The sequence below is a fragment of the Salmo salar genome, unplaced genomic scaffold (genome assembly GCF_905237065.1).
Source record: "Salmo salar unplaced genomic scaffold, Ssal_v3.1, whole genome shotgun sequence".
Classification (NCBI taxonomy): Eukaryota; Metazoa; Chordata; class Actinopteri; order Salmoniformes; family Salmonidae; genus Salmo; species Salmo salar.
The window spans coordinates 105,506-234,820 of record NW_025547140.1 but is presented as its reverse complement, the minus strand read 5'-3'; the positions used below and the strand labels follow the sequence as shown (position 1 = coordinate 234,820).

The window sequence follows — 129,315 nt, the reverse complement described above, 5'->3', positions numbered from 1 at the left end:
GGGGGCGCCACAGCGCATTTTGGAAAAAATCCGTGCCCATTTTCAACGGCCTACTAATCAGACTCAGAAGCTAAGATATGCATATAATTAATACCTGTGGATAGAAAACACCCTAAAGTTTCTAAAACTGTTTGAATGGTGTCTGTAAGTATAACAGAACTCATATGGCAGTCAAAACCCCGAGACAGATGGAAACAGGAAGTGGAATTCTGAATTGCGAACTCAACTTCATCACGTTGCCTATTAATCACACCGTGAGATATCGTTTATTGAGCACTTCCTATTGCTTCCACAAGATGTCGCCAGTCTTTACAAAGTGTTTTGAGCCTTCTACAGTCGAAACTCAGTGAATGAGACGCGTTGGAAATTGGTCACAGCGTGAGGGCCATCACCATTATGAAGCCGGCGGCCCTGTCTACCCCCACCTTTGGAAACATTTTGAAACACATTGAAATCGTCCCCCTCGAATCTTATTGGCTCTCTTGTTGAAACAGGCCCCGAAGATTTATGTTATACAACGTTTGACATGTTTGAACGAACCTAAATGGGAAAAAATTGCTTTTTTCCGACACGGCTGTCCCGCGGCCGGCAGAGCTTTGGAATACTGCCTTCAGAAGCGCTAACAACAGCAAGCTAATGGAACATAAAGGATGGACTTTTTCGACCGAAAATACATCTGTTGTGGACCTGGGATTCCTGGAAGTGCTTTCCGATGAAGACAACTAAAGGTAAGGGATTATTGACAATATTATACAACATTAGATGTGATTTGCGATTGTTCCAAGATGGCGCCGAGCTGTATTTACCAGCTCATTTTCTGAGTATCGCATCCCCTTTTATCGCTAAGTGTGATTACCCAGTAAAGTTATTTTTAAATCTGGTATGACAGGTGCTTTCAAGAGATATTCATCTATAAATCTTAGAATGACAATATTACATTTTAAACATGTTTTCGAATAGTAATTCATTAAATTGTAGCACTGTTTCATCGGATGCTTTTGACGGGAAAATAGTTAGTCAACGTCAGACGCCGATGTAAAATGCTGTTTTCATATATAAATATGAACTTTATTGAACAAAAGAATGCATGCATTGTGTAACATGATGTCCTAGGTGTGTCATCTGATGAAGTTTGTAAAAGGTTAGTGCTGCATTTAGCTGTTTTTTGGTTATTTGTGATGCTTGTGGTTGGTCGGAAAATGGCTAAGTTGCTGCTTTTTACGATGGACTCCTCTAACATAATCTAATGATTTGCTCTTCCTGTAAAACCTTTTTGAAATCGGACGACGTGGGTTGATTCAGGAGAGGTGTATCTATAAAAGAAAAAAAAATGTTTTTTTATTTTATTTTATTTTTTCAAATTATTAAATTTTGTTATGCTAATGGCGATATGATTTTTCGCTGGATTTTGATCCCGCTGACGGGATGAAACGCTGTTAATTAAATATATCCCAACCATCCCCCTTTTCTCTGGGTGTGGAACTTCAAACCCACACATAAGGAAAGCCAAATACTTCACACGAGATAAAAAGATAGAAAAAACAAAGCAAGCGTTTTTCTTCTCCCCCTGTTCCTTTTCCGAGGTCGTGTTATCAACTCTGCCCTGCTCATTCAGAAAGTGATTATGGCTGGGCCTGCTCATTCAGCCGTGTCTGTATTATCTAACACGAGTCCCTTCATGGCACAATATCTTGGTTATTCATCTGTGGACTGTTACTCAACCGCTCGTGTGTATTCAACCTAGGGGTGCTTAGCAACCCATTTACCACTTAGCATAATGTGGCTCTCTCTCTCTCTTCCAGCTCTGGGGTATTGATCCAAGCAAGCCTTGGATAAACCCAACCCCCGGGTGTTTACCCAACAAACTATCACAGGAAAGCAGTTAAATAGCAAGGTCTGTTCCTGTATATGAACACACTTAGCCTGTCTCAGCACTGGGAAGAACAGCAAGTGTCTATTGGAAATGGCCGGAATGGAAGTGACATATGGAAACTGGCCTCTATTGGATAGATCACGACTTTCATTTGTAGAGTCACTGGGTGACAACTGGTGGGGTTCTGTGTCTGAGCAAAAAATGACATCTTTCCTGAATAGACCCGATGTGAATGCTGGAGCTTTTGCCATATCAGAATACTGTGGAGCGGTGCCCGGAGGAGTGTGTTCATGTATGATGAAGACAGATGATTATGTTATTATTTCATTCGCCATATATGTCATAGGAGGCCGTTACAAATGTACCGACTTCCTAAAATGGGAATACAGTCAACCTGCAAACATTATAGAGGACATGATTGTAAAATACCCAGGAGGGTACCTGATGGCTAGACCGAGATCCATACCTGGTGGTCAAAGTGAGTTCCCTTGCATACGTGTAGTGGAAGAGATGCATACCATGATACAGTCACTAAAGAGTGCATGGTGGGGACTGTCTTTTGGGCAGTCACCGAATGGAAGGTCCTCAGGGTCATGTGAGCACACTGCCTTGTTAAACAACCTAAAAAGTATGCAAATGGTAAAAGCAATCCTGCTGCAGCAATATGTTACATGGATGAACACTGCTCTGGATACCTCTTTGACATTGGGAAAGGAAAGGGATACAAAGTGATGTTCGACAGGTCTGGGTTTTGATGTGGGGCCAATCTACACTTCTCCAATATACGAGAGTTGATGGACTACATGACAAGGGCTAAAAATGTACAGTCGAGGTCTTGGCCATCTCCTGAGTGACTCTGTGGAGAATCCCAAGGTCGTCAAGGCAGGCAGATCACAAAAGAGCTAGGACATTTCTGAGAGCATCATAGTCCTTGTCAGTGCTGAGGTGATGAGAAGGTATGCAGACGTAACTGTCTGCACACTGGGGAAAAGAAAAAGATGTGAAACGCCCTGGCCATAGAGAGGGGTTTTTGTTCTTTATTTTGGTTAGGCCAGGGTGTTACATTGGGTGGGCGTTCTATGTTCCTTTCTCTATGTTTTTGTATTTCTTTGTTTTGGGTCGTGTGTGGCTCCCAATCAGGCACAGCTGAAGCTCGTTGTTGCTGATTGGGAGTCACACATAAGGAGCATGTTTTTCCTTTGGGTTTTGTGGGTAATTGTTTCTGTTTAGTGTTTGCACCTGACAGGACTGTTTGGCTGTTCTTGTTTTTGTCTAACGTGTTCTTTCTTTAATAAATTCCTGAAGATCAACACATCCTCCGCTGCACCTTGGTCTCATTTGAACGACGGCCGTTACAGGATGATATTTCACTGGGTCCCATGATAACCCTGGCAAGACCTATTGTTGAACACAGGCCGCATGTGAATTGAAACTCCCCTCAGGCAGAAGCAACTAGAATGTCTAAAGCTCCTTTTGCGCTATCCAATGCCCAGAGACTGTTTGACATCATGAAGGCTAAGACATTGATGGGAGCCTGCCTGTTGTCGTCATCATACACAGATAGGGTTCGATTGAAAGGAACTGTGTCTGTGCCAGCTATCTTGATACAGGAGCCACCGTTAATGTCAACGTTCCACTGGGATGAAAGTTTAGATGGATCGTTAGTCAGGACCCTTGTCTTGTTGTCATTGAGGACAGTGAACTTGGCTGGTATTTTGTCGAAGGTGCCTTGCTTGTATGCGGTAACTGTCATGTTGTCAATGATGAACAGAGTGCTGCAGTCTCCAAAGGGTATGAGCCCTTGCAAGTCAATCTTGAACATGGTAGGCTGATGTGCTTCACTGACCTTGTTCATTGTGTGGGTGAACACATACTCCTTCTGACTGAAAGACATCTTTATCCGTGCTTGGGATGCTAAAGGTAAACTATCACTGGTCTGTACTTCGATGCATGTATACGAAATGGTATATACGGTAATTTCTGTCTCAGTCTACGTTCAGGCAAATGTTGAATAGTGTCACCGTTGAGGAGAGCGATGAGCAATGCCAGGCCGGGTAAGGATCACGAGAGCCACCGTCTTTCATTGACACACCGTCCTATCCGTCTCTTCTTGTCTTCACGTAGACACGCTGGATAAGCCTGTGACCGGGGATATTGTTGGTGAACAGGTCCTTGTAGAAGTTTTTACAACCCGTGCAATGATACGTAACCACCCTGCTGCAGTCAGAGAGAGTACGGCTCCTCTTTCCGAGCTTAGCCCGGACAGGGGCGATCCACTTTTTCTCCCTAAATGTCTCGATCCAGGTTCTCATGACTTTTGTGTCGGCGCAACAGTACGGCCTGATGCAAAGAACAGATTCTGGGTACATAACGGGCCCAGAGCTGAAAGCGTCAGGGGTCTGTATCTGCAACATGAGTACAGTCTGATACAGAAGGCCTGCCAGGTCAACTAGAGTCCTCTCGCACAGCTCGCTTCTCACTATGGAAATCCTACCGGTAGTAGAGTATGTGATCCCAGCGTCTCGCAACATGACAATCGGCAATGAAAGCAAGATGGAGGCGGCAGAGCAAGAGTCGTTGTCGACAAGGGACAGTATGCCTTCCGGTATGGCTTCCGTGAGCCTTTTCCCAAGTGAGGCACTTAGGTTCCTGTAGACATCGCTGGGCTGTAGGGACATGTCCTTGGTGATTACATTGCTGCAGACCTCGAGTTTCTCACCGTGCAGACGCGCCACCTTTTCCCTGTTTATCCTTAGGTGCTCCAACTCACTAGTCCCGCAGACGGGTATCATGTGTTCGGGGCAGTTGTTCATTACCGAGTTGAAAGCCATGGTTGCCCTCTTCAACCTCTGTCTGACTGAGGTGATTGAGGTGAGCAAGTGCTCTTTGCAATCGTCCAGGCTGTGGGAGCCAAGGGCAGAACTGTACATGTAGCGGGGTAAGCAGTAGTCTATAATGCAGTGAGCTAAAAGCTTTCCAGATCGGTTCACCAAGGTACAGTCTGCATATTGAGCTATGAGCACCCTGGAGTTGGCGAAACATTTGTTGAAAGGCTGGTAGGGGTGTGAAATGATCTCTGTGTAAGACGAGGAATCGATTTGGGTTAGGGGGACCTGGTTGTGATGATCCTCCGTGTTGGCATCTCTAACGTGAGTGGAGCCATGTTCATTATCACCGTCAGACGCCTTGCTTGTGTCAGAACGCTTGGCCTCGCATATGAGCGATCCACCGAACATGGCCATGATACACCCTGTGTTAGCCTGGAGGTTCAAGGGGTATCTGTAGAAGGCTGCTTCGCAAGGGTTACACTTGTGATACTCGGGGCATTCGACTGGCTTGACAGAGAGTCCTGTAATGTGCTGTAGTCACGTCTTCACCGTTTCTAGGTAGGTCGTTTTAACACTGGAGTTGGCTACCTTCAAGCGATCCAGCGCTTGTTGACTAAAGTGCTTGTTCTTTGCTGATTTGATGAGACTGCTCCAAGGAAATAACCCGGCTGCCATCTTGGACGAGATGAGTTGCGATGCTTTGCACGCTAACAGGTCTCTGAGGATGGCTTCCTTGCGCGAGAACATGTGGTTCATGCAGTATTTCCAGTCCTTGTACAGTGTTCTCACTGTGATGGTGTCGCTCGACGCAGACCCGTAGCCCTGTACGTGGACCAGTGTCGTAGAGACAGCAGAGAACCCAGAGTCCAGCTTCAAGGTTATAACATCGTCCACTCTGTAAGAGGTGAGGAAGGAGCTAGCTCGATGTAAGTCTAACCACTGCCCGACATCGTCCAGGATCGGTTCACTCTCCAGGTATAAGATTACATCTCCGGCCTTGAGCTGGTGCCAGGGGAGAGGTTGAAAAGCAGGATACCATGTCAGTCTCCAGTTTGACACAGTCTCCCCTCATCCTGCAGGATATGAAGGTGTCCGTCACGGCAGAATCACAAGGGGAGTGCATACTTTTGAAGGCCGACAGCCCCTGACCTTTACGTAAATCGAAGACAGAGCACCCTTGTCGTCTAGGTTATGACTGGGAGCCACGTGGGTCTCCTTAGCTACGTGACAGTAGACCGAGCAACTGTTTTCATACTCCAACTTGACTCTCCTGTCTTTAACGAAGGGCCCTGTTATGTCCGCAACTTCTTCGGACCCAGGGACTCCTGCCACAAAGATGGGATATCCTTCCTTGGTGAATGTTCCTTTCAGGTCTCTGACTACATTTCTGTGTGTGCTATCTACTCAGAATATTGCAAAATATGCTTACACCGAAAAGCTATTTTAAAATCGGACACCGCGATTGCATAAAGGAGTTCTGTATCTATTATTCTTAAAATAATTATGTTTTTTTGTGAACGTTTATCGTGAGTAATTTAGTAAATTCACCGGAAGTGTTCGGTGGGAATGCTAGTCACATGCTAGTCACATGCTAATGTAAAAAGCTGGTTTTTGATATAAATATGAACTTGATTGAACAAAACATGCAGGTATTGTATAACATAATGTCCTAGGATTGTCATCTGATGAAAATCATCAAAGGTTAGTGCAGCATTTAGCTGTGGTTTGGGTTTATGTGACATTATATGCTAGCTTGAAAAATGGGTGTCTGATTATTTCTGGCTGGGTACTCTGCTGACATAATCTAATGTTTTGCTTTCGTTGTAAAGCCTTTTTGAAATCGGACAGTGTAGTTAGATTAACGAGAGTCTTGTCTTTAGAATGGTGTAAAATAGTCATATGTTTGAGAAATTGAAGTAATAGCATTTCTAAGGTATTTGAATATCGCGCCACGGGATTACACTGGCTGTTGAGCCCTGCTGTCCCCTAGACCATAGAGGATAACTACAGGAATGAAACCATATTGAGGTTGCCTGCTTTTTTTATAGATATACAGATAGAGATAGATAGACAGAGAGAGCGAGAGAGAGAGAGAGAGAGAGAGATAAAGTTGTGGACATGAGGGAATATGTGATCAGAACCCCTCCAGTCTGGTTAACCACAGTTAGGTCCAGTATGGACTATCAATACAAGTCACCATTTAGAATGTAACCCAGTTCAATGGGTCTGAACAGAACTGGGGGATGTCAGACATGAAGATGCCTAAACACAACTGGAATATTCACCCACACCACTAGCTCACCTCCACACAATCAATTTACAAGTTAAAGACACACCTTGAATAAATAACAAAGGAAAACTATTACTAGATAAAGTTTAGGGTTGTATTTTTTATTTCCCATCACCATAAATCATATTTAATCACTGAACAGTAGCAGACCTAACTTCATCTGTTCCTGACTCTGGATAGTGGATTAACAAGACCATCAATGTCCAATGATATTAAAGTACTATTCTGAACATTACTGATATACTGAGTGGCAAGTCAAGATATCTGCTGGTTTTATTGTTTGGTCAATACCACCACCTGCTGGACAGGTTTAATGTCGCTGGACTGAGCAGTATGGGAGGATGAAAGATGACACATTTAGGGACGCTTTCATGGACATCTACATTGAACATGCTTTTTAGTCCAGGACTAGGATTAATCTGTGTCTGGGAAACCAGACCATATACTTTAGTAGAAAGTAAGTGATTCCAGCTTGTAGTGGGCTGACTAGTCCTGAATTGTCCTTTTGTTCCTGGACCATTTTCCATGCAGCTCCAGGTGACAGAGAACATATCAATTAGGGCCGAACCTACAAGCTGATCAATGATACTAAGGAGAATTACATAGAGACAGAGAACCAACTGAGAAAACATATCAATGGTTCTGAATGACAACCAATACACATCAACACCATACATCATGATTCATGGAAATGTACACGATTAAAACATTGTATTTAAATAGATATGAATGCATTGAATTTTAATTCATAACATCTTCTGAAGATCAAATCAGTTAACCTGTTATGGCTAGGGGGCAGTATTTTCACGGCTGGATAAAAAACGTACCCGATTTATTCTGGTTACTAATCCTACCCAGTAACTAGAATATGCATATACTTATTATATATGGATAGAAAACACCCTAAAGTTTCTAAAACTGTTTGAATGGTGTCTGTGAGTATAACAGAACTCAAATGGCAGGTCAAAACCTGAGAGATTCCTTTACAGGAAGTGGCCTGTCTGACCATTTCTGGAACTTCTTTGCCATCTCTATCTTTTACAAAGGATCTCTGCTCTAACGTGACACTTCCTACGTCATCCATGGGCGCTCAGAGCCCGGGAAAAACCTGAATGTCGTCATCCCAGCCCCAGGCTGAAACACATTATCGCCTTTCTCAAGTGGCCGATCAAGGGACTGTGGGCTTAGGCGCGTGACCTGGCCGCCCCCGTCTTTGTGATTTTTTCCTCTGTTTGCCGAAAAGGAGATTCCCGGTCGGAATATTATCGCTTTTCTACGAGAAAAATGGCATAAAAATTGATTTTAAACAGCGGTTGACATGCTTCGAAGTACGGTAATGGAATATTTAGAATTTTTTTGTCACGAATTGCGCCATCGCACGACCCTTATTTACGATTTCAGATAGTGTCTGGGACGCTACGAACAAAACGCCGCTATTCGGATATAACGATGGATTATTTTGGACCAAACCAACATTTGTTATTGAAGTGGCAGTCCTGGGAGTGCATTCTGACGAAGACAACAAAGGTAATCAAACTTTTATAATAGTAAATATGATATTGGTGAGTGCTAAACTTGCCGGGTGTCTAAATAGCTAGCCCGTGATGGCTGGGCTATGTACTTAGAATATTGCAAAATGTGCTTTCACCAAAAAGCTATTTTAAAATCGGACATATCGAGTGCATAGAGGAGTTCTGTATCTATAATTCTTAAAATAATTGTTATGCTTTTTGTGAGCGTTTATCGTGAGTAATTTAGTAAATTGTTAGCAAATTCCTCCGGAAGTTTACTAGTATGCTAGTTCTGAACGTCTAAAACATTAGATTATGTCAGCAGAGTACCAAGCCAGAAATAATCAGACACCCATTTTTCAAGCCAGCATATAATGTCACAAAAACCCAGAAGACAGCTAAATGCAGCACTCACCTTTGATGATCTTCATCAGATGACAACCCTAGGACATTATGTTATACAATACATGCATGTTTTGTTCAATCAAGTTCATATTTATATCAAAAACCAGCTTTTTACATTAGCATGTGACGTTCAGAACTAGCATACCCCCGCAAACTTCCGGGGAATTCGCTAACATTTTACTAAATTACTCACGATAAACGTTCACAAAAAGCATAACAATTATTTTAAGAATTATAGATACAGACCTCCTCTATGCACTCGATATGTCCGATTTTAAAATAGCTTTTTGGTGAAAGCACATTTTGCAATATTCTAAGTACATAGCCCAGGCATCACGGGCTCGCTATTTAGACACCCGGCAAGTTTAGCACTCACCATAATCATATTTACTATTATAAAAGTTTGATTACCTTTTGTTGTCTTCGTCAGAATACACACCCAGGACTGCTACTTCAATAACAAATGTTGGTTTGGTCCAAAATAATCCATCGTTATATCCGAATAGCGGCGTTTTGTTCATGCGTTCCAGACACTATCCGAAATAGTAAAGAAGTGTCGCGCGCATGGCGCAATTCGTGACAATAAAATTCTAAGTATTCCATTACCGTACTTCGAAGCATGTCAACCGCTGTTTAAAATCAATTTTTACGACATTTTTCTCGTAGAAAAGCGATAATATTCCGACAGGGAATCTCCTTTTCGGCAAACAGAGGAAAAAATCCCAAAGGCGGGGCGGTCGGGGTCACGTGCATAAGCCAGTGTCCCTTGATCGGCCACTTGAGAAAGGCGATAATGTGTTTCAGCCTGGGGCTGGAATGACGACATTCTGTTTTTTCCCGGGCTCTGAGCGCCTATGGACGAAGTGGGAAGTGTCACGTTAGAGCAGAGATCCTTAGTAAATGATAGAGATGGAAAACAAGTTCAAGAAATGGTCAGACAGGCCACTTCCTGTAAAGGAATCTCTCAGGTTTTGACCTGCCATTTGAGTTCTGTTATACTCACAGACACCATTCAAACAGTTTTAGAAAATTTAGGGTGTTTTCTATCCATATGTAATACGTATATGCATATTCTAGTTACTGGGTAGGAGTGGTAACCAGATTAAATCGGGTATGTTTTTTATCCAGCCGTGTCAATACTGCCCCCTATCCTAAACAGGTTAACCTCTCTGGGCTAGGCGGGACAAAATTGTCCCACCTACGCAACAGCCAGTGTAATCCCGTGGCGCGATTTTCAAATACCTTAGAAATGCTATTACTTCAATTTCTCTAACATATGACTATTTTACACCATTTTAAAGACAAGACTCTCGTTAATCTAACCACACTGTCCGATTTCAAAAAGGCTTTACATCGAAAGCAAAACATTAGATTATGTTAGCAGAGTACCCAGCCAGAAATAATCAGACACCCATTTTTCAAGCTAGCATATAATGTCACATAAACCCAAACCAAAGCTAAATGCAGCACTAACCTTTGATGATCTTCATCAGATGACACACCTAGGACATTATGTTATACAATACATGCATGTTTTGTTCAATCAAGTTCATATTTATATCAAAAACCAGCTTTTTACATTAGCATGTGACGTTCAGAACTAGCATACCCCTGCAAACCTCCAGTGAATTTACTAAATTACTCACGATAAACGTTCACAAAACACATAACAATTATTTTAAGAATTATTGATACAGAACTCCTTTGTGCAATCGAGGTGTTCGATTTTAAAATAGCTTTTCGGTGAAAGCACATTTTGCAATATTCTGAGTAGATAGCCCAGCCATCACGGCTAGCCATTTAGACACCCACCAAGTTTAGCCCTGACCAAACTCCGATTTACTATTACAAAAGTTTGATTACCTTTGATGTTCTTCGTCAGAATGCACTCCCAGGACTGCTACTTCAATAACAAATGTTGGTTTGTTCCAAAATAATCCATCGTTATATCCAAATAGCGGCGTTTTGTTCGTGCGTTCAAGACACTATCCGAAGTGTAAATAAGGGTCACGAGCATGGCGCAATTCGTGACAAAAAAATTCTAAATATCCCATATCCGTACTTCGAAGCATGTCAACCGCTGTTTAAATTCCATTTTTATGCCATTTTTCTCGTAAAAAAGCGATAATATTCCGACCGGGAATCTGCGTTTAGCTAAACAGAGGAAAGAAAACAAAGCATTCGGTCGACGCGGGCACTCGCCTGAGTCTCACAGTACTGTAACCAGCCACTACCCAAACGCGCTACTTTTTTTCAGCCAGAGCCTGCAAAGCCACGATTCAGCTTTTTGCCGCCTTCTGAGAGCCCATGGGAGCCGTAGGAAGTGTCACGTAACAGCAGAGATCCTCTGTAATGGATAGAGATAATCAAGAAGGGGAAGAAATTGTCAGACAGGCCACTTCCTGCATGGAATCTTCTCAGGTTTTGGCCTGCCATATGAGTTCTGTTATACTCACAGACACCATTCAAACAGTTTTAGAAACTTTAGGGTGTTTTCTATCCAAAGCCAATAATTATATGCATATTCTAGTTACTGGGCAGGAGTAGTAACCAGATTAAATCGGGTACGTTTTTTATCCAGCCGTGTCAATACTGCCCCCTAGCCCTAACAGGTTAATGTGAAACTATTCATCTCAATCATTATGTTGTCCTGTCTGTCTCTCTGTCCCTGTCTCTCTTTGTCCCTCTCTCTTTGTCCCTCTCTCTCTTTGTCCCTCTATCTCTCTCTCTGTCACTCTCTCTGTCCCTCTCTCTCTTTGTCCCTCTCTCTCTTTGTCCCTGTCTCTCTGTCCCCCTCTCTCTCTGTGTCCCCCTCTCTCTCTGTGTCCCCCTCTCTCTCTGTGTCCCCCTCTCTCTCTGTCCCCCTCTCTCTCGCTGTCCCTCTCTCTCTCGCTGTCCCTCTCTCTCTCTCTCTCTCTCTCTCTCTCTTTCTGTCCCTCTCTCTCTCTGTCCCTCTCTCGCTTTGTCCCTCTCTCTCTTTCTGTCCCTCTCTCTCTCTGTCCCTCCCTCTCTCTCTGTCCCTCTCTCGCTTTGTCCCTCTTTGTCCCTCTCGCTCTTTGTCCCTCTCTCACTTTGTTCCTCTTTGTCCCTCTCTCTCTGTCCCTCTCTCTTTGTCCCTCTCTGTCTGTGTCCCTCTCTGTCTATGTCCCTCTCGCTCTGTGTCCCTCTCTCTCTGTGTCCCTCTCTCTCTGTCCCCCTCTCTCTGTGTCCCTTTCTCTCTCTCCCTCTCTGTCTCGCTTTCTCTCTCCCTCTCTCTCTCTCTTTGTCCCTCTCTCTCTCTCTCTCTCTGTGTCCCTCTCTCTCTCTCTCTCTCTCTCTCTCTGTCCCTCTCCCTCTCTCTCTCTGTCCATCTTTCTGTCCCTCTGTCCCTCTCTCTCTGTCCCTCTCTCTCTGTCTCTCTGTCCCTCTCTCTCTCTGTCTCTCTGTCCCTCTCTCTCTCTTTCTCTCACTCTCTGTCCCCCTCTCTCTCTCTGTCCCCCTCTCTTTCTCTCTCTCTGTCCCTCTCTCTCCTTCGCTCTCTCTGTCCATCTCTCTCTCCCTCTCTGTCCCTCTCTCTCTCTGTCTCTCTCCCCCTGTCTCTCTCTCTCTGTCCGTCCCTCTCTCTCTCTCTCTCTCTCTCCAGAGTTATCAGTCTCTCTCCAGTATCAGTGTAGCTTCAGACTTACCTAGCATCGTTGGCCGTCCTCTTCAGTACTTTGGAGATGTGAGTAAGACTGTGTCTGAACTGAGAGAGAAACTAGAAGACTTCCTTAAAGGAGAATGGACCAAGATCTCCACTACAGGTGTGTTGAAAACAATAAGAACATCAACTTTAGACCATTGAAAGTTCCCTACTAGTCATATACATGTGGAATATTGTATGATGATAACATTCCCTCTCTCTCCCAGCTGAGCTGGTTAATGTGTTTGTGTGTATGTAGTGAATATAGTGGATGTTGTACTGCCTCCAGAGCCCAAGACCAGAGAAAAGTTGTTACAATGTGAGTCTCTTTATTGTGAAGTAACTAACTGTCTCTTTTTACTGACACTCCTAACAATCCCTCTAGAAATATATAGCAATAGTAGATCTAATCAAAGACTGGGTATCTATCTGACTCCTCATATTTCTCAGATTTGATCTCTAATCAAAGACAGGGTAGATACAGTATATGACTTAACTTATTGTTCTGACTCCCCTCATTGGTCTCTGCTCTGCTCTTCTCCCAGATTCCTGTCAGCTCACACTGGACCCAAACACAGCACACACACACCTCTCTCTGTCTGAAGGGAACAGAAAGGTGACCTGTTTTGGCACAGTCGAACCATATCCTTACCATCCAGACAGATTCACCAACAGGTACCAGGTTCTGTGTAGAGAGGGTCTGTCTGGATGCTGTTACTGGGAGGTGGAGAGGAGTGGGGACAGGGTTGATACAGCAGTCTCATATAAAGACATCAGCAGAACAGGGTCAGATAGTGGATTTGGAGACAATAACAAGTCCTGGAGTTTACAGTGCTATAGTGATTGTTATTGTTTCCAGACACAATAATGTTGTGACTAATGTATCAGGCCCTCAGTCCTCCAGAGTTTGAGTGTACCTGGATCACAAGGCAGGTACTCTGTCCTTCTACAGTGTCTCTGACACAATGACCCTCCTCCACAGAGTCCAGACCACATTCACTCAGCCCCTCAATCCTGGGTTTAGTCTCTATGATGGTTTTTGTATTTATGGTAGTACTGCTGAGATGGTTAAACTGTAGTTGGGTCCACATAGATACTAGTCATGCTGGTGTAGTCTATAACTGAGCTGGTTAAACTGTAGTAGGGTCCACATAGATACTAGTCATGCTGGTGTAGTCTATAGCTGAGCTGGTTAAACTGTAGTAGGGTCCACATAGATACTAGTCATGCTTGTGTAGTCTATAGCTGAGCTGGTTAAACTGTAGTAGGGTCCACATAGATACTAGTCATGCTGGTGTAGTCTATAGCTGAGCTGGTTAAACTGTAGTAGGGTCCACATAGATACTAGTCATGCTGGTGGTGATGGTCCCCAGATGTGATGATTCATTCTACTCTGTTTTATCTACAATGATTTAACTGATTCGATCTTCAGATGTTCTGAATTAAAATAAACATTCAATGTATTCATACTTATTTAAGTGCAATGTTTTAATCTTGTACATTTCCATGAATCATGATGTATGGTGTTGATGTATATTGGTTGTCATTCAGAACCATTGATATGTTTTCTCAGTTGGTTCTCTGTCTCTATGTAATTCTCCTCAGTATCATTGATCAGCTTGTAGGCTCGGCCCTAATTGATGTGTTCTCTGTCACCTGGAGCTGCATGGAAAATGGTCCAGGAACAAAAGGACAATTCAGGACTAGTCAGCCCACTACAAGCTGGAATCACTTACTTTCTACTAAAGTATATGGACTGGTTTCCCAGACACAGATTAATCCTAGTCCTGGACTAAAAACATGTTCAATGTAGATGTCCAGGAAACCGGCCCTAAATGTGACATCTTTCATCCTCCAATACTGCTCAGTCCAGCAACATTAAACCTGTCCAGCAGGTGGTGCTATTGACCAAACTATAAAACCAGCAGATATCTTGACTTGCCACTCAGTATATCAGTAATGTTCAGAATAGTACTTTAATATCATTGGAGATTGATGGTCTTTTTAATCCACTATCCAGAGTCAGGAACAGATGAAGTTAGGTCTGCTACTGTTCAGTGATTAAATATGATTTATGGTGATGGGAAATAAAAAATACAACACTAAACTTCATCTAGTAATAGTTTTCCTTTGTTATTTATTCCAAGGTGTGTCTTTAACTTGTAAATGGATTGTGTGGAGGTGAGCAATTGGTGTGGGTGATAGAATAGAATGAAAAGGGAGGAGGGGAGGAAGAGGGGAGGAGTGAAGGGCTGTTCAAGAAACCAGATGAGGAAGAGGAAGATGTTCAGGGGAATTACTGTCTCTGTTCCAAATGGTCCCCTATTCCCTACGTAATGCACTACGGTGCTTCTGACCAGGTCTAAAGTAGTGTTCTACATAGGGAATAGGGTGTAGATTTATTACAATATCATGCTTTAGTGTTTGGCACAAAAGAAATATTAGATCTCCACCCTCCCACTTCATGTCTGTCATCCCCCAGTTCTGTTAAGACTTCCTCTCATTGAACTGGGCCTCATTCTAAATGGTCACTTTGTATTGATAGTCCATACTGGGCTTTACTATGGTTCTACATACAGTATCTGTATTGATAGTCCATACTGGGCTTTACTATGGTTCTACATACAGTATCTGTATTGATAGTCCATACTGGGCTTTACTATGGTTCTACATACAGTACCTGTATTGATAGTCCATACTGGACTTTACTATGGTTCTACATACAGTATCTGTATTGATAGTCCATACTGGACTTTACTAAGGTTCTACATACAGTATCTGTATTGATAGTCCATACTGGGCTTTACTATGGTTCTACATACAGTATCTGTATTGATAGTCCATACTGGGCTTTACTATGGTTCTACATACAGTATCTGTATTGATAGTCCATACTGGGCTTTACTATGGTTCTACATACAGTATCTGTACTTGGAGGGTTTCTGCTCACATATTCCTTTATCTCCACAACTTTATCTGATTCTCTCTCTCCCACTTCCCTTCATGTATTTAAAAGGAAATGACTGGTATATGTAAACTCTCTCTACTCCATGTCAACACCAATCCTATGCTTTTACATTTGTGAGGAGTAGAGAAGGAAAGCTACACTTCAGGAGGAAGGAGAGATTATTGGGACGCCCCCATGGAGAGATGATAGAGGGATGTGAAAGAGGAGAGAGGTAATGGTTGTACTCCCCCATGGAGAGATGATAGAGGGATGTGAAAGAGGAGAGAGGTAATGGTTGTACTCCCCCATGGAGAGATGATAGAGGGATGTGAAAGAGGAGAGAGGTAATGGTTGTACTCCCCCCATGGAGAGATGATAGAGGGATGTGAAAGAGGAGAGAGGTAATGGTTGTACTCCCCATGGAGAGATGATAGAGGGATGTGAAAGAGGAGAGAGGTAATGGTTGTACTCCCCCATGGAGAGATGATAGAGGGATGTGAAAGAGGAGAGAGGTAATGGTTGTACTCCCCCATGGAGAGATGATAGAGGGATGTGAAAGAAGAGAGAGGTAATGGTTGGACTGGACTTATTTATTCTCTCATTACTGACTTACTCTGTCTCAATAACATAATTGCAGTTTACAAGATAAATACATTCAAGGAAGTATCCATGTATTACAGTTTTCACAGTGTAACAGAAATGTTGTTGTCTGAATCTATAGCCATGAACTGTACATCTTGTCTCACACAATCATTTTTTCCTGTAGGTGCAGGGTAGAGATATGACGGGGAGACGGTCATGACTTCCTCCTCAGACCGTTTGGCAGAACGCCCAGTATATGTTTAATTAAGAGAGGAGACGGTGCCAGACACATGCAGGAACCAACCCAATGAAGCATGTTCTATAAGATAGGAGACAGTGCCAGACAGGAACCAACCCTGTGAAGCATGTTCTATAAGATAGGAGACGGTGCCAGACAGGAACCAACCCTGTGAAGCATGTTCTATAAGATAGGAGACGGTGCCAGACAGGAACCAACCCTGTGAAGCATGTTCTATAAGATAGGAGACGGTGCCAGACAGGAACCAACCCTGTGAAGCATGTTCTATAAGATAGGAGACGGTGCCAGACAGGAACCAACCCTGTGAAGCATGTTCTATAAGATAGGAGACGGTGCCAGACAGGAACCAACCCTGTGAAGCATGTTCTATAAGATAGGAGACGGTGCCAGACAGGAACCAACCCTGTGAAGCATGTTCTATATGATAGGAGACGGTGCCAGACAGGAACCAACCCTGTGAAGCATGTTCTATAAGATAGGAGACGGTGCCAGACAGGAACCAACCCTGTGAAGCATGTTCTATAAGATAGGAGACGGTGCCAGACAGGAACCAACCCTGTGAAGCATGTTCTATAAGATAGGAGACGGTGCCAGACAGGAACCAACCCTGTGAAGCATGTTCTATAAGATAGGAGACGGTGCCAGACAGGAACCAACCCTGTGAAGCATGTTCTATAAGATAGGAGACGGTGCCAGACAGGAACCAACCCTGTGAAGCATGTTCTATAAGATAGGAGACGGTGTCAGACAGGAACCAACCCTGTGAAGCATGTTCTATAAGATAGGAGACGGTGCCAGACAGGAACCAACCCTGTGAAGCATGTCTATGTAGCTTTCTAGCTGTATACTGTCATGAAGTTGCCCTGTTGGGGGCGGTTTATGACCCCCCCATAAATACCTTTCCCCCTTTTCTCTCCACTCTACAGAGTGGACTCTTGGAAAGCCCTTTGTTAACGTAGAGAGAGTATGGTAACATCAAAAGGTTGTACTTATTTATTCTCTCATTACTGACATTCTTTATCACTGAACATAATTCATGTTAGATAGATAAGGCTCTCTTCCTCCTATAAGAGTCATTGAAGTGTTGGATGAGATAGGACCCTGCCTTCACCGGGGGATATTTGTTGGACCCGTCACAACTGGTGCACTAGCGGTTCTGGGGGGGCCCTGTGACAACAGTTTTGGACCCCCTTGTAGCCCCCCTAAATGTGAGGTATGAAATAATTTTTACATAACTAATTTTTGCTATCGTTCTTTTTTTTACATCCGTTATTAGACAGTGGCAACGATGATGATTATGAACATGGTCTTTTGCCTGCTAATGCAGTGAAGAAAACGATATGACAACAATAACGTCTAATGTAACTGGCCCCTCTAACAGTACAACTGGCCCCAGCTTGCCCCCCCCCAGTTGAAATGGTCTAGAACCACCACTGAACAGGTGATGAAGGCCTCCTCTTCCAGCTGCACAAAGAAAGCCAGGGACTGCAGTGTGCTCCAGTCTCCAGCAGGGGGCAGTAAAACCCTATGGACCTGAAAGGGAAAGTGAGGAGTAAAAATCAAAGGTGAATTTACATTGATGTTTCCACAGAGACCTGAGTCATATTCACTAGGCACCAAACTGAACTCAAACAGGGAGGGACTAACTGACCTTAAGAAAATAAATGTTTTCGTTTTCTGTTGCTAAATGTTTTGCTACAGTGTGCCCTAACGAATACAACCCATTTTAAAATACTATTTACATCAAATATGACCCTGGATTCAAATACTATTTGAAATCCTACAAATACTTTGAGCATTTCCTTTAGTCCTCCAGGTGGGCGGGGTTTGTTTGTACTTTTAAGATGTTTCTATTGGTTCCATTTCAACAATCTCAATCAACCACTGCTTATTAAGTATTCAACATTATTTTAAATAGTAATTGAATGCAGGTCTGTTTCCACATGCAATAAGCCTGTAACGTCTTGTACGATCTCAGGTAAAGGTGTTTCAAATGGAAGGGCAAGTCTCACCACTGAGAGGAAAACATCACTGGTCCACCTCTGCATCAGGTCAGCTATGTTGATCAGTACTGTCCCAGGGATGCTGGGAGCAGAGATGAACTCCCCTGACCTGGTACCACCTATGGAGTTGTCATTTTAATATTAGTTTAACCCCATTCCTGCTATAACACACATCAACCATGTTAATAGAATGAAATGGATCCAGGTTCCATTTATTCTACAATAGATTTCATCACAGGTCACTTGGTAAGTTTGTTAATATCATCATCATCATCATCATCAAATGTATTTATAAAGCCCATTTTACATCAGCCGATGTCACAAAGTGCTGTACAGAAACAGTCTATGTTATGGAAAGAGCAGGTATCCTTAATGGTTTGTACACTCAGTATATGTTGTGTCTACAAGCTCATTCCCACAGAAAACTGCAGAGGGAAGCAGTACCACCCAGTCAACCATCAGACTCCATTGTGAGACGCCTCACAGAGGATATTCAACCATCATTGCAAATCCAAGATGTCAATATCAACAAGGTGCTGATCAGTAAAGAGAAGAGAGACTAACATTCTAGAATGTTCCCTTTTTTCTGCACGGTTCTCACAGTGAAAAACAACAGGATTACAAGAGTGTTCTACGCTTTCTTCATCTGATCCATTTCAAAGTTGCCAATTATTTTATGGGATGAGAATTAAGTGGAGTGACTAATCTTAGCTGGTCTGAGAAAACTGATGAGACTTCTCTGCTTTATGTATACATTGGGCCATTTAAAAAGACACCAATCTGTAGAATCTCTTCTCACAGTCAGTGCAGTGATGAGGCTTCTCTCAAGTGTGTATCCGTTGGTGTGTTTTTACATTGCCCAATCGAGAGAAACTCTTGCCACATTAAGAGAAGAAGTAAGGCTTCTCTCCTCTGTGTGTTCTCTGATGACCCTTTTAGTTCAGCTGTTGATAAAAAACTAAATCTACAGTCAGATCAGTGATAAGGCTTCTCTCCTTTCTGATTACCTTGGTGTCTTTTTAACTGGGCCAGTCGAGAGAAACTCTTTCCACAGTCAGAGCAGGAGTAAGGCTTCTCTCCCGTGTGTATATGTTCATGTCTTTTTAAGTTTTCCAGTAGAGAGAAACTCTTTCCACAGTCAGAGCAGGAGTAAGGTTTCACTCCTGTATGTATATGTCTCCAAAGTGGTCTGAAATCAAGATGACTGCAGGTATCAATCCCAAACTAATGGGGGGAAATGTCTCCATCTAATAAGATGGTATTTAGAGGTATCGAAAAAAAATAATTGGACAAACTTTACTATTGGGGAGAACAAATTCTATTAACATACATACAGTGCATTCAGAAAGTATTCAGACCCCTTCCCTTTTTCCACATTTTGTTACGTTACAGCCTTATTCTAAAATTGATTAAATAAATAATTTTCCTCATCAATCTACACACTACCCCATAATGACATCACACTACCCCATAATGACGTCACACTACCCCATAATGACGTCACACTACCCCATAATGACGTCACACTACCCCATAATGACGTCACACTACCCCATAATGACAAAGCAAAACAGATTTTTAGAATATTTTGCAAATGTATGAAAATTAAATTTATATATATATACACTGCTCAAAAAATAAAGGGAACACTTAAACAACACAATGTAACTCCAAGTCAATCACACTTCTGTGAAATCAAACTTAAGTCTATTAGGGGGGGGACCCGGGTGGGCGCCTCACCCTCGGTGGAGGCTCTGGCCCCGGGCGTGTTCTTTCCCCCGCCTCCACCTTAGCCCTACCCCTCTGGCCCGGGCTGGACCACTGTGGAGCGGCATGCTCAGGCTCCGGAGCTGAGCCGTCGACCGGAACAAGATTGGGCACCGGTGGACCGGACACGGGCCGTGCCGGACTGGGAACACGCACCACTGGCTTGGTGCGGGCAGCAGGAACGGGCCGGGCCGGACTGGGAACACGCACCACTGGCTTGGTGCGGGGAGCAGGAACGGGCTGAACAGGACTGTGGACATGCACCGTGGGCTTGGTGCGGGGAACAGGAACGGGCCGGACAGGACTATGGACACGCACCGTGGGCTTGGTGCGGGGAACAGGAACGGGCCGGACAGGACTGTGGACACGCACCGTGGGCTTGGTGCGGGGAACAGGGATGGGCCGGACAGGACTGGGGACACGCACCACTGACCTGGTGCGGGGAGCAGGGACGGGCCGGGCCGGACTGGGAACACGCACCACTGGCTTGGTGCGGGGAGCAGGGACGGGCCGGGCCGGACTGGGAACACGCACCACTGGCTTGGTGCGGGGAGCAGGAACGGGCCGGGCCGGACTGGGGATAGGCACCACTGACTTGGTGCGGCAAGCAGGGACGGGCCAGGCCGGACTGGGAACACGCACCACTGGCTTGGTGCGGGGAGCAGGAACGGGCCGGGCCGGACTGGGGACACGCACCACTGACTTGGTACGGGGAGCAGGGACGGGCCGGGCCGGACTGGGAACACGCACCACTGGCTTGGTGCGGGGAGCAGGAACGGGCCGGGCCGGACTGGGGACACGCACCGCTGACTTGGTGCGGGGAGCAGGGACGGGCCGGGCCGGACTGGGAACACGCACCACTGGCTTCAATCAACCGCCTCATCTTCGTCTCCTCCTCCGCCGTCTTCCCCCACGAGAGCAGTGGTCTCGGCTCTTATACTGCCCTTCCGGACCACCCCATTAGCCCCCCCAAAACATTTTCTTGGGGGTGTCTTCCGGGCCTCCTCGACCGCCGCCTGCGACTCCATCCACCGGCTGGCATTACCTCCTCGACCTGGGAATCCTTCCGCCAGGGTCCTTTCCCCGACATGATCTCCTCCCAGGTCCAGAACTCCTTCCACTCGCGAGCCCATCTCTCGCGCTCCTTATCCTCCCGCTGCTTGGTCCTGGTTTGGTGGGGTGTTCTGTAACGATCGTCGTCGGGTGATGAGGAAGCGGACCAAAGCGCAGCTGGGAGCGAACACATGTTTATTCTTCACACTGAAATAAACACGTACACAAAACCAAGAAAATGCCGATACGTTAACTGCTCAAAACACAAAGAGGCAGCACCCCACAAACAGCGTGGGGGAAAAAGGAACTTAAATGTGATCCCAATCAGAGACAACTAGCGACAGCTGTCTCTGATTGGGAATCGACAGAACCCAACATAGAAATAAACCACATAGAGCTAACACCAGGCTATAACGCAAACATAGAAAACAAACCAAGGAAAAATACCCAACATGACACACCCTGACCCAAAATACCCGAGTTCACCTGGTCAGAGTGTGACAGTCCAGACAACATGGTCACATGTAATGGTTTTGACATCATATACACAACATATATATTGAATACTCAGATACTGCTCAACAGAGACAATAAGAGCACAACCCTTATATACGGTGACTGTATATTGATATTGTAGTTTGTCCCTTTAGGGCACCTGTAACGCCCCCTGCTTATGTACATTGGAATCCTTGGAATGTTTTGTCCTGTGATGAAACAATGGCCACGTTAGTTTCTACTCCCGTCTCCTTAGTTACTGTCCTTCTATTAGTTGTAGAAGTAATACAGCGTGTTCTACAACACTGACCTGTTGTGGTTCCACTATGTGGATCAATGATCAATAACCAGTATTCATTATGTATGTTACCATGTATCATACATGTCATCTACATGTTTCTACTTTAAACACATTTTATTACTGTAGGGTCTCTACATCCTTATATAGCAGACAGACCAGTTTAACATCTATAGTTTTACCAAACGGTTAAGTGATTCATCATTAAGCTCAGTTGGATTAACGGACCATCTTGTTATTGCTCCATCCAAAGACTGATATGTCAGAGAAACTAGGTTGTATATCTTAAGTAGTAGTTAGAGGGGTATTGGGTATATCCATATTTAGCCTATTACGGGTCTGAGGTATCCACATCATCTCCAGTGTTGGTTGTTACAACCATGGCATTGTCAGCTATACCCTTGAGCTATCTACTTGTTACCCTATCAACTGCCACGATCCTGTCTGCAGAGGATCAGCTACCAGTCTCTGCTACTTCATTACCCAACACATATGGGTATCTAGCAATTAGGCCTAGTATGGCAGTAACCAAACATGCAGCCTTTACAACCTGACCTTGGAATGTTGGCACTACAACTGAGACTGTGGATGCCAGTGGTGATATGGCCACGGCCCTTAATTTCCTTACACCTCACACAGAGGCCAAGATCAAGGATGTTACCACCGAGCCTCTTTCTACTACTTTCACTTCAGTCCCAAGGATTAAGGCTCTTCCCAACCGCACTGCTACACCTCTGCAACTTGTATGTCCAAACTCGAATCCTCACCACTTTATGACCACTAGCTGGCTTATCTTGACAGAGGAGGACATAATGTACAGGTTATATCGCATCGAGCAACGGGGCCATGTCTCCAAATAGAAGGACTGGTTCAATATACAGTCAGGGATGAAGGTTACCCATAACGTAACAAGTAAAGACACCTTAATGATATATGGTGACACGTGCAACCACACTGCAACCTACCAGTGTAAGAGGTCGGCTAGAGTGGGCTACATCAATGAAGTGCACAGTTTCTCTGTTTCAAATTGCACCGTTGCGAGGAAAGTACACATTGGATCCCATGTTAATGTTTTTGCCCATGTTAACCTGTTGGGTCTAGGGGGCAGCATTTGCACGTCTGGATAAAAAAAATGTACCCGATTTAATCTGGTTACTAATCCTACCCAGTAACTAAAATATGCATATACTTATTATATATGGATAGAAAACACTCTAAAGTTTCCAAAACTGTTTGAATGGTGTCTGTGAGTATAACAGAACTCATTTGGCAGGCAAAACCCTGAGACATTTTCTGACAGGAAGTGGATACCTGATGTGTTGTATTGACTTTAAACCTATCCCATTGAAAAACACAGGGGTTTAGGAATATTTTGGCACTTCCTATTGCTTCCACTAGATGTCACCAGCCTTTACAAAGTGTTTTGAGTCTTCTGGAGGGAGATCTGACCGAACAAGAGCCATGGAACGGTGATGTCCCATTAGACACCTGGCGCGCTAGTTCATGTTGGGTACCCTCGTTCCAATACGTTATAAAAGAGTATGCATTCGTCCACCTTGAATATTATTCATGTTCTGGTTAAAAAGGCCCTAATGATTTATGCTATACAACGTTTGACATGTTTGAACGAACGGAAATATATTTTTTCCCCTCGTTCATGACGAGAAGTCCGGCTGGCTTACATCATGTGCTAACGAGACGGAGATTTTTGGACATAAATGATGAGCTTTTTTGAACAAAACTACATTCGTTATGGACCTGTAATACCTGGAAGTGACATCTGATGAAGAGAATCAAAGGTAATGGATTATTTACATAGTATTTTCGATTTTAGATCTCCCCAACATGACGTCTAGTCTGTATCGCAACGCGTATTTTTCTGGGCACAGTGCTCAGATTATTGCAAAGTGTGATTTCCCAGTAAGGTTATTTTTAAATCTGGCAAGTTGATTGCGTTCAAGAGATGTAAATCTATAATTCTTTAAATGACAATATAATATTTTACCAATGTTTTCTAATTTTAATTATTTAATTTCTGACGCTGACTTGACTGCCGGTTATTGGAGGGAAACGATTTCCTCAACATCAATGCCATAGTAAAACGCTGTTTTTGGATATAAATATGAACTTGATAGCACTAAAAATGCATGCATTGTCTAACATAATGTCCTAGGAGTGTCATCTGATGGAGATTGTAAAAGGTTAGTGCATCATTTTAGCTGGTTTTATGGTTTTGGTGACCCTGTCTTTGACTTGACAAAACATTACACACAACTCTTGTAAATGTACTGTCCTAACATACTCTAAATTTATGCTTTCGCCGTAAAACCTTTTTGAAATCGTAAAACGTGGTTAGATTAAGGAGATGTTTATCTTTCAAATGGTGTAACATAGTTGTATTTTTGAAAAATTTGAATTTTGACATTTATTTGGATTCAAATTTGCCGCTCTTGAAATGCACCTGCTGTTGATGGAGTGCACCACGGGTGGCACGCTAGCGTCCCACCTAGCCCCAAGAGGTTAATGTGTTTGCCCCTGTAAACACATCACCACGTCTGACAGCAGCCAGTTTCCCACTGGCTATAGGACCTATAGTGTGGTTCATCTCTATTTATTAACCTTGCTAGCTTCAACTCCCGTATCCTGCATAAGATACCACCTGCGTCCCTGACTTGTACATTTACATCGTGTTAGGACTCCACTCGGGAGACATAGAATGGCTTCTGCTAAACCTCCTAATGCCAGAAACAGAGCCCCTGCTAAGGTTACTGGTGTACCACCGAACCCGCTACCCTTGATCCCCGAGCATAACAAATATGTCTACAAGCCAGCCCCGATGAATTCCTTCGTACATGACATCGTAACGAGAGCACGTGCCAATAAGGTGAAGATTGAGATCCCTACGACCAAGTACGGCACTGTCAAACTGGTGCATGTCCTGTGCGCCGCTTCAGATGCCAACGTCTGGAGCCCGAATGTGAGAAAGCCTTGGTGAATAGTCTCCCCTTGAGAGAACACCACAAAGCCTTCCTCTCACACAACATGTTTGTGACCGTGATCGGCGCTGTGGTTGCCAGAGCTCTAGAACAAGCAACCAGGACTTGTGAAGACACTCTGGACCTGCTTGCCGATCGCTACTATGTGAGAAGCATTGCGTGTCACGACTCTAGCAAGACAAGTGCAATTGAAGCAGCTGCGTACTCTGGTATCATGGCCGTACACATGGACAAGGAAGCCGCGGCTGTAAACAAGAAGAAACGGATCCTGCTCAACAAACGTTACGGAGGTAACCAGACCGAAGAAGTAGTGCAAGCATGCTCACTGGAGAAGCTGTATATTGACAACACGGATGACATGTCAGCCATGGCAAACATTGGATTCAAGCACCATTATGAGAAGAACCCCCATCACCCTGAGCACTTTCATCAGGATGAGATCGACAATATGAACCTGGTGGAAGCAATCGTCGATGGCTTGGCCTGTATATTCGAAAGAAACACGGCACACACAAATGTGAAAACCTGGCTGGACATGTACAATGTCGAGAGGTTTAAGGGTCAGAATAAGGACCTTGCCGTGAACATCATAGAGGCTCTCGGGATGTATATCACGGCCGCAGATTATACAACCCTGCAGACCTTCAGGGGCTCCATATTCTCTATCATTGGAAAATCTATCCCATGGTCCCGTGTGACGATGACGGAATGCTGCAATCACAAAAGGGAGCCCGATAACCCTTTAACCAGGCGTGATTTTGCACCATGTTTTGTAACTAACAACTAACCTCACAGATGATTTGTTTACTTGTTCTGTGTAACCTTTGAATCTTTATTGAACCAGATATGCTGTTCACCTATGTTATTTGTGGCATGTATATGCATTTAAGTTAGTTTATACAATGCTTTGTACAATGAATAAAGAAATTGTGACTCAATGTAGACCTGTGACATGTCTTTATTCCTTTCTGTGTTGGTAGTCCCATTGAGTACATATCATTTCCTACTGCTAGTGGGGAATAGCCGTAGTTGCTATGTCACAGCCCCTGACACACTAACAGAGTACAAGGACAATTCCAAGTCCTGAGGCAACACACAACGTCCCTCAGACATTCACAAGTCTATCTGAACCAGAGGTTATTGCCATTAGGCTTGGTCGGCTGTGTAGCTCGAGGTCGGAAGGGCTAGTCGTTGCTTGATGCAACTGGTAAAATGAAATATCCAAAATGGTTATAAAGGGTGAGGATGTGAACTAGATCTTACACTCAACATCACCTGGTCTGATGATATTGAAATGGAACCCCTTAATGGATATTGTCAACAAGCACAGTCTTGTACTGTAACTGCAACAACAACAACAGTTACTCAGATCAAGTCCAGGAGGAAACAGCACCTTGTCCCCCGTATGCTGTTCAGGTACGAGCAAGACTGCACTCCGTTCACCCCTTTGGATCGCCACGTGTTCAAATTTCCAAAATTAGACTTTGGTATGCCAGAGATGGGTAAGGTTGAACTGGAGCGAGCCTTGGTGGACCAATTGTCTCTGCACAGTACAAACACTGCAAACGAGACAGGGGTGGATCACCCTAATCCACAGGAGCTAACCAATGATACCTTCACCGACAACCAGAACCATCGGTTAGCGGCCGTTAGCTGGTTTGCTAACATGATACCGGTCGACATGATCTACACCCAGAAGCACCACTCTGTCTTTATGCCGGCTGTGAATGTCATGGACCGATACATAACCACCTGTGTAGACCTCGGAGAGGACCTGTATCAGCTGCTGACAAACATCTCTAACATCCGAGCTGCATGCCTATCGCTCTCGATTAAGATGCATAGTGTGAACACAATTTGTAATCTAAAGGGAATTGTCAAGCACAGGGACTGGGTAAACAAGGCATGTGTTACAGAATCTTCCAGATTCAACGTGTACATCTTGTCAGATGTACAAGGGATAGAAGAGGCCGAGAAGTGGATAATTACCAAATTGAAAGGATCCGTTTTCCCCGCACACAGTAAAAACATGATCAGTATACTGTGCAAGTATCTCATCCTGGAACATGTTCGAGAACACACGTCCCGTACCCTGTCACCTATCCATGTGCTGAATGAAAGTGTCAAACTGGTAGCTGCCAAGCTGTTCTCTAAATGTGCATTGGACATTAGGTTGTTACGCTTCAAGAGTTGGAAGTGCATCGCTGTATGCTGCCTGCTCGGAATGATCACGGTGTGCATTATGGATCCCAAGGAGGGACTCCGGCTGGAAAGCAGTTTGATGTCGCTGTTGGAAAAGCTTAAGCCTGGCGAGTTCACACAAAAGGATCTGTGTGGCCTTAGTGAGATGTTGACTCAGGGCTGTGTGGTATGCAGCAGTTCCTTTGTCAACCCTGATGTGTGCAAGACTCTACGTAAGATATCATCTGCGTCTTGCGCCAAGTGTAGGAAGACCACTCTCGTAAAGGGAAATTATGATGACCATTGGACTAGGCAAACAAAGGGAAAGGGGGTATCTAATAGTAAAGTGGCACGGTTCATCATTGACAACTCTGTTCATCATTGACAACATGACAGTTACCACATACAAGCAAGGCACCTTCGACAAAATACCAGCCAAGTTCACTGTCCTCAATGACAACAAGACAAGGGTCCTGACTAACGATCCATCTAAACGTTCATCCCAGTGGAACGTTGACATTAACAGGGCTCCGGGCAGCCGAGCGGAAATGTAGGAAAACTCCGCCTCCCTGCGGACCTGGCATCCTTTCACTCCCTCCTCTCTACATTTTCCTCTTCTGTCTCTGCTGCTAAAGCCACTTTCTACCACTCTAAATTCCAAGCATCTGCCTCTAACCCTAGGAAGCTCTTTGCTACCTTCTCCTCCCTCCTGAATCCTCCTCCCCCTCCCCCCTCCTCCCTCTCTGCGGATGACTTCGTCAACCATTTTGAAAATAAGTTTGACGACATCTGATCCTCGTTTGCTAAGTCAAACGACACCGCTGGTCCTGCTCACACTGCCCTACCCTGTGCTCTGACCTCTTTCTCCCCTCTCTCTCCAGATGAAATCTCGCGTCTTGTGACGGCCGGCCGCCCAACAACCTGCCCACTTGACCCTATCCCCTCCTCTCTTCTCCAGACCATTTCCGGAGACCTTCTCCCCTACCTCACCTCGCTCATCAACTCATCCTTGACCGCTGGCTACGTCCCTTCCATCTTCAAGAGAGCGAGAGTTGCACTCCTTCTGAAAAAACCTACACTCGATCCCTCCGATGTCAACAACTACAGACCAGTATCCCTTCTTTCTTTTCTCTCCAAAACTCTTGAACGTGCCGTCCTTGGCCAGCTCTCTTGCTATCTCTCTCAGAATGACCTTCTTGATCCTAATCAGTCAGGTTTCAAGACTGGGCATTCAACTGAGACTGCTCTTCTCTGTGTCACAGAGGCTCTCCGCACTGCTAAAGCTAACTCTCTCTCCTCTGCTCTCATCCTTCTAGACCTATCTGCTGCCTTTGATACTGTGAACCATCAGATCCTCCTCTCCACCCTCTCCGAGCTGGGCATCTCCGGCGCGGCCCACGCTTGGATTGCGTCCTACCTGACAGGTCGCTCCTACCAGGTGGCGTGGCGAGAATCTGTCTCCGCACCACGTGCTCTCACCACTGGTGTCCCCCAGGGCTCTGTTCTAGGCCCTCTCCTATTCTCGCTATACACCAAGTCTCTTGGCTCTGTCATATCCTCACATGGTCTCTCCTATCATTGCTATGCAGACGACACACAATTAATCTTCTCCTTTCCCCCTTCTGACAACCAGGTGGCGAATCGCATCTCTGCATGTCTGGCAGACATATCAGTGTGGATGACGGATCACCACCTCAAGCTGAACCTCGGCAAGACGGAGCTGCTCTTCCTCCCGGGGAAGGACTGCCCGTTCCATGATCTCGCCATCACGGTTGACAACTCCCTTGTGTCCTCCTCCCAGAGTGCTAAGAGCCTCGGCGTGACCCTGGACAACACCCTGTCGTTCTCCACTAACATCAAGGCGGTGACCCGATCCTGTAGGTTCATGCTCTACAACATTCGCAGAGTACGACCCTGCCTCACACAGGAAGCGGCGCAGGTCCTAATCCAGGCACTTGTCATCTCCCGCCTGGATTACTGCAACTCGCTGTTGGCTGGGCTCCCTGCCTGTGCCACTAAACCCCTACAACTCATCCAGAACGCCGCAGCCCGTCTGGTGTTCAACCTTCCCAAGTTCTCTCACGTCACCCCGCTCCTCCGCTCTCTCCACTGGCTTCCAGTTGAAGCTCGCATCCGCTACAAGACCATGGTGCATGCCTACGGAGCTGTGAGGGGAACGGCACCTCCGTACCTTCAGGCTCTGATCAGGCCCTTCACCCAAAGAAGGGCACTGCGTTCATCCACCTCTGGCCTGCTCGCATCACTACCTCTGAGGAAGCACAGTTCCCGCTCAGCCCAGTCAAAACTGTTCGCTGCTCTGGCACCCCAATGGTGGAACAAGCTCCCTCACGACGCCAGGACAGCGGAGTCAATCACCACCTTCCGGAGACACCTGAAACCCCACCTCTTTAAGGAATACCTGGGATAGGATAAAGTAATCCTTCTACCCCCCCCTTAAACGATTTAGATGCACTATTGTAAAGTGGTTGTTCCACTGGATATTATAAGGTGAATGCACCAATTTGTAAGTCACTCTGGATAAGAGCATCTGCTAAATGTCTTAAATGTAAATGTAAATTAACGGTGGCTCCTGTATCAAGATAGCTGGCACAGACACAGTTCCTTTCAATCGAACCCTATCTGTGTATGATGACGACAACAGGCAGGCTCTCATCAATGTCTTAGCCTTCATGATGTCAAACAGTCTCTGGGCATCGGACAGCGCAAAAGGAGCTTTAGACATTCTAGTTGCTTCTGCCCGAGGGGAGTTTCAATTCACATGCGGCCTGTGTTCAACAATAGGTCTTGCCAGGGTTATCATGCGACCCAGTGGAATATCATCCTTTTCTTTTCCCCAGTGTGCAGACAGTTACGTCTGCATACCTTCTCATCACCTCAACACTGACAAGGACTATGATGCTCTCAGAAATGTCCTAGCTCTTTTGCGATCTGCCTGCCTTGACGACCTTGGGATTCTCCACAGAGTCACTCAGGAGATGGCAATGGCAAGCCCGCGAGCCTTCCAAGACCTCGACTGTACATTTTTAGCCCTTGTCATGTAGTCCATCAACTCTCGTATATTGGAGAAGTGTAGATTGGCCCCACATCAAAACCCAGACCTGTCGAACATCACTTTGTATCCCTTTCCTTTCCCTGTTACAATGTCAAAGAGGTATCCAGAGCAGTGTTCATCCATGTAACATATTGCTGCAGCAGGATTGCTTTTTCCATTTGCATACTTTTTAGGTTGTTTAACAAGGCAGTGTGCTCACATGACCCTGAGGACCTTCCATTTGGTGACTGCCCAAAAGACAGTCCCCACCATGCACTCCTTAGTGACTGTATCATGGCATGCATCTCTTCCACTACACGTATGCAAGGGAACTCACTTTGACCACCAGGTATGGATCTCGGTCTAGCCATCAGGTACCCTCCTGGGTATTTTGCAATCATGTCCTCTATAATGTTTGCAGGTTGACTGTATTCACATTTTAGGAAGTCGGTACATTTGTAACGACCTCCTATGACATATATGCCGAATGAGATAATAACATAATCATCTGTCTTCATCATACATGAACACACTCCTCCGGGCACCGCTCCACAGTATTCCGATATGGCAAAAGCTCCAGCATTCACATCGGGTCTATTCAGAAAAGATGTACTTTGTTGCTCAGACACAGAACCCCACCAGTTGTCACCCAGTGACTCTACATTCCAGCCATTTCCAATAGACACTTGCTGTTCTTCCCCGTGCTGAGACAGGCTAAGTGTGTTCATATCCTAGGAACAGACCTTGCTATTAAACTTCTCTAGGGCCACAGGATTCCACTGGCTGTTACGTAGGTGGGACGATTTCGTCCCGCCTACGTAACAGCCAGTGGAATCCTGTGGCGCTGCTATTCAAATACCTTAGAAATGCTATTACTTCAATTTCTCAAACATATCCTCTAACAGCCACTTGCAGCCTGTGGCGCGATTTTCAAAACCTTAAAAATCCTATTACTTCAATTTCTCAAACATATGACTATTTTACAGCTATTTAAAGACAAGACTCTCGTTAATCTAACCACACTGTCCGATTTCAAAAAGGCTTTACAACGAAAGCAAAACATTAGATTATGTCAGCAGAGTACCAAGCCAGAAATAATCAGACACCCATTTTTCAAGCCAGCATATAATGTCACCAAAACCCAGAAGACAGCTAAATGCAACACTCACCTTTGATGATCTTCATCAGATGACAACCCTAGGACATTATGTTATACAATACATGCATGTTTTGTTCAATAAAGTTCATATTTATATCAAAAACCAGCTTTTTACATTAGCATGTGACGTTCAGAACTAGCATACCCCCCGCAAACTTCCGGGGAATTCGCTAACATTTTACTAAATTACTCACGATAAACGTTCACAAAAAGCATAACAATTATTTTAAGAATTATAGATACAGACCTCCTCTATGCACTCGATATGTCCGATTTTAAAATAGCTTTTTGGTGAAAGCACATTTTGCAATATTCTAAGTACATAGCCCAGGCATCACGGGCTCGCTATTTAGACACCCAGCCAGTTTAGCACTCACCAAAGTCAGATTTACTATAAGAAAAATGTTATTACCTTTGGTGTTCTTCGTCAGAATGCACTCCCAGGACTTCTACTTCAATAACAAATGTTGGTTTGGTCCCAAATAATCCATAGTTATGTTCAAATATCGGCGTTTTGTTCGTGCGTTCAAGACACTATCCGAAAGGGTAAATAAGGGTTACGAGCATGGCGCATTTCGTGACAAAAAAATTCTAAATATTCCATTACCGTACTTCGAAGCATGTCAACCGCTGTTTAAAATCCATTTTTATGCCATTTTTCTCGTAAAAAAAGCGAACATATTCCGACCGGGAATCTGCATTTAGGTAAACAGATGAAAGAAAATAAAGCATGAGGTCGACTCGGGCACACGCCTAAGCCCATAGTACTCTGATCGGCCACTTGCCAAAAGCGATAATGTGTTTCAGCCAGAGGCTGCCTCGATATCGTTCAGCTTTTTCCCGGGCTCTGAGAGCCTATGGGAGCCGTAGGAAGTGTCACGTTAGAGCAAAGATCCTCAGTCTTCAATAAAAAGAGCCCAGATGAACAACAACTTGTCAGACAGGCCACTTCCCATATAGAATCCTCTCAGGTTTTTGCCTGCCATATGAGTTCTGTTATACTCACAGACACCATTCAAACAGTTTTAGAAACTTTAGGGTGTTTTCTATCCAAAGCCAATACTTATATGCATATTCTAGTTACTGGGCAGGAGTAGTAACCAGATTAAATCGGGTACGTTTTTTATCCAGCCGTGTCAATACTGCCCCCTATCCCCAACAGGTTAAGAGGGCTGGCTCCCAGGTGCCTGCCTCTCTGGACTACTTGCACACTGCCTTGGTTGAGGACACTCTCGGGAGGATGTACATGATATGCAGAGGTAACACACACAGAAATGTAGTCAGAGACCCGAAAGGAACATTCACCAAGGAAGGATATCCCATCTTTGTGGCAGGAGTCCCTGGGTCCGAAGAAGTTGCGGACATAACAGGGCCCTTCGTTAAAGACAGGAGAGTCAAGTTGGAGTATGAAAACAGTTGCTCGGTCTACTGTCACGTAGCTAAGGAGACCTACGTGGCTCCCAGTCACAACCTAGACGACAAGGGTGCTCTGTCTTCGATTTACGTAAAGGTCAGGGGCTGTCGGCCTTCAAAAGTATGCGCTCCCCTTGTGATTCTGCCGTGACGGACACCTTCATATCCTGCGTGATGAGGGGAGACTGTGTCAAACTGGAGACTGACATGGTATCCTGCTTTTCAACCTCTCCCTGGCACCAGCTCAAGGCCGGAGATGTAATCTTATACCTGGAGAGGGAACCGATCCTGGACGATGTCGGGCAGTGGTTAGACTTACATCGAGCTAGCTCCTTCCTCACCTCTTACAGAGTGGACGATGTTATAACCTTGAAGCTGGACTCTGGGTTCTCTGCTGTCTCTACGACACTGGTCCACGTACAGGGCTACGGGTCTGCGTCGAGCGACACCATCACAGTGAGAACACTGTACAAGGACTGGAAATACTGCATGAACCACATGTTCTCGCGCAAGGAAGCCATCCTCAGAGACCTGTTAGCGTGCAAAGCATCGCAACTCATCTCGTCCAAGATGGCAGCCGGGTTATTTCCTTGGAGCAGTCTCATCAAATCAGCAAAGAACAAGCACTTTAGTCAACAAACGCTGGATCGCTTGAAGGTAGCCAACTCCAGTGTTAACCTGTTGGGTCTAGGGGGCAGCATTTGCACGTCTGGATAAAAAAAATGTACCCGATTTAATCTGGTTACTAATCCTACCCAGTAACTAGAATATGCATATACTTATTATATATGGATAGAAAACACTCTAAAGTTTCCAAAACTGTTTGAATGGTGTCTGTGAGTATAACAGAACTCATTTGGCAGGCAAAACCCTGAGACATTTTCTGACAGGAAGTGGATACCTGATGTGTTGTATTGACTTTAAACCTATCCCATTGAAAAACACAGGGGTTTAGGAATATTTTGGCACTTCCAATTGCTTCCACTAGATGTCACCAGCCTTTACAAAGTGTTTTGAGTCTTCTGGAGGGAGATCTGACCGAACAAGAGCCATGGAACGGTGATGTCCCATTAGACACCTGGCGCGCTAGTTCATGTTGGGTACCCTCGTTCCAATACGTTATAAAAGAGTATGCATTCGTCCACCTTGAATATTATTCATGTTCTGGTTAAAAAGGCCCTAATGATTTATGCTATACAACGTTTGACATGTTTGAACGAACGGAAATATATTTTTTCCCTCGTTCATGACGAGAAGTCCGGCTGGCTTACATCATGTGCTAACGAGACGGAGATTTTTGGACATAAATGATGAGCTTTTTTGAACAAAACTACATTCGTTATGGACCTGTGATACCTGGAAGTGACATCTGATGAAGAGAATCAAAGGTAATGGATTATTTACATAGTATTTTCGATTTTAGATCTCCCCAACATGACGTCTAGTCTGTATCGCAACGCCGTATTTTTCTGGGCGCAGTGCTCAGATTATTGCAAAGTGTGATTTCCCAGTAAGGTTATTTTTAAATCTGGCAAGTTGATTGCGTTCAAGAGATGTAAATCTATAATTCTTTAAATGACAATATAATATTTTACCAATGTTTTCTAATTTTAATTATTTAATTTCTGACGCTGACTTGACTGCCGGTTATTGGAGGGAAACGATTTCCTCAACATCAATGCCATAGTAAAACGCTGTTTTTGTATATAAATATGAACTTGATAGAACTAAAAATGCATGCATTGTCTAACATAATGTCCTAGGAGTGTCATCTGATGGAGATTGTAAAAGGTTAGTGCATCATTTTAGCTGGTTTTATGGTTTTGGTGACCCTGTCTTTGACTTGACAAAACATTACACACAACTCTTGTAAATGTACTGTCCTAACATACTCTAAATTTATGCTTTCGCCGTAAAACCTTTTTGAAATCGTAAAACGTGGTTAGATTAAGGAGATGTTTATCTTTCAAATGGTGTAACATAGTTGTATTTTTGAAAAATTTGAATTTTGACATTTATTTGGATTCAAATTTGCCGCTCTTGAAATGCACCTGCTGTTGATGGAGTGCACCACGGGTGGCACGCTAGCGTCCCACCTAGCCCCAAGAGGTTAAAACGACCTACCTAGAAACGGTGAAGACGTGACTACAGCACATTACAGGACTCTCTGTCAAGCCAGTCGAATGCCCCGAGTATCACAAGTGTAACCCTTGCGAAGCAGCCTTCTACAGATACCCCTTGAACCTCCAGGCTAACACAGGGTGTATCACGGCCATGTTCGGTGGATCGCTCATATGCGAGGCCAAGCGTTCTGACACAAGCAAGGTGTCTGACGGTGATAATGAACATGGCTCCACTCACGTTAGAGATGCCAACACGGAGGATCATCACAACCAGGTCCCCCTAACCCAAATCGATTCCTCGTCTTACACAGAGATCATTTCACACCCCTACCAGCCTTTCAACAAATGTTTCGCCAAATCCAGGGTGCTGATAGCTCACTATGCAGACTGTACCTTGGTGAACCGATCTGGAAAGCTTTTAGCTCACTGCATTATAGACTACTGCTTACCCCGCTACATGTACAGTTCTGCCCTTGGCTCCCACAGCCTGGACGATTGCAAAGAGCACTTGCTCACCTCAATCACCTCAGTCAGACAGAGGTTGAAGAGGGCAACCATGGCTTTCAACTCGGTTATGAACAACTGCCCCGAAAACATGATACCCGTCTGCGGTACTAGTGAGTTGGAGCACCTAAGGATAAACAGGGAAATGGTGGTGCGTCTGCCCGGTGAGAAACTCGAGGTCTGCAGCAATGTAATCACCAAGGACATGTCCCTACAGCCCAGCGATGTCTACAGGAACCTAAGTGCCTCACTTGGGAAAAGGCTCACGGAAGCCATACCGGAAGGCATACTGTCCCTTGTCGACAACGACTCTTACTCTGCCGCCTCCATCTTGCTTTCGTTGCCGATTGTCATGTTGCGAGACGCTGGGATCACATACTCTACTACCGGTAGGATTTCCATAGTGAGAAGCGAGCTGTGCGAGAGGACTCTAGTTGACCTGGCAGGCCTTCTGTATCAGACTGTACTCATGTTGCAGATACAGACCCCTGACGCTTTCAGCTCTGGGCCCGTTATGTACCCAGAATCTGTTCTTTGCATCATGCCGTACTGTTGCGCCGACACAAAAGTCATGAGAACCTGGATCGAGACATTTAGGGAGAAAAAGTGGATCGCCCCTGTCCGGGCTAAGCTCGGAAAGAGGAGCCGTCCTCTCTCTGACTGCAGCAGGGTGGTTACGTATCATTGCACAGGTTGTAAAAACTTCTACAAGGACCTGTTCACCAACAATATCCCCGGTCACAGGCTTATCCAGCGTGTCTACGGCGAAGACAAGAAGAGACGGATAAGACGGTTTGTCAATGAAAGACGGTGGCTCTCGTGATCCTTACCCGGCCTGGCATTGCTCATCGCTCTCCTCAACGGTGACACTATTCAACATTTGCCTGAACGTAGACTGAGACAAAAATTACCGTATATACCATTTCGTATACATGCATCGAGTACAGACTGGTGATAGTTTACCTTTAGCATCCCAAGCACGGATAAAGATGTCTTTCAGTCAGAAGGAGTATGTATTCACCCACACAATGTACAAGGTCAGTGAAGCACATCAGCCTACCATGTTCAAGATTGACTTGCAAGGGCTCATACCCTTTGGAGACTGCAGCACTCTGTTCATCATTGACAACATGACAGTTACCGCATACAAGCAAGGCACCTTCGACAAAATACCAGCCAAGTTCACTGTCCTCAATGACAACAAGACAAGGGTCCTGACTAACGATCCATCTAAACGTTCATCCCAGTGGAACGTTGACATTAACGGTGGCTCCTGTATCAAGATAGCTGGCACAGACACAGTTCCTTTCAATCGAACCCTATCTGTGTATGATGACGACAACAGGCAGGCTCTCATCAATGTCTTAGCCTTCATGATGTCAAACAGTCTCTGGGCATCGGACAGCGCAAAAGGAGCTTTAGACATTCTAGTTGCTTCTGCCCGAGGGGAGTTTCAATTCACATGCCGCACAGGTGTTCAACAATAGGTCTTGCCAGGGTTATCATGGGACCCAGTGGAATATCATCCTTTTCTTTTCCCCAGTGTGCAGACAGTTACGTCTGCATACCTTCTCATCACCTCAGCACTGACAAGGACTATGATGCTCTCAGAAATGTCCTAGCTCTTTTGCGATCTGCCTGCCTTGACGACCTTGGGATTCTCCACAGAGTCACTCAGGAGATGGCAATGGCAAGCCCGCGAGCCTTCCAAGACCTCGACTGTACATCTTTCCCTCATAGACACATATATGGTGGGGGCATTGTCATCCCATATGCTGTGATGAAATACGTCACCGCAGTGTACCAGACCATGAGTGAGTACGCGGACAACATTGCCATTGTAGACGCGAAAATAGGCCTCACGTCAAAGTCTTGATCCAGAGCCCCTCTGATAACATAGGTGAAATCACTGGACATCTCTCAATCACCATACTCTATGGACCAACACTCTGGGACATATACACAAAACTCATCCATGGGCTGAGGCTTTCAGAGGGGTGTGAGGAAGAAGACATTGACAGTATTGCTACTGTCACACAGTTAAGCACCGAGGTGTTGATCAGGAGAACCCAGTTGAACTTTATGTTGAATAACCATATGTCTTTAACGTCTATGGGACCGGCGGGACGAATTCGTCCCACCTACGTAACAGCCAGTTGAATCCTGTGGCGCGATTTTCAAAACCTTTGAAATGCTATTACTTCAATTTTTCAAACTTATGACTATTTCACAGCATTTTAAAGACAAGACTCTCCTTTATCTAACCACACTGTCCGATTTCAAAAAGGCTTTACAGCGAAAGCAAAACATTAGATTATGTCAGCAGAGTACACAGCCAGAAATAATCAGACACCCATTTTTCAAGCTAGCATATAATGTCACAAAAACCCAGAAGACAGCTAAATGCAGCACTAACCTTTGATGATCTTCATCAGATGACACACCTAGGACATTATGTTATACAAAACATGCATTTTTTGTTCAATCAAGTTCATATTTATATCAAAAAACAGCTTTTTACATTAGCATGTGACGTTCAGAAAAAGCATACCCCCGCAAACTTCCGGGGAATTTACTAACAATTTACTAAATTACTCACGATAAACGTTCACAAAAAGCATAACAATTATTTTAACCTCTTGGGGCTAGGTGGGACGCTAGCGTGCCACCCGTGGTGCACTCCATCAACAGCAGGTGCATTTCAAGAGCGGCAAATTTGAATCCAAATAAATGTCAAAATTCAAATTTTTCAAAAATACAACTATTTTACACCATTTGAAAGATAAACATCTCCTTAATCTAACCACGTTTTACGATTTCAAAAAGGTTTTACGGCGAAAGCATAAATTTAGAGTATGTTAGGACAGTACATTTACAAGAGTTGTGTGTAATGTTTTGTCAAGTCAAAGACAGGGTCACCAAAACCATAAAACCAGCTAAAATGATGCACTAACCTTTTACAATCTCCATCAGATGACACTCCTAGGACATTATGTTAGACAATGCATGCATTTTTAGTTCTATCAAGTTCATATTTATATCCAAAAACAGCGTTTTACTATGGCATTGATGTTGAGGAAATCGTTTCCCTCCAATAACCGGCAGTCAAGTCAGCGTCACAAATTAAATAATTAAAATTAGAAAACATTGGTAAAATATTATATTGTCATTTAAAGAATTATAGATTTACATCTCTTGAACGCAATCAACTTGCCAGATTTAAAAATAACCTTACTGGGAAATCACACTTTGCAATAATCTGAGCACTGCGCCCAGAAAAATACGCGTTGCGATACAGACTAGACGTCATGTTGGGGAGATCTAAAATCGAAAATACTATGTAAATAATCCATTACCTTTGATTCTCTTCATCAGATGTCACTTCCAGGTATCACAGGTCCATAACGAATGTAGTTTTGTTCAAAAAAGCTCATCATTTATGTCCAAAAATCTCCGTCTCGTTAGCACATGATGTAAGCCAGCCGGACTTCTCGTCATGAACGAGGGGAAAAATATATTTCCGTTCGTTCAAACATGTCAAACGTTGTATAGCATAAATCATTAGGGCCTTTTTTAACCAGAACATGAATAATATTCAAGGTGGACGAATGCATACTCTTTTATAACGTATTGGAACGAGGGTACCCAACATGAACTCGCGCCAGGTGTCTAATGGGACATCATCGTTCCATGGCTCTTGTTCGGTCAGATCTCCCTCCAGAAGACTCAAAACACTTTGTAAAGGCTGGTGACATCTAGTGGAAGCAATAGGAAGTGCCAAAATATTCCTAAGCCCCTGTGTTTTTCAATGGGATAGGTTTAAAGTCAATACAACACATCAGGTATCCACTTCCTGTCAGAAAATGTCTCAGGGTTTTGCCTGCCAAATGAGTTCTGTTATACTCACAGACACCATTCAAACAGTTTTAGAAACTTTAGAGTGTTTTCTATCCATATATAATAAGTATATGCATATTCTAGTTACTGGGTAGGATTAGTAACCAGATTAAATCGGGTAAATTTTGTTTATCCAGACGTGCAAATGCTGCCCCCTAGACCCAACAGGTTAAAATCAATTTTTATGCCATTATTCTCGTAAAAAAGCGATAATATTCCGACCGGGAATCTGCAATTAGCTAAACAGCCGAAGGAAAATACTGCACGGGGTCGAATCGGGCACGCGCCTAATTCCATTGTCCTCTGATGGGCCACTTGGAAAAGGCGATAATGTGTTTCAGCCTGAGGCTGCCTCGTCATCGTTCAGGTTTTTCCCGGGCTCTGAGAGCCTATTGGAGGCCTAGGAAATGTCACGTTACAGCTAAGATCCTGACTCTTCAATACACAGAAGCAAGAACAACAACACCTTGTCAGACAGGCCACTTCCTGCATGAAACCTTCTCAGGTTTTTGCCTGCCATAGGAGTTCTGTTATACTCACAGACACCATTCAAACAGTTTTAGAAACTTTAGGGTGTTTTCTATCCAAAGCCAATAATTATATGCATATTCTAGTTACTGGGCAGGAGTCGTAACCAGATTAAATCGGGTACGTTTTTTATCCGGATGTGAAAATACTGCCCCCTAGCCCAAAGAAGTTAAAGGATTGGTATAACTTTTACTATGGTTCGACATGTGTATAGGTTAACAGCAATTGTGTGATATGTACAGGTGGACTATGTTATACAGTAATGTTTCACAAATATATTGAATAAAGGCACTAGACACATCTCCCTGACTGATCATTCATTTGGTTTATTCATGTGAAGACAAACTCAATGCTAGCTGGAATGGCATTATACAATAATTATACAATAGCTTAGTATGTTATGAAAAGAGTTCACTATTCATATCTATAGCCTTGTGCTGAGCACATCGGACCCTCTTGTGTCCTTTGATCATAGTCCATCCTTGTCATTGTCTCCACTCACTTTAAGGGGAAGGTCGTGGCACAAAAAGTACATTCTTAGCACTTGTCATGTGGTCCATCAACTCTCGTATATTTGAGAAGTGTAGATTGGCCCCATATCGAAACCCAGACCTGTCGAACATCACTTTGTGTCCCTTGCCTTTCCCTGTTACAATGTCAAAGAGGTATCCAGAGCAGTGTTCATCCATGTAACATATTGCTGCAGCAGGATAGCTTTTTTCCATTTGCATACTTTTTAGGTTGTTTAACAAGGCAGTGTGCTCACATTACCCTGAGGACATTCCATTTGGTGACTGCCCAAAAGACAGTCCCCACCATGCACTCTTTAGTGACTGTATCATGGTATGCATCTCTTCCACTACACATATGCAAGGGAACTCACTTTGACCACCAGGTATGGATCTCGGTCTAGCCATCAGGTACCCTCCTGGGTATTTTGCAATCATGTCCTCTATAATGTTTGCAGGTTGACTGTATTCCCATTTTAGGAAGTCGGTACATTTGTAACGGCCTCCTATGACATATATGGAGAATGAGATAATAACATAATCATCTGTCTTCATCATACATGAACACACTCCTCCGGGCACCGCTCCACAGTATTCCGATATGGCAAAAGCTCCAGCATTCACATCGGGTCATTTGTTGCTCAGACACAGAACCCCACCAGTTGTCACCCAGTGACTCTACAAATGAAAGCCATGATCTATCCAATAGAGGCCAGTTTCCATATGTCACTTCCATTCCAGCCATTTCCAATATACACTTGCTGTTCTTCCCCGTGCTGAGACAGGCTAAGTGTGTTCATATCCTAGGAACAGACCTTGCTATTTAACTGCTTTCCTGTGATAGTTGGTTGGGTAAACACCCGGGGGGTTGGGTTTATCCAAGGCTTGCTTGGGATTCATCCAAGGCTTGCTTGGATGAATACCCCAGAGCTGGAAGAGAGAGAGAGAGAGCCACATTATGCTAAGTGGTAAATGGGTTGCTAAGCACCCCTAGGTTGAATACACACGAGCGGTTGAGTAACAGTCCACAGATGAATAACCAAGATATTGTGCCATGAAGGGACTCGTGTTAGATAATACAGACACGGCTGAATGAGCAGGCCCAGCCATAATCACTTTCTGAATGAGCAGGGCAGAGTTGATAACACGACCTCGGAAAAGGAACAGGGGGGGAGAAGAAAAACGCTTGCTTTGTTTTTTCTATCTTTTTATCTCGTGTGAAGTATTTGGCTTTCCTTATGTGTGGGTTTGAAGTTCCACACCCAGAGAAAAGGGGGATTGTTGGGATATATTTAATTAAACTAGGTGTGGTTCATAGCTTATGAATACATTCATGTTATTAAACATAACAGGTTTGTATTGTATTGACATAGATTGAGCAACCTATAATAGAAGTGACTAACTGGAGGGTTGGTCATAGGGGCTAGTCTGTATGGACCGTTTGAGACTGGGTTGATCGCCACTTGTCTCCACTGGTCTCCTCCTTCTCCCTCTTGTTACATCCATCGTGCTCATGCACAGGTCCTGTGCTGTAGGAAAGGGTCTTAGTACAAAGGACACTTTTACAACCGTTGTCATATGGTCCAGCAAACTTGTCATTGAGTTAAAGTGTATATCTGTATCAAGCACAAACCCCGAATTATCAAACGTGACCTTGTATGGTTGTCCTTTTGCTGTTACAATTTCAAAGAGGTATCCACATTCCTCTTCATCCATATAACAGATCGCTGCAGCTGGCTTGGGGTATTCGTCTTCCATCTTTATTAGGTCCTGTATAACTTCAATGTGCTTTGATGACCTTGGGGAACTGCCCGTTGAAAGCCCCCCCACCTCCCTGCATCTCACCAGAGTAGGCCGTGATGGCAATAGCTTCTACAGTGACTTCGGGTCTATTTAGGGATGATATTAGCTGCTCTTTAGAGACGGAACCCCACCACTTCTGAGGCCAGTTGCCATATTTCCTTTACTTAGAGACACGGAGTGAGTCGAATTGTCTTCTCCCCACATAGGCCATCTTCTAATCAGTAACCTAGTTTGCTATATGTGTGTGTGTGTGTGTGTGTGTGTGTGTGTGTGTGTGTGTGTGTGTGTGTGTGTGTGTGTGTGTGTGTGTGTGTGTGTGTGTGTGTGTGTGTGTGTGTGTGTGTGTGTGTGTGAGGCATCAGTGTCTCCGGAAGGGAATAAATAGTGCAGCAAACACCAGACTCCCAGCAGGTAACAGTAAACAGACACATTGAAAGCAATGAATAAGCTTAAACCATTTGATAAAGCACACACACACACACACATCGCCGTCCTGTAGATACGACTCCTGAGTTGAAATGGTATCAGCGCTTTCGGCTGAGTCGACCGTTGAATATGATGTGTAGAAAGAATGGTTTCCAGGGTCCCCATCTGCCATAGTAGCGACTTAGATGTAATCAAAGGCACGTATAGATAGAGAACCCTGCCCTGTTGCACAAGAAGGACACCATTTACACAGTCCACTGAAGTGTGTATATGCACACATGCAAATGGCACTCGGTACATAAGCACACATCTGTCAATACCACATAAACCGATCCCAGAGAGGCCCGAGTCTACAGGCAGTTTGCTGAGATACACTTAGCGCCTCCAGTCCTCACACACTCAGGGGGTAATATCAGTCCATTAGCCTGACACACAAAAAGAACACCACGTTGGTTAGATAGGTTTCAACAGAGCCATTGCCAACCTCTGAAAAGCTCTCTGACAGCAACTCTCTTTGCTCTCTAATCAAACTCTTAGGACAACCTAAGCTTAGCCCCTATCCTCGTAACTCCATCGAACACCTCAGGATACCACAGACTGCACTTTCACTAAGGCTATGGCAGGCTGGTACGACTGCCTCCTCGAGAAGGAAAAGCTGGACCGTGTGAACGTGAGAGCCGGCAGCGCCGAAGGCGGCCATGTGACGATAGGCCCAAGGGACAGTCTCTTCACCGGACCCATGTATGTGCCGTTAACGCACTACCACCATCTCGACGCCCTATTAGCCATCATGGCGTGCTACGTCTCCCCGAGAGTGAAAAGTTTCAGCCATTTCCAATAGACACTTGCTGTTCTTCCCAGTGCTGAGACAGGCTAAGTGTGTTCATATACAGGAACAGACCTTGCTATTTAACTGCTTTCCTGTGATAGTTTGTTGGGTAAACACACGGGGGTTGGGTTTATCCAAGGCTTGCTTGGATCAATACCCCAGAGCTGGAAGAGAGAGAGAGAGCCACATTATGCTAAGTGGTAAATGGGTTGCTAAGCACCCCTAGGTTGAATACACACGAGCGGTTGAGTAACAGTCCACAGATGAATAACCAAGATATTGTGCCATGAAGGGACTCGTGTTAGATAATACAGACACGGCTGAATGAGCAGGCCCAGCCATAATCACTTTCTGAATGAGCAGGGCAGAGTTGATAACACGACCTCGGAAAAGGAACAAGGGGGAGAAGAAAAACGCTTGCTTTGTTTTTTCTATCTTTTTATCTCATGTGAAGTATTTGGCTTTCCTTATGTGTGGGTTTGAAGTTCCACACCCAGAGAAAAGGGGGGATGGTTGGGATATATTTAATTAACAGCGTTTCATCCCGTCAGCGGGATCAAAATCCAGCGAAAAATCATATCGCCATTAGCATAACAAAATTTAATAATTTGAAAAAAAAAAAAAATAATAATAATAATTTTTTATAGATACACCTCTCCTGAATCAACCCACGTCGTCCGATTTCAAAAAGGTTTTACAGGAAGAGCAAATCATTAGATTATGTTAGAGGAGTCCATCGTAAAAAGCAGCAACTTAGCCATTTTCCGACCAACCACAAGCATCACAAATAACCAAAAAACAGCTAAATGCAGCACTAACCTTTTACAAACTTCATCAGATGACACACCTAGGACATCATGTTACACAATGCATGCATTCTTTTGTTCAATAAAGTTCATATTTATATATGAAAACAGCATTTTACATCGGCGTCTGACGTTGACTAACTATTTTCCCGTCAAAAGCATCCGATGAAACAGTGCTACAATTTAATGAATTACTATTCGAAAACATGTTTAAAATGTAATATTGTCATTCTAAGATTTATAGATGAATATCTCTTGAAAGCACCTGTCATACCAGATTTAAAAATAACTTTACTGGGTAATCACACTTAGCGATAAAAGGGGATGCGATACTCAGAAAATGAGCTGGTAAATACAGCTCGGCGCCATCTTGGAACAATCGCAAATCACATCTAATGTTGTATAATATTGTCAATAATCCCTTAACTTTAGTTGTCTTCATCGGAAAGCACTTCCAGGAATCCCAGGTCCACAACAGATGTATTTTCGGTCGAAAAAGTCCATCCTTTATGTTCCATTAGCTTGCTGTTGTTAGCGCTTCTGAAGGCAGTATTCCAAAGCTCTGCCGGCCGCGGGACAGCCGTGTCGGAAAAAAGCAATTTTTTCCCATTTAGGTTCGTTCAAACATGTCAAACGTTGTATAATATAAATCTTCGGGGCCTGTTTCAACAAGAGAGCCAATAAGATTCGAGGGGGACGATTTCAATGTGTTTCAAAACGTTTCCAAAGGTGGGGGTAGACAGGGCCGCCGGCTTCATAATGGTGATGGCCCTCACGCTGTGACCAATTTCCAACGCGTCTCATTCACTGAGTTTCGACTGTAGAAGGCTCAAAACACTTTGTAAAGACTGGCGACATCTTGTGGAAGCAATAGGAAGTGCTCAATAAACGATATCTAATCTATGATTAATAGGCAACGTGATGAAGTTGAGTTCGCAATTCAGAATTCCACTTCCTGTTTCCATCTGTCTCGGGGTTATGACTGCCATATGAGTTCTGTTATACTCACAGACACCATTCAAACAGTTTTAGAAACTTTAGGGTGTTTTCTATCCACAGGTATTAATTATATGCATATCCTAGCTTCTGAGTCTGATTAGTAGGCCGTTGAAAATGGGCACAAATTTTTTCCAAAATGCGCTGTGGCGCCCCCTATCCTAGGGTAACGTCAAGAGGTTAAACTAGGTGTGGTGCATAGCTTATGAATACATTCATGTTATTAAACATAACAGGTTTGTATTGTATTGACATAGATTGAGCAACCTATAATAGAAGTGACTAAATGGAGGGTTGGTCATAGGGGCTAGTCTGTATGGACCGTTTGAGACTGGGTTGATCGCCACTTGTCTCCACTGGTCTCCTCCTTCTCCCTCTTGTTACATCCATTGTGCTCATGCACAGGTCCTGTGCTGTAGGAAAGGGTCTTGGTACAAAGGACACTTTTACAACCGTTGTCATATGGTCCAGCAAACTTGTCATTGAGTTAAAGTGTATATCTGTATCAAGCACAAACCCCGAATTATCAAACTTGACTTTGTATGGTTGTCCTTTTGCTGTTACAATTTCGAAGAGGTATCCACATTCCTCTTCATCCATATAACAGATCGTTGCAGCTGGCTTGGGGTGTTCGTCTTCCATCTTTATTAGGTCCTGTATAACTTCAATGTGCTTTGATGACCTTGGGGAACTGCCCGTTGAAAGCCCCCCCACCTCCCTGCATCTCACCAGAGTAGGCCGTGATGGCAATAGCTCCTACAGTGACTTCGGGTCTATTTAGGGATGATATTAGCTGCTCTTTAGAGACGGAACCCCACCACTTCTGAGGCCAGTTGCCATATTTCCTTTACTTAGAGACACGGAGTGAGTCGAATTGTCTTCTCCCCACATAGGCCACCTTCTTATCAGTAACCTAGTTCGCTATATGTGTGTGTGTGTGTGTGTGTGTGTGTGTGTGTGTGTGTGTGTGTGTGTGTGTGTGTGTGTGTGTGTGTGTGTGTGTGTGTGAGGCATCAGTGTCTCCGGAAGGGAATAAATAGTGCAGCAAAGCACCAGACTCCCAGCAGGTAACAGTAAACAGACACATTGAAAGCAATGAATAAGCTTAAACCATTTGATAAAGCACACACACACACACACACACACATCGCCGTCCTGTAGATACGACTCCTGAGTTGAAATGGTATCAGCGCTTTCGGCTGAGTCGACCGTTGAATATGATGTGTAGAAAGAATGGTTTCCAGGGTCCCCATCTGCCATAGTAGCGACTGAGATGTAATCAAAGGCACGTATAGATAGAGAACCCTGCCCTGTTGCACAAGAAGGGCACCATTTACACAGTCCACTGAAGTGTGTATATGCACACATGCAAATGGCACTCGGTACAAAAGCACACATCTGTCGATACCACATAAACCGATCCCAGAGAGGCCCGAGTCTACAGGCAATTTGCTGAGATACACTTAGCGCCTCCAGTCCTCACACACTCAGGGGGTAATATCAGTCCATTAGCCATACACACAAAAAGAACACCACGTTGGTTAGATAGGTTTCAACAGAGCCATTGCCAACCTCTGAAAAGCTCTCTCCCTTTGCCTAATCAAACTCTTAGGACAACCTAAGCTTAGCCCCTATCCTCGTAACTCCATCGACCACCTCAGGATACCACAGACTTCACTTTCACTAAGGCTATGGCAGGCTGGTACGACTACAAATGCTTTAGACTACAAATGCTATGATCGTATGCTATCCATTTGTTTGTCTTTTTGTATGTTCTTTGTATGCCATTTTTTAAAATATTTGAGTTAACCAATGATATTAGGCCATACTTGGCCATGATTACAAACACCTGTGTGTCTCTTGACACTATATAAATGACTCATCTCGCAGTGTTTGTGATGATACCCTGATGAAGACAGCTTCGCTGTCGAAACGTTGGTTATTACATCTTTGCATCTGAGCTCTTAGAGTGTGCGGCTTTCCTTTATTTTCTAGTGTTCTACTCCGCTAGCCAGCACCTCACCTTTAAAGGTGTGCGTTTCTTTTTTTCTAGATTATTAGGCTGGTACGACTGCCTCCTCTTGAAGGACAGGACCCTGACAGATTACGAGAAGGAAAAGCTGGACCGTGTGAACGTGAGAGCCGGCAGCGCCCGAAGGCGGCCATGTGACGATAGGCCCAAGGGACAGTCTCTTCACCGGACCCATGTATGTGCCGTTAACGCACTACCACCATCTCGACGCCCTATTAGCCATCATGGCGTGCTACGTCTCCCCGAGAGTGAAAAGTTTGTACGACTATCCCGTGAGACATGTTCACATTGAACCAGGGCAGCTGCTCCATCACGCATCACAATCCCCTGTCAAGTCAACGTGGAGAGGAGAAGAGTAAGCAAAGTATATCGAAGGGTAAAAGAGAATATTACCATCCTATTCACACTACACCCACAAGTGGAAAGACACTGGTCCACCCTGGACTTGGTCCCCCCATAGCCTTATGCGGCCAGGGACCACAGCCAGCCCTCAAGACATGGACTCCACCGCTAGCTACCAAGACCTGAGGTTCATTTCAAAGCATTACACATTCACTGTACAGCATGTATGCACTATGGTGATGACACAGAATATGAATAAAAAGCTCAACAGCCGTTCTCACAGTTCAGTGCCATGTTGTTACATTGACTATTCATCTCTACCCCTACACCTGTCTTTCACTCATTACTTTGCAAGGCATACCTCGCAGTGTTTCATATCACACATAGGAATATGCACTCCCAGCAATTACAGAGACGAGTGGTAGCACTATGCATCACTTTCCCAACCCTATTGCAGGTATAACTTAGTGTTTACATTGGGAGGGAGAAATGTAGCACATACCCCTGACAGACATGGTGAATTAGTCAGTCCTAGCAAGCAAAACTCCCGAATGCACTCTGTGACACTGAGACAGAATAGCATATTGTAGCCTAAGTCAGGTGCATGTATTATAGACACAGAGATAGTTAGGCAGGGAATAGGAGGACAGTGTGTACGAGAGACAACCCAATAAACATTGGGGCGAGGTGCAGCAACTATTACCTACATTGGATAAAGCAGGACATTAAACCAACAGTAGGGGGGAGCGACGGGAAGGTACATTTCCAAACACACCGGGTGACAGGAAGGTCAGGAATACTACTATCACACTCACCAGACACAGTGTTCCTAACCAACAGATATGTTATTTATATAGTTTTAGAATACTTTTAGAAATAGTTAGTTGATTACGGGGCCACCTCGCTGTTTGCGAACAGGGCCCTTGGTTGGAATGTGGCGCGTGTGAGTTCTGGGGCAGGACGTTCCAGTGGTATCCACCTGGTGGTAATGTGGTATAACAAATAAATGTATTAAACATTTTCAGTATTTCATTTTCTCTTTCTCATTTATTTTTCCTTTTTGTTTCTTGTCCTTGGGTTTACAGTTCTTTATCAGAGTTTCCATTTCCTCACACACAGAGACATCCAATGTTCCCACTGCAGGCCATTTGGTGTTTAATTTTCTTGTGTGTTTTTACCATTTCATAGAGATTTTATTATCTCCTCTTTACTTAGGGGGTGTCTAGTCCCTAATATCTCTACTGGTGTTGTATTCATTTTATCGATTGTCTACAGCTTAGCTATAATTGATTAAATCCTCCTTGCTATCTTCTTTTCCTTTTGATTTAATTCTTTGTGATGTCTATCCTTCTTATGTTTATTTATTTACTCACTATATCCTATCTTCTGGTTAATGATTGTTTTGGTCCTATTTTACTCTATCCTCAGCACTAGTTCCTATTTCACGGCTGGGTAGCCTGAGGCTGTTTTTCTCTACACAGCTTGTGCTTTATCCGTATGTTTTATCTTCTCACTTCACTCACCGTATATACTATATGTGTTTTGTTTAATACTTTTTATTATGTTCTGTGTATTTCACAGTGGTTACTTTAACACACTATTATGTCAATGTTTTATCTTTCCATAGCTTCTTTTGTCTGTTATCTATTGATTTTGTTCCCTCTTCCTTGTCAGTATAACCTCTCTGTCAACAATAACATATCTCTGACCTTACTGTTGACAAATGGAACCGGTCTCTAGTTGGGGGAAAGTGCTTGTCAGTATAACCTCTCTGTCTACAATAACATAACTCTGATCTTACTGTTGACAAATGGAACATTCCACCCTAACATGTAGCTGGGAATACGTTATAAACTTCAGAATGTCAGTGTGTATGCTGAACCTACTTCCTCAGTAAATGGAACTATGTATGTATGGAGGGGAAAGCCTGCTATTATCTGTCTATACTATGTATGTATGGAGGGGAAGCCTGCTATTATCTGTCTACACTATGTATGTATGGAGGGGGAAGCCTGCTATTATCTGTCTATACTATGTATGTATGGAGGGGGAAGCCTGCTATTATCTGTCTATACTATGTATGTATGGAGGGGGAAGCCTGCTATTATCTGTCTACACTATGTATGTATGGAGGGGGAAGCCTGCTATTATCTGTCTACACTATGTATGTATGGAGGGGGAAGCCTGCTATTATCTGTCTATACTATGTATGTATGGAGGGGGAAGCCTGCTATTATCTGTCTATACTATGTATGTGATGTACAACAAGCAGTGCAGCAGTAATGAATGAGGAGGAAAGTGTTTCCATAGGTTTGTGTTGTTATTATTATTAGCGGCTTGGGTCTTTTTTAATATCAAGGAATATTTCACTTCCTCTGTTCATAGGAGTAACAACATGAATTTGTCCATGAGGCAGAAGTAATGTGGTGCGACTCGAGTTTCGCCATCAGCTGGAAGACTGTGTCCCTTTTTGGTCAGTGTCAGTGGAGGAAAGAGAGAGTGGAGGGATGTTGAGAGACGGACCCTCAGTCTGCTGCTCTCTCCCTCTGCTGAGACTGACCCTCAGTCTGCTGCTCTCTCCCTCTGCTGAGACTGACCCTCAGTCTGCTGCTCTATCCCTCTGCTGAGACTGACCCTCAGTCTGCTGCTCTCTCCCTCTGCTGAGACTGACCCTCAGTCTGCTGCTCTCTCCCTCTGCTGAGACGGACCCTCAGTCTGCTGCTCTCTCCCTCTGCTGAGACTGACCCTCAGTCTGCTGCTCTCTCTCTCTGCTGAGACGGACCATCAGTCTGCAGCTCTCTGCCTCTGCTGAGACTGACCCTCAGTCTGCTACTCTCTCCCTCTGCTGAGACGGACCCCTAAGTCTGCTGCTCTAGAGACTGAGAGGTATAGAGACATACTGTCAAGGTGACAGGTATCCTAGTGGTTTAGAGACTGAGAGGTATAGAGACTTGTCACTCTAAGACAGTTTAATTTCATCTGGTTTCAGAAATAATGTATAGGATATGTTCATAACCCCGTCCACCTATAAGATGTGGGGGGATCTGTATGACTAAGAAGAGATACAAAGAACTCTGATTGTAAAACATCTTCTCTTTTAGTCCTAGATATGTCTATGGTTACTGCTGAATGTAGTACCTCTAACCCTGATCCTAGACCAAACAGTAATAACCACATTGTAATGTTAGAACACATAAGTGTATTATAAGGCATTATAAAGGTCATTAAAATAATTATAATATGTACTTCATAGAAACTGTTAACCTTTATATATTCTAACAACTCACATTTTGTTAGATGTATTCCATATTAAGGGTCCTAAACTAGGAACTAAAATATTTGTCTCCCTCTAGATGTTGTATGCAGATCTCTCTCTCTCCCTCCCTGCACCCCTCCTTCCCTTGTTCCCTCCCTCTAACCCCTCCTTCCCTCTAACCCCTCCTTCCCTCTAACCCCAGCCATCTGGCAGAACAAGGAAATCCCTCCCCCTCCCACAAACTCTCTTCTGTGAAAACTAAACTGATCTGAGTCTCTGTGTCGTCTGTCTGTGTGAGAGTGAACAACCGTCCAAATGGCTCAGCAGGGAGTTCTGCTGGACCAGGACCAGTTCCGTTGTTCTGTCTGTCTGGATGTACTGAAGGAACCGGTCACCATCCCCTGTGGACACAGTTACTGTAGAATCTGTATTGAGGGCTGCTGGGATCAGGATGTTCTGAAAGGGGTCTATAGCTGTCCTCAGTGCACAGAGACCTTCACTCCAAGGCCTAATCTGAGGAAAAATAACATGTTGGCTGAGATGGTGGAGAAACTGAAGAAGACAGGACTCCAGGCTGCTCCCCCTCCTGCTCTGTGCTGTGCTGGACCTGGAGATGTGGCGTGTGATGTCTGCACTGGGACCAGAAAGCGGAAAGCCCTCATGTCCTGTCTGCCGTGTCTGGCCTCTTACTGTGAGACTCACCTCCTATCTCACTATGAATCTCCTGCTTTGAAGAAGCACAAGCTGGTCAAAGCCACCGCACAACTACAGGAGAAGATCTGCTCTCATCATGACAAACTGCTGGAGGTTTACTGTCGTACCGATCAGCAGGGTATCTGTTATCAGTGTGTGATGGATGAACATAAAGGCCATAATACAGTATCAGCTGCAGCAGAGAGGACTGAGAAACAGGTAAGACCAGAACAACTTGTTGGTGACTGTCTGATAAACAAAGAGTTAAACATACAGTACGAACTGAGGCTGTTTGAATATGAGACCATTCAAATGAAATGGATCCATAAATATGAACACAACCTTGAGTAAATAGATATGTTAACCCAGATTCTTCAAATGTATCACCATTTTCTAAAGTCTGTTAGGTTCTGAACACACAGAGTGAAAACTCAAACCAAGTTTATTCACCCACTGGGTCATACAGCTGCAAAGACAATGTTTGATGACACAAGAACATATATTTATAACCTCATACTAGGCGGGGTCAACTGTTACACATGTAGACAGCCAATACATCTCTGTTGCTAGACAGGAACTGAATTGGTTCCTCTCACTGGTGAAGTCATGGCCCTGCCTGATGCTAAAAGCTTTGTGGGTTTGGAAGTGTATGTGTGTGAGATAAGACTGTAGTAGGAGGGTCGTTGGGGTGGGCCTCTCTGGCCCCCCCTCCGAGAGGTTTCTTCTCACTTCATCTGTTGACTTGAACTCGAGCCGAATTCCTGGCTCCTCCCTAGTTCTGCAGCTGGCCTGCCTTATCAGAGACTAACTAGACTGTTGAATTCCTGTCTCCTCCCTAGTTCTGCAGCTGGCCTGCCTTATCAGAGACTAACTAGACTGTTGAATTCCTAGCTCCACCCCTAGTTCTGCAGCTGGCCTGCCTTATCAGAGACAAACTAGACTGTTGAATTCCTGGCTCCTCCCTAGTTCTGCAGCTGGCCTGCCTTATCAGAGACTAACTAGACTGTTGAATTCCTGGCTCCTCTCTAGTTCTGCAGCTGGCCTGCCTTATCAGAGACAAACTAGACTGTTGAATTCCTGGCTCCTCCCTAGTTCTGCAGCTGGCCTGCCTTATCAGAGACTGAAAATAGTTGCCCTTTGCCTCCCTCTTTAGGAACAGTGATATTCAACAATAACATGTTTGAACAGAATATTTCAGCACTTCCCCTTGTCTCTCTCAGTAACTTTCCAACACCAAGTTCCTATCCACCCTTCATTGACCCCAACATATACATTCCTTATACATGTAAAGTCATCAATACGATATAGTATGGTAACATGAATAAGTATATTTCTAGCTAGAATCCAACAAGTCAAACATCATTATCATTACTTATCAAACATCATTATCATTCGTTTTCAAACACCATTATCATTCATTATCAAACCCCCAATCAACTCCCTGTTAAAACTATAATCATTCACATGACTACATAATGATATATTTTCAGACAGACACTTCCTCAATATTTTGATCCTTATCTTCTATGGGTCCTATGTCACATTACTATACTATTGATCTACTGGACTAATAAAGTTTGATAGCTCATTGAAGAGTGATTCTCCACAGAGGCAGCTGGGGATGAGTCAGCAGAAGGTCCAGCAGAGATTCCAGGAGAGAGAGAAGGAGCTGAAGGAGCTCCAAAAGGTTGTGGAGTCTCTCAAGGTGAGTATTGTTGACCAGAGGAGACACACCATTTCACTTCTCTCCTCCAATCAGAGAGAGAGAGAGAGGTAGAGGGGGCCCTCTCCAATCCCACTGACCCCACCGTTGAGAACAGGCTGTCTTGAGCCCTTTAAGAGAATAGACAGCTTAATGTAACTGACGGGATATGAACCCTGGTCTACTGCAGGAGAAACCAACATATTGACCATTACACCAAGAGGACATTCCCTATTGGGCCGACAGTGGTTTAGAAGTCGCAGGCGGGGCTACCGCATCACATTACCATGAGTAACCATGGCTGACTCATGTCCCCTATACATTAACATGGAGCTCTCTCTCTCTCTCTCTCTCAATTCAATTCAAAGGGCTTTATTGGCATGGGAAACATATGTTTACATATGAACAGAAATGAACAGTGAACATTACACTCACAAAAGTTTCAAAGGAATAGAGACATTTCAAATGTTATAATTCAATTGGAAAACAGAGTTTTTTTGTGGTTTCACAGTGGGTGGGACTTTCGATATTTGTTTGTGTTTCTTCTGACCAGAGAGAGTGGTCGCTCCGTGTCACGCAACTTGGGTCAAGATCTGTTTCTTGTTTTGCTCTGAAGAACAGGGCACCATTGAAAGGAGTGATTTCTGGGGTAGCGTTAGTGTGGAGGTGGAGCAATTGAAGTTGAAGGCTCTTGGTGTTTGTGATGCCCGCCGCTTGGTGTGAAGCAGACCAGGTGGTGAGCGTGGTGAAACAGAGGAGTCACTGTCAGCGTTTGAGTTTTTACCCGACAAAGTTATGTTGAGATATATCAGTTATCCTGTTAGAGTCTTTGTGTTGAATCCACTGAGCTGTTTCAGGTGCAACGTTTATGGTCATGTTGCAGCAGTTTGTAGGAGGGAGATTCCACGATGTGGGAAGTGTGCAGGAGGTCATGGGATAGAGGACTGTGTAATTTCGGTGGATAAAGTTGTGTGTGTCAACTGTAGGGGTGTCCATGTTGCTGGGGATCAGAGGTGTCCAGTGAGAGAGAGGCAGGTTAAGGTGGCTAGAGTCAGAGTAGTGCAGAAGGTAGCGTATGCTGAGGCAGTGAAGAAAGTAGAGGAGGATGGGTCAAGGGTGTGGGATCCTGAGAGGATCCCTGTGAGTAGTATCCCTGTGAGTAGTAGATCTGTGCCAGCACAGAGGAATTGGCCAACGAGTGATATATGCTTCAGTAAGGTTGGCTTCTTAGAGTTCAAAGCAATGGTTATCAACTGTACCTCAGAAATGGAACGTAAATCACAGACAATAGATGTTGTGGTGGCAGCTGCAGAGAAGTATTTGGTCATGTGAGATTTGACTTCAGAAGAGTTCCAGGGTGTGTTGAGTGGTGGTGTCCCGTCCTCCCAGGTCGTTGGCATGGTGCAGGAGCAGATAGGGTCAAAGTAGTGGAATGGGGTAGTGGGTTTTTAATGAGTGTAGGGTTAGTTAGCATGGTGCAGGAGCAGATAGGGTCAAAGTAGTGGAATGGGGTAGTGGGTTTTTAATGAGTGTAGGGTTAGTTGGCATGGTGCAGGAGCAGATAGGGTCAAAGTAGTGGAATGGGGTAGTGGGTTTTTAATGAGTGTAGGGTTAGGACAAATGTAAGATCAGAGACATTTTGATAGATGTGTGGCAGAAGAGATGGGACTCTGAGCACAAGGGACGGCATTTATATGTCCTCTAAAGGTCGGTGGACCAAGATTCAAAGGTCAGATTAGGAAGGAAGAGGTGGTGTTTACTCGATTGTGCTTAGGACATTGTACATTGAACTGGTCCTTACATCTGGTTGGCAGCATGTGAATGGTTTGTGTCTGGAGGGTATTGTCAATGAAACGGTGGAGCATGTATTGTTATATTGTTGTAAGGATGTTGAAGAGAGGGAAAGATTGAAGTGTAGGGTCATTGAGGTTGGATGGGGTTGGGGGGTGGAAGGGATTTGGGGGATGGGGGAGGGTCTATTAGAAGTTAGTAGGACTCTTTTTTATTTTCTCAGAAGTACTGAGTTAGGTAGGAGGATATAGAAATGGTGTAAACCGTGATTGAACACACTCCAGCACAGTAGGTGGCGCCATGCACCTTTAACGTTGGTTTGCGGACCGCCATTATATCATAGAAGAAGAAGGTGTTGTGTGAGGGTTTTGTGGTTCCTGAGGAGGGCTACTATTCTTTTTGCGTATTTTCCAGTTGTTAAGGGTTTATTTATTAGTTTCCACTGTTTATCGGTTAGAGTTGAGGGGGGAGTAGGGTAGTTTGTTAGGGAGGTGTGATGTCCTCAACCGAGTGGAGAAGAAAAGCTGTCTCTTCAGGTGCGTTCTGGAGAATGGTGTGGAGGAATTATTGATCATGGTCAGTGAACAGGTGGGAGAGGAACATATACACTCTGTATCCAGAATGAACAAGGCGGTGGTTGTGGTAATGTAAAAGGTGAGTCTTGTTGCCCAATTAGTTACCAGTATGATTTATGTGAGGGGTGTGTTGGTGCTGATTTCGACAAGAGTAGTGGTGTCTAATCTGCCACCGTTTCTTACGTACGAACAGATCCGTAAAGAGTTGGTTGGTTTTGGTAAATTTACAAGTGGTTTTCATTTCGTGGCTCTCGGCTGGGTCTCTTTTCTTAGGCAAGTGTTTGTTTCTTAACTGAATTCAAGGTTAAACGTGGCAGGGGTGGTACATAGGGTTTGTTTAGGGCAGACAAGCGCGTCCAGCCAGATAAATCTAGTTCACTGCATCCGCCAAGGAGCCCAGTTATATAATATTACCATGTGTCCCAGCTGTTTTGTAGTTTTGAATTAAACGGCGAAAAAGCGGGGCTTATTTTAGGTCATGTTTCACCCTTCCAGCTCCTATTAGTTGTATTGTAAAAACAGGTCTTATTTTAGTTCATGTTTCACCCTGCCAGCTCCTATTAGTTGTATTGAAAAAACAGGTCTTATTTTAGGTCATGTTTCACCCTGCCAGCTCCTATTAGTTGTATTGAACACTGTTGCACCAACTCACCTTCTGAAAGTTCTATTCCCAGTCCATTGTTCTGCGTCACAATGTCAGCTTCACTATTGTTATCAATGAGACCAGCCCGCATTAACCTGTTGGGGTAGGGGGCAGTATTTACACGGCCGGATAAAAACGTACCCGATTTAATCTGGTTATTACTACTGCCCAGAAACTAGAATATGCATATAATTATTGGCTTTGGATAGAAAACACCCTAAAGTTTCTAAAACTGTTTGAATGGTGTCTGTGAGTATAACAGAACTCATATGGCAGGCAAAAACCTGAGAAGATTCCAAACAGGAAGCGCCCTCTCTGACCATTCCTTGAGCTTCTTGACTCTGTTTATTGAAGACTGAGGATCTTTGCTGTAACGTGACACTTCCTACGGCTCCCATAGGCTCTCAGAAGGCGTAAAAAGCTGAATGATGTAATTCCAGCCACAGGCTGAAAAACAGTAGCGCCTTTGGTAAGTGCTCTATCAGAGGACAATGGGCTGAGGCGCGTCCACGAGTCGACCCCATGTTTTTATTTTCGTTCGTCTTTGAACCTAAACACAGATTCCCGGTCAGAATATTATCGCTTTTTTACGAGAAAAATGGCATAAAAATTGATTTTAAACAGCGGTTGACATGCTTCGAAGTACGGTAATGGAATATTTAGAATTTTTTGTCACGAAATGCGTCATGCGCGTCACCCTTCTTTACCATTCGGACACACTATCAACAGCCAGTGAAACATCAGGGCGCCAAATTCGAAAACAACAAAATGTCATAATTCAATTTTCTCAAACATTCAACTATTTTACACCATTTTTTAGATAAACATCTCCTTAATCCAACCACGTCCGATTTCAAAAAGGCTTTACGGCGAAAGCATAAAGTTAGATTATGTTAGGACAGTACATAGACAAAACATTACACACAGCCATTTTCAATGCTAGGACAAGCGTCACCAAAAGCAGAGAACCAGCTAAAATTATGCACTAACCTTTGACAATCTTCATCAGATGACACTCCTATGACATTATGTTAGACAATACATGCATTTTTTGTTCTATCAAGTTCATATTTATATCCAAAAACAGCATTTTACAGTGGCGCGTGACATTCAGAAAATGTATTTCCCCCAAAACTCTCGGTGAATCAGCACAGCAATCTACAAAAATACTCGTCATAAACGTTGATAAAATATTAAACTGTTATTCAAAGAATTATAGATTAACATCTCCTGAATGCAACCGCAATGTCAGATTTCAAAATAACTTTACTGGGAAAGCACAATTTGCAATAATCTGAGTACTGTGCTCAGAAAAATACACTACGCAATACAGATAGCCGCCATTTTGGAGTCATCTAAATGAATAAATAGCATTATAAATATTCACTTACCTTTGATAATCTTCATCAGAAGGCACTTCCAGGAATCCCAGGTCCACAATAAATGTTGTTTTGTTCGATAAAGTTAATAATTTATGTCCAAATAGCTCCTTGTTGTTCGCGCGTTCAGTAAGCTACTCCAAATGTAGGAAGTGCGCCCAAAATGTCACGACTAAAAGTAAAAAAAAAAAAGTATTTAAGTTCGTTCAAACATGTCAAACGTTGTATAGCATCAATCTTTAGGGCCTTTAGAACATGAAACTTCAGTAATATTCCAACCGGACCCATGCTATGTCTTGAAAAAAGTTTTGGAACATAGGTCCCTTCTCACGTGAATGCGCGCAATGAACTGAAGTGGTTTTCTCAGTGACCTTCTTCCCAGCCTTCTTGTTCGGTCTGTGTTTGCCGCAAAAGGCAAAAAAAAAAAGACTGTTGAAATCTAGTGGAAGCCTTAGGAAGTGCAAAATGAACCCTAACTCACTGTGTGTCAGAAAGGCAAGGACTTGGAAAAAAATACAGGCACCAGATTTTCATTTCCTGCTTGGAATCTTCTCAGGTTTTTGCCTGCCATATGAGTTATGTTATACTCACAGACACCATTCAAACAGTTTTAGAAACTTCAGAGTGTTTTCTATCCAAAAATCACTAATAATATGCATATTCTATTTTCTGGGCCAGAGTAGTAACCTGTTGAAATTGGGTACGTTTTTCATCCGGCTGTGAAAATACCGCTTCGAGCCCCAACAGGTTTTAACCTTGTAGGTTTACGTCAGGTAACTTATTATTAACCTGTTGGGGCTAGGGGGCAGTATTGTCACGGCTGGATAAAAAACATACCCGATTTAATCTGGTTACTAATCCTACCCAGTAACTAGAATATGCATATACTTATTATATATGGATAGAAAACACCCTAAAGTTTCTAAAACTGTTTGAATGGTGTCTGTGAGTATAACAGAACTCAAATGGCAGGTCAAAACCTGAGAGATTCCTTTACAGTAAGTGGCCTGTCTGACCATTTCTGGAACTTCTTTGCCATCTCTATCTTTTACAAGGGATCTCTGCTCTAACGTGACACTTCCTACGTCGTCCATAGGCGCTCAGAGCCCGGGAAAAAACAGAATGTCGTCATCCCAGCCCCAGGCTGAAGCATTTGATCGCCTTTCTCAAGTGGCCGATCAAGGGTACTCTGGGCTTAGGCGCATGACCTGGTCGCCCCCGTCTTTGTGATTTTTTCCTCTGTGTGCCGAAAAGGAGATTCCCGGTCGGAATATTATCGCTTTTCTACGAGAAAAATGGCATAAAAATTGATTTTAACCTCTCTGGGTTAGGCGGGACGAATTCGTCCCACCTACGTAACAGCCACTTTAAGCCTGTGGCGCGATTTTCAAAACCTTCAAAATCCTATTACTTCAATTTCTCAAACATATGACTATTTTCAAGCTATTTAAAGACAAGACTCTCGTTAATCTAACCACACTGTCCGATTTCAAAAGGCTTTACAACGAAAGCAAAACATTAGATTATGTCAGCAGAGTACAAAGCCAGAAATAATCAGACACCCATTTTTCAAGCCAGCATATAATGTCACCAAAACCCAGAAGACAGCTAAATGCAGCACTCACCTTTGATGATCTTCATCAGATGACAACCCTAGGACATTATGTTATACAATACATGCATGTTTTGTTCAATCAAGTTCATATTTATATCAAAAACTAGCTTTTTACATTAGCATGTGACGTTCAGAACTAGCATACCCCCGCAAACTTCCGGGAATTCGCTAACATTTTACTAAATTACTCACGATAAACGTTCACAAAAAGCATAACAATTATTTTAAGAATTATAGATACAGACCTCCTCTATGCACTCGATATGTCCGATTTTAAAATAGCTTTTGGTGAAAGCACATTTTGCAATATTCTAAGTACATAGCCCAGGCATCACGGGCTAGCTATTTAGACACCCGGCAAGTTTAGCACTCACCATAATCATATTTACTATTATAAAAGTTTGATTACCATTTGTTGTCTTCGTCAGAATGCACTCCCAGGACTGCTACTTCAATAACAAATGTTGGTTTGGTCCAAAATAATCCATCGTTATATCCGAATAGCGGCGTTTTGTTCGTGCGTCCCAGACACTATCCGAAATGGTAAAGAAGGGTCGCGCGCTTGGCGCAATTCGTGACAAAAAAATTCTAAATATTCCATTACCGTACTTCGAAGCATGTCAGCCGCTGTTTAAAATCAATTTTTACGCCATTTGTCTCGTAGAAAAGCGATAATATTCTGACAGGGAATCTCCTTTTCGGCAAACAGAGGAAAAAATCACAAAGGCGGGGCGGTCGGGTCACGCGCATAAGCCCAGAGTCCCTTGATCGGCCACTTGAGAAAGGCGATAATGTGTTTCAGCCTGGGGCTGGAATGACGACATTCTGTTTTTTCCCGGGCTCTGAGAGCCTATGGAAGACGTGGGAAGTGTCACGTTAGAGCAGAGATCCTTAGTAAAAGATAGAGATGGAAAAGAAGTTCAAGAAATGGTCAGACAGGCCACTTCCTATAAAGGAATCTCTCAGGTTTTGACCTGCCATTTGAGTTCTGTTATACTCACAGACACCATTCAAACAGTTTTAGAAACTTTAGGGTGTTTTCTATCCATATGTAATAAGTATATGCATATTCTAGTTACTGGGTAGGAGTGGTAACCAGATTAAATCGGGTATGTTTTTTATCCAGCCGTGTCAATACTGCCCCCTAGCCCTAACAGGTTAAACAGCGGTTGACATGCTTCGAAGTACGGTAAAGGAATATTTAGAATTTTTTTTGTCACAAAATGCGCCATGCGCACGACCATTATTTACCATTTCGGATAGTTTCTGGAACGCACGAACAAAACGACGCTATTCGGGTATAACGATGGATTATTTTGGACCAAACCAACATTTGTTATTGAAGTAGAAGTCCTGGGAGTGCATTCTGACGAAGACAACAAAAGGTAATCAAACTTTTATAATAGTAAATCTGATATTGGTGAGTGCTAAACTTGCCGGGTGTCTAAATAGCTAGCCCTGTGATGCCGGGCTATGTACTTAGAATATTGCAAAATGTGCTTCATCCGAAAAGCTATTTTAAAATCGGACATATCGAGTGCATAGAGGAGTAATGTATCTATAATTCTTAAAATAATTGTTGTGCTTTTTGTGAACGTTTATCGTGAGTAATTTAGCAAACGTATGTCCCTGTCCTCTTTTTTCAAGATGTGGCCGATTTTAAACAGATGTGTTGTTTCTAAATGGCTGCTGGGTAATATGATAATCGTTGAAATCTGTTGGTTCGTAGGCATCAAATAGAGAGAATGCTGCGCAGGTTCACTGAGTTGTAAACCAAATGGATAGGTGGAGCTCATTGATTTGTAGCTCTGACTCAGTTGCTACCTCAGATTATGAGTCTATCAAGTGTGGTGAATGAGGTATGTAGAACCCACAGAAGACCACAGGGAGGAGCAAGAGAGATATAAACCCATACAGTTTTTCTCTTTAAATACCCTGAACCTAACAATCAATCAGATGTATTTATGAAGCCCTTTTAACATCAGCAGATGTCACAAAGTGCTGTACAGAAACTCTAACCCTACGTATAACCTATACTGCCTACTGTCTCTCTCTGGTTATGACTGTCTAGTTATTTTATTATATTTATTATTGCAAGGCAGAACACTTGATAAACAAGACTCATTTGTTTTATATGTTAAATGTGGTTTGACCTGGGTGACATAGTAACCTCTATGTGAAAGTCCAGCAATTGGTGTGGGATAGGTGGGGCAGGTTTGAGACTGATCTCTCGAATTAAATACACTTTATTTCTCAGCTGCCTCACCAATGTCTTTATGTTAATTAATAACTTTTAATTGGTAAATATTTCCAATAGATGGCAGCATAAGACCACGAAGCATCAGTTATAGGCTACAAGCAGCAATATGATTGACATAAAATAGCATGCAACCAAAGACTATATGTCCCATGATTTTCTAAAATGGTCACTCATTACTTTACAGTTAGCTATATATCTCTTGTTAGTCCTGTGTTGCTTTTCGGAGAGCAAAACAATATTAACTATAGCAGGTATTGAACCCCGGTGAAAAAAACAACAAACAGCAAATTACTCTGACCACTAGACTACCTGCTGCCCAGCCCAACGCTCTAACCACTAGACTACCTGCTGCCCAGCCCAACGCTCTAACCACTAGACTACCTGCTGCCCTGCCAAATGTACTAACCACTAGACTACCTGCTGCCCGGCCAAACGCTCTAACCACTAGGCTACCTGCTGCCCGGCCAAACGCTCTAACCACTAGACTACCTGCTGCCCTGCCAAACGCTCTAACCACTAGATTACCTGCTGCCCGGCCAAACACTCTAACCACTAGACTACCTGCTGCCCAGCCAAATGTACTAACCACTAGACTACCTGCTGTCCGGCCAAACGCTCTAACCACTAGACTACCTGCTGCCCAGCCAAAAGCTCTAACACCTAGACTGCCTGTCGTCCGCCCAAACGCTCTAACCACTAGACTACCTGTCACCTCTACACTCTAACCACTAGACTACCTGTCACCTCTACCCTCTAACCACTAGACTACCTGTCACCTCTACACTCTAACCACTAGACTACCTGCCACCTCTACACTCTAACCACTAGACTACCTGCCACCTCTACACTCTAACCACTAGACTACCTGCCACCTCTACACTCTAACCACTAGACTACCTGCCACCTCTACACTCTAACCACTAGACTACCTGCCACCTCTACACTCTAACCACTAGACTACCTACCACCTCTACACTCTAACCACTAGACTACCTGCTGCCCTTTCACAGAGGACTAGTTTACGTTTACATGTGAGTCATTTAGCAGACACTCTTATCCAGAGCCACTAGGGTTAAGAGCCCAAATTTGCCTAAAAAAGGTGATTTACAGATTTTTCACCTAGTCTGCTCGGGGATTCGAACCAGCCACCTTTCAGTTACTGCCCAACGTTCTTAACCACTAGATTACAAACCACTAAATGTTAAACACAAAGTCAAATGGTGGTAGATAAATGGTAAGCTGGTTAAATAAAATACTGCTGTTATAACTTTCAGACTGCCATTGTTTTGGGGAAATAGGGACATGTCTATTTCTCTAATTATCTGTAATAGATGTATTTATTTTAATGGTTTGAAGTTCTAGACCATTTTAATCAGGATAACCTATTATTTCTAATGATGTAAGTTTGAGCAGCTTAGTTATGGTATGTCTGTTTATTTCACTAAATATCTCACAATGTGTAAATTTAGATGTATTCATGTCAGACACCATTTTAATCAGGAGAATCTCCTCTTTCTAATGACATAAGGATGGGCAGCGTCCTCTGCTGTCATCGATCACTAGACCAGAAATAGTCAGAAGTTGCCCGTTTTTTCCTACTTCCTGGTAACGCAGACATAAACACACTTGGCACCATCGAGGTGCGGATGTTTACTTTCTACACCAGTTGTTATTTTTCAGTTTGGTCCTAAGAACAGGTTTTAGTGGTAAAATAAAACGGTAGACATTTTTGGTGCCATTTTGGGGAAATGGAATTCTAAGGATCATTCCAGTCAGAAGAGGCTCTGTGAAGGTTCGTTTCAATTCATTTGCTATGGCCTCGCTAGTGTTCCAGCTCAGACAACGTTCTTTGGCCGTTATGACTCGTTCTATTGTCCAGCCTACTAGGACTCAGGGGACAGAGGCTGGGTCTAGCTCTGCTACGGGGCAGGCTACTGGAGGGGGGACCAGGAGGGAGGAGAGTAGAGCAGGGCCAAGTTGTGTTCTGTACCTGCCTGTCCAGGAGGGGGGACAAGGCCTGGTGGACCTGGAGAGCAGGGTGGCAGCGTTCTGACTCAATGAGGTGCAGAGGCTACTGTACCTACTCTCTCTCTCTCTCTCTCTCTCTCTCTCTCTCTCTCTGTCTCTCTCTCTCTCTCTCTGTCTCTCTCTCTGTCTCTCTCTCTGTCTCTCTCTCACTGTCTCTCTCTCACTGTCTGTCTGTCTCTCTGTCTGTCTCTCTCTCTGTCTGTCTCTCTCTCTCTCTCTCTGTCTCTCTCTCTCTCTCTCTCTCTCTCTCTGTCTCTCTCTGTCTCTCTCTCTGTCTCTCTCTCTGTCTCTGTCAATTCAATTCAATTCAATTCAATTCGCTTTATTGGCATGACATAACAATGTACATATTGCCAAAGCTTACTTTGGATATTAAGAATATAAAAATAAATAAAAATGAGAATCAAAAATTGTCAAAGGGACAACAGCAACAACAATAACCAACGGTCAATATAACCATACATTCAACAATAACAATAATCATACAGTTGAGGACATGTGCAGGTTTATTGGTCTGTCAGACACTGTCCCTCAACTTATGGCAGGCAGCAATGTAGTGCGCTGCCAACACACAGCTCTCTGCGTCCTCCCCCAACAGGACGGGTAGCCTATCCTCATCAGAGATGTCTTTAAAACCTTGAATAAGGGTTTCAAATTTGGGGAAATGACACTCTCTAATTGTTTTATATTTTTGACATTTTGTCAGGAAATGTAGCTCCGTCTCAGGTTCTGCTGTGGTGCAGTGGTTGCACAGCCTTTCCTCTACAGGGAGCCAGGTTTTCCTGTGTCTACCCTTCTCAATGCCAAGGCTGTGCTCACTGAGCCTGTACTTTGTCAAGGTTTTTCTAAGGTTTTGATCAGTAACCATGGTCAAATATTTAGCCATAGTGTACTGTCGATTTAGGGCCAGATAGCACTGCATTTTGCTTTGTGTTTGTGCTTGTGTTTCCCAATAAGCAATGTAGTTTTGTTTTGACTGTGTTGTAATTTGGTTTTATTCTGATTGATTGGATGTTCTGGTCCTGAGGCTTCAGTGTGTTAGTAGAACAGGTTTGTGAACTCAGTCCCAGGACCAGCTGGATGAGGGTCCTGAGGCTTCAGTGTGTTAGTAGAACAGGTTTGTGAACTCAGCCCGAGGACCAGCTGGATGAGGGTCCTGAGGCTTCAGTGTGTTAGTAGAACAGGTTTGTGAACTCAGCCCCCAGGACCAGCTGGTGAGGGTCCTGAGGCTTCAGTGTGTAGTAATTTTGAACTCAGTCAGGACCAGCTGGATAGGTCCTGAGGCTTCATGTGTTAGTAGAAAGGTTTGGAATAGCCCGAGACCAGCTGGTCTAGGCTTCAGTAGAACAGGTTTGTGATCTCAGCCCCAGGACCAGCTGGATGAGGGGACTCTTTTCTTTGCTCAGCTCTTGGCATTGCAGGGCTTGGTAATGATATGAGAGGGGGTCACTGTATTTTAGATGTTTCCAAAACTGAATTGCTCTTTTTTGAGTTTTTATTATTAGTGGATATTGGCCTAATTCTGCCCTGCATGCATTGTTTGTAGTTTTCCTCTGGACACGTAGGAGAATCTTACAGAACTCTGCATTGTGGGTTTCAATGGGGTGTTTGTCCCATTTGATGAAATCTTGTTTTGCAAGTGGACCCCACACCTCGCTGCCATAAAGTGCAATTGGTTCAATGACATATCCAATTAGTTTTAGCCAAATTTAAATAGGTATTTCAATTAGAATTTGCTTTTTAATGGCGTAGAATGCCCTGCGTGCTTTCTCTCTCAGTTCATTCACTGCCTCATTAAGGTGTCCAGTTGAGCTTATTTTTAAACCTAAGTAATTGTAGTGTGTACAGTACTCTATATATTTTGTACCAATTGAGAACTTTGGTCTAATTCCCTGAGATCTGGATCTTCTCTGGAAAATCATTATTTTAGTCTTTTTGGGGTTTACTGCCAGGGCCCAGGTCTGACAGTACTGCTCTAGCAGGTCCAGGCTCTGCTGTAGGCCAGGTGCTGTGGGTGACAGCAGGCATAGGTCATCTGCGAAGAGTAGGCATTTAACTTCTGAATTGTGGAGACTAACACCAGGGGCTGAGGATTTTTCTAGAATAGTGGCCAATTCGTTGATGTAAATATTGAAGAGTGCAGGGCTCAGATTACAACCCTGAAGAAGGCCCCGCCCCTGGTTAAAGAATTCTGTTATTTTCTTACCAATTTTAATGCTGCACGTCTGCTGTCTGTCTCTCTGTCTCTCTCTCTGTCTCTCTCTCTGTCTCTCTCTCTGTCTCTCTCTCACTGTCTCTCTCTCTCTGTCTCTGTCTCTCTCTCTCTGTCTCTCTCTGTATCTGTCTCTCTCTCTGTCTCTCCCTCTGTCTCTCTCTCTCTGTCTCTCTCTCACTGTCTCTCTCTCTGTCTCTCTCTCTCTGTCTATCTCTCTCTGTCTCTCTCTCTGTCTCCCTCTCTGTCTCTCTCTCTCTCTCTTAACAGCGCTCTGCACAGGCAGCAGTGGAGGACAGTGATCAGATCTTTACTGAGCTGATCCGCTCCATTGAGAGAAGGAGCTCTGAGGTGAAGGAGCTGATCAGAGCCCAAGAGAAGGCTCAAGTGAGTCAAGCTGAAGGAGTCCTGGAGCAACTGAAGCAGGAGATAGCTGAGCTGAGGAAGAGAAGCACTGAGCTGGAGCAGCTCTCACACACAGAGGATCACATCCATTTCCTCCAGGTAACTAAACTGTCTTGTTACATGTGATATGAAATTAACTTAATGTGAAACTATTAATCTCAATCATTATGTTGTCCTGTCTGTCTCTCTGTCCCTGTCCCTCTCTCTCTTTGTCCCTCTCTCTTTGTCCCTCTCTCTCTTTGTCCCTCTCTCTCTTTGTCCCTCTCTCTGTCTGTGTCCCTCTCTCTGTCTGTGTCCCTCTCTCTGTCTGTGTCCCGCTCTCTGTCTGTGTCCCTCTCTCTGTCTGTGTCCCGCTCTCTGTCTGTGTCCCTCTCTCTGTCTGTGTCCCTCTCTCTGTCTGTGTCCCTCTCTCTGTCTGTGTCCCTCTCTGTGTCTCTCTCGCTCTCTCTTTGTGTCCCTCTCTCTCTGTGTCCCTCTCTCTCTGTGTCCCTCTCTCTCTCTGTGTCCCTGTCTCTCTCTGTGTCCCTGTCTCTCTCTGTGTCCCTGTCTCTCTCTGTGTCCCTGTCTCTCTGTGTCCCTGTCTCTCTTTGTGTCCCTCTCTCTCTTTGTGTCCCTCTCTCTCTTTGTGTCCCTCTCTCTTTTTGTCCATCTCTCTCTTTGTGTCCCTCTCTCCCTCTCTCTGTGTCCCTCCCTCTCTTTGTGTCCCTCTCTCTCTGTGTCCCTCTCTCTCTCTGTGTCCCTCTCTCTCTCTCTCTCTCTGTCCTTCTCTCTCTCTTTGTCCCTCTCTCTCTCTCTCTGTCCCTCTCTCTGTTTCTGTCCCTATCTCTGTTTCTGTCTGTCTCTGTCCCTCTCTCTGTCTTTGTCCTTCTTTGTCCCTCTCTCTCTTTGTCCCTCTCTCTCTTTGTCCCTCTCTCTCTTTGTCCCTCTCTCTGTTTCTGTCCCTCTCTCTGTTTCTGTCCCTCTCTCTGTTTCTGTCCCTGTGTTTCTGTCCCTCTCTCTGTCTCTGTCCCTCTCTCTGTCTCTGTCCCTCTCTCTGTCCCTCTCTCTGCCTCTCTGTCTCTCTCTCTTTGTCCTTCTTTGTCCCTCTCTCTCTGTCCTTCTTTGTCCCTCTCTCGCTTTGTCCCTCTCTCTTTGTCCCTTTCTCTGTCTTTGTCCTTCTTTGTCCCTCTCTCTCTTTGTCCCTCTCTCTCTTTGTCCCTCTTTGTCCCTCTCTCTCTTTGTCCCTCTCTCTGTTTCTGTCCCTCTCTTTGTTTCTGTCCCTCTCTTTGTTTCTGTCCCTCTCTCTGTTTCTTTGTCCCTCTCTCTCTTTGTCCCTCTCTCTCTTTGTCCCTCTCTCTCTTTGTGTCCCTCTCTCTCTTTGTGTCCCTCTCTCTTTGTGTCCCTCTCTCCCTCTCTCTGTGTCCCTCTCTCCCTCTCTCTGTGTCCCTCCCTCTCTCTGTGCCCCCCCACTCTCTTTGTGTCCCTCTCTCTCTGTGTCCCTCTCTCGCTCTGTGTCCCTCTCTCTCTCTCCCTGTCACTCTCTGTCCCTCTCTCTCTCTCTCTGTCCCTCTCTCTCTCTCTCTGTCCCTCTCTCTGTTTCTGTCCCTCTGTTTCTGTCCCTCTCTCTGTCTCTGTCCCTCTCTCTGTCCCTCTCTCTGCCTCTGTCTCTCTCTCTCTCTCTCTTTGTCCTTCTTTGTCCCTCTCTCTCTGTCCTTCTTTGTCCCTCTCTCGCTTTGTCCCTCTCTCTTTGTCCCTCTTTGTCCCTTTCTCTGTCTTTGTCCTTCTTTGTCCCTCTCTCTCTTTGTCCCTCTCTCTGTTTCTGTCCCTCTCTTTGTTTCTGTCCCTCTCTTTGTTTCTGTCCTTCTCTCTGTTTCTGTCCCTCTCTCTGTTTCTGTCCCTCTCTCTGTTTCTGTCCCTCTCTCTGTCTCTGTCCCTCTCTCTGTCCCTCTCTCTGCCTCTGTTCCTCTCTCTCTCTCTTTGTCCTTCTTTGTCCCTCTCTCTCTGTCCTTCTTTGTCCCTCTCTCTCTTTGTCCCTCTCTCTTTGTCACTCTTTGTCCCTCTCTCTCTCTTTGTCTGACTTTTTGCCTCTCTGTGTCCCCCTCTCTCTCTCTGTGTCCCCCTCTCTCTCTCTGTGTCCCCCTCTCTCTCTGTGTCCCCCCCTCTGTCCCTCTCTCTCTTTGTCCCTCTTTGTCCCTCTCTCTCTTTGTCCCTCTTTGTCCCTCTCACTCTTTGTCCCTCTTTGTCCCTCTCTCTCTTTGTCTCTCTTTGCCCCTATCTCTCTTTGTCCCTCTTTGTCCTTCTCTCTCTTTGTCCCTCTTTGTCCCTCTCTCTCTTTGTCTCTCTGTCTCCCCCCCTCTCTCTGTGTCCCCCTCTCTCTCTCTGTGTCCCCCTCTCTCTCTCTGTGTCCCCCTCTCTCTGTGTCCCCCACTCTCTGTGTCCCCCTCTCGCTCTGTGTCCCTCTCTCTCTCTCTCTGTGTCCCTCTCTCCTTCTCTCTGTGTCCCTCCCTCTCTCTGTGCCCCCCCACTCTCTTTGTGTCCCTCTCTCTCTGTGTCCCTCTCTCGCTCTGTGTCCCTCTCTCTCTCTCCCTGTCACTCTCTGTCCCTCTCTCTCTCTCTCTGTCCCTCTCTCTCTCTGTCCCTCTCTCTGTTTCTGTCCCTCTGTTTCTGTCCCTCTCTCTGTCTCTGTCCCTCTCTCTGTCCCTCTCTCTGCCTCTGTCTCTCTCTCTCTCTCTCTCTCTTTGTCCTTCTTTGTCCCTCTCTCTCTGTCCTTCTTTGTCCCTCTCTCGCTTTGTCCCTCTCTCTTTGTCCCTCTTTGTCCCTTTCTCTGTCTTTGTCCTTCTTTGTCCCTCTCTCTCTTTGTCCCTCTCTCTGTTTCTGTCCCTCTCTTTGTTTCTGTCCCTCTCTTTGTTTCTGTCCCTCTCTCTGTTTCTTTGTCCCTCTCTCTCTTTGTCCCTCTCTCTCTTTGTCCCTCTCTCTGTTTCTGTCCTTCTCTCTGTTTCTGTCCCTCTCTCTGTTTCTGTCCCTCTCTCTGTTTCTGTCCCTCTCTCTGTCTCTGTCCCTCTCTCTGTCCCTCTCTCTGCCTCTGTTCCTCTCTCTCTCTCTTTGTCCTTCTTTGTCCCTCTCTCTCTGTCCTTCTTTGTCCCTCTCTCTCTTTGTCCCTCTCTCTTTGTCACTCTTTGTCCCTCTCTCTCTCTTTGTCTGACTTTTTGCCTCTCTGTGTCCCCCTCTCTCTCTCTGTGTCCCCCTCTCTCTCTCTGTGTCCCCCTCTCTCTCTCTGTGTCCCCCTCTCTCTCTCTCTGTCCCCCTCTCTCTCTCTGTGTCCCCCTCTCTCTCTCTGTGTCCCCCTCTCTCTCTCTGTGTCCCACTCTCTCTCTGTGTCCCCCCCTCTGTCCCTCTCTCTCTTTGTCCCTCTTTGTCCCTCTCTCTCTTTGTCCCTCTTTGTCCCTCTCACTCTTTGTCCCTCTTTGTCCCTCTCTCTCTTTGTCTCTCTTTGCCCCTATCTCTCTTTGTCCCTCTTTGTCCTTCTCTCTCTTTGTCCCTCTTTGTCCCTCTCTCTCTTTGTCTCTCTGTCTCCCCCCTCTCTCTGTGTCCCCCTCTCTCTCTCTGTGTCCCCCTCTCTCTCTCTGTGTCCCCCTCTCTCTCTCTGTGTCCCCCTCTCTCTGTGTCCCCCTCTCTCTGTGTCCCCCTCTCTCTGTGTCCCCCTCTCTCTGTGTCCCCCCCTCTCTCTGTGTCCCCCCTCTCTCTGTGTCCCCCTCTCTCTGTGTCCCCCTCTCTCTGTGTCCCCCCCTCTCTCTGTGTCCCCCCTCTGTGTCCCCCCCTCTCTCTGTGTCCCCCCTCTCTCTTTGTCCCTCTTTGTCGCTCTCTCTCTTTGTCCCTCTCTCTCTTTGTCCCTCTCTCTGTTTCTGTCCCTCTCTCTATTTCTGTCCCTCTCTCTCTCTCTGTCCCTCTCTCTGTCCCTCCCTCTGCCTCTGTCCCTCTCTCTGTTTCTGTCCCTATCTCTGTTTCTGTCCCTCTCTCTCTCTCTGTCCCTCTCTCTGTCCCTCTCTCTCTCTTTGTCCCTCTCTCTTTGGCCCTCTCTCTTTGTCCCTCTTTGTCCCTCTCTCTCTTTGTCCCTCTCTCTCTTTGTCCCTCTCTCTCTTTGTGTCCCTCTCTCTGTTTCTGTCCCTCTCTTTGTTTCTGTCCCTCTCTTTGTTTCTGTCCCTCTCTCTGTTTCTGTTCCTCTCTCTCTCTCTGTCCCTCTCTCTCTCTCTTTGTCCTTCTTTGTCCCTCTCTCTCTGTCCTTCTTTGTCCCTCTCTCTCTTTGTCCCTCTCTCTGTGTCCCTCTTTGTCCCTCTCTCTCTGTCTGTCTTTTTGCCTCTCTCTTTGTGTCCCCCTCTCTCTCTCTGTGTCCCCCTCTCTCTCTCTGTGTCCCCCTCTCTCTCTCTGTGTCCCCCCCTCTGTCCCTCTCTCTCTTTGTCTCTCTGTGTGTCCCCCTCTCTCTGTGTCCCCCCCTCTCTCTTTGTCCCTCTTTGTCGCTCTCTCTCTTTGTCCCTCTCTCTCTTTGTCCCTCTCTCTGTTTCTGTCCCTCTCTCTGTTTCTGTCTCTCTCTCTCTCTCTGTCCCTCTCTCTGTCCCTCCCTCTGCCTCTGTCCCTCTCTCTGTTTCTGTCCCTCTCTCTGTTTCTGTCCCTTACTCTCTCTCTGTCCCTCTCTCTGTCCCTCTCTCTCTCTCTTTGTCCTTCTTTGTCCCTCTCTCTCTGTCCTTCTTTGTCCCTCTCTCTCTTTGTCCCTCTCTCTTTGTCCCTCTTTGTCCCTCTCTCTCTTTGTCCCTCTCTCTCTTTGTCCCTCTCTCTCTTTGTGTCCCTCTCTCTGTTTCTGTCCCTCTCTCTGTTTCTGTCCCTCTCTCTGTTTCTGTCCCTCTCTCTCTCTCTTTGTCCTTCTTTGTCCCTCTCTCTCTGTCCTTCTTTGTCCCTCTCTCTCTTTGTCCCTCTCTCTGTGTCCCTCTTTGTCCCTCTCTCTCCCTTTGTCTGTCTTTTTGCCTCTCTCTCTGTGTCCCCCTCTCTCTCTCTGTGTCCCCCCTCTCTCTCTGTGTCCCCCTCTCTCTCTCTGTGTCCCCCCCTCTGTCCCTCTCTCTCTTTGTCCCTCTCTCTCTTTGTCCCTCTTTGTCCTTCTCTCTCTTTGTCCCTCTTTGTTCCTCTCTCTCTTTGTCCCTCTTTGTCCCCCTCTCTCTTTGTCCCCCTCTCTCTCTCTGTGTCCCCCTCTCTCTCTCTGTGTCCCCCTCTCTCTCTCTGTGTCCCCCTCTCTCTCTCTGTGTCCCCCCTCTGTCCCTCTCTCTCTTTGTCTCTCTTTGTCCCTCTCTCTCTTTGTCCCTCTCTCTCTTTGTCCCTCTTTGTCCCTCTCTCTTTGTCCCTCTTTGTCCCTCTCTCTTTGTCCCTCTTTGTCCCTCTCTCTCTTTGTGTCCCCCCCTCTCTTTGTGTCCCCCCCTTTCTCTGTGTCCCCCCTCTCTCTGTGTCCCCCCTCTCTCTGTGTCCCCCCCTCTCTCTGTGTCCCCCCCTCTCTCTGTGTCCCCCCTCTCTCTGTGTCCCCCCTCTCTCTGTGTCCCCCTCTCTCTCTGTGTCCCCCTCTCTCTGTGTCCCCCTCTCTCTCTGTGTCCCCCTCTCTCTCTGTGTCCCCCTTTCTCTCTGTGTCCCCCTCTCTCTCTGTGTCCCCCTCTCTCTCTGTGCCCCCTCTCTCTCCCTCTGTCCCTCTTTCTCTGTGTGTCCCCCCTCTCTCTCTGTGTGTCCCCCTCTCTCTCTGTGTGTCCCTCTGTCCCCCTCTCTCTCCCTCTGTCCTACTCTCTCTCCCTCTGTCCTCATCTCTCTCCCTCTGTCCCCCTCTCTCTCCCTCTGTCCCCCTCTCTCTCCCTATGTCCCTCTCTCTCTCTGTCTGTCCCCCTCTCTCTCTGTGTGTCCCCCTCTCTCTCTGTGTGTCCCCCTCTCTCTCCCTCTGTCCCCCTCTCTCTCCCTCTGTCCCCCTCTCTCTCCCTCTGTCCCCCTCTCTCTCCCTCTGTGTGCCCCTCTCTCTCTGTGTGTCCCCCTCTCTCTCTGTGTGTCCCCTTCTCTCTCTGTGTGTCCCCCTCTCTCTCTGTGTGTGTCCCCCCCTCTCTCTGTGTGTCCCCCCTCTGTGTGTCCCCCTCTCTCTCTGTGTGTCCCCCTCTCTCTGTGTGTCCCCCTCTCTCTCTGTGTGTCCCCCTCTCTCTCTGTGTGTCCCCCTCTCTCTCTCTGTGTCCCTGTCTCTCTCTGTGTCCCTGTCTCTCTGTGTGTCCCCCTCTCTCTGTGTCCCTGTCTCTCTCTGTGTCCCTGTCTCTCTCTGTGTCCCTGTCTCTCTCTGTGTCCCTGTCTCTCTTTGTGTCCCTCTCTCTCTTTGTGTCCCTCTCTCTCTTTGTGTCCCTCTCTCCCTCTCTCTGTGTCCCTCTCTCCCTCTCTCTGTGTCCCTCTCTCCCTCTCTCTGTGTCCCCCTCTCTCTCTGTGTCCCCCTCTCTCTCTGTGTCCACCTCTCTCTCTGTGTCCCCCTCTCTCTCTGTGTCCCCCTTTCTCTCTGTGTCCCCCTCTCTCTCTGTGTCCCCCTCTCTCTCTGTGTCCCCTCTCTCTCTGTGCCCCCTCTCTCTCTCTGTGTCCCCCCTCTGTCCCTCTCTCTCTTTGTCTCTCTTTGTCCCTCTCTCTCTTTGTCCCTCTCTCTCTTTGTCCCTCTTTGTCCCTCTCTCTTTGTCCCTCTCTCTCTTTGTCCCTCTTTGTCCCTCTCTCTTTGTCCCTCTTTGTCCCTCTCTCTCTTTGTCCCTCTTTGTCCCCCTCTCTCTGTGTGCCCCCCCTCTCTCTGTGTCCCCCCTCTCTCGTGTCCCCCTCTCTCTGTGTCCCCCTCTCTCTCTGTGTCCCCCTCTCTCTCTGTGTCCCCCTCTCTCTCTGTGCCCCCTCTCTCTCTCTGTGTCCCCCCTCTGTCCCTCTCTCTCTTTGTCTCTCTTTGTCCCTCTCTCTCTTTGTCCCTCTCTCTTTTTGTCCCTCTTTGTCCCTCTCTCTTTGTCCCTCTCTCTCTTTGTCCCTCTTTGTCCCTCTCTCTTTGTCCCTCTTTGTCCCTCTCTCTCTTTGTCCCTCTTTGTCACCCTCTCTCTGTGTGCCCCCCCTCTCTCTGTGTCCCCCCCTCTCTCTGTGTCCCCCTCTCTCTGTGTCCCCCTCTCTCTCTGTGTCCCCCTCTCTCTCTGTGTCCCCCTCTCTCTCTGTGTCCCCCTCTCTCTCTGTGTCCCCCTCTCTCTCTGTGTCCCTCTTTCTCTCTGTGTCCCCCTCTCTCTCTGTGTCCCCCTCTCTCTCTGTGTCCCCCTCTCTCTCTGTGCCCCCTCTCTCTCCCTCTGTCCCTCTTTCTCTGTGTGTCCCCCTCTCTCTCTGTGTGTCCCCCTCTCTCTCTGTGTGTCCCTCTGTCCCCCTCTCTCTCCCTCTGTCCCCCTCTCTCTCCCTCTGTCCTCATCTCTCTCCCTCTGTCCCCCCTCTCTCTCCCTCTGTCCCCCTCTCTCTCCCTATGTCCCTCTCTCTCTGTGTGTCCCCCTCTCTCTCTGTGTGTCCCCCTCTCTCTCTGTGTGTCCCCCTCTCTCGCACTGTGTCCCTCTGTCCCCCTCTCTCTCCCTCTATCCCCCTCTCTCTCCCTCTGTCCCCCTCTCTCTCCCTCTGTGTGCCCCTCTCTCTCTGTGTGTCCCCCTCTCTCTCTGTGTGTCCCCTCTCTCTCTGTGTGTGTCCCCCCCTCTCTCTGTGTGTCCCCCTCTCTCTGTGTGTCCCCCTCTCTCTCTGTGTGTCCCCCTCTCTCTCTGTGTGTCCCCCTCTCTCTGTGTGCCCCCTCTCTCTGTGTGTCCCCCTCTCTCTCTGTGTGTCCCCCTCTCTCTCTGTGTGTCCCCCTCTCTCTGTGTCCCTGTCTCTCTCTGTGTCCCTGTCTCTCTCTGTGTCCCTGTCTCTCTCTGTGTCCCTGTCTCTCTTTGTGTCCCTCTCTCTCTTTGTGTCCCTCTCTCTCTTTGTGTCCCTCTCTCCCTCTCTCTGTGTCCCTCTCTCCCTCTCTCTGTGTCCCTCCCTCTCTCTGTGTCCCTCTCTCTCTGTGTCCCTCTCTCTCTCTGTGTCCCTCTCTCTCTCTCTCTCTGTCCCTCTCTCTCTCTCTCTGTCCCTCTCTCTCTCTGTACCTCTCTCTCTCTCTCTGTCCCTCTCTCTCTTTGTCCCTCTCTCTCTCTCTGTCCCTCTCTCTGTTTCTGTCCCTCTCTCTGTTTCTGTCTGTCTCTGTCCCTCTCTGTCTCTGTCCCTCTCTCTGTCTTTGTCCTTCTTTGTCCCTCTCTCTCTTTATCCCTCTCTCTCTTTGTCCCTCTTTGTCCCTCTCTCTCTTTGTCCCTCTCTCTCTCTTTGTCTGTCTTTTTGCCTCTCTCTTTGTGTCCCCCTCTCTCTCTCTGTGTCCCCCTCTCTCTCTCTGTGTCCCCCCCTCTGTCCCTCTCTCTCTTTGTCTCTCTTTGTCCCTCTTTGTCCTTCTCTCTCTTTGTCCCTCTTTGTCCCCCTCTCTCTGTGTCCCCCTCTCTCTCTCTGTGTCCCCCTCTCTCTCTCTGTGTCCCCCTCTCTCTCTCTGTGTCCCCCTCTCTCTCTGTGTCCCCCCTCTGTCCCTCTCTCTCTTTGTCTCTCTTTGTCCCTCTCTCTCTTTGTCCCTCTCTCTCTTTGTCCCTCTTTGTCCCTCTCTCTTTGTCCCTCTCTCTCTTTGTCCCTCTTTGTCCCTCTCTCTTTGTCCCTCTTTGTCCCTCTCTCTTTGTCCCTCTTTGTCCCTCTCTCTCTTTGTCCCTCTTTGTCCCCCCCCTCTCTCTGTGTCCCCCTCTCTCGGTGTCCCCCTCTCTCTCTGTGTCCCCCTCTCTCTCTGTGTCCCCCTCTCTCTCTGTGTCCCCCTCTCTCTCTGTGTCCCCCTCTCTCTCTGTGTCCCCCTCTCTCTCTGTGTCCCCCTTTCTCTCTGTGTCCCCCTTTCTCTCTGTGTCCCCCTCTCTCTCTGTGTCCCCCTCTCTCTCTGTGTCCCCCTCTCTCTCTGTGCCCCCTCTCTCTCCCTCTGTCCCTCTTTCTCTGTGTGTCCCCCCCTCTCTCTGTGTGTCCCCCTCTCTCTCTGTGTGTCCCTCTGTCCCCCTCTCTCTCCCTCTGTCCCCATCTCTCTCCCTCTGTCCCCCTCTCTCTCCCTCTGTCCCCCTCTCTCTCCCTATGTCCCTCTCTCTCTGTGTGTCCCCCTCTCTCTGTGTGTCCCCCTCTCTCTCTGTGTGTCCCCCTCTCTCTCTCTGTGTCCCTCTGTCCCCCTCTCTCTCCCTCTGTCCCCCTCTCTCTCCCTCTGTCCCTCTCTCCCTGTGTGTGCCCCTCTCTCTCTGTGTGACCCCCTCTCTCTCTGTGTGTCCCCCTCTCTCTCTGTGTGTCCCCCTCTCTCTCTGTGTGTCCCCTCTCTCTCTGTGTGTGTCCCCCCCTCTCTCTGTGTGTCCCCCCTCTCTCTGTGTCCCCCTCTCTCTCTGTGTCCCCCTCTCTCTCTGTGTGTCCCCCTCTCTCTCTGTGTGTCCCCCTCTCTCTGTGTCCCTCTCTCTCTCTGTGTCCCTGTCTCTCTCTGTGTCCCTGTCTCTCTCTGTGTCCCTGTCTCTCTCTGTGTCCCTGTCTCTCTCTGTGTCCCTGTCTCTCTCTGTGTCCCTGTCTCTCTTTGTGTCCCTCTCTCTCTTTGTGTCCCTCTCTCTCTTTGTGTCCCTCTCTCTTTGTGTCCCTCTCTCTCTTTGTGTCCCTCTCTCCCTCTCTCTGTGTCCCTCTCTCCCCTCTCTCTGTGTCCCTCTCTCTCTGTGTCCCTCTCTCTCTCTGTGTCCCTCTCTCTCTCTCTCTCTCTGTCCCTCTCTGTCCCTCTCTCTCTCTCTCTGTCCCTCTCTCTCTCTCTCTGTCCCTCTCTCTCTTTGTCCCTCTCTCTCTCTCTCTGTCCCTCTCTCTGTTTCTGTCCCTCTCTCTGTTTCTGTCTGTCTCTGTCCCTCTCTGTCTCTGTCCCTCTCTCTGTCTTTGTCCTTCTTTGTCCCTCTCTCTCTTTGTCCCTCTCTCTCTTTGTCTCTCTTTGTCCCTCTCTCTCTTTGTCCCTCTCTCTCTTTGTCCCTCTCTCTGTTTCTGTCCCTCTCTCTGTTTCTGTCCCTCTCTCTGTCTCTGTCCCTCTCTCTGTCTATGTCCCTCTCTCTGTCCCTCTCTCTGCCTCTGTCTCTCTCTCTCTCTCTTTGTCCTTCTTTGTCCCTCTCTCTCTGTCCTTCTTTGTCCCTCTCTCGCTTTGTCCCTCTCTCTTTGTCCCTCTTTGTCCCTTTCTCTGTCTTTGTCCTTCTTTGTCCCTCTCTCTCTTTGTCCCTCTCTCTCTTTGTCCCTCTCTCTCTTTGTCCCTCTCTCTCTTTGTCCCTCTCTCTGTTTCTGTCCCTCTCTTTGTTTCTGTCCCTCTCTCTGTTTCTTTGTCCCTCTCTCTTTGTCCCTCTCTCTCTTTGTCCCTCTCTCTCTTTGTCCCTCTCTCTGTTTCTGTCCCTCTCTCTGTTTCTGTCCCTCTCTCTGTTTCTGTCCCTCTCTCTGTCTCTGTCCCTCTATTTGTCCCTCTCTCTTTGTCCCTCTTTGTCCCTCTCGCTCTCTGTCTGTCTTTTTGACTCTCTCTCTGTGTCCCCCTCTCTCTCTGTGTCCCCTCTCTCTCTCTGTGTCCCCCTCTCTCTCTCTGTGTCCCCCTCTCTCTCTCTGTGTCCCCCTCTCTCTCTCTGTGTCCCCCTCTCTCTCTGTGTCCCCCCCTCTGTCCCTCTCTCTCTTTGTCCCTCTTTGTCCCTCTCACTCTTTGTCCCTCTTTGTCCCTCTCTCTCTTTGTCCCTCTTTGTCCCTCTCTCTCTTTGTCCCTCTTTGGCCTTCTCTCTCTTTGTCCCTCTTTGTCCCTCTCTCTCTTTGTCTCTCTGTCTCCCCCCTCTCTCTGTGTCCCCCTCTCTCTCTCTGTGTCCCCCTCTCTCTCTCTGTGTCCCCCTCTCTCTGTGTCCACCCCTCTCTGTGTCCCCCCCCTCTCTCTGTGTCCCCCCTCTCTCTGTGTCCCCCCTCTCTCTGTGTCCCCCTCTCTCTGTGTCCCCCCTCTCTCTGTGTCCCCCCCTCTCTCTTTGTCCCTCTTTGTCCCTCTCTCTCTTTGTCCCTCTCTCTGTTTCTGTCCCTCTCTCTGTTTCTGTCCCTCTGTCCCTCTCTCTGTCCCTCCTTCTGCCTCTGTCCCTCTCTCTGTTTCTGTCCCTCTCTCTGTTTCTGTCCCTCTCTCTCTGTCCCTCTCGCTGTCCCTCTCTCTCTCTCTTTGTCCTTCTTTGTCCCTCTCTCTCTGTCCTTCTTTGTCCCTCTCTCTCTTTGTCCCTCTCTCTTTGTCCCTCTCTCTTTGTCTCTCTTTGTCCCTCTCTCTCTTTGTCCCTCTCTCTCTTTGTCCCTCTCTCTCTTTGTGTCCCTCTCTCTGTTTCTGTCCCTCTCTCTGTTTCTGTCCCTCTCTCTGTTCCTCTCTCTCTCTTTGTCCTCCTTTGTCCCTCTCTCTCTGTCCTTCTTTGTCCCTCTCTCCTTTGTCCCTCTCTCTGTGTCCCTCTTTGTCCCTCTCTCTCTTTTTGTCTGTCTTTTTGCTTCTCTCTTTGTGTCCCCCTCTCTCTCTCTGTGTCCCCCCTCTGTCCCTCTCTCTCTTTGTCCCTCTCTCTCTTTGTCCCTCTCTCTCTTTGTCCCTTTGTTCCTCTCTCTCTTTGTCCCTCTTTGTCCCCCTCTCTCTTTGTCCCTCTTTGTCCCCCTCTCTCTGTGTCCCCCTCTCTCTCTCTGTGTCCCCCTCTCTCTCTGTGTCCCCCCTGTCCCTCTTTCTCTTTGTCTCTCTTTGTCCCTCTCTCTCTTTGTCCCTCTCTCTTTGTCCCTCTCTCTCTTTGTCCCTCTTTGTCCCTCTCTCTTTGTCCCTCTTTGTCCCTCTCTCTCTTTGTCCCTCTTTGTCACCCTCTCTCTTTGTGTCCCCCCTCTCTTTGTGTCCCCCCTTTCTCTGTGTCCCCCCCTCTCTCTGTGTCCCCCTCTCTCTGTGTCCCCCCTCACTCTGTGTCCCCTCTCTCTCTGTGTCCCCCTCTCTCTCTGTGTCCCCCTCTCTCTCTGTGTCCCCCTCTCTCTCTGTGTCCCCCTCTCTCTCTGTGTCCCCCTCTCTCTCTGTGTCCCCCTCTCTCTCTGTGTCCCCCTTTCTCTCTGTGTCCCCCTCTCTCTCTGTGCCCCCTCTCTCTCCCTCTGTCCCTCTTTCTCTGTGTGTCCCCCTCTCTCTCTCTGTGTCCCCCTCTCTCTCTGTGTCCCCCTCTCTCTCCCTCTGTCCCCCTCTCTCTCCCTCTGTCCCCCTCTCTCTCCCTCTGTCCCCCTCTCTCTCCCTCTGTCCCCCTCTCTCTCCCTCTGTCCCCCTCTCTCTCCCTATGTCCCTCTCTCTCTGTGTCCCCCTCTCTCTCTGTGTCTCCCTCTCTCTCTGTGTCCCCCTTTCTCTCTGTGTCCCCCTCTCTCTCTGTGTCCCCCTCTCTCTCTGTGTCCCCCTCTCTCTCTGTGTCCCCCTCTCTCTCTGTGTCCCCCCTTTCTCTCTGTGTCCCCCTCTCTCTCTGTGTCCCCCTCTCTCTCTCTGTGTCCCCCTCTCTCTCTGTGCCCCCCTCTCTCTCCCTCTGTCCCTCTTTCTCTGTGTGTCCCCCTCTCTCTCTGTGTGTCCCCCTCTCTCTCTGTGTCCCTCTGTCCCCCTCTCTCTCCCTCTGTCCCCCTCTCTCTCCCTCTGTCCCCCTCTCTCTCCCTCTGTCCCCCTCTCTCTCCCTCTGTCCCCCTCTCTCTCCCTATGTCCCTCTCTCTCTGTGTGTCCCCCGTATCTCTCTGTGTGTCCCCCTCTCTCTCTGTGTGTCCCCCTCTCTCTCTGTGTGTCCCTCTGTCCCCCTCTCTCTCCCTCTGTCCCCCTATCTCTCCCTCTGTCCCTCTCTCCTGTGTGTGCCCCTCTCTCTCTGTGTGTCCCCTCTCTCTCTGTGTGTCCCCCTCTCTCTCTGTGTGTCCCCCTCTCTCTCTGTGTGTGTCCCCCTCTCTCTGTGTGTCCCCCCTCTCTCTGTGTGTCCCCCTCTCTCTCTGTGTGTCCCCCTCTCTCTCTGTGTGTCCCCCTCTCTCTCTGTGTGTCCCCCTCTCTCTCTGTGTGTTGTCCCCCCTGTCTCTGTGTGTCCCCCCTCTCTCTGTGTGTCCCCCCTCTCTCTGTGTGTCCCCCCTCTCTCTGTGTGTCCCCCTCTCTCTGTGTGTCCCGCATTCTCTCTGTGTCCCCCCTCTCTCTGTGTGTCCCCCCTCTCTCTGTGTGTCCCCCTCTCTCTCTGTGTCCCTCCCTCTCTCGCTGTCCCTTTCTGTCCCTCTCTCTCTCTCTGTCCCTCTCTCCCTCTCTGTCCCTCTCTCCCTCTCTGTCCCTCTCCCTCTTTGTCCCTCTTTGTCCCTCTCTCTCTTTGTCCCTCACTCTCTTTGTCCCTCTTTCTCCCTCTATTTCTTTGTCTCTCTGTGTCCCTTTCTCTCTGTCTCTCTCTCTCTCTCTCTCTGTCCCTTTCTCTCTGTCTCTCTCTCTCTCTCTCTCTTTGTCCCTTTCTCTCTCTCTCTCTCTCTGTCCCTCTCGCTCTCTCGCTCTGTCCCTCTGTGTCCTCCTCTCTCTGTGTACCCCTCTCTCTCTGTCCCTCTCTCTCTGTCCCTCTCGCTGTCCCTCTCTCTGTCCCTCTCTGTCCCTCTCTCTCTTTGTCCCTCTTTGTCCCTCTTTCTCTTTGTCCCTCTTTGTCCCCTTCTCTCTTTTTCCCTCTTTGTCCCTCTCTCTCTGTGTCCCTTTCTCTCTGTGTCCCTCTCTGTCTCTCTCTCTGTCCCTCTCTCTCTCTCTCTGTCCCTCTCTGTCCCTCTCTGTCTCTCTCTCTCTCTGTCCGTCTCTCTCTCTCTGTCCCTCTCTCTCTCTCTGTCCCTCTCTCTCTCTCTGTCCCTCTGTCTCTCTCTCTCTCTCTCTGTCCCTCTCTCTCTCGCTGTCCCTCTCTCTCTCTCTCTGTCCCTCTGTCTCTGTCCCTCTCTCTCTCTGTCCCTCTCTCTCTCTGTCCCTCTCCCTCTCTGTCCCTCTCTCTCTTTGTCCCTATTTGTCCCTCTCTCTCTGTGTCCCTCTCTTTTTCTCTCTCTCTCTCTCTGTCCCTTTCTCTCTCTCGCTCTCTCTCTGTCCCTCTCTGTCCCTTTCTCTCTCTCTCTCTCGTCTCTCACTCTCTCTCTCTCTCTCTCTCTCCCTCTCTGTCCCTCTTTCTCTAGAGGTATCAGTCTCTCTCCAGTATCAGTGTATCTTCAGACTTACCCAGCATCGTTGTCCGTCCTCTTCAGTACTTTGGAGATGTGAGTAAGACTGTGTCTGAACTGAGAGAGAAACTAGAAGACTTCCTTAAAGGAGAATGGACCAAGATCTCCACTACAGGTGTGTTGAAAACAATAAGAACATCAACTTTAGACCATTGAAAGTTCCCTACAAGTCATATACATGTAGAATATGGTATGATGATAACATTCTCTCTCTCTGTCAATGTGTTTGTGTGTCTGTAGTGAATATAGTGGATGTTGTACTGCCTCCAGAGCCCAAGACCAGAGAACAGTTGTTACAATGTGAGTCTCTTTATTGTGAAGTAACTAACAGTCTCTTTTTACTGACACTCCTAACAATCCCTCTAGAAATATATAGCAATAGTAGATCTAATCAAAGACTGGGTATCTATCTGACTCCTCATATTTCTCTGATTTGATCTCTACTGTGCTCTAATCAAAGACAGGGTAGATACAGTATCTGACATAACTTATTGTTCTGACTCCCCTCATTGGTCTCTGCTCTGCTCTTCTCCCAGATTCCTGTCAGCTCACACTGGACCCAAACACAGCACAGACACTCCTCTCTCTGTCTGAAGGGAACAGAAAGGTGACCTATACAGACCAAGTCCAACCATATCCTGACCATCCAGACAGATTCACCAACTACTGTCAGGTTCTGTGTAGAGAGGGTCTGTCTGGACGCTGTTACTGGGAGGTGGAGTGGAGTGGGGACAGGGTTGAAACAGCAGTCTCATATAAAGACATCAGCAGAACGGAGAGAGGAACCGATGGTGTATTTGGATACAATAACAAGTCCTGGAGTTTACTGTGCTATAGAGGTGGTTATTGTTTCAGACACAATAATGTTGAGACTAAAGTATCAGGCCCTCAGTCCTCCAGAGTAGGAGTGTACCTGGATCACAAGGCAGGTACTCTGTCCTTCTACAGGGTCTCTGACACAATGACCCTCCTCCACAGAGTCCAGACCACATTCACTCAGCCCCTCAATCCTGGGTTTTGGCTCTATGTAGGAGGTACTGCTGAGCTGGTTAGACTGTAGTAGGGTCCACATAGATACTAGTCATGCTGGTGTAGTCTATAGCTGAGCTGGTTAAACTGTAGTAGGGTCCACATAGATACTAGTCATGCTGGTGTAGTCTATAGCTGAGCTGGTTAAACTGTAGTAGGGTCCACATAGATACTAGTCATGCTGGTGTAGTCTATAGCTGAGCTGGTTAAACTGTAGTAGGGTCCACATAGATACTAGTCATGCTGGTGTAGTCTATAGCTGAGCTGGTTAACCTCTATGGGCTAGGCGGGACGAATTCGTCCCACCTACGTAACAGCCACTTGAAGTCTGTGGCGCGATTTTCAAAACCTTAAAAATCCTATTACTTCAATTTTTCAAACATATGACTATTTTACAGCTATTTAACCTCTATGGGCTAGGTGGGACGCTAGCGTCCCACCCGTGGTGCACTCCATCAACAGCAGGTGCATTTCAAGAGCGGCAAATTTGAATCCAAATAAATGTCAAAATTCAAATTTTTCAAACATACAACTATTTTACACCCTTTGAAAGATAAACATCTCCTTAATCTAACCACGTTTTACGATTTCAAAAAGGTTTTACGGCGAAAGCATAAATTTAGAGTATGTTAGGACAGTACATTTACAAGAGTTGTGTGTAATGTTTTGTCAATTTAAAGACAGGGTCACCAAAACCATAAAACCAGCTAAAATGATGCACTAACCTTTTACAATCTCCATCAGATGACACTCCTAGGACATTATGTTAGACAATGCATGCATTTTTAGTTCTATCAAGTTCATATTTATATCCAAAAACAGCGTTTTACTATGGCATTGATGTTGAGGAAATCGTTTCCCTCCAATAACCGGCAGTCAAGTCAACACCACAAATTAAATAATTAAAATTAGAAAACATTGGTAAAATATTATATTGTCATTTAAAGAATTATAGATTTACATCTCTTGAACGCAATCAACTTGCCAGATTTAAAAATAACCTTACTGGGAAATCACACTTTGCAATCATCTGAGCATCTGCGCCCAGAAAAATACGCGTTGCGATACAGACTAGACGTCATGTTGGGGAGATCTAAAATCGAAAATACTATGTAAATAATCCATTACCTTTGATTCTCTTCATCAGATGTCACTTCCAGGTATCACAGGTCCATAACGAATGTAGTTTTGTTCAAAAAAGCTCATCATTTATGTCCAAAAATCTCCGTCTTGTTAGCACATGATCTAAGCCAGCCGGACTTCTCGTCATGAACGAGGGGAAAAAATATATTTACGTTCGTTCAAACATGTCAAACGTTGTATAGCATAAATCATTAGGGCCTTTTTTAACCAGAACATGAATAATATTCAAGGTGGACGAATGCATACTCTTTTATAACGTATTGGAACGAGGGTACCCAACATGAACTCGCGCGCCAGGTGTCTAATGGGCCATCATCGTTCCATGGCTCTTGTTCGGTCAGATCTCCCTCCAGAAGACTCAAAACACTTTGTAAAGGCTGGTGACATCTAGTGGAAGCAATAGCTGTAGCTGAGCTGGTTAAACTGTAGTAGGGTCCACATAGATACTAGTCATGCTGGTGCAGTCTATAGCTGAGCTGGTTAAACTGTAGTAGGGTCCACATAGATACTAGTCATGCTGGTGTAGTCTATAGCTGAGCTGGTTAAACTGTAGTAGGGTCCACATAGATACTAGTCATGCTGGTGTAGTCTATAGCTGAGCTGGTTAAACTGTAGTAGGGTCCACATAGATACTAGTCATTCTGGTGTAGTCTATAGCTGAGCTGGTTAAACTGTAGTAGGGTCCACATAGATACTAGTCATGCAGGTGTAGTCTATAGCTGATCTGGTTAAACTGTAGTAGGGTCCACATAGATACTAGTCATGCTGGTGTAGTCTATAGCTGAGCTGGTTAAACTGTAGTAGGGTCCACATAGATACTAGTCATGCTGGTGGTGATGGTCCCCAGATGTGATGATTAATTCTTCTCTGTTTTATGTACAATGATTTAACTGATTTGATCTTCAGATGTTCTGAATTAAAATAAACATTCAATATATTCATATTTATTATAGTACAATGTTTTAATCTTGTACGTTTCCACGAATCATGATGTATGGTGTGGATGTATATTGGTTGTCATTCAGAACCATTGATATATTTTCTCAATTGGTCAAGTTTTCCGTAGTGGCATTAAACACATAGTAACTAAACTATATGGACTGGTTTCCTGGACATGGAACAGATAGTAACTAAACTATGTGGACTGGTTTCCTGGACATGGAACAGATAGTAACTAAACTATATGGACTGGTTTCCTGGACATGGAACAGATAGTAACTAAACTATATGGACTGGTTTCCTGGACATGGAACAGATAGTAACTAAACTATATGGACTGGTTTCCTGGACATGGAACAGATAGTAACTAAACTATATGGACTGGTTTCCTGGACATGGAACAGATTAAGTGTGAAAAAACAATGTTCAATGTAGATGTCCAGGAAACCGTCCCTAAATGTGTCATCTTTCATCCTCCCATACTGCTCAGTCCAGCAACATTAAACCTGTCCAGCAGGAGGTGCTATTGACCAAACAATAAAACCAGCAGATATCTTGACTTGCCACTCAGTATATCAGTAATGTTCAGAATAGTACTTTAATATCATTGGAGATTGATGGTCTTTTTAATCCACTATCCAGAGTCAGGAACAGATGAAGTTAGGTCTGCTACTGTTCAGTGATTAAATATGATTTATGGTGATGGGAAATAAAAAATACAACACTAAACTTCATCTAGTAATAGTTTTCCTTTGTATTTATTCCAAGGTGTGTCTTTAACTTGTAAATGGATTGTGTGGAGGTGAGCTAGTGGTGTGGGTGAATATTCCAGTTGTGTTTAGGCATCTTCATGTCTGACATCCCCCAGTTCTGTTCAGACCCATTGAACTGGGTCACATTCTAAATGGTGACTTGTATTGATAGTCCATACTGGACCTAACTGTGGTTAACCAGACTGGAGGGGTTCTGATCACATATTCCCTCATCTCCACAACTTTACCTGATGTTCTCTGTCTGTCTGTCTGTCTGTCTGTCTGTCTGTGTGCATTGAAAGCAGACAAACTCAATATAGTTTAATTCCTGTAGTTATCAGAACACATGGGGTGTGTAACAATTATCTCCTTTCTCTCTAAGTGTGAACTTGTCCACTTCCCTTCATGTATTCAAAGGAAATGACTGGTATATAAACTCCCTCTACCCCATGCCAACACCAATCCAATGATTTTACATTTGTGAGGAGTAGAGAAGGAAAGCTACACTTCAGGAGGAAGGAGAGATTATTGGGACGCCCCCATGGAGAGATGATAGAGGGATGTGAAAGAGGAGAGAGGTAATGGTTGTACTCTGCCATTGGGGGGATGATAGAGGGATGTGAAAGAGGAGAGAGGTAATGGTTGTACTCTCCAATGGAGATGATAGAGGGATGTGAAAGAGGAGAGAGGTAATGGTTGTACTCCCCCATGGAGAGATGATAGAGGGATGTGAAAGAGGAGAGAGGTAATGGTTGTACTCCACCATGGAGAGATGATAGAGGGATGTGAAAGAGGAGTGGAATCGAGTGGAATCGAGTGGCGCGAAATACAAAAACCTTAAAAATGCTATAACTTCAATTTCTCAAACATATGACTATTTTACACCATTTTAAAGACAAGACTCTCGTCAATCTAACCACATTGTCCGATTTCAAAAAGGCTTTACAGCGAAAGCAAAACATTAGATTATGTCAGGAGAGTACCCAGCCAGAAATAATCACACAGTCATTTTTCAAGCTAAAATATATGTCACAAAAACCAAAACCACAGCTAAATGCAGCACTAACCTTTGATGATCTTCATCAGATGACACGCCCTAGGACATTATGTTATACAATACATGCATGTTTTGTTCAATCAAGTTCATATTTATATCAAAAAACAGCTTTTTACATTAGCATGTGACGTTCAGAACTAGCAAACACACCGAAAACTCTTGATAATCGTTTACAAAATACACAACAATTATTTAAAGAATTATAGATATAGATCTCCTTTATGCAATCGTGTGTCAGATTTTAAAATAGCTTTTCGGCAAAAGCACATTTTGCAATATTCTGAGTAGATAGCTCGGCCATCAAGGCTAGCTAAACAGACACTCGCCAACGTCGAGACTCAGTAAACTCAGAATTACTAGTAGAAAAATTGGATTGCCTTTGCTGTTCTTCATCAGAATGCACTCCCAGGACTTCTACTTCAACCACAAATGTTGTTTTGGTTCAAAATAATCCAAAGTTATGTTCAAATATCCTCCGTTTTGTTCGTGCGTTCAGGTCCCTATCCGAAGGGTGATGCGCGGACACATGTCGTGACAAACAAATTCTAAATATTCCATTACCGTACTTAGAAGCATGTCAAACGCTGTTTAAAATACATTTTTATGCTATTTTTCTCGTAAAATAGCGATAATATTCCAAACGGGCAACGTTGTTTTCGTTCAAAGGCTGAAAGAGAAACATGGCCACTTCTCGGGCCGCGCATCTCCTGTCTCTGAGCCACCAGCCTGACCACTCACAAACAGCGCCCCTGTACCTAGCCCAGAAACAGCAGAGATCTCATTCCACTTTCTGTCGCCTTCAGAGAGCCCATGGGAGCCTTAGAAATTGTCACGTTACAGCAGAGATCCTGTATTTTTGACAGAGATGCCACAGAAGCACAAGCAATGTTCAGAGAGGGCACTTCCTGTATGGAATCTTCTCAGGTTTTGGCCTGCCATATGAGTTCTGTTATACTCACAGACACCATTCAAACAGTTTTATAAACTTTAGATTGTTTTCTATCAAATGCATATTCTCGTTTCTGGAAAAGAGTAGTAACCAGTTTAAATCGGGTACGTTTTTTTATCCGGCCGTGAAAATACTGCCCTTTACCCTAGAGAGGTTAAGGTTTCGAGGCTGACATTTGGCAACTCGAACCTTCAGCTCCCTCCACAGATTCTCTATGGGATTAAGGTCTGGAGACTGGCTAGGCCACTCCAGGACCTTAAAAACTTCTTACGACGGATTGACTTTGACAATAGCCAGTAAAAAATCAAGGCTTTACAGCCTTGATTTAAAAAAAAGGCTTTACAGTGAAAGCAAAACATTAGACTATGTTAGGACAGTACATATACAAAAATAACCACAGCCATTTTCCAAGCAAGGAGATGTGTCACAAAAACAGAAAACTAGCTAAAACTATGCACTAAACTTTGACGATCTTCATCAGATGACACTCCTAGGACATCATGTTACACAATACATGCATTTTTGTTCGATCAAGTTGATATTTATATCCAAAAACAGCCTTTTACATAGGCGCATGATGTTCAGATAATATTTTCCCTCCAATACTGTTGGTGAACCAGCACAACAATTTACAAAAATACTCATCATAAACGTTGATAAAATATTAAACTGTTATTCAAAGAATTATAGAGTAAACATCTCCTTTATGCAACCGCTGTGACAGATATCAAAAAGCTTCACGGGGAAAGCACACTTTGCAATAATCTGAGTACGGCGCTCAGAAAAATACACTAGGCAATACAGTTACCCGCCATTTTGGAGTCATCTAAAATCATAAATAGCATTAGAAATATTCACTTACCTTTGATGATATTCATCAGAAGGCACTTCCAGGAATCCCAGGTCCACAATAAATGTTTTTTGTTCGATAAAGTCCATCATTTATGTCCAAATACCTCCTTGTTGTTTGCGCGTTCAGTAAGCTACTCCAAATGTGGGAAGCACGTGGAAAATTTCACGAAAAAGTTAAAAAAAAGTTTTATTTACGTTCGTTCAAACATGTCAAACGTTGTAAAGCATCAATCTTTAGGGCCTTTTTAACGTTACAACTTTTTTGAAAAACATTTTGGAACACAGCTACCTCCTCATGTGAATGCGCGCCAATGAACTCATGTCATTTTCTGGGTCACCAACTTCCCCACCTTCTTGTTCGCTCTCTGTTCACTGCAAAAGCCTGAAACAAGGTTCTAAAGACTGTTGACATCTAGTGGAAGCCTTAGGAAGTGCTAAATGAAACCTAAGTCACTGTGTGTTAGATAGGCAATGACTTGGAAAGATTCCACACATCAGATTTCCACTGCCTGGTTGGATTTTTCTCAGGTTTGTGCCTGCCATATGAGTTCTGTTATACTCACAGACATCATTCAAACAGTTTTAGAAACTTCAGAGTGTTTTCTATCCAAACCTACTAATAATATGCATATCCTAGCTTCTAGGTTTGAGTAGGAGGCAGTTTAATATGGGCACATATTTCATACGGAAGTGAAAATACTGCCCCCTACATGAAATAAGTTAATGTGCTTCTTCTTGAGCTACTCCTTTGTTGCCTTGGCCGTGTGTTTTGGGTCATTGTCATGCTGGAATACCCATCCACGACCCATTTTCAATGCCCTGGCTGAGGGAAGGAGGTTCTCACCCAATATTTGACGGTACATGGCATGCATCGTCCCTTTGGTGCAATGAAGTTGTCCTGTCCCCTTAGCAGAAAAACACCCCCAAAGCATAATGTTTCCACCTCCATGTTTGACGGTGGGGATGGTGTTCTTGGGGTCATAGGCAGCATTCCTCCTCCTCCAAACAGGGCGAGTTGAGTTGATACCAAAGAACTCCATTTTGGTCTCATCTGACCACAACACTTTCACCCAGTTGTGCTCTGAATCATTCAGATGTTCATTGGCAAACTTCAGACGGGCATGTATATGTGCTTTCTTGAGCAGGGGGACCTTGCAGGCACTGCAGGATTTCAGTCCTTCACGGCGTAGTGTGTTACCAATTGTTTTCTTGGTGACTATGGTCCCAGCTGCCTTGAGATCATTGACAAGATCCTCCTGTGTAGTTCTGGGCTGATTCCTCACCGTTCTCATGATCATTGCAACTCCACGAGGTGAGATCTTGCATGGAGCCCCAGGCCGAGGGAGATTGACAGTTCTTTTGTGTTTCTTCCATTTGCGAGTAATCTCAACAACTGTTGTCACCTTCTCACCAAGCTGCTTGGCGATGGTCTTGTAGCCCATTCCAGCCTTGTGTAGGTCTACAATCTTGTCCCTGACATCCTTGGAGAGCTCTTTGATCTTGGCCATGGTGGAGAGTTTGGAATCTGATTGATTGATTGCTTCTGTGGACAGGTGTCTTTTTACAGGTAACAAGTTGAGATTAGGAGCACTCCCTTTAAGAGTGTGCTCCTAATCTCATCTCGTTACCTGTATAAAAGACACCTGGGAGCCAGAAATCTTTCTGATTAAATAGGGGGTCCAATACTTTGTTCGCTCATTAAAATGCAAATCAATTTATAACATTTTTGACATGCGTTTTTCTGGATTTTTTTCTGGTTATTCTGTCTCTCACTGTTGAAATAAACCTACCATTAAAATTATAGACTGATCATTTCTTTGTCAGTGGGCAAACGTACAAAATCAGCAGGGGATCAAATACTTTTTTTGCTCACTGTATAACACTTGTATGTTTTATGAATTTTTATTATGAGTATTTCTGTTTTTGAATTTGGCGCTCTGCAATTTCACAGGATGTTGGCCAGGTGTGCCTCTAGCGAAACGCCTTTCCCAAACAGGTTTAACTTGGGGATTTCCTTAACGACAAGCGTGAGGTTACAAATATAGGGGGGAGCAATGATGTCAGCAGCTAGGTGTAGGAAGCAGGGGTCTAGTTCATCAGGGCCAGGGGATTTTTTTCTATCAATTTCTTTCAGGGCTTTACTCACTTCTGAAACAGAGAAGGATGAGAAGGAGAACCTGGTGAAGAGGTGCACAGGGGTGTCAGGGATGAGAAGGAGAACCTGGTGAAGGAGTGCACAGGGGTGTCAGGGATGAGAAGGAGAACCTGGTGAAGGAGTACACAGGGGTGTCAGGGATGAGAAGGAGAACCTGGTGAAGGAGTGCACAGGGGTGTCAGGTAAATTCATAGGGGGATAATTTAGACCTTTTGACCTTTTCACATAAACTGCCTGCGTCTAAAATTCTGATTCAAGGCTTTCAGAATGGAGGTTCTCTCAATTACTACCTGTGTGTCGAAAAACAATAGTTTGGGAAGCTGTGATTCTTCTTTTCACTCCAAACCTTTCACTACTTGTCAAAATGTGGAGGAATTATTTAAAAGATCTGAAGTAGATTTCAGGTAGTGGTCTGCTTTCACTTTTCGGATCATAGCCACACCCATATTTCGAAGACGTTTAAAAGCCATCCAATCATCCGCCGAACCAGAACCCTCTTGCTTTAGCCCACATAGCATTTAGTTCCCTTATGATTTTAGTACGTTCCTCAGTAAACCAAGGGTTCTCTCTGCCCTTAATCCTGAATTTATTTAAAGGGGCCTATTGCATACATCCTGGAATGCACTGTGGAAGTAAGAAAAGGCTAATTCAACATCAGTAATTCATTCCATTCTATTCCATTCAATGCTAGATACATCATGTAAAAAACCTGGAATATCAAACAGCTTCTGGTTTCGTTTCGTAATGACACGTGGAGAATGCTAAGGAATTTGACCATCTCTCACACAGGCAATAGCACAGTGATCACTTATGTCATTTGCAAAAATACCAGAAGCATTAAAACGATGAGGAGTATTGGTTAAGATCAAATCAATCAAAGAGGATTTCAGAGGATCCTTTATATTCAACCCCGTTACACTGTTGACAATCTGAGTGAGATTATAGTTATTGCATAGAATTTAGAGTTGATCAGAGTTAGATGTTAACCAATCCTGATTCAGATCACCCATCAGGACAAACTCAGAGGTGACATGCTGTAATAACAATCTGAAAATACAAGCCAGAGAGCCAACAGTAGCAGATGGTCTATAACAACAAGATACAACAATATTTAAACAGGAGCCAAGGTTTAGGTTCAAACACAGATATTCAAATTGCTGAGGTTTAGTAGAAGTCAGAATGACCGCTGAGAATTTGTGTTTTACGTATACAGCAACACCACCACCCTTGGATTTACCATCTGCAATAAAAACATTCTAACCATTTATGACAATATTTTTGTCTGTAATAGATTTTTTGAGCCAGGTTTCAGAAAACATAAATACATCAGGGTCTGCAGTTTTTATCCATATATCCACAAAATCAAGCTTCGGCAGAAGACTTCTTACATCCATATGCAGAAACTTCAGGCCACTTTGCCTACTTAATTGGGCAGGGGGAAGAATGTCAGGACCTGGGTCAGATTGCAGACAGTAGAAGCAGCAAGATAATGCCCAGTCTAAATCGGGGGTTACAACATGTGGATTTGCAGACAGCACTTGAAGGACAATCCATAGTCACCAGAGTCTTTAACACTACATATTACAGGAGATGTGTAAAGTCCAGAGACATGGATATGTACCAAGAAAACAGTCCTGACATGTAAGAGCAAGAGTGCCATTTCTCTCAAATTGTTTGAGAGAAATGTGCATAGATCTCACGTGCATTTACGGAGCAAGCGTGTGGTTTCTCCCAAAACTCGATGGAGAAATAGTAATATATTTCCTCATTCACAGAGCAAGCGTGTGGTTTCTCCGAAAACACCTACTCATTCAAAGGTTTTCCAAACTTTTGACTAGTACTTTATGTTAAAGATTGTCCACCCCAATAGCAAAGGTTCATACCTCTAAATACCATCTTATTAGATGGAGCCACTTCCCCCATTAGTTTGGGATTCAGACCTGCAGTCATCTTGATTTCAGACCACTTTGGAGATATTAACAAACTTAGCAAGTGACCTGTGATGAAATCTATTGTAGAATAAATGGAACCTGGATCCATTTCATTCTATTAACATGGTTGATGTGTGTTATAGCAGTAATGGGGTTAAACTGATATTAAAATGACAACTCCATAGGTGGTACCAGGTCAGGGAGTTCATCTCTGCTCCCAGCATCCCTGGGACAGTACTGATCAACATAGCTGACCTGATGCAGAGGTGGACCAGTGATGTTTTCCTCTCAGTGGTGAGACTTGCCCTTCCATTTGAAACACCTTTACCTGAGATGGTACAAGACGTTACAGGCTTATTGCATGTGGAAACAGACCTGCGTTCAATTACTATTTAAAATAATGTTGAATACTTAATAAGCAGTGGTTGATTGAGTTGGTTGGAATGGAACCAATAGAAACATCTTAAAAGTACAAACAAACCCCTCCCACCTGGAGGACTAAAGGATTCGTTAGAGAAAAATATTTAGCAACAGAAAACGAAAACATTTATTTTCTTAAGTTCAGTTAGTCCCTCCCTGTTTGAGTTCAGTTTGGTGCCTAGTGAATATGACTCAGGTCTCTGTGGAAACATCAATGTAAATTCACCTTTGATTTTTACTCCTCACTTTCTCTTTCAGGTCCATAGGGTTTTACTGCCCCCTGCTGGAGACTGGAGCACACTGCAGTCCCTGGCTTTCTTTGTGCAGCTGAAGGATGAGGTCCTCATCACCTGTTGTGATGGGTCCAACAAATATCCCCAGGTGAAGGCAGGGTCCTATCTCATCCATCATTCCTTGAATGTAATTAGTTTGTGTATTGTAATTATGTTATTGAAACAGAATAAGTCATTAATGAGAGAATAAATAAGTCCAGTCCAACCATTACCTCTCTCCTCTTTCACATCCCTCTATCATCTCTCCATGGGGGAGTACAACCATTACCTCTCTCCTCTTTCACATCCCTCTATCATCTCTCCATGGGGAGTACAACCATTACCTCTCCTCTTTCACATCCCTCTATCATCTCTCCATGGGGGAGTACAACCATTACCTCTCTCCTCTTTCACATCCCTCTATCATCTCTCCATGCGGGAGTACAACCATTACCTCTCTCCTCTTTCACATCCCTCTATCATCTCTCCATGCGGGAGTACAACCATTACCTCTCTCCTCTTTCACATCCCTCTATCATCTCTCCATGGGGGCGTCCCAATAATCTCTCCTTCCTCCTGAAGTGTAGCTTTCCTTCACTACTCCTCACAAATGTAAAAGCATTGGATTGGTGTTGACATGGAGTAGAGGGAGTTTACATATACCAGTCATTTCCTTTAAATCCATGAAGGGAAGTGGACAAGTTCACACTTAGAAAGGAGATAATTGGGACACAGCCCATGTGTGCTGATAACTACAGGAATGAAACCATATTGAGTTTGTCTGCTTTCTACACACACACACACACACACACACACACACACACACACACACACACACACACACACACACACACACACACACACACACACACAGAGAGAGAACATCAGGTAAAGTTGTGGAGATGAGGGAATATGTGATCAGAACCCCTCCAGTCTGGTTAACCACAGTTAGGTCCAGTATGGACTATCAATACAAGTCACCATTTAGAATGTGACCCAGTTCAATGGGTCTGAACAGAACTGGGGGATGTCAGACATGAAGATGCCTAAACACAACTGGAATATTCACCCACACCACTAGCTCACCTCCACACAATCCATTTACAAGTTAAAGACACACCTTGAATAAATAACAAAGGAAAACAATTACTAGATGAAGTTTAGTGTTGTATTTTTTATTTCCCATCACCATAAATCATATTTAATCACTGAACAGTAGCAGACCTAACTTCATCTGTTCCTGACTCTGGATAGTGGATTAAAAAGACCATCAATCTCCAATGATATTAAAGTACTATTCTGAACATTACTGATATACTGAGTGGCAAGTCAAGATATCTGCTGGTTTTATTGTTTGGTCAATAGCACCACCTGCTGGACAGGTTTAATGTTGCTGGACTGAGCAGTATGGGAGGATGAAAGATGACACATTTAGGGCCGCTTTCCTGGACATCTACATTGAACATGCTTTTTAGTCCAGGACTAGGATTCATCTGTGTCTGGGAAACCAGACCATATACTTTAGTAGAAAGTAAGTGATTCCAGCTTGTAGTGGGCTGACTAGTCCTGAATTGTCCTTTTGTTCCTGGACCATTTTCCATGCAGCTCCAGGTGACAGAGAACACATCAATTAGGGCCGAGCCTACAAGCTGATCAATGATACTGAGGAGAATTACATAGAGACAGAGAACCAACTGAGAAAACATATCAATGGTTCTGAATGACAACCAATATACATCAACACCATACATCATGATTCATAGAAATGTGCAAGATTAAAACATTGCACTTAAATAAGTATTAATACATTGAATGTTTATTTTAATTCAGAACATCTGAAGATCGAATCAGTTAAATCATTGTATATAAAACAGAGAAGAATGAATCATCACATCTGGGGACCATCACCACCAGCATGACTAGTATCTATGTGGACCCTACTACAGTTTAACCAGCTCAGCTATAGTCTACACCAGCATGACTAGTATCTATGTGGACCCTACTACAGTTTAACCAGCTCAGCTATAGACTACACCAGCATGACTAGTATCTATGTGGACCCTACTACAGTTTAACCAGCTCAGCTATAGACTACACCAGCATGACTAGTATCTATGTGGACCCTACTACAGTTTAACCAGCTCAGCTATAGACTACACCAGCATGACTAGTATTTATGTGGACCCTACTACAGTTTAACCAGCTCAGCTATAGACTACACCAGCATGACTAGTATCTATGTGGACCCTACTACAGTTTAACCAGCTCAGCTATAGACTACACCAGCATGACTAGTATCTATGTGTACCCTACTACAGTTTAACCAGCTCAGCTATAGACTACACCAGCATGACTAGTATCTATGTGGACCCTACTACAGTTTAACCAGCTCAGCTATAGACTACACCAGCATGACTAGTATCTATGTGGACCCAACTACAGTCTAACCAGCTCAGCTATACACTTCACCAGCATGACTAGTATCTATGTGGACCCTACTACAGTTTAACCAGCTCAGCTATAGACTACACCAGCATGACTAGTATCTATGTGTACCCTACTACAGTTTAACCAGCTCAGCTATAGACTACACCAGCATGACTAGTATCTATGTGGACCCTACTACAGTTTAACCAGCTCAGCTATAGACTACACCAGCATGACTAGTATCTATGTGGACCCAACTACAGTTTAACCAGCTCAGCTATACACTTCACCAGCATGACTAGTATCTATGTGGACCCTACTACAGTTTAACCAGCTCAGCTATAGACTACACCAGCATGACTAGTATCTATGTGGACCCTACTACAGTTTAACCAGCTCAGCTATAGACTACACCAGCATGACTAGTGTCTATGTGGACCCTACTACAGTTTAACCAGCTTAGCAGTACCAGTAAGACTAAACCCAGGATAGAGGGTCTGAGTTAATGTGGTCTGGACTCTGTGGAGGAGGGTCATTGTGTCAGAGACACTGTAGAAGGACAGAGTACCTGCCTTGTGATCCAGGTACACTCCTACTCTGGAGGACTGAGGGCCTGATACTTTAGTCTCAACATTATTGTGTCTGAACCAATAACCACCACTACAGCATAGTAAACTCCAGGACTTGTTATTGTGTCCAAATCCACCATCTGACCCTGTTCTGCTGATGTCTTTATATGAGACTGCTGTATCAACATCACCTCTCAACTCCACCTCCCAGTAACAGCATCCAGACAGACCCTCTCTACACAGAACCTGACAGTAGTTGGTAAATCTGTCTGGATGGTCAGGATATGGTTGGGCTTTGCGTGTACAGGTCACCTTTCTGTTCCTTTTAGACAGAGAGAGGTGTGTGTGTGCTGTGTTTGGGTCCAGTGTGAGCTGACAGGAATCTGGGAGAAGAGAAGAGCAGAGACCAATGAGGGGAGTCAGAACAATAAGTTAAGTCAGATACTGTATCTACCCTGTCTTTGATTAGAGCACAGCAGAGATCAAATCAGAGAAATATGAGGAGTCAGAGAGATACCCGGTCTTTGATTAGATCTACTATTGCTATATATTTCTAGAGGGATTGTTAGGAGTGTCAGTAAAAATAGACTGTTAGTTACTTCACAATAAAGAGACTCACATTGTAAAAACTGTTCTCTGGTCTTGGGCTCTGGAGGCAGTACGACATCCACTATATTCACTACAGACACACAAACACATTGACAGAGAGTGGGAATGTTATCATCATACCATATTCCACATGTATATGACTAGTAGGGAACTTTCAATGGTCTAAAGTTGATGTTCTTATTGTTTTCAACACACCTGTACTGGAGATCTTGGTCCATTCTCCTTTAAGGAAGTCTTCTAGTTTCTCTTTCAGTTCAGACACAGTCTTACTCACATCTCCAAAGTACTGAAGAGGACGGACAACGATGCTGGGTAAGTCTGAAGATACACTGATACTGGAGAGTGACTGATAACTCTGGAGAGAGAGAGAGAGAGAGAGAGAGAGAGAGGGACAGAGATACAGAGAGAGGGACAAATAGAGAGAGGGACAAATAGAGAGAGGGACAAAGAGAGAAAGGCACAAAGAGGGACAAATAGAGAGAGGGACAAAGAGAGACAAAGAGGGACACAGAGAGCGAGGGACAGAGAACGAGGGACAGAGAACAAGGGACAGAGAGTGAGGGACAGAGAGCGAGGGACAGAGAGCGAGAGGTACAGAGAGAGAGAGAGTGAGGGATAGAGCGAGCGAGAGCGAGGCAGTGACAGAAAGAGAGAGAGGGGACAGAGAGAGAGGGGGAGAGAGGGACAGAGATAAAAACAGACAGAGAGAGAGAGAGAGTGAGGGACGGACATAGAGAGAGAAGGACGGACAGAGAGAGAGAGAGAGAGAGAGAGATAGAGAGAGAGAGAGAGAGAGGGACGGACAGAGAGAGAGAGAGAGAGAGATAGAGAGAGAGAGAGAGGGACAGAGAGAGAGAGAGAGAGAGAGAGAGAGAGAGAGAGAGAGAGAGAGAGAGAGAGGGACGGACAGAGAGAGAGAGAAGGACGGACAGAGAGAGAGGGGGACGGACAGAGAGAGAGAGGGACGGACAGAGAGAGAGAGAGAGAGAGAGAGAGAGAGAGAGAGAGAGAGAGAGAGAGAGAGAGAGAGAGAGAGGGGCGGACAGAGAGAAAGGGACGGACAGAGAGAGAGTTGGACGGATAGAGAGAGAGAGGGACGGACAGAGAGAGAGCGGGACGGACAGAGAGAGAGAGAGAGAGAAGAGACGGACAGAGAGAGGGAGAGGGACGGACTTAGAGAGGGAGAGGGACGGACAGAGAGAGGGAGAGGGACGGACAGAGAGAGGGAGAGGGACGGACAGAGAGAGGGAGAGGGACGGACAGAGAGAGGGAGAGGGACGGACAGAGAGAGGAGAGGGACGGACAGAGAGAGAGAGAGAGGGACGGACAGAGAGACAGAGAGAGAGAGAGGGATGGACAGAGAGAGAGAGAGAGAGAGAGAGAGAGAAGACGGACAGAGAGAGAGAGGGTCGGACAGAGAGAGAGCGAGAGAGGGACGGACAGAGAGAGAGGGACGGACAGAGAGAGACAGGGATGGACAGAGAGAGACAGGGACGGACAGAGAGAGACAGGGACAGACAGAGAGAGAGAGGGACGGACAGAGAGAGAGAGGGACGGACAGAGAGAGGGATGAACAGAGAGAGAGACGGACAGAGAGAGAGATGGACAGAGAGAGAGATGGACAGAGAGAGAGAGGACGGACAGAGAGAGGGAGAGGGACAGACAGAGAGAGGGAGAGGGACGGACAGAGAGAGGGAGAGAGGGACGGACAGAGAGAGAGAGAGGGACGGACAGAGAGAGAGGAGAGGGACGGACAGAGAGAGAGGAGGGACGGACAGAGAGAGAGGGAGGGACGGACAGAGAGAGAGAGAGGGACGGACAGAGAGAGAGAGAGGGACGGACAAAGAGAGAGAGAGGGACGGACAGAGAGAGAGCGAGAGAGAGGGACGGACAGAGAGAGAGGGACGGACAGAAAGAGACAGGGACGGACAGAGAGAGACAGGGACAGACAGAGAGAGACAGGGACGAACAGAGAGAGAGGGACGAGACAGAGAGAGAGAGGGACGGACAGAGAGAGAGAGGGACGGACAGAGAGAGAGAGGGACGGACAGGGAGAGAGACAGACAGAGAGAGAGACGGACAGAGAGAGAGAGAGAAGAGACGGACAGAGAGAGGGAGAGGGACGGACAGAGAGAGGGAGAGGGACGGACAGAGAGAGGGAGAGGGACGGACAGAGAGAGAGGGAGAGAGAGAGGGACGGACAGAGAGAGAGAGAGACGGACAGAGAGAGAGGGGGGACGGACAGAGAGAGAGAGGGACGGACAGAGAGAGAGAGAGAGAGAGAGAGAGAGAGAGAGAGAGAGAGAGGGGGCGGACAGAGAGAAAGGGACGGACAGAGAGAGAGTTGACGGATAGAGAGAGAGAGGGACGGACAGAGAGAGAGCGGGACGGACAGAGAGAGAGAGAGAGAGAAGGACGGACAGAGAGAGGAGAGGGACGGACTTAGAGAGTGAGAGGGACGGACAGAGAGAGGGAGAGGGACGGACAGAGAGAGGGGAGAGGGACGGACAGAGAGAGGAGAGGGACGGACAGAGAGAGGGAGAGGGACGGACAGAGAGAGAGGAGAGGGACGGACAGAGAGAGAGAGAGAGGACGGACAGAGAGACAGAGAGAGAGAGAGAGGATGGACAGAGAGAGAGAGAGAGAGAGAGAGAGAGAGAGAGACGGACAGAGAGAGAGAGGGTTGGACAGAGAGAGAGCGAGAGAGGGGACGGACAGAGAGAGAGGGGACGGACAGAGAGAGACAGGGATGGACAGAGAGAGACAGGGACGGACAGAGAGAGACAGGGACAGACAGAGAGAGAGAGGGACGGACAGAGAGAGAGAGGGACGGACAGAGAGAGGGATGAACAGAGAGAGAGAGACGGACAGAGAGAGAGAGACAGGAGAGAGAGATGGACAGAGAGAGAGAAGGCGGACAGAGAGAGAGAGAGAGACGAGACAGAGAGAGAGAGGAGAGGGACGGACAGAGAGAGGGAGAGGGACGGACAGAGAGAGGGAGAGGGACGGACAGAGAGAGAGAGAGGGACGGACAGAGAGAGAGAGGAGAGACGGACGGACAGAGAGAGAGAGAGGGGACGGACAGAGAGAGAGAGAGGGACGGACAAAGAGAGAGAGAGAGGGACGGACAGAGAGAGAGCGAGAGAGAGGGACGGACAGAGAGAGAGGGACGGACAGAAAGAGACAGGGACGGACAGAGAGAGACAGGGACAGACAGAGAGAGACAGGGACAGACAGAGAGAGAGAGGGACGGACAGAGAGAGAGAGGGACGGACAGAGAGAGAGAGGGACGGACAGGGAGAGAGACAGACAGAGAGAGAGACGGACAGAGAGAGAGAGAGAGAAGGACGGACAGAGAGAGGGAGAGGGACGGACAGAGAGAGGGAGAGGGACGGACAGAGAGAGGGAGAGGGACGGACAGAGAGAGAGGGAGGGACGGACGGACAGAGAGAGAGAGAGAGAGGGACGGACAGAGAGAGAGAGAGGGACGGACAAAGAGAGAGAGAGGGATGGACAGAGAGAGAGAGAAGGACGGACAGAGAGAGAGAGGGACGGACGACAGAAAGAGAGAGAGAGAGAGAGAGAGAGAGAGAGAGAGGACGGACAGACAGATAGAGAGAGAGAGAGATGGACGGACAGGGAGAGGGAGAGGGACGGACAGAGAGAGGGAGAGGGATGGACAGAGACGTAGAGAGGGACGGACAGAGAGACAGACAGGACAACTTTATGATTGAGATGAATAGTTTCACATTAACCTGTCTGGGCTAGTCGGACGTCATCGTCGAACTCTATTCAACAGCCAGTCGTAGCGTGTGTCACGAAATACAAATACCTCAAAAAATCAATAATTTCAATTTCTCAAACATATGACTATTTTACACCATTTGAAAGACAAGACACTCGTTAATCTAACCACATTGTCCGATTTCAAAAAGGCTTTACAGCGAAAGCAAAACATTAGATTATGTCAGGAGAGTACGCAGCCAGAAATAATCACACAGCCATTTTCAAAGCAACCATATATGTCACAAAAAAAAAAACACAGCTAAATGCAGCACCTACCTTTGCAGCACCAACCATAATGAACCCTAGGACATTATGTTATACCATACATGTATGTTTTGTTCAATCAAGTTCATATTTTTATCAAAAACAAGCTTTTTACATTGGCAGTAGTAGTCTCGTGAACGCGCATCTCCAGTCTCACTGTCCCCAGGCTGACCACTCACAAACTCTGCTGCTGTTCTTTGCCCAGAGACAGCAGACACCCCATTCCACTTTCTGGCGGCTTTAGAGAGCCAATGGAAGCCTTAGAAAATGTCACGTTACAGCACAGATGCTGTATTTTCGATAGAGATGCAACAGAACGACAACAAATTGTCAGACAGGGCACTTCCTGTATGGAATCTTCTCAGGTTTTGGCCTGCCATATGAGTTCTGTTTTACTCACAGACACCATTCAAACAGTTTTAGAAACTTTAGAGTGTTTTCTGTCCAAATCTACTAATTATATGCATATTCTAGTTTCTGGGCAGGAGTAGTAACCAGATTATATCGGGTACGTTTTTATCCGGCCGTGAAAATACTGCCCCCTATCCCAGACAGGATAATTCTTAGTTTATCAGACAGTCACCAACACCTTGTTCTGGTCTTACCTGTTTCTCATTCCTCTCTGCTGCAGCTGACACTGTATCATGGCCTTTATGTTCATCCATTGTACACAGCATACAGATACACTGCTGATCGATACGACAGTAAACCTCCAGCAGTTTGTTATGATGAGAGCAGATCTTCTCCTGTAGTTGTGCGGTGGCTTTGACCAGCTTGTGCTTCTTCAAAGCAAGAGATTCATAGTGAGATGGTAGGTGAGTCTCACAGTAAGAGGCCAGACATGCCAGACAGGACATGAGGGCTTTCTGCTTTTCTGGGCAGGAGCAGTAACCATATTAAATCGGGTGCGTTTTTTATCCGGCCGTGAAAATACTGCCCCCTAGCCCAGACAGGTTAAGTTAATTTCATAACACATGTAACAAGGCAGTGTAGTTACCTGGAGGAAATGGATGTGATCCTCTGTGTGTGAGAGCTGCTCCAGCTCAGTGCTTCTCTTCCTCAGCTCAGCTATCTCCTGCTTCAGTTGCTCCAGGAGTCCTTCAGCTTGACTCACTTGAGCCTTCTCTTGGGCTAAAATCAGCTCCTTCACCTCAGAGCGCCTTCTCTCAATGGAGCGGATCAGCTCAGTAAAGATCTTATCACTGTCCTTCACTGCTGCCAGTGCAGAGCGCTGTTAAGAGAGAGAGAGAGAGAGAGAGAGAGAGAGAGACAAAGAGAGAGACAGAGAGACAGAGAGAGAGACAGAGAGAGAGACAGAGAGAGAGACAGAGAGAGAAACAGAGACAGAGACAGAGAGAGACAGAGAGACAGAGAGAGAGACAGAGAGACAGAGAGAGAGACAGAGAGAGAGACAGAGAGAGAGACAGAGAGAGACAGAGAGACAGAGAGACAGAGAGAGAGAGAGAGACAGAGAGAGAGACAGAGAGAGAGACAGAGAGAGACAGAGAGACAGTAGGTAGTGACCATTTTAGAAAATCATGGGACATATAGTCTTTGGTTGCATGCTATTTTATGTTAATCATATTGCTGCTTGTAGCCTATAACTGATGCTTCGTGGTCTTATGCTGCCATCTATTGGAAATATTTACCAATTAAAAGTTATTAATTCACTTAAAGACATTGGTGAGGCAGCTGAGAAATAAAGTGTATTTAATTAGAGAGATCAGTCTCAAACCTGCCCCACCTATCCCACGCCAATTGCTGGACTTTCACATGGAGGTTACTATGTCACCCAGTTCAAACCACATTTAACATATAAAACAAATGAGTCTTGTTTATCAAGTGTTCTGCCTTGCAATAATAAATATAATAAAATAACTAATAAAAAGCAAATGCTTACATAGGTTTTATTTAAAAAATAACAAATGTTATTTAGTACTAAAACGGTATTTACTAACATAATATTATTACTAAAATAGTTGTAGGCTACCCTACCCTAGAATTAGGGTTCAGGCTAAAATAGGTTATACGTAGGGTTAGAGTTTCTGTACAGCACTTTGTGACATCTGCTGATGTAAAAAGGGCTTCATAAATACATTTGATTAATTGTTAGGTTCAGGGTATTTAAAGAGAAAAACTGTATGGGTTTATATCTCTCTTGCTCCTCCCTGTGGTCTTCTGTGGGTACTACATACCTCATTCACCACACTTGATAGGCTCATAATCTGAGGTAGCAACTGCATTAGAGCTACAAATCAATGAGCTCCACCTATCCATTTGGTTTACAACTCAGTGAAACATGACCTAAAATAAGACCTGTTTTTTCAATGCAACTAATAGGAGTTGGCAGGGTGAAACATGACCTAAAATAAGACCTGTTTTTTCAATACAACTAATAGGAGCTGGCAGGGTGAAACATGACCTATAATAAGACCTGTTTTTACAATACAACTAATAGGAGCTGGCAGGGTGAAACATGACCTAAAATAAGCCCCACTTTTTCACGTTTACTTCAAAACTACGGCAAACAGCTGGGACATATGGTAATATTATATAACTGGGCTCCTTGGCGGATGCAATGAACTAGTTTTATCAGTAAATGTGATTAAAAATGTAGTGTCCAGCCTAGTCCTAGCACCCGCTGCTGGCTGGTCGCGCTTATCTGCCTTAAACAAACCCTGTGTACCACCCCTCCCTGTTTAATTTAGTTAAGAAACAAACACTACGCAAAGAGACACCCAGCCGAGAGCCACAACCCCCCCAACCCTGTCCAACCTCAATGACCCTACACTTCAATCTTTCCCTCTCTTCAACCTCCTTACAACAATATAACAACACATGCTCCACCGTTTCATTGACAAAACCCTCCAGACACAAACCATTCACTTCCTGCCAACCAGATGTAAGGACCAGTTCAATGTACAATGTCCTAAACACAATCAAGTAAACACCACCTGTTCCTTCCTAATTTGACCTTTGAACCTTGGTCCACCGACCTTTAGAGGACATATAAATGCCGCCCCTTGTGCTCAGAGTCCCATCTCTTCTGCCACACATCTATCAAAATGTCTCTGATCTTACATTTGTCCTCACCTCTACCCAGTGGAACATTAAAACCTGTTGGGGCTAGGGGGGCAGTATTTTCACGTCCGGATAAAAAAGTATGTGATTTAAACTGGTTACTACTCTTACCCAGAAACGAGAATATGCATATAATTAGTAGATTTGGATAGAAAACACTCTAAAGTTTCTAAAACTGTTTGAATGGTGTCTGTGAGTATAACAGAACTTATATGGCAGGCCAAAACCCTGTCTGACAATTTGTTGTCGTTCTAGGGCATCTCTATCAAAAATACAGCATCTCTGCTCTAACGTGATATTTTCTAAGGCTTCCAATGGCTCTCAGAAGGCGCCAGAAAGTGGAATGAGAGCTCTGCAGTCTCTGGGCGAATAAACAGCAGGAGTTTTTGTGAGCGGTCAGGCAGGGAACAATGACACTGGAGCGCACGTGCACGAGAGGACTCCATGTTTTTCTTTCTCTCTTTGAACGAATACAACGTCGCCCGGTTGGAATATTATCTATAATTCTAAGTATATGTATATTCTAGTTACTGGGCAGGAGTAGTAACCAGATTAAATCGGGTAAGTTTTTCATCCGGCCGTGCAAATACTGCCCCCTATCCCCAACAGGTTATTATCTACTTCACTTGCTTTGGCATAGTAAAGATATGTTTCCCATGCCAATAAAGATCTTTGAATTGAATTTAGAGAGAGAGACTCCATGTTAATGTATAGGGGACATGAGTCAGTCATGGTTACTCATGGTTATGTGATGAGGTAGCCCAGCCTGCGACTTCTAAATCAGTGTCGGCCCAATAAGGAATGTTCTCTTGGTGTAATGGTCAAGATGTTGGTTTATCCCATGGTAGACCTGGGTTCATATCCCGTTGGTTACATTAAGCAGTCAATTCTCTGAAAGGAGTCCAGACAGCCTGTTCCCAACAGTGAGGTCAGTGGGATTGGATAGGGGCCCCTCTCTCCCTCTCTCTGAATGGAGGAGAGAAGTGAAATGGTGTGTCTCCTCTGGTCAACAATACTCACCTTGAGAGACTTCACAGCCTGTTGGAGCTCCTTCAGCTCCTTCTCTCTCTCCTGGAATCTCTGCTGGACCTTCTGCTGACTCATCTCCAGCTGCCTCTGTGGAGAATCACTCTTCAATGAGATATCAAGCTTTATTAGTCCAGTAGATCAATAGTATAGTAATGTGACATAGGGCCCATAGAAGATAGGGATCAAAATATTGAGGAAGTGTCTGTCTGAAATTATATCATTATGTTGTCATGTGAATTATAGTTTTAGCAGAACACAAATCAGGGAGTTGATTTGGTGTTGATTTGGTGTTTGATAACGAATGATAATGATGTTTGATAACTAACGATAATGGTGTTTGACTTGATTGAATTCTAGCTAGAAATATACTTATTCATGTTACCAAACTATAACGTATTGATGACTTTACATGTTGTAACGCCCTGGCCATAGAGAGGGGTTTTTGTTCTTTATTTTGGTTAGGCCAGGGCGTTACATTGGGTGGGCGTTCTATGTTCCTTTTTCTATGTTTTTGTATTTCTTTGTTTTGGGCCATGTGTGGCTCCCAATCAGGCACAGCTGAAGCTCGTTGTTGCTGATTGGGAGTCACACATAAGGAGCATGTTTTTCCTTTGGGTTTTGGTGGGTAATTGTTTCTGTTAGTGTTTGCACCTGACAGGACTGTTTAGGCTGTCATTTTTCTTGTTTTTTGTATAGTGTTCACGTTGTTCTATTAAAATTCTAATGATGAACACATCCTCTGCTGCACCTTGGTCTTCTTCCGACGACAGCCCTTACACATGTATAAGGAATGTATATGTTGGGGTCAATGAAGGGTGGATAGGAACTTGGTGTATGGAAAGTTACTGAGAGAGACAAGGGGAAGTGCTGAAATATTCTGTTCAAACATGTTATTGTTGAATATCAATGTTCCTAAAGAGGGAGACAAAGGGCAACTAGTCTCTGATAAGGTAGGCCAGCTGCAGAACTAGGGAGGAGCCAGGAATTCAACAGTCTAGTTAGACTCTGATAAGGCAGGCCAGCTGCAAAACTAGAGAGGAGCTAGGAATTCAACAGTCTAGTTAGTCTCTGATAAGGCAGGACAGCTGCAGAACTAGAGAGGAGCCAGGAATTCAACAGTCTAGTTAGTCTCTGATAAGGCAGGCCAGCTGCAGAACTAGAGAGGAGCTAGGAATTCCACAGTCTAGTTAGTCTCTGATAAGGCAGGCCAGCTGCAGAACTAGGGAGGAGCCAGGAATTCAGCTCAAGTTCAATTCAACAGATGAAGTGAGAAGAAATCTCTGGGAGGGGGGGCCAGAGAGGCCCACCCCAACGACCCTCCTACTACAGTCCTATCTCACACACATACAATTCCACACCCACCACGGTTCTAGCATCAGGCAGGGCCATGACTACACCAGTGAAAGGAACCAATTCAGTTCCTGCCTAGCAACAGAGATGTATTGGCTGTCTAGATGTGTAACAGTTGACACCGCCTAGTATGAGGTTATAAATATATGTTCTTGTGTAATCATACATTGTCTTTGCAGCTGTATGACCCAGTGGGTGAATAAACTTGGTTTGAGTTTTTACTCTGTCTGTTCAGAACCTAACAGAATTTTGAAAATGGTGATACATTTGGAGAATCTGGGTTAACATATCTATATACTCAAGGTTTGTGTTCATATTTGTGGATCCATTTCATTTGAATGGTCTCATATTCAAACAGCCTCAGTTGATACTGTATCTTTAACTCTTTGTTTATCAGACAGTCACCAACAAGTTGTTCTGGTCTTACCTGTTTCTCAGTCCTCTCTGCTGCAGCTGACACTGTATCATGGCCTTTATGTTCATCCATCACACACTGATAACAGATACACTGCTGATCGGTACGACAGTAAACCTCCAGCAGTTTGTCATGATGAGAGCAGATCTTCTCCTGTAGTTGTGCGGTGGCTTTGACCAGCTTGTGCTTCTTCAAAGCAGGAGATTCATAGTGAGATAGGAGGTGAGTCTCACAGTAAGAGGCCAGACATGGCAGACAGGACATGAGGGCTTTCCGCTTTCTGGTCCCAGTGCAGACATCACACGCCACATCTCCAGGTCCAGCACAGCACAGAGCAGGAGGGGGAGCAGCCTGGAGTCCTGTCTTCCTCAGTTTCTCCACCATCTCAGCCAACATGTTATTTTTCCTCAGATTAGGCCTTGGAGTGAAGGTCTCTCTGCACTGAGGACAGCTATAGACCCCTTTCAGAACATCCTTATCCCAGCAGTCCTCAATACAGCTCCTACAGTAACTGTGTCCACAGGGGATGGTGACCGGTTCCTTCAGTAGATCCAGACAGACAGAACAACAGAACTGGTCCTGGTCCAGCAGAACTCCCTGCTGAGCCATTTGGATGGTTGTTCACTCTCACACAGACAGACGACACAGAGACTCAGATCAGTTTAGTTTCCACAGAAGAGAGTCTGTGGGAGGGGGAGGGATTTCCTTGTTCTGCCAGATGGCTGGGGTTAGAGGGAGGGAGGGAGGGGTTAGAGGGAAGGAGGGGTTAGAGGGAGGGAACAAGGGAAGGAGGGGTGCAGGGAGGGAGAGAGAGATCTGCATACAACGTCTAGAGGGAGACAAATATTTTAGTTCCTAGTTTAGGACCCTTAATATGGAATACATCTAACAAAATGTGAGTTGTTAGCATATATAAAGGTTAACAGTTTCTATGAAGTACATATTATAAATATTTTAATGACCTTTATAATGCCTTATAATACACTTATGTGTTCTAACATTACAGTGTGGTTATTACTGTTAGGCCTAGGATCAGGGTTAGAGGTACTACATTCAGCAGTAACCATAGACATATCTAGGACTAAAAAGAGAAGATGTTTTACAATCAGAGTTCTTTGTATCTCTTCTTAGTCATACAGATCCCCCCCCCCCACATCTTATAGGTGGACGGGGTTATGAACATATCCTATACATTATTTCTGAAACCCGATGAAATGAAACTGTCTTACCTCTCAGTCTCTAAACCACAAGGATACCTGTCACCTTGACAGTGTGTCTCTATACCTCTCAGTCTCTAAACCACTAGGATACCTGTCACCTTGACAGTGTGTCTCTATACCTCTCAGTCTCTAAACCACTAGGATACCTGTCACCTTGACAGTATGTCTCTATACCTCTCAGTCTCTAGAGCAGCAGACTGAGGGTCCGTCTCAGCAGAGGGAGAGAGCAGCAGACTGAGGGTCAGTCTCAGCAGAGGGAGAGAGCAGCAGACTGAGGGTCAGTCTCAGCAGAGGGAGAGAGCAGCAGACTGAGGGTCAGTCTCAGCAGAGGGAGAGAGCAGCAGACTGAGGGTCAGTCTCAGCAGAGGGAGAGAGCAGCAGACTGAGGGTCCGTCTCTCAACATCCCTCCACTCTCTCTTTCCTCCACTGACACTGACCAAAAAGGGACACAGTCTTCCAGCTGATGGCGAAACTCGAGTCGCACCACATTACTTCTGCCTCATGGACAAATTCATGTTGTTACTCCTATGAACAGAGGAAGTGAAATATTCCTTGATATTAAAAAAGACCCAAGACGCTAATAATAATAACAACACAAACCTATGGAAACACTTTCCTCCTCATTCATTACTGCTGCACTGTTTGTTGTACATCACATACATAGTGTAGACAGCTAATAGCAGGCTTCCCCCTCCATACATACATAGTATAGACAGATAATAGCAGGCTTCCCCCTCCATACATACATAGTATAGACAGATAATAGCAGGCTTCCCCCTCCATACATACATAGTGTAGACAGATAATAGCAGGCTTCCCCCTCCATACATACATAGTATAGACAGATAATAGCAGGCTTTCCCTTCCATACATACATAGTTCCATTTACTGAGGAAGTAGGTTCAGCATACACACTGACATTCTGAAGTTTATAACGTATTCCCAGCTACATGTTAGGGTGGAATGTTCCATTTGTCAACAGTAAGGTCAGAGATATGTTATTGTTGACAGAGAGGTTATACTGACAAGCACTTTCCCCCAACTAGAGACCGGTTCCATTTGTCAACAGTAAGGTCAGAGATATGTTATTGTTGACAGAGAGGTTATACTGACAAGGAAGAGGGAACAAAATCAATAGATAACAGACAAAAGAAGCTATGGAAAGATAAAACATTGACATAATAGTGTGTTAAAGTAACCACTGTGAAATACACAGAACATAATAAAAAGTATTAAACAAAACACATATAGTATATACGGTGAGTGAAGTGAGAAGATAAAACATACGGATAAAGCACAAGCTGTGTAGAGAAAAACAGCCTCAGGCTACCCAGCCGTGAAATAGGAACTAGTGCTGAGGATAGAGTAAAATAGGACCAAAACAATCATTAACCAGAAGATAGGATATAGTGAGTAAATAAATAAACATAAGAAGGATAGACATCACAAAGAATTAAATCAAAAGGAAAAGAAGATAGCAAGGAGGATTTAATCAATTATAGCTAAGCTGTAGACAATCGATAAAATGAATACAACACCAGTAGAGATATTAGGGACTAGACACCCCCTAAGTAAAGAGGAGATAATAAAATCTCTATGAAATGGGAAAAACACACAAGAAAATTAAACACCAAATGGCCTGCAGTGGGAACATTGGATGTCTCTGTGTGTGAGGAAATGGAAACTCTGATAAAGAACTGTAAACCCAAGGACAAGAAACAAAAAGGAAAAATAAATGAGAAAGAGAAAATGAAATACTGAAAATGTTTATTACATTTATTTGTTATACCACATTACCACCAGGTGGATACCACTGGAACGTCCTGCCCCAGAACTCACACGCGCCACATTCCAACCAAGGGCCCTGTTCGCAAACAGCCAGGTGGCCCCGTAATCAACTAACTATTTCTAAAAGTATTCTAAAACTATATAAATAACATATCTGTTGGTTAGGAACACTGTGTCTGGTGAGTGTGATAGTAGTATTCCTGACCTTCCTGTCACCCGGTGTGTTTGGAAATGTACCTTCCCGTCGCTCCCCCCTACTGTTGGTTTAATGTCCTGCTTTATCCAATGTAGGTAATAGTTGCTGCACCTCGCCCCAATGTTTATTGGGTTGTCTCTCGTACACACTGTCCTATTCCCTGCCTAACTATCTCTGTGTCTATAATATATGCACCTGACTTAGGCTACAATATGCTATTCTGTCTCAGTGTCACAGAGTGCATTCGGGAGTTTTGCTTGCTAGGACTGACTAATTCACCATGTCTGTCAGGGGTATGTGCTACATTTCTCCCTCCCAATGTAAACACTAAGTTATACCTGCAATAGGGTTGGAAAAGTGTTGCATAGTGCTACCACTCGTCTCTGTAAGTGCTGGGAGTGCATATTCCTATGTGGGATATGAAACACTGCGAGGTATGCCTTGCAAAGTAATGAGTGAAAGACAGGTGTAGGGGTAGAGATGAATAGTCAATGTAACAACATGGCACTGAACTGTGAGAACGGCTGTTGAGCTTTTTATTCATATTCTGTGTCATCACCATAGTGCATACATGCTGTACAGTGAATGTGTAATGCTTTGAAATGAACCTCAGGTCTTGGTAGCTAGCGGTGGAGTCCATGTCTTGAGGGCTGGCTGTGGTCCCTGGCCGCATAAGGCTATGGGGGGACCAAGTCCAGGGTGGACCAGTGTCTTTCCACTTGTGGGTGTAGTGTGAATAGGATGGTAATATTCTCTTTTACCCTTATCGTATCTATACTTTGCTTACTCTTCTCCTCTCCACGTTGACTTGACAGGGGATTGTGATGCGTGATGGAGCAGCTGCCCTGGTTCAATGTGAACATGTCTCACGGGATAGTCGTACAAACTTTTCACTCTCGGGGAGACGTAGCACGCCATGATGGCTAATAGGGCGTCGAGATGGTGGTAGTGCGTTAACGGCACATTCATGGGTCCGGTGAAGAGACTGTCCCTTGGGCCTATCGTCACATGGCCGCCTTCGCGCTGCCGGCTCTCACGTTCACACGGTCCAGCTTTTCCTTCTCGTAATCTGTCAGGGTCCTGTCCTTCAAGAGGAGGCAGTCGTACCAGCCTGCCATAGCCTTAGTGAAAGTGCAGTCTGTGGTATCCTGAGGTGTTCGATGGAGTTACGAGGATAGGGGCTAAGCTTAGGTTGTCCTAAGAGTTTGATTAGAGAGCAAAGAGAGTTGCTGTCAGAGAGCTTTTCAGAGGTTGGCAATGGCTCTGTTGAAACCTATCTAAACAACGTGGTGTTCTTTTTGTGTGTCAGGCTAATGGACTGATATTACCCCCTGAGTGTGTGAGGACTGGAGGCGCTAAGTGTATCTCAGCAAACTGCCTGTAGACTCGGGCCTCTCTGGGATCGGTTTATGTGGTATCGACAGATGTGTGCTTATGTACCGAGTGCCATTTGCATGTGTGCATATACACACTTCAGTGGACTGTGTAAATGGTGTCCTTCTTGTGCAACAGGGCAGGGTTCTCTATCTATACGTGCCTTTGATTACATCTCAGTCGCTACTATGGCAGATGGGGACCCTGGAAACCATTCTTTCTACACATCATATTCAACGGTCGACTCAACCGAAAGCGCTGATACCATTTCAACTCAGGAGTCGTATCTACAGGACGGCGATGTGTGTGTGTGTGTGTGCTTTATCAAATGGTTTAAGCTTATTCATTGCTTTCAATGTGTCTGTTTACTGTTACCTGCTGGGAGTCTGGTGTTTGCTGCACTATTTATTCCCTTCCGGAGACACTGATGCCTCACACACACACACACACACACACACACAGCTTATCTCCTGTACAGAGATTAGATATTGTAAAGGCAGGGCCAGGCCAGGTGCCATGAGGCTGAGAGACGGAGGCATTTAATCACACACTAATGCCTTGGCTACAGAGACACTGATGCCTCACACACACACACACACACACACACACACACACACACACACACACACACACACACACACACACACACACACACACACACACACACACACACACACACACACACACACACACACACACACACACACACACACACACACACACACACACACACACACACACACACACACACACATATATAGCAAACTAGGTTACTGATTAGAAGATGGCCTATGTGGGGAGAAGACAATTCGACTCACTCCGTGTCTCTAAGTAAAGGAAATATGGCAACTGGCCTCAGAAGTGGTGGGGTTCCGTCTCTAAAGAGCAGCTAATATCATCCCTAAATAGACCCGAAGTCACTGTAGAAGCTATTGCCATCACGGCCTACTCTGGTGAGATGCAGGGAGGTGGGGGGGGCTTTCAACGGGCAGTTCCCCAAGGTCATCAAAGCACATTGAAGTTATACAGGACCTAAAAAAGATGGAAGACGAATACCCCAAGCCAGCTGCAGCGATCTGTTATATGGATGAAGAGGAATGTGGATACCTCTTCAAAATTGTAACAGCAAAAGGACAACCATACAAGGTCACGTTTGATAATTCGGGGTTTGTGCTTGATACAGATATACACTTTAACTCAATGACAAGTTTGCTGGACCATATGACAACGGTTGTAAAAGTGTCCTTTGTACCAAGACCCTTTCCTACAGCACAGGACCTGTGCATGAGCACGATGGATGTAACAAGAGGGAGAAGGAGGAGACCAGTGGAGACAAGTGGCGATCAACCCAGTCTCAAACGGTCCATACAGACTAGCCCCTATGACCAACCCTCCAGTTAGTCACTTGTATTATAGGTTGCTCAATCTATGTCAATACAATACAAACCTGTTATGTTTAATAACATGAATGTATTCATAAGCTATGCACCACACCTAGTTTAATTAAATATATCCCAACAATCCCCCCTTTTCTCTGGGTGTGGAACTTCAAACCCACACATAAGGAAAGCCAAATACTTCACACGAGATAAAAAGATAGAAAAAACAAAGCAAGCGTTTTTCTTCTCCCCCTTGTTCCTTTTCCGAGGTCGTGTTATCAACTCTGCCCTGCTCATTCAGAAAGTGATTATGGCTGGGCCTGCTCATTCAGCCGTGTCTGTATTATCTAACACGAGTCCCTTCATGGCACAATATCTTGGTTATTCATCTGTGGACTGTTACTCAAACGCTCGTGTGTATTCAACCTAGGGGTGCTAACAACCCATTTACCACTTAGCATAATGTGGCTCTCTCTCTCTCTCTTCCAGCTCTGGGGTATTCATCCAATCAAGCCTTGGATGAATCCCAAGCAAGCCTTGGATAAACCCAACCCCCGGGTGTTTACCCAACCAACTATCACAGGAAAGCAGTTAACCTGTTGGGGGTAGGGGGCAGTATTGACACGGCCGGATAAAAAACGTACCCGATTTAATCTGGTTACTACTCCTGCCCAGTAACTAGAATATGCATATAATTATTGGCTTTGGATAGAAAACACCCTAAAGTTTCTAAAACTGTTTGAATGGTGTCTGTGAGTATAACAGAACTCATATGGCAGGCAAAAACCTGAGAGGATTCTATATGGGAAGTGGCCTGTCTGACAAGTTGTTGTTCATCTGGGCTCTTTTTATTGAAGACTGAGGATCTTTGCTCTAACGTGACACTTCCTACGGCTCCCATAGGCTCTCAGAGCCCGGGAAAAAGCTGAACGATATCGAGGCAGCCTCTGGCTGAAACACATTATCGCTTTTGGCAAGTGGCCGATCAGAGTACTATGGGCTTAGGCGTGTGCCCGAGTCGACCTCATGCTTTATTTTCTTTCATCTGTTTACCTAAATGCAGATTCCCGCTCGGAATATTATCGCTTTTTTTACGAGAAGAATGGCATAAAAATGGATTTTAAACAGCGGTTGACATGCTTCGAAGTACGGTAATGGAATATTTAGAATTTTTTTGTCACGAAATGCGCCATGCTCGTAACCCTTATTTACCCTTTCGGATAGTGTCTTGAACGCACGAACAAAACGCCGATATTTGAACATAACTATGGATTATTTGGGACCAAACCAACATTTGTTATTGAAGTAGAAGTCCTGGGAGTGCATTCTGACGAAGAACACCAAAGGTAATAACATTTTTCTTATAGTAAATCTGACTTTGGTGAGTGCTAAACTGGCTGGGTGTCTAAATAGCTAGCCCTGTGATGCCGGGCTATCTACTGAGAATATTGCAAAATGTGCTTTCACCGAAAAGCTATTTTAAAATTGGACATATCGAGTGCATAGAGGAGTTCTGTATCTATAATTCTTAAAATAATTGTTATGCTTTTTGTGAACGTTTATCGTGAGTAATTTAGTAAATTCACCGGCAGTGTTCGGTGGGAATGCTAGTCACATGCTAGTCACATGCTAATGTAAAAAGCTGGTTTTTGATATAAATATGAACTTGATTGAACAAAACATGCATGTATTGTATAACATAATGTCCTAGGGTTGTCATCTGATGAAGATCATCAAAGGTTAGTGCTGCATTTAGCTGTGGTTTGGGTTTATGTGACATTATATGCTAGCTTGAAAAATGGGTGTCTGATTATTTCTGGCTGGGTACTCTGCTGACATAATCTAATGTTTTGCTTTCGTTGTAAAGCCTTTTTGAAATCGGACAGTGTGGTTAGATTAACGAGAGTCTTGTCTTTAAAATGGTGTAAAATAGTCATATCCTGTTAGGGCTAGGGGGCAGTATTGACACGGCTGGATAAAAAACATACCCGATTTAATCTGGTTACCACTCCTACCCAGTAACTAGAATATGCATATACTTATTACATATGGATAGAAAACACCCTAAAGTTTCTAAAACTGTTTGAATGGTGTCTGTGAGTATAACAGAACTCAAATGGCAGGTCAAAACCTGAGAGATTCCTTTACAGGAAGTGGCCTGTCTGACCATTTCTTGAACTTCTTTTCCATCTCTATCTTTTACTAAGGATCTCTGCTCTAACGTGACACTTCCCACGTCGTCCATAGGCGCTCAGAGCCCAGGAAAAAACAGAATGTCGTCATTCCAGCCCCAGGCTGAAACACATTATCGCCTTTCTCAAGTGGCCGATCAAGGGACTCTGGACTTATGCGCATGACCCGACCGCCCCGCCTTTGTGATTTTTTTCCTCTGTTTGCCGAAAAGGAGATTCCCTGTCGGAATATTATCGCTTTTCTACGAGAAAAATGGCGTAAAAATAGATTTTAAACAGCGGTTGACATGCTTCGAAGTACGGTAATGGAATATTTAGAATTTTATTGTCACGAATTGCGCCATGCGCACGACACTTCTTTACCATTTCGGATAGTGTCTGGAACGCATACGAAAAAACGCCGCTATTCGGATATAACGATGGATTATTTTGGACCAAACCAACATTTGTTATTGAAGTAGACGTCCTGGGAGTGCATTCTGACGAAGACAACAAAAGGTAATCAAACTTTTATAATAGTAAATATGATTATGGTGGTGCTAAACTTGCCGGGTGTCTAAATAGCGAGCCCGTGATGCCTGGGCTATGTACTTAGAATATTGCAAAATGTGCTTTCACCAAAAAGCTATTTTAAAATCGGACATATCGAGTGCATAGAGGAGGTCTGTATCTATAATTCTTAAAATAATTGTTATGCTTTTTGTGAACGTTTATCGTGAGTAATTTAGTAAAATGTTAGCGAATTCCCCGGAAGTTTGCGGGGGTATGCTAGTTCTGAACGTCACATGCTAATGTAAAAAGCTGGTTTTTGATATAAATATGAACTTTATTGAACAAAACATGCATGTATTGTATAACATAATGTCCTAGGGTTGTCATCTGATGAAGATCATCAAAGGTGAGTGCTGCATTTAGCTGTCTTCTGGGTTTTGGTGACATTATATGCTGGCTTGAAAAATGGGTGTCTGATTATTTCTGGCTTGGTACTCTGCTGACATAATCTAATGTTTTGCTTTCGTTGTAAAGCCTTTTTGAAATCGGACAGTGTGGTTAGATTAACGAGAGTCTTGTCTTTAAATAGCTGTAAAATAGTAATATGTTTGAGAAATTGAAGTAATAGGATTTTTAAGGTTTTGAAAATCGCGCCACAGGCTGCAAGTGGCTGTTAGAGGATATGTTTGAGAAATTGAAGTAATAGCATTTCTAAGGTATTTGAATAGCGGCGCCACAGGATTCCACTGGCTGTTACGTAGGCGGGACGAAATCGTCCCACCTACGTAACAGCCAGTGGAATCCTGTGGCCCTAGAGAAGTTAAATAGCAAGGTCTGTTCCTAGGATATGAACACACTTAGCCTGTCTCAGCACGGGGAAGAACAGCAAGTGTCTATTGGAAATGGCTGGAATGTAGAGTCACTGGGTGACAACTGGTTGGGTTCTGTGTCTGAGCAACAAAGTACATCTTTTCTGAATAGACCCGATGTGAATGCTGGAGCTTTTGCCATATCGGAATACTGTGGAGCGGTGCCCGGAGGAGTGTGTTCATATATGATGAAGACAGATGATTATGTTATTATCTCATTCGCCATATATGTCATAGGAGGTCGTTACAAATGTACCGACTTCCTAAAATGTGAATACAGTCAACCTGCAAACATTATAGAGGACATGATTGCAAAATACCCAGGAGGGTACCTGATGCTAGACCGAGATCCATACCTGGTGGTCAAAGTGAGTTCCCTTGCATACGTGTAGTGGAAGAGATGCATACCATGATACAGTCACTAAGGAGTGCATGGTGGGGACTGTCTTTTGGGCAGTCACCAAATGGAAGGTCCTCAGGGTAATGTGAGCACACTGCCTTGTTAAACAACCTAAAAAGTATGCAAATGGAAAAAAGCAATCCTGCTGCAGCAATATGTTACATGGATGAACACCGTTCTGGGTACCTCTTTGACATTGTAACAGGGAAAGGAAAGGCATACAAAGTGATGTTCGACAGGTCTGGGTTTTGATGTGGGGCCAATCTACACTTCTCCAATATACGAGAGTTGATGGACTACATGACAAGGGCTAAGAATGTACTTTTTGTGCCACGACCTTCCCCTTAAAGTGAGTGGAGACAATGACAAGGATAGACTATGATCGAAGGACACAAGAGGGTCCGATGTGCTCAGCACAAGGCTATAGATATGAATAGTGAACTCTTTTCATAACATACTCTGTGTAAGCTATTGTATAATTATTGTATAATGCCATTCCAGCTAGCATTGAGTTTGTCTTCACATGAATAAACCAAATGAATGATCAGTCAGGGAGATGTGTCTTGTGCCTTTATTCAATATATTTGTGAAACATTACTGTATAACATAGTCCACCTGTACATATCACAAAATTGCTGTTAACCTATACACATGTCGAACCATAGTAAACGTTATACCAATCCTTTAAAGACATATGGTTAATCAACATAAACTTCAACTGGGTTCTCCTGATCAACACCTCGGTGCTTAACTGTGTGACAGTAGCAATACTGTCAATGTCTTCTTCCTCACACCCCTCCGAAAGCCTCAGCCCATGGATGAGTTTTGTGTATATGTCCCAGAGTGTTGTTCCATAGAGTATGGTGATTGAGAGATGTCCAGTGATTTCACCTATGTTATCAGAGGGGCTCTGGATCAAGACTTTGACGTGAGGCCTATTTTCGTCTATAATGGCAATGTTGTCGGCGTACTCACTCATGGTCTGGTACAGTGCAGTGACGTATTTCACCACCATACATGTGTCTAGGAGGGAAAGATGTACAGTCGAGGTCTTGGAAGGCTCGCGGGCTTGCCATTGCCATCTCCTGAGTGACTCTGTGGAGAATCCCAAGGTCGTCAAGGCAGGCAGATCGCAAAAGAGCTAGGACATTTCTGAGAGCATCATAGTCCTTGTCAGTGCTGAGGTGATGAGAAGGTATGCAGACGTAACTGTCTGCACACTGGGGAAAAGAAAATGATGATATTCCACTGGGTCCCATGATAACCCTGGCAAGACCTATTGTTGAACACAGGCCGCATGTGAATTGAAACTCCCCTCGGGCAGAAGCAACTAGAATGTCTAAAGCTCCTTTTGCGCTGTCCGATGCCCAGAGACTGTTTGACATCATGAAGGCTAAGACATTTATGAGAGCCTGCCTGTTGTCGTCATCATACACAGATAGGGTTCGATTGAAAGGAACTGTGTCTGTGCCAGCTATCTTGATACAGAAGCCACCGTTAATGTCAACGTTCCACTGGGATGAAAGTTTAGATGGATCGTTAGTCAGGACCCTTGTCTTGTTGTCATTGAGGACAGTGAACTTGGCTGGTATTTTGTCGAAGGTGCCTTGCTTGTATGCGGTAACTGTCATGTTGTCAATGATGAACAGAGTGCTGCAGTCTCCAAAGGGTATGAGCCCTTGCAAGTCAATCTTGAACATTGTAGGCTGATGTGCTTCACTGACCTTGTTCATTGTGTGGGTGAACACATACTCCTTCTGACTGAAAGACATCTTTATCCATGCTTGGGATGCTAAAGGTAAACTATCACCGGTCTGTGCTCGATGCATGTATACGAAATGGTATATACGGTAATTTTTGTCTCAGTCTACGTTCAGGCAAATGTTGAATAGTGTCACCGTTGAGGAGAGCGATGAGCAATGCCAGGCCGGGTAAGGATCACGAGAGCCACCGTCTTTCATTGACACACCGTCCTATCCGTCTCTTCTTGTCTTCATGTAGACACGCTGGATAAGCCTGTGAACGGGGATATTGTTGGTGAACAGGTCCTTGTAGAAGTTTTTACAACCCGTGCAATGATATGTAACCACCCTACTGCAGTCAGAGAGAGGACGGCTCCTCTTTCCGAGCTTAGCCCGGACAGGGGCGATCCACTTTTTCTCCCTAAATGTCTCTATCCAGGTTCTCATGACTTTTGTGTAGGCGCAACAGTACGGCATGATGCAAAGAACAGATTCTGGGTACATAACGGGCCCAGAGCTGAAAGCGTCAGGGGTCTGTATCTGCAACATGAGTACAGTCTGATACAGAAGGCCTGCCAGGTCAACTAGAGTCCTCTCGCACAGCTCGCTTCTCACTATGGAAATCCTACCGGTAGTAGAGTATGTGATCCCAGCGTCTCGCAACATGACAATCGGCAACGAAAGCAAGATGGAGGCGGCAGAGTAAGAGTCGTTGTCGACAAGGGACAGTATGCCTTCCGGTATGGCTTCCGTGAGCCTTTTCCCAAGTGAGGCACTTAGGTTCCTGTAGACATCGCTGGGCTGTAGGGACATGTCCTTGGTGATTACATTGCTGCAGACCTCGAGTTTCTCACCGGGCAGACGCACCACCATTTCCCTGTTTATCCTTAGGTGCTCCAACTCACTAGTACCGCAGACGGGTATCATGTTTTCGGGGCAGTTGTTCATAACCGAGTTGAAAGCCATGGTTGCCCTCTTCAACCTCTGTCTGACTGAGGTGATTGAGGTGAGCAAGTGCTCTTTGCAATCGTCCAGGCTGTGGGAGCCAAGGGCAGAACTGTACATGTAGCGGGGTAAGCAGTAGTCTATAATGCAGTGAGCTAAAAGCTTTCCAGATCGGTTCACCAAGGTACAGTCTGCATAGTGAGCTATGAGCACCCTGGATTTGGCGAAACATTTGTTGAAAGGCTGGTAGGGGTGTGAAATGATCTCTGTGTAAGACGAGGAATCGATTTGGGTTAGGGGGACCTGGTTGTGATGATCCTCCGTGTTGGCATCTCTAACGTGAGTGGAGCCATGTTCATTATCACCGTCAGACACCTTGCTTGTGTCAGAACGCTTGGCCTCGCATATGAGCGATCCACCGAACATGGCCGTGATACACCCTGTGTTAGCCTGGAGGTTCAAGGGGTATCTGTAGAAGGCTGCTTCGCAAGGGTTACACTTGTGATACTCGGGGCATTCGACTGGCTTGACAGAGAGTCCTGTAATGTGCTGTAGTCACGTCTTCACCGTTTCTAGGTAGGTCGTTTTAACACTGGAGTTGGCTACCTTCAAGCGATCCAGCGTTTGTTGACTAAAGTGCTTGTTCTTTGCTGATTTGATGAGACTGCTCCAAGGAAATAACCCGGCTGCCATCTTGGACGAGATGAGTTGCGATGCTTTGCACGCTAACAGGTCTCTGAGGATGGCTTCCTTGCGCGAGAACATGTGGTTCATGCAGTATTTCCAGTCCTTGTACAGTGTTCTCACTGTGATGGTGTCGCTCGACGCAGACCCGTAGCCCTGTACGTGGACCAGTGTCGTAGAGACAGCAGAGAACCCAGAGTCCAGCTTCAAGGTTATAACATCGTCCACTCTGTAAGAGGTGAGGAAGGAGCTAGCTCGATGTAAGTCTAACCACTGCCCGACATCGTCCAGGATCGGTTCCCTCTGCAGGTATAAGATTACATCTCCGGCCTTGAGCTGGTGCCAGGGGGAGGTTGAAAAGCAGGATACCATGTCAGTCTCCAGTTTGACACAGTCTCCCCTCATCACGCAGGATATGAAGGTGTCCGTCACGGCAGAATCACAAGGGGAGCGCATACTTTTGAAGGCCGACAGCCCCTGACCTTTACGTAAATCGAAGACAGAGCACCCTTGTCGTCTAGGTTGTGACTGGGAGCCACGTAGGTCTCCTTAGCTACGTGACAGTAGACCGAGCAACTGTTTTCATACTCCAACTTGACTCTCCTGTCTTTAACGAAGGGCCCTGTTATGTCCGCAACTTCTTCGGACCCAGGGACTCCTGCCACAAAGATGGGATATCCTTCCTTGGTGAATGTTCCTTTCGGGTCTCTGACTACATTTCTGTGTGTGTTACCTCTGCATATCATGTACATCCTCCCGAGAGTGTCCTCAACCAAGGCAGTGTGCAAGTAGTCCAGAGAGGCAGGCACCTGGGAGCCAGCCCTCTTAACCTGTTGGGGATAGGGGGCAGTATTGACACGGCTGGATAAAAAACGTACCCGATTTAATCTGGTTACTACTCCTGCCCAGTAACTAGAATATGCATATAAGTATTGGCTTTGGATGGAAAACACCCTAAAGTTTCTAAAACTGTTTGAATGGTGTCTGTGAGTATAACAGAACTCATATGGCATGCAAAAACCTGAGAAGATTTCATGCAGGAAGTGGCCTGTCTGACAAGGTGTCGTTCTTCTTGTCTCTGTTTATTGAAGAGTGAGGATCTTAGCTGTCCCGTGACACTTCCTACGGCTGCCATAGGGTCTCAGAAGGCGGCAAAAAGTTGAATCGTGGCTTTGCAGGCTCTGGCTGAAACAAAGTAGCGTGTTTGGGTAGTGGCAGGTTACAGTACTGTGAGACTCAGGCTCGTGCCCGCGTCGACCGAAAGCTTTGTTTACTTTCCTCTCTTTAGCTAAATGGACATTCCCGCTCGGAATATTATCGCTTTTTTACGAGAAAAATGGCATAAAAATGGATTTTAAACAGCGTTGGACATGCTTCGAAGTACGGTAATGGAATATTTTGAAATTTCTTGTCACAAAAGCGTGCCGGGCGCGTCACCCTTCTTTACCCTTTGGATAGTGTCTTGAACGCACAAACAAAACGCCGCTATTTGGATATAACTATGGATTATTTGGAACCAAACCAATATTTGTTATTGAAGTAGAAGTCCTGGGAGTGCATTCTGACGAAGAACAGCAAAGGTAATCCAATTTTTCTTAGAGTAAATCTGAGTTTGGTGAGTACCAAACTTGGTGGGTGTCAAAATAGCTGGCCTGTGATGGCCGGGCTATCTACTCAGAATATTGCAAAATATGCTTACACCGAAAAGCTATTTTAAAATCAGACACCGCGATTGCATAAAGGAGTTCTGTATCTATAATTCTTAAAATAATTATGTTTTTTTGTGAACGTTTATCGTGAGTAATTTAGTAAATTCACCGGAAGTGTTCGGTGGGAATGCTAGTCACATGCTAGTCACATGCTAATGTAAAAAGCTGGTTTTTGATATAAATATGAACTTGATTGAACAAAACATGCATGTATTGTATAACATAATGTCCTAGGATTGTCATCTGATGAAGATCATCAAAGGTTAGTGCTGCATTTAGCTGTGGTTTGGGTTTATGTGACATTATATGCTAGCTTGAAAAATGGGTGTCTGATTATTTCTGGCTGGGTACTCTGCTGACATAATCTAACGTTTTGCTTTCGTTGTAAAGCCTTTTTGAAATCGGACAGTGTGGTTAGATTAACGAGAGTCTTGTCTTTAAAATGGTGTAAAATAGTCATATGTTTGAGAAATTGAAGTAATAGCATTTCTAATGTATTTGAATATCGCGCCACGGGATTACACTGGCTGTTGAGCCCTGTTATCCCCTAGACCATGGCTGTCAAACTCAAATACCCAGTGGGCCAAAATGTAAAACCTGAACAAAGTCGCGGGCCAACATTGAACAAATGAACCTTTTAATATGGACCCAAACAAGTTTTGCTTTAACATTGAATATGGAACAAGCATCGCTTATTACCATACAATATATAATTTAATAGTGGAGACATGCAAAATCGAATTTCAAATGAAAAAACACATCAATGGCATTCATTTATTAAATAAATAAAATGAAGACTGACAGCTGAGCAGTATCAGATGCGTCGCAGCTCTCATCCACAGCGAGGGAGAACGCAACGAAATCTTTTCCCTTTTCCATCAGCTGGTCATACAGATTGGTGGCAAGATCACATGTGCGATCAGCTACTGTGTTCCTGCTCAGGCTCACGTTTGAAAATGCTTGCTTTTTCTCTGGGCATACGAGGTCACAAACTTTCATCATGCACTTTTTCACGAACTCTCCCTCATTAAAGGGCCGGGCTGATTTTGCGATCTCTGCTGCCACTATATAACTAGCCTTTACAGCAGCCTCACTTTGTGATGTGGCTTTTTTGAACATATTCTGTTGTGAAACCAAACTTCTTTTCATCTCCTCTACTTTCTGGCTCCTTTGAGTCATGTCCAGGTCCTTGTATTTGTCATGGTGTTTCGTTTCATAGTGTCGTCTAATGTTGTACTCCTTACTTACAGCCAAGTTGACTCCACAAACAAGACAATCAGGTTTGTCTTTTACATATGTAAACAGATATTCTGCCTCCCACTTGTCCAGAAAGCTCCTGTTTTCTGCCTTTCTTTTCGCCATTTTTGGGAAGGGATAGCGCGCTGACAGTTGTAGCGTCTATGTTGCTATGACTACTGTCACAGAGGAGAGGGCGTTTCTGGGTCCTGTCCTGATTGGCGCGCGAAAACAACAGCAGAGCATTATGGGATTCGTAGTATTAGCGGTGAATGCGCTGTATAATACCGGCGGGCCAGCTCTAGTAGTAATTTGGTATTGTCTCGCGGGCCAAATATAATTACCAATTGCCAGAGTTTGACACCCATGCCCTAGACCATAGAGGATAACTACAGGAATGAAACCACATTGAGGTTGCCTGCTTTTTTTATAAATATAGAGATAGAGATAGATAGACAGAGAGAGCGAGAGAGAGAGAGACAGAGAGAGAGAGAGAGAGAGAGAGAGAGAGAGATAAAGTTGTGGAGATGAGGGAATATTTGATCAGAACCCCTCCAGTCTGGTTAACCACAGTTAGGTCCAGTATGGACTATCAATACAAGTCACCATTTAGAATGTAACCCAGTTCAATGGGTCTGAACAGAACTGGGGGATGTCAGACATGAAGATGCCTAAACACAACTGGAATATTCACCCACACCACTAGCTCACCTCCACACAATCCATTTACAAGTTAAAGACACACCTTGAATAAATAACAAAGGAAAACTATTACTAGATGAAGTTTAGTGTTGTATTTTTTATTTCCCATCACCATAAATCATATTTAATCACTGAACAGTAGCAGACCTAACTTCATCTGTTCCTGACTCTGGATAGTGGATTAAAAAGACCATCGATGTCCAATGATATTAAAAGTACTATTCTGAACATGACTGATATACTGAGTGGCAAGTCAAGATATCTGCTGGTTTTATTGTTTGGTCAATAGCACCACCTGCTGGACAGGTTTAATGTTGCTGGACTGAGCAGTATGGGAGGATGAAAGATGACACATTTAGGGCCGGTATCCTGGACATCTACATTGAACATGTTTTTAGTCCAGGACTAGGATTCATCGGTGTCTGGGAAACCAGACCATATACTTTAGTAGAAAGTAAGTGATTCCAGCTTGTAGTGGGCTGACTAGTCCTGAATTGTCCTTTTGTTCCTGGACCATTTTCCATGCAGCTCCAGGTGACAGAGAACACATCAATTAGGGCCGATCCTACAAGCTGATCAATGATACTGAGGAGAATTACATAGAGACAGAGAACCAACTGAGAAAACATATCAATGGTTCTGAATGACAACCAATATACATCAACACCATACATCATGATTCATGGAAATGTACACGATTAAAACATTGTATTTAAATAGATATGAATACATTGAATGTTTATTTTAATTCAGAACATCTGAAGATGAAATCAGTTAAATCATTGTAGATGAAACAGAGTAGAATAAATCATCACATCTGGGGACCATCACCACCAGCATGACTAGTATTTATGTGGACCCTACTACAGTTTAACCAGCTCAGCTATAGACTACACCAGCATGACTAGTATCTATGTGGACCCTACTACAGTTTAACCAGCTCAGCTATAGACTACACCAGCATGACTAGTATCTATGTGGACCCTACTACAGTTTAACCAGCTCAGCTATAGACTACACCAGCATGACTAGTATCTATGTGGACCCTACTACAGTTTAACCAGCTCAGCTATAGACTACACCAGCATGACTAGTATCTATGTGGACCCTACTACAGTTTAACCAGCTCAGCTATAGACTACACCAGCATGACTAGTATCTATGTGGACCCTACTACAGTTTAACCAGCTCAACAGTACCAGTAAGCCAAACCCCAGGATAGAGGGGCTGAGTGAATGTGGTCTGGACTCTGTGGAGGAGGGTCATTGTGTCAGAGACACTGTAGAAGGACAGAGTACCTGCCATGTGATCCAGGTACACTCCTACTCTGGAGGACTGAGGGCCTGATACTTCAGTCTCAACGTTATTGTGTCTGAAACAATAACCACCTCTATAGTACAGTAAACTCCAAGACTTGTTATTGTATCCAAATCCACCATCTGACCCTGTTCTGCTGATGTCTTTATATGAGACTGCTGTATAAACCCACTCCCCACTCCACTCCACCTCCCAGTAACAGCGTCCAGACAGACCCTCTCTACACATAACCTGCCAGTAGTTGGTGAATCTGTCTGAATGGTCAGGATATGGTTGGACTTGGTCTGTATAGGTCACCTTTCTGTTCCCTTCAGACAGAGAGAGGTATGTGCATGCTGTGTTTGGGTCCAGTGTGAGTTGACAGGAATCTGGGAGAAGAGCAGAGCAGAGACCAATGAGGGGAGTCAGAACAATAATTTAAGTCAGATACTGTATCTACCCTGTCTTTGATTAGAGCACAGCAGAGATCAAATCAGAGAAATATGAGGAGTCAGATAGATACCCAGTCTTTGATTAGATCTACTATTGCTATATATTTCTAGAGGGATTGTTAGGAGTGTCAATAAAAAGAGACTGTTAGTTACTTCACAATAAAGAGACTCACATTGTAACAACTGTTCTCTGGTCTTGGGCTTTGGAGGCAGTACAACATCCACTATATTCACTACAGACACACAAACACATTGACAGAGAGAGGTAATGTTATCATCATACCATATTCCACATGTATATGACTAGTAGGGAACTTTCAATGGTCTAAAGTTGATGTTCTTATTGTTTTCAACACACCTGTAGTTGAGATCTTGGTCCATTCTCCTTTAAGGAAGTCTTCTAGTTTCTCTCTCAGTTCAGACAGAGTCTTACTCACATCTCCAAAGTACTGAAGAGGACGGACAACGATGCTGGGTAAGTCTGAAGATACACTGATACTGGAGAGAGACTGATAACTCTGGAGAGAGAGAGAGAGAGAGAGAGAGAGAGAGAGAGAGAGAGAGAGAGAGAGGGACGGACAGAGAGAGAGAGGGACGGACAGAGAGAGGGAGAGACAAGGACAGAGAGACAGACAGGACAACATAATGATTGAGACGAATAGTTTCACATTAAGTTAATTTCATATCACATGTAACAAGGCAGTTTAGTTACATGGAGGAATTGGATGTGATCCTCTGTGTGTGAGAGCTGCTCCAGCTCAGTGCTTCTCTTCCTCAGCTCAGCTATCTCCTGCTTCAGTTGCTCCAGGAGTCCTTCAGCTTGACTCACTTGAGCCTTCTCTTGGGCTCTGATCAGCTCCTTCACCTCAGAGCTCCTTCTCTCAATGGAGCAGATCAGCTCAGTAAAGATCTGATCACTGTCCTCCACTGCTGCCTGTGCAGAGCGCTGTTAAGAGAGAGAGAGAGAGAGAGAGAGAGAGACAGAGACAGAGAGAGAGCGGGAGAGAGACAGAGACCGACAGAGAGAGAGAGAGAGAGAGAGAGAGAGAGACAGTAGGTACAGTAGCCTCTGCACCTCATTGAGTCAGAACGCTGCCACCCTGCTCTCCAGGTCCACCAGGCCTTGTACCCCCTCCTGGACAGGCAGGTACAGAACACCGCTTGGCCCTGCTCTACTCTCCTCCCTCCTGGTACCCCCTCCAGTAGCCTGCCCCAGAGCAGAGCTAGACCCAGCTGTTAGTTATAAGATGAACTATAAAACTTTATATTTTGCAATTCTGAGTAATTACTACTTTAGTAAGGATATACACTTTATTCAGTACTGATAATTCCAATAGATGGCAGCACATTTCTAAATCCTCCTACCTAACTCAGTACTTCTGAGAAAATAAAAAAGAGCCCTACTAACTTCTAATAGACCCTCCCCCATCCCCCACATCCCTTCCAACCCCCCCAACCCCATCCAACCTCAATGACCCTACACTTCAATCTTTCCCTCTCTTCAACATCCTTACAACAATATAACAACACATGCTCCACCGTTTCATTGACAATACCCTCCAGACACGAACCATTCACATGCTGCCAACCAGATGTAAGGACCAGTTCAATGTACAATGTCCTAAGCGCAATCGAGTAAACACCACCTCTTCCTTCCTAATCTGACCTTTGAACCTTGGTCCACCGATCTTTAGAGGACATATAAATGCCGTCCCTTGTGCTCAGAGTCCCATCTCTTCTGCCACACATCTATCAAAATGTCTCTGATCTTACATTTGTCCTCACCTCTACCCAGTGGAACATTAATATATATTATATCTGGTTTTAAAGCTCTTTTAGATAACTGGTCTACAATTTCATTCCCTTCCACACCTGAATGTGCTGGGACCCAGCAGAATCTCACTACTACCCCCATTCTCTCATTTCTCCATAATAACATTGATACCTACAACTGTCCAACCAAAACCACTGCCTTGTCTACTAGTATATTCCCAACAGTCATCTAGAACAGTAGCAGTGGGATGCTCAACCTCACAGCCTTGCAACCCAATAAGATAATGACAATTTATTACGCCGTATACCCAAAGGCATCTCACCTGCCTCCACTAGTAAGACACATACAGATGTTGATTTAAATGCACCAATACATATCCTTAAAGCTATATACTGGATTCTGTCCAGCTTAAGTCTTTGCTGCTGTTCCATAAACTATACACCCGTAATCAATTGTCGTCCTGATCAGAGCTCTATAAATATCCATCAACGATTGTCTGTCAGCACCCCATTAATAACCAGAGACCCACACAAGCAACTACTGTGAAAGTGATGGAATGAGAGAGAGAGACATCGTTACAACACTGTAAATAGACAAAATATAACGTTTCTTCTTCTTTGTAGTTTATCGGCGGTTTTCATCCAATATGTTGTATTACTGCCCCCAACTGGACAATAATATAAATCTATTTTACTTTGTGATACAAAATGGGAAAAGGAACATTTCATATTTTTTCAAATAAATCAACACCCTTCCAACTAACCCTACACTCATTAAAAACCCACTACCCCATTCCACTACTTTGACCCTATCTGCTCCTGCACCATGCCAACTAACCCTACACTCATTAAAAACCCACTACCCCATTCCACTACTTTGACCCTATCTGCTACTGCACCATGCCAACTAACCCTACACTCATTAAAAACCCACTAACCCATTCCACTACTTTGACCCTATCTGCTCCTGCACCATGCCAACTAACCCTACACTCATTAAAAACCCACTACCCCATTCCACTACTTTCACCCTATCTGCTCCTGCACCATGCCAACGACCTGGGAGGACGGGACACCACCACTCAACACATCCTGGAAGTCTTCTGAAGTCAAATCTCATATGACCAAATACTTCTCTGGTTCTGAGCTCTTCTCCACACCTTCTACCTCACTTAACTCTCCCTCATTCATTTCCATTTCACCTCCAGAACTCAGTCTGGTGCACGGTTCTCTCTGTTTGCACTTGAATTATAACATTTGAAATGTCTCTGTTCTTTTGAAAATAGATGTTGTGTAATGTTTACTGTTCATTCATGATTGTTTATTATCTACTTCACTTGCTTTGGCATAGTAAAGATATGTTTCCCATGTCAATAAAGATCTTTGAATTGAATTGAGAGAGAGAGCTCCATGTTAATGTATAGGGGACATGAGTCAGTCATGGTTACTCATGGTTATGTGATGAGGTTAACCTCTCTAGGGTAGGGGGCAGTATTTGCACGGCCGGATAAAAAACGTACTCGATTTAATCTGGTTATTACTACTGCCCAGAAACTAGAATGTGCATATAATTGTTTGATTTGGATAGAAAACACCCTAAAGTTTCTAAAACTGTTTGAATGGTGTCTGTGAGTATAACAGAACTCATATGGCAGGCAAAAACCTGAGAAGATTCCTTACAGGAAGTGCCCTCTCTGACCATTTCTTGGCCTTCTACACTCTCTTTATTGAAAACTGAGGATCTCTGCTGTAACGTGACACTTCCTACGGCTCCCATAGGCTCTCAGAAGGCGGCAGAACGTTGAATGATGACTTTGCAGGCCATGGCTGAAAAACAGTAGCGCATTTGGATAGCGGTCGATCAGAGAACAATGAGACTGGGGCGCGCGTGCACAAGAAGAGTCCATTTTAGATTTTTAGTCTTTGAATGAAAACAGGGTTTCCCGGTCTGAATATTGTCGCTTTTTTACGAGAAAAATCGCATAAAAATTGATTTTAAACAGCGGTTGACATGCTTCGAAGTACGGTAATGGAATATTTAGATATTTTTGGTCACGAAACGCGTCGTGCGCGTCACCCTTCGTCACCCTTCGTCACCCTTCGGATAGTGTCTTGAATGCACGAACAAAACAGAGGATATTTGAACATAACTATGGATTATTTTGAACCAAACCAACATTTGTTATTGAAGTAGAAGTCCTGGGAGTGCATTCTAACGAAGAACAGCAAAGGTAATCCAATTTTTCTTATAGTAAATCTGAGTTTGGTGAGGGCCAAACTTGGTGGGTGTCAAAATAGCTAGCCCGTGATGGCGAGCTATCTACTCAGAATATTGCAAAATGTGCTTTTGCCGAAAAGCTATTTTAAATTCTGACATAGCGATTGCATAAAGGGGTTCTGTATCTATAATTCTTAAAATAATTGTTATGTTTTTTTGTGAACGTTTATCGTGAGTAATTTAGTAAATTCACCGGAAGTTTGCGGTGGGTATGCTAGTTCTGAACGTCACATGCTAATGTAAAAAGCTGTTTTTTGATATAAATATGAACTTGATTGAACAAAACATGCATGTATTGTATAACATAATGTCCTAGGAGTGTCATCTGATGAAGATCATCAAAGGTTAGTGCTGCATTTAGCTGTCTTCTGGGTTTTTGTGACATTATATGCTAGCTTGAAAAATGGGTGTCTGATTATTTCTGGCTGGGTACTCTGCTGACATAATCTAATGTTTTGCTTTCGTTGTAAAGCCTTTTTGAAATCGGACAGTGTGGTTAGATTAACGAGAGTCTTGTCTTTAAAATGGTGTAAAATAGTCATATGTTTGAGAAATTGAAGTAATAGCATTTCTAAGGTATTTGAATATCGCGCCACGGGATTCCACTGGCTGTTGAGTAGGTGGGACGATTTCGTCCCACATACCCAAGAGAGGTTAACACGCCTGCGACTTCTAAATAAGTGTCGGCCCAATAGGGAATGTCCTCTTGATGTAATGGTCAAGATGTTCGTTTATCCCACGGCAGACCTGGGTTCATATCCCGTCGGTTACATTAAGCAGTCAATTCTCTGAAAGGGGTCAAGACAGCCTGTTCCCAAAAGTGGGGTCAGTGGTATTGGATAGGGGCCCCTCTATCTCTCTCTATCTCTGACTGGAGGAGAGAAGTGAATTGATATCTCCTCTGGTCAACAATACTCACCTTGAATGACTTCACAGCTTTTTGGAGATTCTTCAGCTCCTTCTCTCTCTCCTGGAATCTCTGCTGGACCTTCTGCTGACTCATCCCCAGCTGCCTCTGTGGAGAATCACTCTTCAATGAGCTATCAAGCTTGATTTGTCCAGTAGATCAATGGTATAGTAATGTGACATAGGACCCATAGAGAGGAAGGTCTACAATCCTGAGG

The 129,315-nt window shown here is 45.0% G+C and overlaps 3 protein-coding genes and 2 long non-coding RNA genes across 6 annotated transcripts in view; 3 read left to right on the top strand and 2 right to left on the bottom strand.

Annotated features, from left to right (window-relative positions):
- Positions 1–12,475: 12,475 nt before the first annotated feature.
- Positions 12,476–13,599, top strand: LOC123731729 (uncharacterized). Its single transcript, XR_006762809.1, has 3 exons — positions 12,476–12,689; positions 12,828–12,887; positions 13,114–13,599. It is a non-coding gene; the product is annotated as an uncharacterized lncRNA (long non-coding RNA).
- Positions 13,600–17,130: 3,531 nt separating this feature from the next.
- Positions 17,131–106,198, bottom strand: LOC123731727 (E3 ubiquitin-protein ligase TRIM47-like). Of its 2 annotated transcripts, XM_045711131.1 has the most exons (5): positions 105,476–106,198; positions 103,690–103,785; positions 100,586–100,819; positions 17,791–17,889; positions 17,131–17,503 (listed from the first exon to the last, which is right to left on the bottom strand). In XM_045711131.1, exons 1-5 carry the CDS (start codon positions 106,070–106,072, stop codon positions 17,396–17,398), a joined length of 1,134 nt encoding a protein of 377 aa, XP_045567087.1. In that variant the 5' UTR covers positions 106,073–106,198; the 3' UTR covers positions 17,131–17,395. The 2 variants fall into 2 exon arrangements, 1 of the variants encoding a protein (XP_045567087.1); XR_006762807.1 differs by lacking the exons at positions 17,131–17,503; positions 100,586–100,819; positions 103,690–103,785; positions 105,476–106,198 and adding an exon at positions 18,369–18,500 and having other exon boundaries at positions 17,686–17,889.
- Positions 50,732–81,700, top strand: LOC106568789 (tripartite motif-containing protein 16). Its single transcript, XM_045711130.1, has 6 exons — positions 50,732–51,736; positions 53,127–53,222; positions 65,993–66,226; positions 80,390–80,549; positions 80,675–80,734; positions 80,971–81,700. The coding sequence occupies exons 1-6, from the start codon at positions 51,140–51,142 to the stop codon at positions 81,492–81,494; spliced, it is 1,671 nt and encodes a 556-aa protein (XP_045567086.1). The 5' UTR covers positions 50,732–51,139; the 3' UTR covers positions 81,495–81,700.
- LOC123731728 (uncharacterized) lies at positions 91,441–92,162 on the top strand. The gene is made up of 2 exons (XR_006762808.1): positions 91,441–91,535; positions 91,920–92,162. It is a non-coding gene; the product is annotated as an uncharacterized lncRNA (long non-coding RNA).
- A 16,271-nt stretch (positions 106,199–122,469) lies between the features above and the next one.
- LOC106587646 (tripartite motif-containing protein 16) overlaps positions 122,470–129,315 on the bottom strand; it is a 7,812-nt gene continuing 966 nt past the window's right edge. The window contains exons 2-6 of the mRNA XM_014176221.2: positions 129,111–129,206; positions 124,853–125,086; positions 124,499–124,658; positions 124,314–124,373; positions 122,470–124,077 (exon numbers count right to left, since the gene is read on the bottom strand). Of these exons, the coding sequence (XP_014031696.1) occupies positions 123,566–124,077; positions 124,314–124,373; positions 124,499–124,658; positions 124,853–125,086; positions 129,111–129,206 (1,062 nt within the window). The 3' untranslated portion in view covers positions 122,470–123,565. The remainder of the gene's footprint in view (positions 124,078–124,313; positions 124,374–124,498; positions 124,659–124,852; positions 125,087–129,110; positions 129,207–129,315) is intronic.

Coding starts and splice junctions, on each gene's coding strand:
- LOC106568789 (XM_045711130.1), top strand. CDS start 51,140: ATGGCTCAGCAGGGAGTTCTGCTGGACCAGGACCAGTTCCGTTGTTCT. Junction 51,737..53,126: donor CAGAGAGGACTGAGAAACAG/GTAAGACCAGAA, acceptor GATTCTCCACAG/AGGCAGCTGGGGATGAGTCA. Junction 66,227..80,389: donor ATCACATCCATTTCCTCCAG/GTAACTAAACTG, acceptor CTCTTTCTCTAG/AGGTATCAGTCTCTCTCCAG.
- LOC123731727 (XM_045711131.1), bottom strand. CDS start 106,072: ATGGCTCAGCAGGGAGTTCTGCTGGACCAGGACCAGTTCTGTTGTTCT. Junction 17,890..100,585: donor ATCACATCCATTTCCTCCAG/GTAACTACACTG, acceptor TTTCCCTTTCAG/GTCCATAGGGTTTTACTGCC. Junction 17,504..17,790: donor AGGCCTTCATCACCTGTTCA/GTGGTGGTTCTA, acceptor CAGAACCGCTAG/TGCACCAGTTGTGACGGGTC.